The sequence below is a fragment of the Rhinoderma darwinii genome, chromosome 8 (assembly GCF_050947455.1).
Source record: "Rhinoderma darwinii isolate aRhiDar2 chromosome 8, aRhiDar2.hap1, whole genome shotgun sequence".
In the NCBI taxonomy this organism is placed as follows: Eukaryota; Metazoa; Chordata; class Amphibia; order Anura; family Rhinodermatidae; genus Rhinoderma; species Rhinoderma darwinii.
In genome coordinates this window covers 81,702,539-81,846,717 of record NC_134694.1, presented here as the reverse complement: position 1 = coordinate 81,846,717, position 144,179 = coordinate 81,702,539, and the positions used below count along the sequence as shown (strand labels likewise).

The 144,179-nt window shown below is 43.2% G+C and overlaps 1 protein-coding gene across 5 annotated transcripts; it reads left to right on the top strand.

Annotated features, from left to right (window-relative positions):
* The first annotated feature begins 58,312 nt into the window (after window positions 1-58,312).
* Window positions 58,313-126,879, top strand: ACSL4 (acyl-CoA synthetase long chain family member 4). Of its 5 annotated transcripts, none has more exons than XM_075835811.1 (16): window positions 58,313-58,456; window positions 92,550-92,590; window positions 96,790-97,327; window positions 97,834-98,011; window positions 102,087-102,196; window positions 102,295-102,433; window positions 103,242-103,392; window positions 103,720-103,843; window positions 112,562-112,633; window positions 113,199-113,338; window positions 113,846-114,018; window positions 114,608-114,682; window positions 118,577-118,768; window positions 118,855-118,969; window positions 119,495-119,652; window positions 122,390-126,879. In XM_075835811.1, exons 3-16 carry the CDS (start codon window positions 96,977-96,979, stop codon window positions 122,548-122,550), a joined length of 2,139 nt encoding a protein of 712 aa, XP_075691926.1. In that variant the 5' UTR covers window positions 58,313-58,456; window positions 92,550-92,590; window positions 96,790-96,976; the 3' UTR covers window positions 122,551-126,879. The 5 variants fall into 5 exon arrangements, with proteins under 5 accessions (XP_075691926.1, XP_075691928.1, XP_075691929.1 ...); XM_075835813.1 differs by having other exon boundaries at window positions 58,314-58,456; window positions 97,088-97,327; XM_075835814.1 differs by lacking the exon at window positions 58,313-58,456 and adding an exon at window positions 87,336-87,350 and having other exon boundaries at window positions 97,088-97,327.
* The last annotated feature ends 17,300 nt before the right edge of the window (window positions 126,880-144,179 follow it).

The window sequence follows — 144,179 nt, the reverse complement described above, 5'->3', positions numbered from 1 at the left end:
TTATAGCCCACCCCTGTAGATAGTGCCCTACATATATCTCCCCTTATAAATTGTGCTCCACATATAGCCCACTCCTGTAAATAGTGCCTCACATATAGCTCCCCCTACAGTGCTCCATATATAGCCCCCCCCCTGTAGATAGAGCCAACCCCTGTAGATAATGGCACTCACATTTTTATTAGGATAAAAAAAGTGACATACTCACATTAATCCCGTTCCAGCGCCGTACGGTGGCAATGCAGACCTGCTTTCTTCTGAGCAGGTCTGCTGGAGTTGAACGACTCAAGCAGCGCGATAACGTCATTGCGCCGCTTGCGTCGTTGAAAGGGCAAGTCATTCTGCCCTGCCAATCAGCGCCTTTCATAGACACAAGCGGCGCAATGACATCATCGCGCTGCTTGCGTCGTTGAAAGGCGCTGATTGGCAGGGCAGAATGACTTGCCCTGTCAATCAGTGCCTTTCAGTGGCGCAAATGGCGCAAAGTAATCGCGCCTCTTGATTTGTTGAAAGTCGCAGGTACAATTAAAGGTCAGGAGGGGGTGGCGGCTGGTTTCAGTTTCAGTGGCGCCGCTGCCCCCTGAGAGAGGCAGCATGGAAGGTACGGCCCTGGCGCCCCCACCACCTTCCCTCTTAGTTGCCCTGCCTGCCGTCCCCTAGCTACGCCCCTATATATTATATAGTTATATATTACAGCTGAAAAACTTAAACAAATGCATTACTGGTGTCAGCACTGTGACACCTGATGTTCAGTATTCAGTATGAGGCTGTAGATATGTTTTTGTTGAGTGCGGTTGTCATTTCCTGACTGCTGTATGAATGTTGCTGTCATTGCAGAGAACCAGCAAACCTCTCAGTGTGTCTTGGTGTCATGAATAGGATGCATCTTCCTGAGTGATGCTTACATGAGATTACACTGACACCATATTCTGTTATTAATCTAGTCTGGAGTTACTAGTCTGTGATGGATGCTCAATTTGCTTATATTCTCTGTATTAAATTACATTGTCAATTATCAAGCAGGCCAAATTCTGTTCCACCCTGTAATGACCTTCTCACCCCACCCCCTTGAGTCTGCAAGAAATATGTTATCTCTGTGTATACTTCTTATGGCCTTGGATACGCTAACGGCTAGCAGTCTGGCTGAACGCCCAGACATAAAGCTATCAGATTTGCAAGGTTTTCTATGTATAGGAATAAAACTCCCTATAACTCCCTAAAAACGTCCCCTCATAAGAAAGAACAGCTCATAATAATTCTATTGTATGCTTGTCTCCAGGTGCAATTCTGATGTCAGCATCTAATGGAGAATTATAATAATGCATTTGAAATGTATTGTATGTATGTGATTGTCTCAAATATGAAATATTCTCATTGTATGCTATTGGCTGAATCAGAGTTATTGTCACATTGCCTCTGATTGGTTATCCTCAAGCCGACACCCCTTTTGAATGATATTATTGTAATTGAGTTTGGCAATAAACCTCAGAGGAGTATTTTGAACATACAAGCAATGTCTGTGTGTTTTATTTCTCTTCTCCAATATATATAGATCTAATCTATGATTAGGATTAATGGATACATTTCCTGGAGTGAGTGTCTATTGGAACACTCGTCTAAATTTCAGTGTAATATATTTTGAGCAATGACTTCCTCAACAAGTCTCTGGTTACAGAGTTACAATATCATGCTTTTGAATAAATAAAATGGCTCAGTTACATTGGAGAATTTATATCGTCACCATTGGAAAAATGTCAGATATGTTCAATCATCTTCAGAAATCCAATTATTTGCATAGACAGAACAAATATTTCTCTACGCTTAGCAAGCAAACAATATGAAACATCTCCCTTGAAGGGAAATGTCTTAGATGTTTAAACTTAGGCTGTTACATGAAAGCCAAATTTCTCTTTGCACTTCCTACTTTGTAGACATTGTCATGAATTTTGATGAGCGTTGGTTATTTTTAGGTACCAGTTTGATACCATTGCTGTACATCTATAGATCTCTACTGTTATAATCTAATATGCAGTGCTTGTGGCTCACATAGATGCTATATTTAGGTACGGTCCCATCTCCATAGCAACAGGATGCTAGTTATTGTTCCAGCTTGTATTAAGACACATTCAATGGCGTTTCTGCTTGTAATAGTATTGTTAAATATTTTTTGCAGTTTTATTGTAGATGGATCAACATTGAAGAATTAAAAAAGACACAGCGCCACATAGTGCAAATAAAAGCGAGGTAGAACAAGAGAGCAAACTTAATGGTAAAAGGATGCTTACCTTGAATTGTAGACACTGGTAGGTGTCACAAAAGTAATGAAGCTGCTGCCAGGTCCATACACAAAGCAAACGAAGTTTGTTGTCGAATTGGAACTTGATAGAGTGAAAAAAGGACCACCGGCGCTGCTATGATGAACGATGAACAATGTGGAGACTTAGACAGGCATCAAGGAAAAGTATTTAATTGTCAGAGGCTACGCGTTTCAACACCGAACCGGCGTCTTCATCAGGCCTTTGGCCCTGATGAAGACGCCGGTTCGGTGTTGAAACGCATAGCCTCTGACAATTAAATACTTTTCCTTGATGCCTGTCTAAGTCTCCACATTGTTCATCGTTCATCATAGCAGCGCCGGTGGTCCTTTTTTCACTCTATCAAACAGAAATATTTTGTCATTTTATATTATTTATGCATTAAGATAGAGATGACTTTAGGATAATGTAGGTGACAGTCACAGAGATTTTACTGTAAGTACCAATCCCCTTAAGGCCCTTTTACATGGACCAATTATCGGGAAAACGAGTGTTCACAGAACGCTTATTCCCGATCATTGCCCTGTATGATCGTATTGTTTATGCAGCCGAAAATATTAGCACTGTCGGCAGCACATCGCCCTCTGCAAACAGGGAGATGTGCCGCCGACATGATAGAAATGTATGGGGACGAGCGATCGGAGTAACGAGTGCTCGTCCTAATACATAGCTCCTTGTGAAAGGTGCAAACGAGCGCTGATCAACGAGCTGTCACGTTGATCGGTGATCGTTTACATGGCCCACGCCAGGCTGTGTAAGAGGACCCTTACACCCATTCATGATCATTCTATAATGTAAGCAGTTTAGTTAAATGGTTTATAGGTTGCACTGTACACCCAGCTTGGGATGGGAACATTGGAGACAATAGCGGAGCGATTTGACATATTGAGGAGGTAAGACTACACTAATATAGATTGCTCTGCTGCTGAAGTCTAGTGGTCCAAATCTAGAGCTGGGAATTTTCCAAGAAATCAAATTCCTATCAGCTTGTCTATAGACCAACCGTTGTATTTAGAACAGCCAGTGCTCTCTAGATAAACTTTAGACCGCTGTACACAGAAGTTTATAGTATGTTAATGACACAGAAGTTTATAGTTTGTCATTTGACTCTAAAATAAACTGCAAACTGCATGGAAGTATAATTTCCATACATCTGCCCTTCTCTTGCTTCACATCACTCCCACTTGCAGCTCAATCAATTCTGTTAGTGACTGTGTTTCTGGGAATCACACATAATCCAAATCCCTGATAGAAAAGTCCCAGTACATCCAAATCATAGGATCTTTTGATTTTTATCTTTTTCTGGAGACTGTATTAGGCCTCATGCACACATCTGTTGGCCGTTGTACGGCCGCTAATGATGGATCCGTGAAACACGGACCGCACATGGATGGCTTCCATGTGCAGTCCGTTGTTTTAACGGACCAAATGGATGAAATGGTCGACACTGTTCCGTCAAAAACGGACAGGAGTAGGACCTGTCCTATTTCTGTCGCAACAGCCTCACAGTTCCGTTAAAGCAACAAGTGTGCATGGACCCATAGAAATGAATGTGTCAGTGTGCTATCCGTTAAAAAAAAATGGATAGCACCCTGAAGAAAATAACTGAAGTGGGTATGAGGCCTTAGTCTATTGATATTTCTTTGACCATTAACTTTCATTCCTTGCACCTGCCATAAAGCACAGACACCTTCCTGCGCTGTCTATACAAACAATACAAGAAGGATGTGCCTCCAGTTATGTCCAGCCCCAGGGAAGTTTTTAAGATATAAACAATAAATAGCTACAACATGTAAAAAAAAATAATAATAATTAAAACATTAAGGGAGGTTTAAATTGTGCTTAAATACTGGCATAATTGCTATGTGCCAAATTTACTATCTGTTTTAGACACTTTTTACATCTCACTTGACAGTTTTGATAGGTGTCTACAAAAAGGGATGTGGTTAAAAAAAGAGTCCTAAAATGCGCCAGATTTATTAATGACAAAGGTCATCTGGTGCAAAATATTGCTGTATACTATGCCAGCCAAGAGGTGGCTTAAGGAATAAGATAAGTGTCTATCTTACATGTCTAGCAAGATATGCCAAATTTCTTATATAGCGTGTGCCAACTGTGGTTAATTTGGTGTAGTTTCTGCCTGTCTGGTCTAGTTTCATACTAAATCTTGCTCTCTGGACCTTATTTATCAATACTGCCTAACAGAAAAACTGGTCGTGTTGCCCACAGCAACCAATCACAGTGCAGTTTTCATTTTACCAGTACAGTTTAAGAGATAAAAGCGCTGATTGGTTGCTATGGACAACAAGGTCAGTTTTTGTTACATTATTGATACATTTCCCCCATAATTGCTCTTCTAAAGATTTCATTCAATATAATTATTTCAACTAATATAAAATACATGAAACACTTTCTGTTTATTGGAATGGATTATTTTAACAGAGCAGCACACAGGGATGTAAGGGCGGATTCACACACCCTATTTACGGATGTAATTCGGGCGTTTTAACCTCGAATTATGTCCGAAAATACGGCTTCAATACGGTCATTTTTTTTATGCGCCACTGTAAAAAAGACGCCTGCGTCAAAGAAGTGCCTGTCACTTCTTGGGACGTAATTGGAGCCATTTTCCATTGACTCCATAGAAAAACAGCTCCAATTACGTCCGTAATGGACGCTGCGAAAAACGCCTGCAACATGCCATTACGTCTGAAATTCAGGAGCTGTTTTCTCCTGAAAACAGCTCCATAATTTCAGGCATATCGAACGTGTACGTGTGAACATACCCTAAAGGCGGATTTACACGAACGTGTAATACGTCCGTGCAACACGCGTGTTTTTCATGCGCGTCACACGGACCTATGCTAGTCTATGGGGCAGTGCAGACTGTCAGTGATTTTTGCGCAGCGTGAGTCCGCTGCGTAAAACTCACGACAGGTCCTATATTTCTGTGTTTTTCGCGCATCACGCACCCATTGAATTCAATGGGTGCGTGAAAATCACGCGCACCACACGGAAGCACTTCCGTGGGACGCGCGTGATTCGCGCAACAGCAGTCAAAAGTATGTTTGCAAACAGAAAAGCACCACGTGCTTTTCTGTTTACAAACATCTAAACAGAGTGTCATAATGATGTCGGCTGCGCAAAAATCACGCAGCCACGCATCATATGTGATGACTCACGGAGCTGTTAAGTGCCTTTTGCGCACGCAAAACGCCGCATTTTTTGCGTGCGCAAAAACGCACACGCTCGTGTAAATCCGCCCTTAGTCTATCAAGATAAATAGTTCAACTTTTGTCCTTTTTCAACCTCCTGTTTAACTGAAATGCTCTTCAGATTTTCCTGGTGACAGATGTTATATGTGCTGCGGATGCGTCTTGCTTTTTTGACATGACATTTCTTCATTCTGGCTGGACCTATGTATTTCTAGGTCTACAGCCAGACTGAGGAAGTCAATGGGGCTCCCGTAATTACGGGAGCGTTGCTAGGAGACGTCAGTAAATAGTCACTGTCGAGGGTGCTGAAAGAGTTAAGCGATCGGCAGTAACTGTTTCTGCACCCTGGACAGTGACTACCGATCCCAATATACAGCAACCTGTCAAAAAAATAGAAGTTCATACTTACCGAGAACTCCCTGCTTCTGTCTCCAGTCCAGCTTCCCAGGATGACGTTTCAGTCTAAGTGACGGCTGCAGCCAATCACAGGCTGCAGCGGTCACATGGACTGACGCGTCATCCAGGGAGGTCGGGCTGGATGCCGAAAGAGGGACGCGTCACCAAGTCAACGGCAGGTAAGTATGAAATTCTTTTACTTTCACTAGGGAAAGTGCTGTCCCTTCTCTCTATCCTGCACTGATAGAGAGAAGGGAAGCACTTTTCCCGCAGTCCGCAGCAGCTAGTCCGCATCAATTTACTGCACATTTTGGGCAGATCCGCCGCAGAATCTGCAACGCAGATTCTGTGCGGCATTGATGCGGACAGTTGCGGAGGAAATCCGCCACGTGTGGGCATGCCCTAAAGAGAACCTCTCACCTCACCATACATGTGCAGGTGAGTGCAGCATGTAAAGAAGAGGCTGGACGCAGCCCGCAGGGTTTAAGGGAAGCCGACATGACCGTCCTGGTAGGGAAAGGGTTAATTAGGTGAGGGAGAGTTGGAAGGAGCTGGAGGAGGGACGGGGAGGAGTTAAGGGGGACGGGGGGGGGGGCCGTTCTGCGCTTCCCGCTGTTTCTCGGCATTGAGCCGGAAGCAGCGGGAGGAGTAACACAAGAACAGTAAGCTCCCCGTTGCCCGTGCTTTTAGGGATGGCAGAAGCCTTAATGTTAGAGCGGCTGCGTGCCGCTGCTGTGCACCACGGTCCCGGATGGCTAGAGGAGACCGTGGCTGCCATAACGAGGATCCCGGACGCCGTTTCGCCGCGTCGGGCACGGCGTTCGGGGTCTGTTGCAAAGGACAGGCTCCCCTCCCCCGGCCCCCTCACGAGCATGGCTATGGCGGCGGGGGGGGAGTCGGCAACAACCGCTCCTGCGCTGGGCGGGCAGAGAGCGTTGCCAGGGGTGACGGCGACGCAGGCCGGGTCGACCCGTCCCTCTCGGCGGTCCCGACCTCCAGAGCGCCTCAGCCCGGAGGCAGTCCCGCGGACACGGCGTCGCAGAGGGAGCCCGATCCCGGACGCTGCAGGCCAGGCAGCTGGGAGGACCGCCCCTTCCCAGGCCCTGCGTCCTGGCAGGAATCCCAGGCCGCGACGGGGTCCGGCGGTAAGCAGGGAGTCGCAGGCTGGGCTCCCTGTCACCCCTCCCCCATCAGATGGAAGATTTGGAGTACAAGGTACGGCCGCCCCGCATGGTGATGTTCCGGCCAGGGGGCAGGCTTCGTCAGGATCGTCTAGACGGACGCCTAGATCTGCAGCGACGTCGAGGCAACAGGTCCGGTCGGAAGTCTGGGTCCCGGCGGTCGGGCGGCAGGTTGCCGGCCCATCGGTCAGCGCGTCCTCATCCCCGTTCCGAAGATGTCGTTGGGATGGACAGTCGTCGGCGAGAGAAGAATTGGAGGAAGGTGAACTGGACGTGTATCGTCGAGGTCAGGATGGTCCGGCTGACGGGAACACAGCGCCTGTGCAGCCCGGTGAGTGTATAACTCCATCATTGTCTTATCCAGCGATTTTTATGTCGGGTGTCGGCGGGGGGGCTGCTAGCATTGCATCGGGGGCCGGTAGTGGCGCGGGCGGACGCGACGGAGCGCGTTTGGCAGACTTAGTGGGTTGCTTACGGGAGCTGGTGGGGCGCCTGGACAGGGCCGCGGCGCCGGTAGTAACGGAAGTGTCCCCTGCGGTAGTTTGGGAAGGCCCCAGGGACGTGGGATCGTTACAGGCGCGTCCGGTGGCGGCGGTTAGAGAGGCGGTCGCGGTGTCGGTACAGACCGAGGCGCAGAAGGACGGCGATCGAGTGCGTATTGATGATCGTGCTCGGGGGGAGGTGTACGTTTGTTTTGAAGGTCCGTTGGGGGCGCATTTAAAGCAGGAGGTGCGCGAGCGGATCTGGAAGGACGAGTATGTTGAAATTTTTTCTCTCTTGCCGCTCGCTAAATTTAATTTGGATAAGAGCAAGCGGGATGAGAGTAAAAAGGACGAGGAGGAACGGCGGCGGTATAGGCTTATCCCGCAGACGTTCGTTAATTGGTCGCAGGCGTTCGCCATATTGGCTAGTGTGATAGGGGAAAAGGCGCCGGAAAATTGTTCGGCGTTGTTTTGTTATTTTGATGCAATTGGGGAGGCTCATAGGGCGTATGGGGGTCAAGCGTGGCTGCGATACGATGAGCAATTCCGTCAGCGGAAGGCGGTTCGGCCGGCGATTCGGTGGGACCAGAAGGATATTGCTCTCTGGTTACGGGTTACGGCTCCGGTTAGGCAGTCCTTTCCCGGAAGCGCCGGCCAGGGAGGCCAGTCTAGTCAGGTTGGACAAAGCGGCGGGGGAAAGGCGGGGTTTTGCTGGCAATTTAATGAAGGTCAGTGCAAGTTCGGGGCCACGTGCAAGTTCAAGCACGTGTGTTCCGAGTGTAATGGTGCATCACACGGGGCGGCAAAATGTCTGCGAAAAAAGAGGTCAGGTAACCAGCACGCGGCTGGTCAAGGGGGTGTCGCCGGTGAGGGTGGAAAAGATGGCCCCTTATCTAAATGAGTATCCGGATAGGGCGGCGGCTAAGTTGCTTTATGAAGGGTTTCGTGTTGGTTTTGTTATTCCTCCGCCTCCTTATGAGGTTCCGGTTACGCGGAGGAATTTAAAATCGGCTTACTTGCATGCAAAAGTCGTGTCGGAAAAGTTGTTAAAAGAAGTTTCGTTGGGCCGCATGTCGGGGCCGTTTGTTGAGTCGCCGGTAAAAGATTTAGTTGTGTCCCCGTTGGGTATTGTCCCTAAACGCGAGCCCGGAAAATTTTGTTTGATTCAACATTTATCGTATCCCAAGGGTTCGTCGGTAAATGACGGGATTGATCACGAGTTGTGCTCCGTAGTTTATACCTCATTCGATAAGGTGGTGGGGTTAGTGCGGGCTGCGGGTCCTGGGGCGCTGCTGGCAAAAACTGACATCGAGGCGGCGTTCAGGTTGTTGCCGGTCCATCCAGAAAGCCAACGGCTGTTGGGTTGTTTTTGGAATGGGGCTTTTTACGTGGATCGGTGCCTTCCGATGGGGTGTTCCCTTTCTTGTGCATACTTCGAGGCGTTTAGTAGCTTCGTGGAGTGGGTAACGAGGGGAGTATCCGGGGTCGACTCGTTGATCCATTACTTAGATGATTTTTTGTGCGTTGGCCCGGGGGGTTCGCCGGTTTGCGGTAATTTGCTTCATGCTCTACAGAAGGTGGCGAGGGATTTTGGGATTCCTTTGGCGCCGGAAAAAACGGAGGGCCCGGTAGCGACGATTTGTTTTTTGGGAATTGAAATAGATTCGGTGGCAATGGAGTGTCGTCTCCCGGCGGATAAGTTGGGTGTTTTGAGGCTGGAGGTTCGACGGGCTTGTAGAATGAAGAAAATGACGCTGAGGGAGCTTCAGTCGCTGCTGGGGAAGTTGAATTTCGCCTGCCGGATTATGCCGATGGGGAGGGTGTTTGGTAGGAGGTTGGCGGCGGCAACGGCGGGAGTGCGTGCGCCGCATCATTTTGTGCGGCTCAAGGAGGAGCACCGAGCTGATCTTCAGGTTTGGGATGACTTCTTGGGCCAGTACAATGGTCGCTCGCTATGGATGGCCCCAGCGCAGGATACGAGTGATTTGAATATTTTCACGGATGCGGCTGGGGCGGGTGGTTTTGGAGCTTACGGGGGAGGTCCGTGGTGCGCAGGTCAATGGCCGGCTAGCTGGGTGTCCAGTGGACTCACGCGGAATCTGGCCCTGCTCGAGCTGTTTCCCATCGTGGTGGCGGCTACCATTTGGGGGGACAGGCTCAGGGATAAGAAGGTCCGTTTTTACTGCGACAACATGGGGGTGGTGCTTGCCATTAATAACATCACGGCGTCCTCTCCTCCGGTAGTTCAATTGTTGCGACATTTAGTGTTGGTGTGTTTGTCGTTGAACGCGTGGGTGGTGGCGGTGCATGTCCCGGGTGTACGGAATTTTATCGCTGATGCTCTTTCTCGCTCGCAGTGGGACCGGTTTCGGCAATTGGCACCGGGAGCGGAAAGTCTCGGTTTGGCTTGTCCGGAGCATCTTTGGGATCTGGTATCGGTCCCATAGAACAGCTGTTACAAAGGTCTTTGGCGCGCACGACGTGGAGTGCTTATGCTGCTTGTTGGAGGCAGTGGGAGGAGTGGGTAAGAGAGTTGGGTGACGTCAATACGGATAGAGACAGGTTGGTGGCACTTTTGTACTGGTTAGGGGACGCCTGGGAGGCGGGGTTTTTCAGTAGCGAAGGTGAACCGGTTCATATCTGCGGTGGCGTTTGGGTTTAAGTTGCGGGGCTTTCAGGATGTATCGAAGGAATTTCTGGTATCGCAGGCTTTGAAGGGGTTGCGCCGAGGTAGGGTGGAGGCGGATAGTAGAAGGCCGGTGTCGTTTGCTTTGCTTAGCTCGTTGGGCAGTTCATTAGCATCGGTCTGTCGTTTTTCAGACGAAATGGATTTGTTTCGGTTGGCTTTTTCGTTAGCATTCTTTGGAGCATTTAGAATAGGTGAGTTGGTGTCGCCAAGTACCAAACAGGCAGGGGGGCTGAGATCTGGGGAGGTGAGCCTATTCGCAGACCGGCTGGAGGTATGGTTGCGTCGATCTAAAACTGACCAAGTAGGGAAGGGTAAACTGATAGTTTTGTTCGCCCTCCCGGGGTCGGTCATGTGCCCAGTAGAGTGCATGCGGGGTTTTACGAAAAACAGGGGGTCTCCAGATTTGCCTTTGTTACGTCATGTGGACGGGTCGTTTTTGTCCAGGTTTCAGTTTGGAGCTGTATTTAAAAAATGTTTGACGGCGGTTGGTGTTGCGGCAGGCTCATATTCATCTCATTCCTTCAGGATTGGCGCAGCAACGGAAGCGGGGCGCTGGGGGTTGGATGATGAGGGGGTGAGGCGTATTGGTCGTTGGGAGTCTAAAAGGTTTAAGTCCTATGTCCGCCCCCATATGTTATAATGTTGTTGTTTACGCTTTACAAATGTTATATGGTGGTGCCTAACTGTGTTTTCCGTTTCAGATTCGCCTCCGTGTTTGGTGTGGTTGATGGGTCATTCGTACGTGCACTGGGGGGCTTTGAGGGCGGACGTCCGCCCGGATGGTCGCCAGTTGCGCATTCCGCGACAGGACGCGGTTGTGCATTGGCTGGGTTTTAGAGGTATGTCATGGAGCAGGGTGTTGGCGGAATTCCAGACATATGCGCGGCTTGATAGGGTTCCGGAGGTTTTAGTGTTGCACGTGGGTGGGAATGACTTAGGAGTCCGCCCCTTTCGTGAGTTGGTGCGGGATATCAAACATGATATGTTGTGTTTGTGGGTATCTTATCCCAAGTTGGTGATAGTGTGGTCGGACATAGTCCCAAGAAAGCATTGGCGGTTAGCTAGATCTGTGGAGAGAGTCAATAAGGCTCGCATTAAAGTTAACCGGGCGGTGTCCCGTTTTGTGGCAAGAAACGGGGGCATTTGCGTGAGGCATAGGGATTTGGAGTCAGGAGTGGGGAATTTCTGGAGGAGTGACGGGGTTCATCTGACCGAGGTTGGCATTGATCTTTGGAGCTTGGCAATAGCAGAAGGCATAGAAAGGGCGGTGGTGGTGTGGAGGAACTCACAGGCTTAAGGTGGTCAAGGCCTGTTTCGCTGTGCGGGGGGAGTCCTTGAGGCCAGTCAGTACAAAATGGTGGGGGGGTCGCATCGGGGGTATGCGTCCCCCAAAAAAGGTACATGGTTGAAGACTTCATCGGGTGTTATCCCTTTGAAGTGGTCTTCTGGTAGAAGGTATATCACTTGAAGGCTTCATCGGGTGTTATCCCTTTGAAGTGGACTTCTAGTGGTCGGTATATCACTTGAGGGCTTCATCGGGTGTTATCCCCTTGAAGTGGACTTCTAGTGGTTGGAGCCATCTGCAGAGGTGAACGGTGCTTCCGAGCTGGTTTACGGCTGGAGGTAATTGGTGGTTTGCAGATGGCTAATTCGGTGTGTTCTTAAAAAGGAACATCTGAAGGGGCTTCAAGGACTTCCTCTGCTCGGGTTAATGTTAACGTTAAATTGTTATTTACGATTCTGACCCATGTTGGGTCATGTGAATTATTAGGAGGAATTCTATGGCGGATTCCTAACTAGTTATCCGAATGTTTCGGATTTAAATTGTTTTTATAAAACTGTGAAATTAATAAACGGCTGCTGTGGCCATTTCACATCCAACCTCGGTGTCACGTGTCTTTACTAAAGTGGGGGTGGGGGGATAGGATGGTTTAAGGTTAACGCACGACTCTACCTAGGCAGGTCAAGAAGAGGCTGGACGCAGCCCGCAGGGTTTAAGGGAAGCCGACATGACCGTCCTGGTAGGGAAAGGGTTAATTAGGTGAGGGAGAGTTGGAAGGAGCTGGAAGAGGGACGGGGAGGAGTTAAGGGGGACGGGGGGGGCCGTTCTGCGCTTCCCGCTGTTTCTCGGCATTGAGCCGGAAGCAGCGGGAGGAGTAACACAAGAACAGTAAGCTCCCACCCTCCCGCCCTTCGTTTTGTTACTCCTTAGGTCTTATGTACGTCCGTCTATGAGTGTTGTGTTTTATTTGTGTGCTTATTTAACATGTTTTTCTTTTTTCCGGAGTAGGTTCTGTTGTCATGGCAGCTGGCGGGGGGAGTCCTTGAGGCCAGTCAGTACAAAATGGTGGGGGGGTCGCATCGGGGGTATGCGTCCCCCAAAAAAGGTACATGGTTGAAGACTTCATCGGGTGTTATCCCTTTGAAGTGGTCTTCTGGTAGAAGGTATATCACTTGAAGGCTTCATCGGGTGTTATCCCTTTGAAGTGGACTTCTAGTGGTCGGTATATCACTTGAGGGCTTCATCGGGTGTTATCCCCTTGAAGTGGACTTCTAGTGGTTGGAGCCATCTGCAGAGGTGAACGGTGCTTCCGAGCTGGTTTACGGCTGGAGGTAATTGGTGGTTTGCAGATGGCTAATTCGGTGTGTTCTTAAAAAGGAACATCTGAAGGGGCTTCAAGGACTTCCTCTGCTCGGGTTAATGTTAACGTTAAATTGTTATTTACGATTCTGACCCATGTTGGGTCATGTGAATTATTAGGAGGAATTCTATGGCGGATTCCTAACTAGTTATCCGAATGTTTCGGATTTAAATTGTTTTTATAAAACTGTGAAATTAATAAACGGCTGCTGTGGCCATTTCACATCCAACCTCGGTGTCACGTGTCTTTACTAAAGTGGGGGTGGGGGGATAGGATGGTTTAAGGTTAACGCACGACTCTACCTAGGCAGGTCATGGGCAGGGCTGCACAAACTTGGAGGCACTTTACATTTTTTTTGCCATTACACGCCCCATTGACAGTTCAGGGGGTTATTTTAATATCGGGCGCCAAATATAACGGCACCGAGATCTAAACGGAGGAGGGTAGAATTTTTTTAAAGTGCCCCAGGGTTTGTGTAGCCTTGCCCATTACATGCTGCACTCAGATGCACATGTATGGGCAGGTGAAAGGTTCTCTTTAACGTAAGTATTTTATCTCTAGAAGTGCCCAAAGGGAACATCATCTTTGTGTCTCCGCATAAAGATGTATAGAGTATGCCACCCAGTATTGTTCTATGATGATTCAACTGTACAAATAAATTGTTGGTTTATAGAGAACATTGTAGGCAAGTAGAAACAGGCGGAAAATGGGAAAGTCAAACAGTTGCAAATAAAGGTTAGACAAGGTTACACCTAAGGCTCTTTTCACATCTGCGTCAGGGATTTCTGTTGCTCTGCTGCGTCATAGGAGCAGAATAATTAAAAAACGGAGCAGCCAAATCCGTCGCAAACCAACAGCGTCCAACAGAACACATTGACTTTAATTTGTCAATTTTGTTGGACAAAATAGCGCAACGGAGCCTCCAACGCAGAAGTGAACAGAGCCTAAAGAGAATTTAGTCTTATTTGGAATAAACTTAAAGCGTACCTAACTTTTCAGGTGACTTTTTAGAATAAGCTGTCATACGTGTGTACATGAGGAGTAACACTATTTCTGGCCATTATATGACTTGTATTCTGCATTTTTTAGCAGTTTTCCGCACTGCAGGATCTATCTCTAATTCTCAGTTCTCCCTGAGTTAGTGGATCAAGCCTTAGGGTATGTTCACACGCACTATTTACGGACGTAATTCGGGCGTTTTAACCTCGAATTACGTCCGAAAATATGGCACCAAAGCGTCGGCAAACATCTGCCCATTCATTTGAATGGGCTTTACGATGTTCTGTGCCGACCATCATTTTTTTTACACGCCGCTGTCAAAAAACGGCGCGTAAAAAAGACGCCCGCGTCATAGAAGTGCCTGTCACTTCTTGAGACGTAATTGGAGCCGTTTTCCATTGACACCATGGAAAAACAGCTCCAATTACGTCCATAATGGACGCAGCGAAAAGCGCCTGCACTTGCCATTACGTCCGAAATGCCGGAGCTGTTTTCTCCTGAAAACAGCTCTGTCATTTCAGCCGTAACGGAGGCTGCCGTGTGAACATACCCTAAAAATTATCATGAATCCAGCACTGGGGTGAGAAATAACACGAGGAAACTGTCTGGGAAGCTGTATGGGCAGTGTGCCTGAGTCTCTGTCTTTACTCCTGTTCCTTTTTCCTGCTCCCTCTTCCCCTCTCCGCAGACTTCTATGAGCAACAGTGTCTGCGTCTCTTTCTCTCTCTGCTCCCTCCTCCTGGCTCCCCTCTCCATAGACTTCTGTTGGCGGACAGTGAAATGACACCCCAACTTTCTGTAGTCCGTTTGCTCTGCTCTGTGACTAGGGACAGATTTTGCTTTAAAACAGGGGGTGGACAGCACATTACAAAAAGGGAGACACCTAGTGGCAGTAACTTCACACAGAATTTGCATGGATAAAACAACAACATTTTTGCAGTAAGTCAATTATAAAGTTGATATATATCAGGTATACTATTAGATTAGAATAAGTTATTATTATCCATTTAAAGGAGTATTCTGTTACCAGCAAATAGGGCTTATCCATGTGATAACAAGAAGTTATACAATTTTCTAATAAACGTTGAGCATTAATTTGACATTGTTTTCTAGATCTCTGCTTGAGATCATTATATTGTTTACTTCCAGGGGATAAAAATTTGTTCTGGTCTTGTGATGATTTCACTGGTGCACGGCTCATTACACTTACAGTACCGTTATTATTTTATGTGCTGATTACCAATCATGTGACTATGCTCTCAGAAAATTCATGCGATCTGATTTCTTCATTTAAAAAGCCTTTTGAAATGACATACATTAATACATGGGTGTAACTAGTATACATGAAGAAATTACGTAATGAGGTTGTTGTTTTTTTTGCCTTTTTCTTTAACCCTGGAAGCCACAGACAATTTTTTCTTTCATTTGCCTTTTTCCATTGTCACCTTCCAAAAGCCATGAGTTTGTTTAAAGGTACCATTTAATGTGCTATATAATGTTCTGGGAAACTGAAAAAAAAAATGTTTGTGGGTGGGCTGGGAAAAAAAACAGCGCCTTCTCCATTGATTTTTGGGTTTGTTTTTTACGAAGTTCACTGTACATCTGATGTCCCCAAGGGGATAAAGGGGTCTTCCAGGACATTTAAAAACAAAATAATACTCATTTGGTAAATCCCCTGACTCTCCAGTGGACTCCGCCGTTTACAGCTAGTAGTTCAATTGAATGTAAATAGTTTTATTATATTCACTAGAGTTAAAATATCATTTCCACACAGCACGCCAAGTTCATCTGCCTGACCCTGGGTTTCGCCTCTCTGGCTTCTTCTAGGGCATACTGGGCAAGTAAAACTGATAAAAATTGAAATAGCCGCCCATGTTACACATGTAGTTAAACAATGTATCAAAAAGTTCAAACACATCAATGAATAAGAAACATAAATTTTTTTATTATATTTAACACAATCCTCTATTAAAAAGTACCAAAATAAGATACGGACTTTCAAAATATATGCATGATAAAATTTTTATTTTACATAGGTAACACCGTACTGCCCTATGTTATATACCTTATCACAAAATATACCGACAGACTCCAAAACAACTCCTAACTATATATAATGCACTAATATGAGAATTACTAAGATACGACACAGACTTTAGGAAAATATCATTAATAGATATTTGTGTTACGCACCAATGTGCTGACCCTCTTTTATTATTGATCAGCCACTGTTTACATCTGATCTAAGCTTTCTCTTAACCCCTTCCCGACATTTGACGTACATGTACGTCATGGAAAGCATTGACTTCCCGCAAAATGCCGTACATGTACGTCAAACGTTTGGCACCGGCTCAGAAGCTGAGTCGGTGCCATCATCGTCGGATCTCAGCTGTATCTTACAGCTGACATCCGACTGTAACGGCGGGGACCGAAATTAGCTTCGATCCCCGCCATTAACCCCTTAAGTGCAGCGCTCAAACGCGATCGCTGCACTTAAGGTGTTTGCAGCTCATCGGAGCCCCAGCAATGAAATTGCCGGGGTTCCGGTGGCTGCAATGGCAACCGGAGGCCTAATACTGGCCTCCCGGTCTGCCTAGCACCGAAGCCGGTCAAGATCCGCCCGGCGGCGGAGCCTGATCGGCTTCCGTAGCTGCCGGCAAGATGGCGCCGGGTCAGGAGCTGATCCGGCGTCATCAGCGGTGGAGGTCAGCTGTACTGTACAGCTGACATCCACCTGTAACGGCAGGAACCGGAGCTAGCTCCGATCCCTGCCATTAACCCCTTCGATGCAGCAATCGAAAGCGATTGCTGCATCGTAGCGGTTACTAGCAGATCGCCAGCCCTGACAGGCAATCGGGACTGGCGACTGCTGTTATGGCAACAGGAGACACAATGGTCTCCTGCTCTGCCATTACGGAAGCCGATTTAGGCCCCGCCGGGAGGCGAAGCCTAAACGGCTTGCTGTCAGTGAATGACTGACAGATCTAATACATTGCACTACATAGGTAGTGCAATGTATTAGAAAAAAAAAAATCTGACCGTTGGACCTTCAAGTCCCCTAGTGGGACTTGAGAAAAAGTGTAAAAAAAAGTATAAAAAAAAGTGTAAAAAATAAAAGTTTGAAAACAATAAAAGTTTCAAGTAATCAAATAAAACACAATCCCCCTTTTACTCTTATCAAGTCCTTTATTATTGAAAAATAATAATAAACCATATGTATTTGGTATCGCCACGACCGTAACGACCGGAGGTATCAAAATATTATATTATTTATTGCACGCGGTGAACAGCGTAAAAAAAACCCGTAGAAAAAGTTACCAGAGTTTCTGTTTTTTGGTCACTTTGCCCTACAAATATTACAATAAAAAGTGATCAAAAAGTCGCACGTATCCAAAAATGGTACCTATAAAAACTATAGCTCGTCCCGCAAAAAACAAGCCCTCATACACCTCCGTCGACAAAAAAATTAAAAAGTTATGGTTCTCACAACTTGGCGACAGAAAAAATACATTCTTTTTACAAAAGTAATTTTATTGTGCAAAAAGTTTTAAAACATAAAAAAGTGCTATAAATTAGGTATCGCAGGAATCGTACTGACCCGCAGAATAAAGTTAACATGTAGTTTATAACGCATGGTGAACGCTGTATAAAAAAAACGAAAAAAGCCAGAATTGCGTTTTTTTGTTTACCTGGCATCCCAAAAAATAGGATAAAAGGTGATCAAAAAGTCGCATGTACCCAAAAATGGTACCAATAATAACTACAGCTCGTCCCGCAACAAACCAGCCCTCATACCGCTACGTCTATGAAAAATAAAATTAGTTATGGCTCCAATAAGTCAGGAAATAAAAAAATATGCAGTTGTGCCCGAGGGGAACATTTCTTCAGTTTCAAGAGGCGATTTATCAAGGACCTAAAATTAGGGAACCAGGAAGGGGAGAGCCCAAACATATCCGCTGGAAGCGACGGTGCCCGTATTATACCAGGATAATACTTTCCCAGCAAAATTCCCCAAACTACAAAGGCGCGGAGTGTGGACCAAAAGGGGGATAAGAAATGACACCATTTATCAGTGCGACACCGGCCTGTGCAGAAAGGATTGCTTCACAGCGTAACACACATCTATGGATTATTTTTATTTTTTTATACCACCTGACTATGCCCCTTATATACTCCGCCCCGCTTACATGTACCCCCACATTATAAAACACCAGCAATACTCAAACAAATATAGTGCCAAGCAAAATCCGCTCTCCAAAAGCCAAATGGTGCTCCCTCGGCCCTGAACCCTGCAGCGTCCCCAAACAGCAGTTTCCTTCAACATATATGGCATCGTCATACCCGGGAGAACCCTTTTAACAATTTTTGGGGTGTGTGTCTCCAGTGGCACAAGCTGGGCACGACATATTTGCCACTGAATGGCATATCTAGGGAAAAATATACATTTTTAATTTGCACCATCCACAGCGCATTCATTTATGGAAAAGACATGTGGGGTGAAAATGCTCACTACACCCCTTAATAAATGCCTTGAGGGGTGCAGTTCCATAGTGGGGGTCACTTATCAGGGGTTTCTTTTTATTATTTCACATCTGAGCCTCTGCAGTTGTGAACCAATACTTTGTAAATCGTCAAATTAGGCCTCCACTCCTCATGGTACTCTTCACTTCTGAGCCCTGTCATATGTCCAGACAAAAGATTAGTGCCCCATGTAGGGTGTTTCTAAAACCGGGAAACACCGCATAATAATTAGAGAGCTGTCTTGTTATGGTGGCACAAGCCGGGCACCACATATTGGCATATCTATGGAAAAAAATCCCATTTTCACTCTGCAACATTGAGCGCACACTAATTTCTACAAAACACCTGCAGGGTTAAAATGCTTACTACACCCCTTGCTAAATGCATTGAGGGGTGTAGTTTCCAAAATGGGGTCACTTCTGGGGGGTTTCCACTGTTTTGGGCCCACAGGTGCCCAGAATCCAATCCAGCAACATCTGCACTCCAAATGGCGGTCCTTCCCATCTGAGCCCTGCGGTTTGCCCAAACAGCAGTTTATGACCACATATGGGGTATTGCCGTACTCGGGAGAAATAGCTTTACAAATGTTGGGTTCTTTTTTTCCTTTATTTGTTGAGAAAATGAAAAAATTTGCGCTAAAGCTACGTCTTATTGAAGAAAAAGGACTGTTTTTATTTTCACTGCCTAATTCTAATAAATTCTATGAAACATCTGTGGGGTCAAAATGCTCACTACACCCCTAGATGAATTCCTCAAGAGGTGTTGTTTCCTAAATGGAGTCCCTTTTTGGGCGTTTTCATTGTTTTGTCCCCTCAGGGGCTTTGCAAATGTGACCTGGCCTCCGCAAATCATTCCTGCTAAATGTGATCTCAAAAAGCCAAATAGTGCTCTTTCCCTTCTAAGCCCTGCCGTGTGTCCAAACAGTCGTTTATTACCACATGTGGGGTATTGTTTTACTCGGGAGAAATTGCTTTACATATTTTGTGGTGCTTTTTCTCCTTCAGTCCTTCTGGAAATGAGAAAAAATTAGCTAAACCTACATTTTCTTTGAAAAAATGTAGATTATTATTTTCAGGGCCTACTTCCAATAATTTCTGCAAAAAAACTGTGGTGTCAAATCGCTCACTATACCCCTAGATAATTTCCTCAATGGGTGTAGTTTCCAAAATGGGGTCACTTGTGGGGGGTTTCCACTGTTTTATCCCCTCAGGGGCTTTGTAAATGTGACATGGCCTCCGAAAACCATTCCTGCTAAATGTGAACTCCAAAAGCCAAATAGCGCTCTTTCCCTTCTCAGCCTCGCCGTGTGTCCAAACAGCCGTTTATTACCACATGTGGGGTATCGTTTTACTCGGGAGAAATTTCTTTACAAATTTGATGGTGCTTTTTCTCCTTTAGTCCTTGTGGAAATGAAAAAAAATTAGCTAAACCTACATTTTATTTGAAAAAATGTAGATTTTCATTTTCACAGCCTACTTGCAAAAATTTCTGCAAAAAACCTGTGGGGTCAAAATGCTCACTATACCCCTAGATAATTTCCTCAAGGGGTATAGTTTCCAAAATGGGGTCACTTGTTTGGGGTTTCCACTGTTTTGTCACCTCAGGGGCTTTGTAAATGTGACATGGCCTCCGCAAACCATTCCTGCTAAATGTGAACTCCAAAAGCCAAATAGCGCTCTTTCCCTTCTCAGCCACGCCGTGTCTCCAAACAACCGTTTATTACCACATGTGAGGTATTGTTTTACTCGGGAGAAATTGCTTTACAAATTTTGCGGTGCTTTTTCTCCTTTAGTCCTTGTGGAAATGAGAAAAAAAATCGCTAAACCTACATTTTCTTTGAAGAAATGTTGATTTTAATTTTCACGGCCTACTTCCAATAATTTCTGTAAAAAACCTGTGTGGTCAAAATGCTCACTACACCCCTAGATAATTTCCTTGAGGTGTCTAGTTTCCCAGATGGGGTCACTTTTGGTTGATTTTGACTGTTTTGGCACCGCAAGAGCCCTTCAAACCTGACATGATGCCTAAAATATATTCTAACAAAAATAAGGCCCCAAAATCCACTAGGTGCTCCTTTGCTTCTGAGGCCGGTGCTTCAGTCCAGTAGCACGCTACGGCCACATGTGGGATATTTCCGAAAACTGCAGAAACTGGGCAACAAATATTGAGTTGCATTTCTCTGGTAAAACCTTCTGTTTTATAAAAAAAATTGTATTAAAAATGTATTTGTAAATTTCACCTCTACTTTGCTTTAATTCCTGTGAAATGTGTAAAGGGTTAAGACATTTTCTAAATGCTGTTTTGAATACTTTGAGGGGTGAAGTTTTTAAAATGGGGTGACTTTTTTGGGGTTTCTAATATATAAGGCCCTCAAAACCACTTCACAACTGAACTGGCCCCTGTAAAAATAGCCTTTTGAAATTTTCTTGAAAATGTGAGAAATTGCTGCTAAAGTTCTAAGCCTTGTGATGTCATAGAAAAATAAAAGGATGTTCAAAAAACGATGCCAATCTAAAATAGACATATGGGTGATGTTAATTAGCAACAATTTTGTGTGGTATAACTGCCTGTCTTACAAGCAGATACATTTAAATTGAGAAAAATGCTAATTTTTGCAATTTTTCACTAATTTTTGGTGTTTTTCACAATTAAATACTGAACATATCGAGCAAATTTTGCCAGTAACATAAAGTCCAATGTATCACGAGAAAACAATCTCAGAATCGCTTGGATAGGTGAAAGCATTCCGGAGTTATTACCACATAAAGTGACACATGTCAGATTTGAAAAATGAGGCTCTGTCAGGAAGGTCAAAAGTGGCTAAAGAGGGAAGGGGTTAACCTTCAATTCTTATGTTCTCACCTATTAATGAAATGGATAGTGTGTGGAAAAACACTATCAACTTGCATCACATCGCATTAAGTGATTAGCTACCGATAATGTTACTTGTCTCTCAATGAAGACTGAATATGGATTTAATTAATTTGAGTCGGTGCTGAGATACGCAGGTTGCCCTGCATTTACTCTCATATTGGCTACTTACTCTTGTAACTATGTTGCGTTTTTAACATGTGTTTTTTTGTTTTAGTAGATATTTTTCAATGGGAGTTCATCAAACAAAACAACGCATGATAAAAATGCAACAAAATCGCACAGTTAGGGTATGTTCACACGCTAGCTGTCATTTACGGCTGAAATGACAGCCTGTTTTCAGAAGAAAACAGCTGCGTTGTTTCAGCCGTAAAAGCAGCTCCTCGTAATATACGAGGCGTCTGTGACGCTCGTATATCTTGAGCTGCTCTTCATTGAGTTCAATGAAGAACAGCTCAAATTACGTTGCAAAGAAGTGTCCTGCACTTCTTTGCCGAGGCAGACAATTTACGCGTCGTCGTTTGACAGCTGTCAAACGACGACGCGTAAATTACAGGTCGTCTGCACAGTACGTCGGCAAACCCATTCAAATGAATGGGCAGATGTTTGCCGACGTATTGTAGCCCTATTTTCAGGCGTAAAACGAGGCATAATACGCCTCGTTTACGCCTGAAAATAAGTCGTGTGAACCCAGCCTAAGGGTATGTTCACACGCCCTATTTACGGACGTAATTCAGTCATTTTACGCCTGGAATTATGGCCGAAAAAACGGCTCCAAACCGTAGGCAAACATCTGCCCATTGAATTACTGTGTTCTGTGCAGACAGGCTTTTTTTTTACGTGCCGCTGTCAAAAGACGGCCGCCTCAAAGAAGTGCATGTCCCTTCTTGGGACGTAGATGAAGCCGTTTTTCATTGACTCCATTCATGGACGCCGCGAAAAATGCCTGCACTTGTAAAATCGTCGGAAATTCAGGAGCTGTTTTCGCCTGAAAACAGCTCCGTAATTTCAGACGTATTTTACATTTGCGTGTGAACATACCCTTAGAGCTCAGCCTAAATCAGAGACATCTTCTTACCTTCTTTTATATATATGTATACATATTTATTGGACATATAAACATATTGGACATATGAATGTATAAAATATTTCGTAAAAAAGGAATATATTACAGTGACCCCCTATGGAGAAATATTTTTGCATTTCACTAGTCCTTTATGGTTTCAAAAATATAGTGAAAAAATATTGTGAGGAGAGTTATCAAAAGTAATGCAAAAAATAGCAGAGGAGCTTTATATAGAAATCAATTCGATTCCACTTCATTGGTTGTTATTGGCAACACTTTCATTTTTGCACTAGTTTTGATAAAATTCATGAAAAGTGCACAGTTTGGTGAAATATAACAGAAATATAATGATTGGCTACACGGTCCTTAGAAATATCCTGAAGCATTAGATCACATTCCCACGTTGTGGATTTGCTGCAGATTTGTGGACAGAAAGTGTGCATCGAAATACAGTAACAGAAAATTTGAATCTTATCCAAATGCTTGGGACAATTTCTGCTGTGGAAAGTACACAGATTTGTTGCGGATTTTCACTATTGAAGTCAATGAGGAAGAAGAAATCCGCAAGCAAATCCAATTGTTGCAAATTCTGCTGCGGATTACCTGCGAACCTGCAGCAAATTCCGCAAGTCCGGATAGTTAAAAATAAACACTAAACTTATCTTCCGTGGCAACACTTCCCTGCTCCTCCGCCTGTTTCTGTACACCCAGCCCCTAGCGGTGACGTTTCATGTGGACACGTGACCGCTGCAGACATTAACAAGCTGCAGCGGTCACATGTGACGAAATATCTTCGCTGGAGGACAGCTGTACAGAGATCGTCAGGGAAGTGTTGCCATGGAAGTGCCATGGGAGGTTAGTGTAGTGCGGGTTCCTGCCATTTGTGAATTTAGGCTTATGGTAGCTACTAATCACAAGCTAATTATCATACATAACACTCTACAAGATGCATTGATACTAGGGTGTATTTACACAATGCAGTTTTGGTGCACGGCCGAAAACCACATGGAATAACGCATACGTTTTTACCGCAATTTGCTGCGCTTTTGCAAAACCGCACAGTGTGAATACACCCTTAGGCCTCGTTTACACAAGCGTGATATACGTGCATGCGAGGCGCGTGCTTTTCACGCGTGTCGTACGCACCTAAATTAGTCTATGGGGGCATGCAGACAGTCCGTGAGTTTTACTCAGCGTGAGTCCGCTGAAAAAAACTCATGACATGTCCTATCTTTGTGCGCTGTTCGTGCATCACGCACCCATTGAAGTCAATGAGTGCGTGAAAACCACGCATGCCGCACGGAAGCACTTCTGTGCGAACTGCGTGATTCGCGCAACAGCTGTCAAACTCTGAATGTAAACAGAAAAGCACCACGTGCTTTTCTGTTTACAAACATCCAAACGGAGTGTCATAATGATGGCGGCTGCGCGAAAATCACGCAGCCGCGCATGATACGCTGATGACACATGGAGCTGTTAAGTGCCTTTTGCCCACGCAAAACGCTGCGTTTTTTGCGAGCGCAAAACGCTCACGCTCGTGTAAATCAGGCCTTGGGGCCTATTTACAAGGTACAGACTAATCGCGGTTTATTGCGGTGATTACTAGCAAAATACATTAGTTTTGTGGTGATTTTGCAAAATTCATTTTGCTGCAGTTTTGTGGTAATCGCTATGATAAACCGTGAATTTATTTGCAGTGTAAATAGACCCTTATAGGCTTTTTAATGAAGCCATTCTGAAAATAACAAATTTCTAATGTATCTATTAAAAACCAAAGTGAATTTCAGATATTATATTCTCTTCAATCAGCCACATCCCTCTACAATAAAGCGCTGTTTACAGTCTATATTCCCTCACCAATGCACTCATTGGGGGAATTTATGAAGCCCTCTATGCCAGTCTTCTAGCTGGCACAAATTTGATTTCCTGGCGCACGGACAGCCAGAGATGCATCTACATTACGAAGAAGCGTGCGACTCTTAATTAATTAGGTGCATCTTACTCCAACTTTCTTTAGACTAAGGGCTTATTCAGACGAACGTATAATACGTCCATCGCACGGACCTATGTTAGTCAATGGGGCCGTTCAGACTGTCAGTGATTTTCACGCAGCATACGTCCGCTGCGTAAAACTCACGACATGTCCTATATTTGCCCGTTTTTCGCGCATCACGCACCCATTGAAGTCAATGGGTGCGTGAAAACTGTGCACGGCACACGGACGCACTTCCGTGTGCCGCGCGTGATGCGCGCTACAGTAGTCAAAACTATGAATGAAAACAGAAAAGTACCATGTGCTTTTCTATTTACAAACATAAAAACAGAGTGTCATAATGATGGCGGCTGCGCGAAAATCACGCAGCCACACATCATATGCTGATGACACACGGAGCTTTTGCGAGCACCAAACGCTGCGTTTTTTGCGCGTGCAAAACGCACACGTTCGTGTGAATCTGGCCTAAGGCTAAGTTCACATCTCATTTTGTGCACATGTTTGTGGTATACGTTTTTAGGCCGGATTCACACGAGCGTGTGCGTTTTGCACGCGCAAAAAACGCGGCATTTTGCGTGCGCAAAAGGCACTTGACAGCTCCGTGTGTCAGCCCCGTATGATGCGTGGCTGCGTGCTTTTCTCGCTGCCGCCATAATTATGACACTCCGTTTGGATGTTTGTAAACAGAAAAGCACGTGGTGCTTTTCTGTTTTCATTCATCCTTTTCACAGCTGTTGCGCGAATCACGCTAATCCCACGGAAGTGCTTCCGTGTGGCATGCGTCATTTTCACGCACCGATTGACTTCAATGGATGCGTGATGCGCGAAAAACGCCCAAAGAACGGACATGTCATGACTTTTTCGCTGTGGACTCACTCAGCGTAAAAATCACGCACGTGTCTGCGCGGCGCCATAGACTAATATAGGTTTGTGCGACGCGCGTGAAAATCACGCGCGTTGCACGGATGTATATCCCGTTCGTCTGAATGAGCCCTTAAAGTTACAAAAACGTATGCATTTGTAACATACGCTTACTTTTTTTGTAGTATAGGTCGTATACGTTTTTATACGTTTGTGTCTGTTCTTACTTCTAAAAACGTATACTATTTTTTGTTCTTGAGCTAAATTAAAACTTTGAAAAGTTTTACGTATGCAAACGTAGGGTTTAAGATTGAATACGTCATCCATATGTCGCCATTGACTTCAATACAAATAAAACATATACGTATGGTATACCTTTTGGAAAAGAACTGTAAAGTGTAGTAGACTCCGCTTTTCAGGGTATGAAAAAGAAAAGGATAGAACGTAAGCACACAAAACGTATGCACAAACTCCACAATTAGGGTGTCCGTCCTGACCATGGAAATCAATGTACACGCTGTGGTACACGTTTTGACTCTGTTTTCTCACGTCAAAACGTGCACGTAAGACGTGCAGTAAAAACGAGATGTGAACTTAGCCAAAGGCCGGATTCACACGAGCATTTGCGTTTTGCGGGCGCAAAAGGTACATAACAGCTCCGTGTGTCAGCAGCATATGATGCGTGGCTGCGTGATTTTCGCGCAAACGCCATCATTATGACACTCTGTATGTTTGTAAACAGAAAAGCACGTGGCAGCACATTCATAGTTTTTACTGCTGTTGCGCGAATTACGCACGTCACACGGAAGTGCTTCCGTGTGCTGCGCGTGATTTTCACGCACCCATTGACTTCAATGGGTGCGTGATGCGCGAAAAACGCACAAATGTAGGACATGTCGTGAGTTTTACGCAGCGGACACACGCTGCGTGAAAATCACGGACTGTCTGAACGGCCCCATTGACTAACATAGGTCCGTGCGAGGCGCGTGAAAATCACACGCGTTGCATGGACGTATTATACGTTCGTCTGAATAAGCCCTAAGACTGGGATATGAAACGCCAGTATTAATAAATTGCCCCCATTGAACCCAGTCATCTGCATCATTATAAGGCGCCTGGACACAGTGCCCAATTGGTTGTATAATGAAACTGTGGGCAGCGTAGTTTATGTTCGGTTGACATCGATACGTGCATCTTCCCGTGACGCACAGCAGAATATCTGCTGTTGAATACTATTATCGCTGGTGATGAGGCCAGAGTTACCAAGATACGGACCCCTGAGGATGAGTATCTGAAACGCGTAGGGTCGTTTATTGTATATGGAATGTTTGCATAGGGGACAGTAACATTGTGTTACACCCAGCACTAGGAGATCCGATTTTTTTCGGACACTTGTGTTCTACTTGGGGATTGTACTATTGTTGTGCCCAGGATATATGCTGGTTCCAGACAAATATTGTTATAAACACTGAGATATATTTATCATAATGACTCAGTGTTTTTTGTTTAATATATTTTTTAATTCACGGTGAGGCTATTTCACAGTGGTGTGTTACCCCTGTTTTTAAATGAGTTACTAATAAAAGGTATTTTTTACTCAGTTGTCACTTCAGTGAACCATATAATTCGGTTTTTAAACCAATAAATTGTGGCACTACTTACCCCTCATCCGATAGTCGCTTAATGTGAATAGGTGTAACGACTGAACGACTATCGACTCTCGTTGATCATACATGTCATTGTTTATGCGAACATAAAAATAATCGTTGGTAATTCTGACACTGTGGTATGTAAACATAATGGTTTACCCCTTAACCAGGCCTATTTTGGCCTTAAAGGGGTTATCCGGGGACCAAAAATTGCATTGCAATACTATATTTATGTGATACTAAGTAACTTACTAATATACTTTAATTAAAAATTCTGTACTAAATGGTGCAGATCAAACCGCATGAATTATTCAGTAAGTGCTGGAGCTTTTCTAATGATGATGACGCTCCGACACGGCCCCACGTCACTGAGCTCTTGCAAGGGGCTGTCACTTTGCCTATTGCTTGAGTCCCGAGCAGAGCATCAGCTAGCGCTTTACTCGGGACTCCAGCACTGCTCCCAACATCCATATTTGGTCAATGCAGGGGTTTCCTATCGCTGGAGTCCCTGAGCAGAGCATCAGCTGATTCTCTGCCTGGGGACTCCACAACTTCTGCCCACATCATTGTCACTGTCCATATATGGACAATGACGTCGGCAGCAGTAAAGAAGTCCCCGAGCAGAGCATCAGCTGATGCTCTGCTCTGGGAATCCAGTACTGTTGCCGACATCACTGTCCATATATGGACAGTGATGTGGGCAGAAGTCCTGGAGTGCCCAAGCAAAGCATCAGCTGATGCTCTGCTCGGGGACTCCAGTACTGCTGCCGATGTCATTGTACATATATAAACAGTGACAATAATGTGGGCAGAAGTTGTGGAGTCCCCAGGCAGAGCATCAACTGACTCTGGGACTCCAGCGATAGGAAACCCCTGAATTGACCAAATATGGACGTCGGCAGCAGTGCTGGAGTCCCGAGCAAAGCGCTAGCTGATGCTCTGCTCAGGAATCAAGCAGCAGGCGATGTGACAGCCCCTTGCGGTCATGTTCACGAGCAGCACATGAAGCAAGAGCTCAGTCACTTGAGACCGTGTCGGAGCGTCATCGTCATTAGAAAAGCTCCAGCACTTACTGAATAATTCATGAGGTTTGTTTTCAATCTGTTTTTATTGTTATATATATTTGAACAAGCGGGTATAACAAAATGTTATAACATTGGCTACGCAGAGCCCTTGCTAATCATCAGTAAGAATAAGCAAGTAATACAAAATAATACAATATAACATAACACAAGGGAAAATCAAAAAGACAGGAGTGTGGGGGGGGGGAAGGGAAGCAAGGAAGGGTAAGTAGTTTAAGTAGTTTGGGTGTGTCAGTAGGCGATTCTGGTGGAGTAGATGAAATGTTGATAAAAGCATTATACGGTATTGTGGTCTGTACTCTGTTATAACACCTCTTCTGCACTAGGTAACTAGATCTTGGTCAACTCTGTATTACGACATTTTGGGATACCATTTATAGGCTAGTAATGTCAGGGAAATCTAGCCATGGAGACCAGGTAGATAAGTATTTGCCCCTTGTCTTCGATTCCCAGTGTGCCATTTCTTCAAATCGTTGAATTTCAAACACTTTATCTAACCATTGCGTAAAAGTAGGGGGGGAGATGTCTTTCCACAACACAGGGATCAGTAGTTTTGCTGCAGCTATCATATGGGTTGGTAGATTATTTTTTTTGGGCATAAAGCCACTTATAGGTTTCCATAATAGTACCAATTCCGGAGTCAATGTGATATTAAGAGAGCAGATAGTATTTATGGCTTTTCCTATGTGAATCCAATATGGCTGAATAAGGGGGCAATGCCACCAGATATGTGATAGTGATCCGATATCCCCTCTACACCTCCAACATTGATCTGAGACTGAGCTATTTATAGCGTGAAGTACTATCGGTGTTTTATACCACCGTGTTATCAGTTTAAAGGAGTTCTCTTGAATTCTCGTACATCTAGAGAAACCATGTGAATTCGCTAGTATAAAACGCGTTTCAGGTTCAGTGAGCTGCACCCCCAACTCTTCCTCCCATCTCTCAATATAATTCATGAGGTTTGAACGGCACCATTTAGTACAGAATTTTTAATTAAAGTATATTAGTAAGTTACTTCGTTTCACATAAATATATTATTGAAATGCAATTTTTGGTCCCCGGATAACCCCTTTAATGACCAGACACTCTTTTTCATTTTGTCACCATCGCATTTCAAGAGTGATAACGTTTTATTTTTCCGTCTACAGAGACGTATGAGGATTTGTTTTTTGCGGAATGAGTTACATTTTTGAGTGCACATAATATATTGATTAACGTGTTTTCAAGCCGCCGATGGCAGATCCGCTTATGACACAGAGTCTGTGATGTATAGGATGATTGCTAGCAGACGTGTGTAGGTGTAAATGGAATAGATGCATATTGTGAGTAATATATTTAATTTTACTTCGATTTACAGCTAAACCATACTGAATATAGAAATAAATAGATGATTTAATGTTAGGTTCCTAGACACCCTGTTCATCAGAGTGAGAGTCAGACTTTTTAATCCCTCAAGAATCAGCCTATTTTGGGCATTCAGGACCAACTGATTTTGTTCATGTTTTCACCTACGCTTTCCAGAGTTAGGGTATGTTCACACGGCCTATTTTCGGTCGTTTAACGGCTGAAAAATTGGAAGCAGAACGCCTCCAAACATCTGCCCATTGATTGCAATGGGAAAAACGGCGTTCTGTTCCGATGGGCCGCGAAAAAGAAGTGCAGGTCACTTCTTGGGATGTTTTTGGAGCAGTTTTTCATTGACTCCAAAAACAACCGTAAAAACGCAGCGAAAAACGCTGTGAAAATCGCGAGTGGCTCAAAAAACGTCTGAAAATCAGGAGCTGTTTTCCCTTGAAAACAGCTCCGTATTTTCAGACGTTTTTGAGTTTGCGTGTGAACATACCCTTAGAACTTTTTTATTTTTTTCGTTTACAAAGCTGTATGAGGGCTTGTTTTTTCTGGGACGAGTTGTCGTTTTTATTGTCACAATTTTAAGGTACATTTAGTGATTAAATTAAATGTAAAGAGTGGAAAAAAACAGCAATTCCACCATAGTTTTTTCTGTGTTCTTTCTTTACGCCATGAACCGTGCGGCATAAATAAAATACAGTGGTTTTTGCTGCGTGAAATATAAGATGCGGTACATACAACTTCATTTTGGTTTGTGCCGTTTTTGAGCCAATTTTGTGATCAGTGGCATTTTTTTTCAAATGCAGCATGCTCAGTTTATGGCGTTTTTTCATGTGTTTTTTTCATAGGCTTCTCTATAGGGCTTCAAAGACGGCAGAAAAAAGCATGTACAAGATGATACTTAGTAAAAAAAATGCCAGAAAAACCGCCACTAAAAAACGCCAGAAAAACGCTCTTACATTTTACAAAATGCTGCGTTTTAATAACCACTTTTTCATGCAGTTTAAAACAATTTAACATATCTGTGTGTGAAGGAGGCCATTTACTACTTTTGCATAAAAAAAAAGCTTGCTGTATGAAAACAAAAACATTTTTGGGGCTCCACTTTCTGCTACACAGCATTATGTTACAAATGGATTTGAATAGGGTGGCGGCTTGGGCAGATAAGTGGCAAATGATATTTAACAATGATAAATGCAGGGAAAGGGAAAATACATGCCAACCTTACTTACTAAATTGGGAAACTTGGGGAAAAACTGACAGCGAAAAGGACTTAGAAATATTACTTAAAGAGGCTCTGTCACCAGATTCTCAAATCCCTATCTCCTATTGCATGTGATCGGCGCTGCAATGTAGATAACAGTAACGTTTTGTTTTTTTTTAAAACGTTCATTTTTGGCCAAGTTATGAACTATTTTATATTTATGCAAATGAGCTTTGAAATGGACAATTGGGCGTTTTTTTTCGTTATGTCCAACTGGGCGTGTATTGTGTTTTTAACTGGGCGTGTTTACGTGTATGACGCTGCCCAATCAGTGACCAGTCAGAGTCATACACTCCTCTCCATTCATTTACACAGCAGCGATGTGCAGCCACATAAACAGAGATTAACGTTACTGCAGTGTCCTGATAATGAATACACATGACCATCCAGCCTGGACGTCATGTGTATTCAGAATCCTGACACTTCTGAATCTTTTCTGTGAGATTTCCAGCAAGTGAAACGAATTCTCATTTACCTCCGTAATCTCGCGAGATTTCGTTTCCCTTGCTGGAATTCTCAAAGAAAAGAGTCAGAAGTGTCAGGATTCTGAATACACATGACGTCCAGGCTGGATGGTCATGTGTATTCATTATCAGGACACTTGATTAACGTTAATCTCTGTCTATGGGGCCGGGTAATACACGGCCATCACTGGAATGTGTCCCGAGTGATGGCCGGGTCTACCGTCGCTCGCGCACTCTCTCTCCTCCTCCTCACAGTGCAGAGTGCATGTGAGGAGGAGGAGGAGGAGGGTCTTTTTTAGCTCCCTGTAGGAGTCGGAATCCCCAATCCCCGGCCGGGGATTGGGGATTCCGCTACAGGAGAAGTGCGTGACTACACTGTCCATATATGGACACAGCGAAGTCACGCACTTCTGCAGCGGAATCCCCTACTCTATGGCCGGGGATGCCGCTACAGGAGAAGTGCGTGACTACACTGTCCATATATGGACACAGCGAAGTCACGCACTTCTGCAGCGGAATCCCCGACTCTATGGCCGAGGATGCCGCTACAGGAGAAGTGCGTGACTACACTGTCCATATATGGACACAGCGAAGTCACGCACTTCTGCAGCGGAATCCCCGACTCTATGGCCGGGGATGCCGCTACAGGAGAAGTGCGTGACTACACTGTCCATATATGGACACAGCGAAGTCACGCACTTCTGCAGCGGAATCCCCGACTCTATGGCCGGGGATGCCGCTACAGGAGAAGTGAGTGACTACACTACAGGGGGCTGGGTGGCATCGCCTACAGGGGGCTGTGTGGCATCTCCTGCAGGGGGCTGGGTGGCATCGCCTGCAGGGGGCTGGGTGGCATCGCCTGCAGGGGAATTGGTGGCATCACCTACAGGGGACTTGGTGGCATCACCTACAGGGGACTTGGTGGCATTACCTACAGGGGGCTGGGTGGCATTACCAACAGGGGGCTGGGTGGCATTGCCTACAGGGGGCTGGGTGGCATTACCTACCAGGGGGGCTGTGGCATTATCTACAAAGGGCTGTGTGTGGCAACAAATTTAAATGAAATTCATCCGATTTTAAAATGGACAAGGAAAAAACGGATGCAAATCGGGTCCAAATCGGCCAGTAAAAACGGCAACTCGGCCCGGAACGGAATCGGAACGGATGCAAACCGGATGCAAACCGGCTGGGAAAATCGGCCAAAAACGGCCGATTTTCCCGGCCGACACTCGGACCCTGTCGTGTGAATGAGGCCTAATACATGAAATAGAACTCTCTGCCAGAGGAAGTTATCATCGTTAATCCAGTGAAAAAGTTAGGAGGCCTGGATGTTTTTCTTGAAAGTAATAATATTGCAAGTTATGGGAAATGGAAATGGGTCGTTGATCCAGGGATTTATTCCTCCATATTTGGAGATGGGAAGTAATTTTGGCTTCTGTCTCATTAAGATTTTTTTTTCCTACCTCTGGATCAACATTGCAGGAGAATAGGCTGGAATGGATGGACTTATGTCTTTTTTAAGCCTTACATACTATGTTACTAATTCATCAGCCTTAGGGCTTGTTTAGACGAACGTGTAATACGTCCGTGCAACGCGCGTGATTTTCACGCGTGTCGTACGGACCTATGTTAGTCTATGGGGCAGTGCAGACAGTCCGTGATTTTTGCGCAACGTGAGTCCATTGCGTAAAACTCACGACGTCCTATATTTGTGCGTTGTTCACGCATCACGCACCCATTGAAGTCAATGGGTGCGTGAAAATCACGCGTAGCACACGGAAGCACTTCCGTGGGACGAGCGTGATTCGCGCAACAGCTGTCAAACTATGAATGTAAATAGAAAAGCACCACTGCTTTTCTGTTTACAAACATCCAAACGGAGTGTCATAATGATGGCGGCTGCGCGAAAATCACGCAGCCGCGCATCATACGGGGCTGACACACGGAGCTGTTAAGTGCCTTTTGCGCACGCAAAACACCACGTTTTTTGCGTGCGTAAAACGCACAAGCTCGTGTAAATCCAGCCTTAGGCCTGATTAACACGAGCGTGTGCGTTTTGCGCACGCAAAAAATGCGGCGTTTTGCATGCGCAAAAGGCACTTAACACCTCCGTGTGTCATCAGCGTATAATACGCGGCTGCGAGATTTTCACGCAGCCGCCATCATTATGACACTCCGTTTGGATGTTTGTAAACAGAAAAACACGTGGTGCTTTTCTGTTTACATTCAGAGATTGACAGCTGTTGCGCGAATCACGCTGTTCGCACGGAAGTGCTTCCGTGTGACCTGCGTGATTTTCACGCACCCATTGACTTCAATGGGTGTGTGATGCGCGAACAGCGCACAAAGAAAGGACATGTCGTGAGTTTTTTTCAGCTGACTCACGCTGAGCAAAACTCACGGACTGTCTGCACTGCCCCATAGACTAATATAGGTCTGTACGACACGCGTGAGAAGCACGCGCGTCGCACGGACGTATATCACGCTCGTGTAAACGAGGCCTTTGGCCGGATTCACACGAGCTTGTGCGTTTTGCACACGCAAAAAATGCGACATTTTGCGTGCGCAAAAGGCACTTAACAGTTCCGTGTGTCAGCCCCGTATGATGCGTGGCTGCGTGATTTTCGCGCAGCCGCCATCATTATGACACTCCGTTTGGATGTTTGTAAACAGAAAACCACGTGGTGCTTTTCTGTTTACATTCATAGTTTTACTGCTGTTGCGCGAATCACGCTCTTCCAACGGAAGTGCTTCCGTGTGGTGTGCGTGATTTTCACGCACACATTGACTTCAATGAGTGCGTGATGCGCGAAATACGCACAAAGAACGGACATGTCGTGAGTTTTACGCAGCGGACTCACGCTGCGCAAAAATCACTGACAGTCTGCAATGCCCCATAGACTAATATAGGTCCGTGCGAGGCACGTGAAAATCACGCGCGTTGCACGGACGTATATCAAGTTCATCTGAATAAGCCCTTAGGGTCCTATTACACGGCCCGACGTGGACCGTGTAAACGAGCGCTGATCAACGAGACAGCTCATTGATCGGTGCTCGTTTGCTCCTGTCACAAGGAGCTATGTAGGAGGACAAGCGCTCGTTACTCCGATCGCTCGTCCCCATACATTTCTAACATGTCAGCAGCGTGTCTCCCTGTTTACACAGAAAAATGTGCTGCCAACAACAATAATATTTTAGGCTGCAGAAACGATAAAATTTTAGGCTGTAAAAGCTTGTTTGCCCGATAATTGGGTCTTTATACAAATGTACAAATCATTTTCTCTGCATTATGTATTTTATCTCAGGTTTATCTATTCTTCTCTTTAACCCCTTAATGACCGCCGATAAGCCCTCTCACGGCGGTCATTAGTGGGCTTTATTCTGATGCAATAGCCGTTTCACAGCGCTGCATCAGAATAAAGTAAACAGTGCAGGTAGCCGATAAATGCCCTGCTCTCAGCTGCCAGAGGTAGCTGAGGGCTGGGGGCATCCCTGCTCGAACGGGTGAGATCGATATTAGTATCGATCTCACCTGTTTAACCCCTCAGATGCGGTGCTCTACAGCTTGCACCGCATCTGAGTGGTTTTGGAGAGAGGGAGGGAGCTCCCTCTCATCCCACTGACACCCGGCGATAAGATCGCCGAGTGTCTGTGTCTCCGATGGCAGCCGGGGGCCTAATAGAGGCCCTCAGGTCTACCTGTAGTAAATGCCTGCTAGGCCATGCCGGAGGCATGTCCAAGCAGATGCCTGTCCGGACAGGCCAGACAGGCAGTAATACACTCCAATACAAAAGTATTGCAGTGTGCGATCGGATGATCGCATATTAGGGTATGTGCACACGATGAGAGGCTTTTACGTCTGAAAAGACAGACTGTTTTCAGGAGAAAACAGCTGCGTCGTTTCAGACGTAAATGCTGCTCCTCGTATTATGCGAGGCGTCTTTGACGCCTGTAATCTTGAGCTGCTCTTCATTGACTTCAATGAAAAACGGCTCAAATTACGTTGCAAAGAAGTGCCCTGCACTTCTTTGCCGAGGCAGTAATTTTACGCGTCGTCGTTTGACAGCTGTCAAACGACGACGCGTAAATGACAGGTCGTCTGCACAGTACGTAGGCAAACCCATTCAAATGAATGGGCAGATGTTTGACGACGTATTGTAACCCTATTTTCAGACGTAAAACGAGGCATAATATACCTCGTTTACGTCTGAAAATAGGTCGTGTGAACCCAGCCTTTAAGTCTCCTAGTGGGACTAGTAAAAAAGTAAAAAAAGTTGAATAAAGTTAATTTAAAAAAAAGTGAAAATATAAATAAATGAAAAACCCATTTTTTCCTATTACAAAATGCTTTACTATTAAAAAAAAAACAATAAAGCAAAAAAGTTACACATATTTGGTATCGCCGCAACCGTAACGACCCCGACTATAAAGCTGTTACATTATTTAAAGAGGCTCTGTCACCAGATTTTGCAGCCCCTATCTGCTATTGCAGCAGATCGGCGCTGCAATGTAGATTACAGTAACGTTTTTATTTTTAAAAAACGAGCATTTTTGGCCAAGTTATGACCATTTTCGTATTTATGCAAATGAGGCTTGCAAAAGTACAACTGGGCGTGTTGAAAAGTAAAAGTACAACTGGGCGTGTATTATGTGCGTACATCGGGGCGTGTTTACTACTATTACTAGCTGGGCGTTCTGATGAGAAGTATCATCCACTTCTCTTCAGAACGCCCAGCTTCTGGCAGTGCAGATCTGTGACGTCACTCACAGGTCCTGCATCGTGTCGGCACCAGAGGCTACACTTGATTCTGCAGCAGCATCAGCATTTGCAGGTAAGTAGCTACATCGACTTACCTGCAAACGCCGATGCTGCTGCAGAATCATCTGTAGCCTCTGGTGCCGACACGATGCAGGACCTGTGAGTGACGTCACAGATCTGCACTGCCAGAAGCTGGGCGTTGTGAAGAGAAGTGGATGACACTTCTATACACAACGCCCAGCTAGTAAAAGTAGTAAACACGCCCCGATGTACGCACATAATACACGCCCAGTTGTACTTTTACTTTTCAACACGCCCAGTTGTACTTTTGCAAGCCTCATTTGCATAAATACGAAAATGGTCATAACTTGGCCAAAAATGCTCGTTTTTTAAAAATAAAAACGTTACTGTAATCTACATTGCAGCGCCGATCTGCTGCAATAACAGATAGGGGTTGCAAAATCTGGTGACAGAGCCTCTTTAACCCGCAATGAATAAATTATATGTACCCCAAAATGGTACTATTAAAAAGTACAACTTGTCCCGCAAAAAACAAGACCTTATACAGCTATGTTGACGCAAAAATAAAAAAAGTTATATTTCTTCGAATGTGGCGATGGAAAAAGGTAAAAAATGGTTTGGTCATTAGGGCCCAGAATGCAAGCAGGGGGAAGGGGTTAATTAGGACATTGTGCTGTAGACTTTACTTTGTTGCTTCTTGTTACTGGTTTATCTCATGCAGCCAAAGAATTTTAGGAATCTTCATACTTCTACCTGCCTGTGGGAATAAAGACAACGATATACAAAACAACATTTATCTCCTGGAAAGACTGATCTAGACTAAAAATAGACAATAAGAAATGTAATAAACGTTTATATCACTAGCTTTCTGCCATAAAATGAAAACATGTCGTTCATGTCACATTCTTATATCAGCAGATTTTATTGATTTACATTGTGTTTATGAGGGAACAATTCAGGAAGATACATTCTGAGCTGCAAAATACTATATACTTGGAAATAATAGTAAACAAATAAGTTGAAAATGAATAGTAAAGAGCATTTCTGTATGTGTCGATTAACGACACAAACAGACATGGAATACGGCAGCTCCAGTCCCATAGGGACTGCGAACGGGGCCCGTTCCATCCACTATGGTGTACGCCGTCTGTGTGGGAACGGCGCATGCGCCGCTCCCACACAGTCCAATTTGAAATGCGCGCCGTCCGGCGCCATTTTCCTGTGGACCAGAAGTCGCGGCCGGACAGTAAGATTACTACTTCCGGTCGCGGCTTCCGGACTTGTGCACATGGAGCAGCGGCAGCAGACGGAGCGGACGGTCCGGAGGGAGCGGCGGCGACTGGAGCAGGTAAGTGATTTCTATGTATATTCGTGTTTCAGTGTGTTTACTAGTGTATGTTAACCTACTACACTGTGTGTTAGCTCAAAAAATGGCGACACACAGTGTAGGAGGTTAGACCGTTCAATCCCCTCATTTCTCCCGGCACTAGCCAGGATAAAGGAGGGGGGGATTCTGAGAGCTCACTAGAGCGAGGGATTTTTTCCCAATTTTGCAGCATAAAGCAATGTGGTTGGTTTACCACATGCAATGCTGCAATTTTGGGAATTGCTCCATCTAGTGACCAGCAATGGGAAATATTATAAATTGAATCCAATTTATAATATTTCCTGACTCGTGAAAAAAATAAAAAACATTAGAACAATGTTTAATCACCTATACACTAATTGTTTAACTAAAAAAAAAAATACATTTTTTGCTAACAACACATTCCCTTTAAATTCCAAAATTCTCCAGTAAATATACGTGTGATAGGCTGTGATTGGCTGCAGCGGTAACGTGTGGAAATGACACGTCATTGCTGGAGGCCGGGTGTACAGACTGGTGGGGGACTGGGGAAGCGTGGCCACAGGGGAGGTAGGTTTATTATTTTGTTCTTCTTTTAATTTAAACTTATTTTAAACTGTCTGAACTTGCGTATTTTTGGAACAATAGGATTTGCTTGCAAATTTCTTCCCTATTGAATTCAATGGGGAAAACCCACAACAAAGTGTCTTTTTTCAACCGTACAAACTATGTAACTATGTAAAATCAGTGCACTTTCCGCAGCAAAAATTGATGTGCTAAAGATATAAATATCTGTACCGCATGTCAATTTCTGCATGGAAAATGTCAACAGCATATGTATCAGTTTTGCTCAAATCAGATCCAATTTCTATTCCACTGTGAATTTTCCATCCGCAAATCCGAATAAAATAAAATAATAAAAATCTACTTGTTTTTTTTTTTACATGAACTTACTTTTCAAACAACTTGTGCTAATCTAATAGTATACCTGATATATATCAATCAGTTATTTATTTACTGTTAAAATTTTGTTGTTTTATCCATGCAAATTCTATGTGAAGTTACTGCCACTAGGTGTTTCCCTTCATGGTATCTGCTTTCCACCCCCTGTTGTCAAGCAAAATCTGTCCGTAGTTACAGATGAACTGCAGAAGGTGGGGGTATGTCTCTTAGCTGCCTGCCAATTCAAGTCTATGGAGAAGAGAGGAAGAAGCAGGAGAAGGAAACAAGGAGACAAAGAGACACAGACACGATAGCCCATACAAGTCTTTAGGGAGGGGAGGGGGAGCAGGAGCAGAAAAAGACACAGACACATGTGTTGCAGCTTTCTGGTAAGTGTTTGTTATGGCAGGAAGGAGGTGAAGGGAACAAGTGAGCCCTAATCTACCCACCGCCCTGTCCCTGCCTACTTGCAACGACCCGCCCTAGGCGACGGGGTACAACTTGGCGGCGGTCCCTACGCTGACTAAGTGCAAGGGGATACAAACAGGGAACAAGCAAGGGAAGGGGCAGTAGCCCACGGAACACCGTGAGGAAACAGAGTGGTGAACGAGCCAGTCAGGATCAGGATGTAGTGGAGTATACAAATGCAGAGCAAGGAGCAGGAAGCAAGCCAGGGGCAGAGCGAAGCAGGATAAGCGGGAACTGGAGCAAGGCAGAAGCACGACAGAAGCAGGCTGGAGCAAGGCAGCAGTGGGGCCAGGAATCCAAGAAGAATAACAAGCAATGAGGAAGAGAAAACGGCAGGTATAAATGGACAGGGGGCGGAGCTAACTCCGACTGACCAGGCCGCGATAGGCTCTCCCACTCCTGAGCCTGCCACCCTGATTGGTGGGAGCCGGAGTCAGTCTAAGAGGTCTGGCCTCAGGTGTCGACTGATTAATCCTGGGAGTATCCACAGACGTAGTGCCTGGCAGATCCTTTACAGTGTTACTGTCTCATTCAAGTGCTGTATTGTCAGCTACACTGATCATTATTTATGTATAAATTCTCTCTCTCTCTATATATATATATATATTTAATAGTTAGAGATAGGACAGCAGCACTCTCCTCTTCTCTGTGTGCAGTGTATAGAAGACATGATAGCAGGTAGCCCACTAGCTCAGAGACAAGTGAGAATTAGAAAGAGGGTGTTAAGGATCTGCCCCTCTACTTCTCCGGTAGGTGCTGGCTTCTTCTTCGTAGGGAAGAAGGATGGTGGTCTTAGGCCATGCATTGACTTCCTTCCTTGCCCAATGGTTCTCTAAGTTTGATCTACGGGGGGCGTATAACCTTATCCGCATCAAAGAGGGGGATGAGTGGAAGACTGCGTTTAACACGCCCGAAGGTCATTTCGAATACCTCGTCATGCCCTTTGGGTTGTGTGATGCTCCCGCGGTCTTCCAGAATTTCATAAATGAGATTTTAAGAGATTACCTGGGGGTATTTCTTGTAGTGTACCTTGATGACATACTTGTGTTTTCCAAGGACAGGTCCTCCCACATTGAACATGTCAGGAAGGTGCTCCAGGTCCTTCGGGAAAACAAACTGTTTGCGAAGACCGAAAAATGTGTGTTTGGGGTGCAGGAGATACCATTTTTGGGTCAAATCCTCACTCCTCATGAATTCCGCATGGACCCCGCCAAGGTCCAGGCTGTGGCGGAATGGGTCCAACCTGCCTCCCTGAAGGCGTTACAGTGCTTCTTGGGGTTCGCTAATTATTACAGGAGATTTATTGCTAACTTCTCGGTCATCGCCAAGCCTCTTATGGACCTCACTCGCAAGGGTGCTGATCTCCTCCGCTGGCCTTCTGAGGCTGTCCAGGCTTTTGAGGTCCTTAAGAAGTGCTTTATCTTGGCCAAATGGAGCCATTTATCGTGGAGGTTGACGTGTCCGAGGTGGGAGTGGGGGCTGTCTTGTCCCAGGGTACCAGGTCCCTCACCCATCTCCGTCCCTGTGCCTACTTCTCCAGGAAGTTTTCGCCCACTGAGAGTAACTATGATATTGGCAACCGCGAACTCTTAGCCATTAAATGGGCATTTGAAGAGTGGCGCCACTTCCTGGAGGGGGCTAGGCACCAGGTAACGGTCCTTACCGACCACAAGAATCTGGTTTTCCTAGAATCGGCCCGGAGGCTAAACCCGAGACAAGCTCGATGGGCGTTATTTTTTACCAGATTCAATTTTTTGGTTACCTATAGGGCTGGGTCTAAAAATATTAAGGCTGATGCACTGTCGCGTAGCTTCATGGCCAGCCCTCCTTCGGAGGAAGATCCTGCTTGTATTTTGCCTCCAGGTATATATCATTTCCTCTATTGATTCTGTTTTAGGCTCTGAAATTGCTGCTGATCAAGGTTCAGCTCCCAGGAACCTTCCTGAGAACAAGCTGTTTGTTCCCCTGCAATTCCGGCTAAGGGTACTTAGGGAAAATCATGACTCCGCACTATCTGGTCATCCAGGCATCCTGGGTACCAAGCACCTCATTGCCAGAAACTATTGGTGGCCTGGGTTGCCTAAAGACGTTAAGGCCTACGTCGCCGCTTGTGAGGTTTGTGCTAGGTCCAAGACTCCCAGGTCCCGACCAGCGGGCTTACTACGTTCTTTGCCCATTCCCCAGAGACCTTGGACCCATATCTCCATGGATTTTATCACCGATTTGCCTCCATCTCAAGGCAAGTCGGTGGTGTGGGTTGTAGTAGACCGCTTCAGTAAGATGTGCCACTTTGTGCCCCTCAAAAAACTACCCAATGCTAAGACGTTAGCTACCTTGTTTGTCAAACACATCCTGCGTCTCCATGGGGTCCCTGTCAATATTGTTTCTGACAGAGGGGTACAATTTGTTTCTTTGTTTTGGAGAGCCTTCTGTAAAAAGTTGGAGATTGATCTGTCCTTCTCCTCTGCCTTCCATCCTGAAACTAATGGCCAAACTGAGAGGACTAATCAGTCTCTAGAACAATATTTAAGGTGTTTTATCTCTGACTGTCAATATGATTGGGTCTCATTCATTCCCCTCGCCGAATTTTCCCTTAATAACCGGGTCAGTAACTCGTCAGGGGTCTCCCCCTTTTTCTGTAATTTTGGGTTTAATCCACGGTTCTCCTCCGTTTCACCTGGTAGTTCCAACAATCCCGAGGTAGAGGTCGTTCATCGGGAACTGTGCACAGTCTGGGCCCAGGTTCAGAAGAACCTAGAGGCGTCCCAGAGCATACAAAAAACTCAGGCAGATAGAAGACGTTCTGCTAACCCCTTGTTTATGGTCGGGGATCTGGTGTGGCTATCGTCAAAGAACTTGCGCCTTAAAGTCCCGTCCAAGAAGTTTGCTCCCCGGTTTATAGGGCCGTACAAGGTAATTGAAGTCCTCAATCCTGTCTCCTTCCGACTGGAGTTGCCCCCATCTTTTCGAGTACATAACGTGTTTCATGCCTCCCTCCTTAAACGCTGCTCCCCGTCCTTGGTTCCCTAGAGGAAACCTCCTGTCCCCGTTCTCACCCTTGAGGGGGTAGAATTCGAGGTGGCCAAGATTGTGGACAGCAAGATGGTCCAAGGCTCCCTCCAGTACCTGGTCCATTGGAGAGGATACGGGCCTGAGGAGAGGACTTGGGTACCCTCCCGGGATGTTCACGCTGGGGTATTGGTCAGGAGGTTCCACCTTCGTTTCCCCAATAAACCAGGTCCATCTAGAAAGGGTCCGGTGGCCCCTCATAAAAGGGTGGGTACTGTTAAGGATCTGCCAGGCACAGCTTCTGTATCCACGCCCATAGGTAATCAGTCTGCACCTGCTTCTATGTCTGTGAGACTGACTCCATCTTCCACCACTCAGGATGGCAGGCTTAGGAGTGGGAGAGCCTATCACAGCCTGGCCAGACGGAGCTAGCTCCCGCCCTCTGTCTATTTATACCTGCCTTTCCTGTTCCTCCTTGCTTGTGATTCTTCTCTGTTGGTTTCCTGGCCCTGCTGCAGCTTCTTGAACTACTTGTCCCTACTTCGTATTGACCCTGGCTTACTGACTACTCTTCTGCTCTGCGTTTGGTACCTCGTACACTCCTGGTTTGACTGGGCTTGTTCACTACTCTCCTGCTCTGCGTTTGGCACCTCGTACTCTCCTGGTTTGACTCGGCTCGTTTACTACTCTTGTTGCTCACGGTGTTGCCGTGGGCAACTGCCCCGTTTCCCTTTGTTCTGTGTTTCCTTGTCTGGTTGTCTGTCGTGCACTTATTGAGTGTAGGGACCGTCGCCCAGTTGTACCCCGTCGCCTAGGGCGGGTCGTTGCAAGTAGGCAGGGACTGAGTGGCGGGTAGTTTAGGGCGCACTTGTCTGTTTCCCTATCCCTGTCATTACAGAGGGCCTGCAGAGGGGAAAAATGAGAAAAAATGTGGAATACAAATCATACAGTGGCCGTAAATAGTGTTATTCCTCATGTACACACATATAACAGCTTATTAAAAAAAAACGAGTTAGGTACGCTACGCGTGGCTGCTGTCCAGAAATTATAAGCTGATCCAGTCTATTATTCAATACAACTTAGATACCAGAAATAGAGGGAGGAATGATGAGTTATTACTGCAAAAACGGATATGGTAATTTATTTCTAATAAAACATTGGGTGCAGTCTCTTGTAATATTTGAAAATATAATGGAAATGTAATATTTGTATCTTTTTTGCTTAGTTTTGCATTTTAATAACCACAAATGCACAGTGTTCTAAGACTGTGCAAAACATTTAGCATGCCACTTCCTCATCTGGTTATTCTTCCTCAAATTAAATTCTATTTATGTTTTAAAGGCTATGTAAGGATGTGTTCACATCAGAGTTTGGTTTCTGTTGATGGGTTCCGTCAGACCTTTCCGTCAGAGGAACCCATCAAGGGAAAGGCAAAACGGAAAGCATAGCTTCCGTTTGCATTACCATTGATTTCAATGGTAATTCTTCCGTTGCTAATGGTTTCCATTTGTCTCCGTCTCCATTCGACTGCGCTATTGATTCCACCAAAAAAACGTAACGGAGACAAACAGAAACCATTATTAACGGAAGCATTACCATTGAAATCAATGGCAATGCAAATGGAAGTTATGGTTTCCGTTTGCCTTTCCGTTGATGGGTTCCTCCGACGGAAAGGTCTGACAGAACCCATCAACGGAAACAGAACGCTGATGTGAACAGGCCCTAAACCTTTGAAATGTGTTTTTTTTAGTTTTTTTTATAAAAATATCTATCAGTTTGATTCTTGCAACTTTCAAAATACTTTTTATTAAAAATTATTTTTACTTTTTGAAATACAGCTGCTTTGTATTCTGTATATAGAGCAGCTGTATCTAGCACTGAAACCTGTATCTCTCAGGTGCACGCGACTGACGGGTTCAGTGTCAGTGGGTTCGTTCATAACTTAAATGTGATCGATTACAACTGGTACCTGTGTGTCCGCTTTCACTGAACGCATCAGTTCCGCGGACCTGACAGATTCAGGACTTAGCGCACTATACATCTGCTCTGTATACAGAATACAAAGCCTCAGCATTTCAAAAAGTAAAATTAATTTTGAACAAAAAGTATTTTAAAAGCTGCACCAATCACACGGATAGACATTTTTTAATATATATATATATATATATATATATATATATATATATATAATATTTCAAAAGTGTACATACATGTTATGTACCAAAGATATATGTATAGTGAGGAGCCAAAAACTAAAAATGTGCCATAGAGCACAGTAATTTGATTAACACCATTTTTTCAGGCAATTGTTGGGGGTCCTAGCAGTCAGACATCAGATCATGCATAATGCCACTTCCAAACGGCCATAATGTGGGCACATTTTAGGGCATTATTACGGCTTTAACACCAAAACGTCCCACGGTTTTACTAAACCAGAAGTAGATCACCATATAATCCTATAATTATCTACGTCCGGTACAGTAGAAGCGTGGGAGGTCTGGGTGTTGCAACCATATTGTGTCTGTGAGTCTATGGGACCTAACTGACAAGAAAACACAAAATGACCCAAATAGTTGGCGGGCACTCAATGCGACTTAACTAACCAAAATTGTCAAAAGGCAACAAAAGCCTGTTTTTTTCCCAACTAACTAATTTATATAGAAATATCTATTTGATTGTATAATAAGTAATAATCTTTATTGAAAAGCAAAAAGACAAACCACCTTGATTAAAAATACAATGCAATCCAATAAGGGAAATAATTCCAGTATTACAGTGTAAAGATAGCTGTGAAATTGGTGGACTCTGACAGATGACTGTTATTCATAGATTACGGACATAGTGCATAATCGCTAACTACTAGTACAGACTGTCAGAGGATTGCACTGAGCTAAAAATAGAGAGAAGCCACCCCCCCCCCCAACCGACATGTTTTACTGCACAAGCAGCGTCTTCAGGGGTTATGGGGCTAATGATGGTGCTCACGAAGAAACTTCCCCATATGAAACCTCCGGATGACGTAAGGAGGGATGTGTCGGTGTAAACAGCCAATAAGCATAAGTCTAAGAAGACGAGCCTCTCCATCAAATGATGGATGTTTGGTTGTCCAATCGCAAATGCCAAAGGCCGTTGTCGCTGCAGAATTTAGTATGTCCGTTAACGTTGGACATTATCTGCATTTGTCTATGAGCTCCAAATTAGTGAATGCTCTCTCAATGGTGGATCTGAGAGAGGCCGGGGGGGAGAGGACCATGACACGCAGCTTCAGTGTTCAAACGATCTCTGCCCTAGGGGGTGGATCCATCTTTATTTATAGGAAAATGAGAGTAGGCGGTAACCTCATACTTGCAAATATAAACATTCTATATATGGTAATATCCCAAAACTCCACATATGGTATAATGACAGGAAAGGTGTAGGCTTTGGTTTCAGCCAATCATCTACAATATGATAATGACTCTGATTCAGCCAATAAGAATTATATCAATGCATTATAATAATTCTTCACCCTCCAAGCCCCAGGTGGCCTGAACCTTGTCCCATGGGAAGACACACATTTCAGAGACACAAGTTAATTTGTCTCTACTTCTTATCTCACTAGAGAATGGAGACTGCAGATAAGTTTAAATTAATTAAACAGAGGCCTGAATCCAAGGCTGACTTATGGTAAACAGCCATTGTCCATTCGGCCAAGGCTATTTGATCTGCTCCTTAAAAGAGTAATAAAACATTAAATTCAAGAACACTTAACATAGAATTGCTTCAGGACATCTGCTGATATTTACTTTTTACTTATTAACCTCAAGATAGCTCCTTCAGGCCAAAAGATAGATTCCAATGATCCAAAATGGATGCCTACCATACAAGATGGAGTCCATGCAAAATGTTATCTTTGAAACCCATTCTAATCACTTTCACAAAAGCAATATATGTTCACACATATAAAAATAATTAAAAATATTTTTGACACCGTCCTATTGCAGAAAGACACCCGAGCATGCGCATACGTGCACCAGACGCGTCCAGTGCAAACATTAGAAAAGTCATTGTGCGCATGACACGGAACTTAGAACTACAGATAGTGTCTGTATTGCGCATGCTCAGGGACTTAGTTCTCTTTAGGGGGGATTCACACGAGCGTGTATTCGGTCCGTGCGGGCCGCGTGGTTTTCACGCGGCACGCATGGACCAATACAAGTCTATGGGGCAGTACAGACAGTCCGTGCTTTTTGCGCAGCGTTTGTCTGCTGCGCAAAAAGCGCGACAGGTTCAATAACTCTGCGTATTTCGCGCATCACGCACCCATTGAAGTCAATGGGTGCGTGAAAACCACGCAGGTTGCACGGAAGCACTTCCGTGTGAACTGCGTGTTTGCACAACAGCTGTCAAAAGGATGAATGTAAACAGAAAAGCACCACGTGCTTTTCTGTTTCCGAACATCCAAACGGAGTGTCTTTGCGATTAGCGAAGCCGGACAAGCGAACCGAACTTCACCGGGTTCGGCCGAACTCGTTTTGGCCGAACCCGGCAAAAAAATTATCGGTACGCGACGTCAGGAGATAGTCACTGTCCATGGTGCAGAAAGAGTTAAACTGTTTCAGCACCATGGACAGTGACTTCCGATCCCAATAAACATGAACCTGTAAAAAAAAAACGAAGTTCTGACTTACCGATAACTCCCGGCGTCTTCCTCCAGTCTGACCTCCCGGGATGATAATTCAGGCCAAGTGACAGCTCCAGCCAATCACAGGCCAAGCACAGGCTGCAGCGGTCACATGGACTGGCGCGTCATCCAGGGAGGTGGGGCCCGATGTCGAGAGGCGCGTCACCAAGGACGCGTCACCAAGGACGCGTCACCAAGGCAACGGCCGGGAAGTTCTCGGTAAGTACGAACTTTTTCTTTTTTTCAACAGGTTTTTCGATATTGTGTTCGGCATTCACTGTCGAGGGTGCTGAAAGAGTTAGGTCTTTCAGCACCTTGGACAGTGACGGGCGTCGACTAGCCTCATCTCTATGATGGCGGCTGCGCGAAAATCACGCAGCCGCGCATCAGACACGGATGACACACGCAGCTGTCAAATGGTTTTTGCGCGCGCAAAACGCTGCGTTGTTTGCGCGCGCAAAAACGCAACGCTCGTGTGAATCTGCCCTTACACTGATATGTAGCTGTAATACTGGAATAATTTCCCTTATTGGAACCCTTGTGCTTGGACTATTTATATATCGACTTGGTACTCTGTTGGCCAGCTGCTATCCCACTACGGCAGTACGGCCCAGTGGGTCGACATACCCACAGATTGTGACAAGTTGTGGGTGAAGAGTTATTAATATTTCCCTGTTTATTTACAGCAAACTTCTGGTCGCTGTGTTTTTACCCACAAAACGTAATGGATAGAGCCACGCAAAAAACATACAAACAAATAAACAGTCCCAAACGCCCCTGCTGAATCCATACATAGGTTGCAGTTCTTAAAAAATATCAAAATTTGTGGTGAACAAATATTTGAACGATAAGGGTATGTTCACACGCAGTGACCAAAAACGTCTGAAAATATGGAGCTGTTTTCAGGCGCAAACAGCTCCTGATTTTCAGACGTTTTTGTAACTACTCGCGTTTTTCGCGGCGTATTTTACGGCCTTTATTGGAGCTGATTTTCAATGGAGTCAATGAAAAACGGCTCCAAAAACGTCCCAAGAAGTGACATGCACCTCTTTTTCGCGGGCGTCTTTTTACTCACCGTATTTTGACAGAGACGCATAAAATTACACCTCGTGCGAATAGAACACTGTAAAACCCATTGCAAGCAATGGGCAGATGTTTGTAGGCGTAATGGAGCCATTTTTTCAGGCGTAATTCGAGGCGTAAAACGCCCGAATTAGGTCTGAAAACACTGCATGTGAACATACCCTTACAAGGCACCTTTTTCGAATAAATGTACTGTGTGAACTATGCCTTTTTAAGGAAAGAAACCATCTCACAGTCAGTCTGCATTGAACGCACCATGTGAAATTTCATAAGTGCTAATGAGGTGTAGGGGGGAAGGGATAGCTAGAAAATGCTAGAAGCCGTCTCTTCCTAGTTACAGATGGTATTAAGCCAAGTCATGTGTGCTTCTTTTTGTGGCCAGAACAAAGGAGTATAAGACGAGAAAAAAAAAGAAGACATATGGGACCTAGGATTGTAGTAAACACGGTGTCACCACCTAACAGCACATTCCTTATCTTGAGGCTATTTATTGTACTTGCTTTCATGAAGGAACACAATTTACACATGGTGTGTATAAACATGCAGAAAACTATAATGATTCTATACAATAATCAACAAACCAGAATTAAATTTTTTCATTCACTGCTTGCACTAATCTGGACAGTGACAATAAAATAAATGATCACCAATTAAAACATAGTCAAATAACAATATTCCGTTTTGCACAACCAGCACTTCCCATTCCAGCTGCCAGAGAACGAATGATGATGGAAATTTCCGCACAAGTATTTGTGCCATTTATTTAGGGACTTTTTTGTCTTCCTGTGTTCCCTATCACTGTAAGGGCACATTCAGAAGTGGCGGAATTGCAGTGGAGTTCCGCTGCGGTGCAGTATTTTCCCTCCGCAGCATGCTCATTGCCTTGCGGAGAAGTAGCGGAATTTCACTGCGGATTTCAGCCTTTGCAATGCAAAAACTGAAATCTGCGGCAAGTCCGCTGCGATATTTGCAACGTCTGAATTACCTGTCAAATATGCAAATGTTGGTGCAGATTCGTTGCGTAATTGCCACAGATTTCAGTTTTTGCATTGCAAAGGCTGAACTACGCAGTGAAATTCCGCTTCTTCTCCGCAATGGAATGAGCATGCTGTGGAGGGAAAAATCTGCACCGCAGCCTGATTTCCGCATAGTTATTTTCTGCAACGTCTGAACTAACTTTCCTAAAAATGTATAGAAAGAAATGAAAAAAACGGCCGCTGCAGAATTCCACTACGCACTGTCTGCAGAAGAATTCAACAGCAATTCCGCCACGTCTGAATGTGCCCTAAGGCCTCATGCTCACTTCAGTTATTTTCCTCAGGGTGCTAGCTGTTTTTTTTTAACTGACAGCACCCTGACACATTCATTTCATGGGGCCATGCACACTTACATTGTTTTAACGGAACCATGTGGCCGTTCCGACAAAAATAGAACAGGTCCTACTCCTGTCAGTTTTTGACAGAACAGTCTCGGCTTTTTCATTCATTTAGTCCATGAAACAATGGACTGCACACGGAAGCCATCCGTGTGTGGGCCGTGATTCACGGATCCGTCATTAGCATCACCGTTTAGTGAATTTCAACAATGAATTGAAATGGGTGAAATCTGCAAATTAGCCACTCAAAGTTTAGAAAATTTGCAACATGCCTGATGAAAATCCTGTTCACATATATTGAGGTTATCACATTGCCAACTAGCAACTATAGGCAAACGGTGCATCACTATCTGATTGTCATATTGCATTAAGGCCTTCCTCCACACACAGAATTTTCTTTGAATTTAAACTGCACCAAAAAACACTTCTAAAACATCTGGACACACTAAAAAAACGCATAAAAAAAACATAGAAACGCCATTAAAAACACCACGAAAAGCACACAAAAACGCAGCAAAACACTTTGTGTAAATCCAGCCTTAGGGGGGATTCACACGAGCGTGATTTGGCAGCGTGTAGGCCGCGTGGTTTTCGCGCGGCACGCAATGTCCTATAGAAGTCTATGGGGCAGTACACACAGTCCGTGTATTTTGCGCAGCGTTTGTTCGCTGCGCAAAATACGCGACAGGTTCAATAACTCTGCGTATTTCACGCATCACGCACAATGAGTCAATGGGTGCGTGAAAACCAGGCAGGTCGCACGGAAACACTTCCGTGCGAACCGACTGAAACAGCGCACGAGCTGTCAAAAGGATGAATGGAAACAGAAAAGCACCACGTGCTTTTCTGTTTCCAAGCATCCAAACGGAGTGTCTTTGCGAGGAGCGAACCCCGACAACCGAAGCTAACGTCACCGGGTTCGGCCAAACTCGTTTTGGCCGAACCCGGCAAAAAAATTTCCGGTCCGCGACGTCGGGAGACATTCACTGTGCATGGTGATGAAAGAGTTAAACTGTTTCAGCACCATGGACAGTGACTTGTGATCCCAAAATACATGAACCTGTAAAAAAACCGAAGTTCTAACTTACCGATTACTCCTGTCTCCTTCCTGCAGTCCGACCTCCCGGGATGACACTTCAGTTCAAGTGACAGCTCCAGCCAATCACAGGCCAAGCACAGGCTGCAGCCAATCACAGGCTGCAGCGGTCACTTGGACTGCCGCGTCATCCAGGGAGGTGGGGCCCGATGTCAAGAGAGGCGCGTCACCAAGGACGCGTCACCAAGGACGCGTCACCAAGGCAACGGCCGGGAAGTTCTCGGTAAGTAGGAACTTTATCTTTTTTTTTTACAGGTTTTTCGCTGTTGTGTTCGGCATTCACTGCCAAGGGTGATGAAAGATTTAGCTCTTTCAGCACCTTGGACAGTGACGGGCGTCGACAAGCCTCATCTCTATGATGCCGGCTGCGCGAAAATCACGCAGCCGCGCATCAGACACGCATGACACACGCAGCTGTCAAATGGTTTTTGCGCTCGCAAAACGCTGCGTTGTTTGCGCGCGCAAAAACGCAACGTTCGTGTGAATCTGCCCTTAGGCTGGTTTCCCCAGTGTCCGACCTGGAACCCGCAGTACATCCTGTCCGAAAAATCGCATTGTAGTGCGGTTTTTCGAACGGAATTTCCGCTGCGGAAGAAAGCACTCATACTTACCCCCTCTGTCTTCTCTGCGCGTAGTAAGGCCTCTTACGATGACGTTGCGGGCCATGTGAAGCTGTAGCCTGTGATTGGCTGCAGTGGTCACAGGAGATGAAACGTGTTCTGGGTAAGTATGATTTATTTTTTCCGGAGTTGCTATTCTCGTGCCGCAATCGCTGCGATTACGCCGCAAAAGTCGCAACACTTGTATTTTTGTTGCAGGTTTTACATCCCCATTGAATTCAACAGAAAAATCAACCAAAATGCAGCATAGATTGACATGCTGCAGATTTAAATTCTGCATCGGTCAATTTATTAACGTGTACACTGCAGTTTTTTCCCGCAGCATGAGCATGAGATTTACTGAATCTCATCCATTTTGCTGCTACTGTGAGTGCTGCGAAATTTCCGCACACAATTCCGCAGCATTTACGCTACGTGGGAACACGGCCTTGGGCCGGTTTCATACACAGCGTTTTTATGGCCTTTTTTCGCGGCATGCGGCCAGATGTTAGTGTAAAGTTGATGGCTCACATTGAGACCTCTTTCATACGGGATTATTCTGGTCAGTATTTTGCATCAGCATTTGTAACACAAAATCAGGAGTGGGTCCAATACACGAAGAGGCGCAAATATTTCCATTACACTTTTTCTCTGTGTATGTTCTACTCCTAGTTTTGGCATACAAATACTGAAGTAAAATACTTACCAAATTACGAAAGTGTTAGGGCACGTTAAGACGTGGCGGAATTGCTGTGGAATTCTGCTGCGGACAGTCCGCAGTGGAATTCTCCAGCGGCTGTTTTTTACATTTGTTTCAATACATTCTTAGGCAAGTTAGTTCAGACGTTGCGGAAAACTCCGCTTCGGACCATATGCTGCGGTGCGGAATTTTCCCTCCGCAGCATGCACTGTCTGTTGCAGAGAAGAAGCGGAATTTCACTGCGTATTTCAGCCTTTGCAATGCAAAAACTGAAATCTGTGGCAAGTCCGCTGTGTTTTCTGCAATGTCTGAATTACCTGTCAAATATGCAAATGTTGCTGCAGATTCGTTGCGTAATTGCCCTAAATCGGCACCAACATTTGCAGCGGAAAAATCCCACCACGTCTGAACGTGCCCTAGAAGTGGCCTATGGGTATGTTTGCATGGCGATTTTTCATGCTCATTCCAATGCTTTTTCCAGCAGAATCAGCGTGGAAAATGCTTCTATTTTGCCTCCCTTTGTTTTTAATGGGAATCAGTGCCGTAGTTCATGCAGCGCAGAATTTTCCTCTCTATGAATCAAAATCGGCACTGCTGAAAAAAAAAAGGGCCTGGCCATCTAGGCGTGGAATCCGTCTGAAAATTCTAATTTGAATCAATTTAAACCAATAAAAACATATAAGTCAAAATCAGCATCTATTATTGCCAAAAATATATATCACATGGAGTAAACGAAATAAGTGATTGGGGGTCAAAAACGATTTATGAACGCCTCTTTTGTGTGAACATATTTTCTGTGGACATTTGCTATAAACCATCTCCCACAATAATCAGTTCATCAGGGCATAATTGTCTTATTGCTGGGGGTCCCACCGCTGGGACCCGCACTGATCGCAAGAACCCCTTATTCCTCCTCATTGCATTCCCCGCAGTGAGGAAGACATTGATTTAATGTCTTTGGGACTGGCGGGAACAGCCGAGCGCTGAACGCGGCTGTTTCAATCATTCTCATGAATCGGCACTGCGCATGTCCTGCTCGACCACCGCTCCATTTGTTGTCATCCTCACTGTATGATAAGCAGTGAGGAATAACAGTGGGTTCGGTACCCCCTTTCTCTCGATCAGTGGATGTTCCAGCGGTGGGGCCCTCAGCTATCAGAGAATTATCACTTATCCTGTGGATAGGGGATAATTGCCGATTCTGGAACAACCCCTTTAAGGCCAGGACCACAGATGCAGTATTTGGTGCAGTCCTTGTCTCCGTTTTTTTAGCCAAATCCAGAAGTGGATCCAAAAGTAAGGAAAGGTATAAAGAAAAGACTAAGGGCATGCCCACACGTGGCGGATTTCCTCCGCAACTGTCCGCATCAATGGCGCACAGAATCTGCGTTGCAGATTCTGCGGCGGATCTGCCCAAAATGTGCAGTAAATTGATGCGGACTAGCTGCTGCGGACAGCGGTAAAAGTGCTTCCCTTCTCTCTATCAGTGCAGGATAGAGAGAAGGACCAGCACTTTCCCTAGTGAAAGTAAACGAATTTCATACTTGCCGGCCGTTGTCTTGGTGACGCGTCCCTCTTTCGGCATCCAGCCCGACCTCCCTGGATGATGTGGCAGTCCATGTGACCGCTGCAGCCTGTGATTGGCTGCAGCCGTCACTTAGACTGAAACGTCATCCTGGGAAGCCGGACTGGAGACAGAAGCAGGGAGTTCTCGGTAAGTATGAACTTCTATTTTTTTTACAGGTTGCTGTATATTGGGATCGGTAGTCACTGTCCAGGGTGCAGAAACAGTTACTGCCGATCGCTTAACTCTTTCAGCACCCTGGACAGTGACTATTTACTGACGTCTCCTAGCAACGCTCCCGTAATTACGGGAGCCCCATTGACTACCTCAGTCTGGCTGTAGACCTAGAAATACATAGGTCCAGCCAGAATGAAGAAATGTCATGTCAAAAAAGCAAGACGCATCCGCAGCACACATAACATGTGCATGACAGCTGCGGACTTCATTGCGGAAATTAGAATCTCCATTGAAGTCAATGGAGAAATTCCGCCATGAGTCCGCAACCAGTCCGCCACAACTCCGCAACATCCTTTGCATGCTGCGGACACCAAATTCCGCACCGCAGCCTATGCTCCGCAGCGGAATTTTCAGCCTCGTCTAAACGAACCCTACTAAATAGAAGTGGAAGTCAATGGTGAAACGGCTCCGCTGCGGATTAACGCTGCGGAGTGTCCGCAGCGAAATTCAAGAGCAATTCCGCCACGTGTGGCTTTGCCCTAATACATCTCCTTTCTTTTGTGTCCACTCCTGTGTTTGGTTAAAAAAAACGGATCCAAAAACAACATCAAAACTGTGCGTGTGGTCCTGGCCTAACAGAGTGCAGTGCATTGTGGGAGCTTAGGCAACAGTAAGGGTACATTTACACGCGGCATATTTGTTGCAGCAATTTTGGCATCTGTCCCAATTATTTTAATAGACCTCGCAGAAACCATGTGCTTGCTGCAGAAAAAACACCATTGTCCAAATGAATGGAATTAATTTTCCCAGAAATTTCTGCAACAAAATGAATTCAGCCTTATTGGTCCTCCTTAAGGGTATGTTCAAACACCCTATTTACGGACGTAATTCGGGCGTTTACGCCTCGAATTACGTCCGAAAATACAGCTCTAAACCGCCGGCAAACATCTGCCCATTGAAATCAATGGGGTTACGATGTTCTGTGCACACGGGCATTTTTATTACGCGCCGCTGTCAAAAGACGGCGCGTAAAAAGACGCCCACGTCAAAGAAGTGCATGTCACTTCTTGAGACGTATTTGGTGCTGTTTTTCATTGACTCCATTGAAAAACAGCTCCAATTACGTCCGTAATTGACGCAGCGAAAAACGCGAGTATGAGCAATTACGTCTGAAATTCAGGAGCTGTTTTCGCCTGAAAACAGCTCCATAATTTCAGGCGTATTGGACGCTGCCATGTGAACATACCCTTAGAGGCAGCAGCTCCACATGGCCCAAACCACACCACCATGTGGTGATAAATGGAAGCACAATTTCGCTGTTAGGGCATGCCCAGACGTGGCGGATGTCTTCCGCCACTGTCCACATCAATGCCGCACAGAATCTGCGTTGCAGATTCTGTTGCGGCTTTGCCTAAAATGGGCATTAAATTGATGCGGACTAGCCGTTGCGTATTGAGGGGAAGAGGGCTTTCCTTCTCTCTATCAGTGTAGGATAGAGAGAAGGGACAGCCCTTTCCCTAGTAAAAGTAAAAAGAACATACATACCTGGCCGTTGTCTTGGTGACGCGTCCCTCTTTCGCCATCCAGCCTGACCTCCCTGGATGACGCGGCAGTCCATGTGACTGCTGCAGCCTGTGATTGGCTGCAGCCGTCACTTGGACTGAAACGTCATCCTGGGAAGCCGGACTGGAGGAAGAAGCAGGGAGTTCTCGGTAAGTAGGAACTTCTATTTTTTTTACGGGTTGATGTATCTTGTGATCGGAAGTCACTGTCCAGGGTGCTGAAACAGTTACTGCCGATCGCTTAACTCTTTCAGCACCCTGGACAGTGACTATTTACTGACGTCGCCTAGCAACGCTCCCGTAATTATGGGTGCACACACGTAGTCACCCATAATTACGGGAGCCCCATTGACTTCCTCAGTCTGGCTGTAGACCTAGAAACACAAAGGTCCAGCCAGAATTAAGAAATGTCATGTTAGCAAAACCAATACGCTCCGCAGCACACTTAAAGAGGCTCTGTCACCAGATTTTGCAACCCCTATCTGCTTTTGCAGCAGATAGGCGCTGCAATGTAGATTACAGTAACGTTTTTATTTTTAAAAAACGAGCATTTTTGGCCAAGTTATGACCATTTTTGTAGTTATGCAAATGAGGCTTGCAAAAGTCCAAGTGGGTGTGTTTAAAAGTAAAAGTCCAAGTGGGCGTGTATTATGTGCGTACATCGGTCCGTTTTTAATACTTTTACTAGCTGGGCGTTCTGATGAGAAGTATCATCCACTTCTCTTCAGAACGCCCAGCTTCTGGCAGTGCAGATCTGTGACATCACTCACAGGTCCTGCATTGTGTCGGCCACATCGGCACCAGAGGCTACAGTTGATTCTGCAGCAGCATCAGCATTTGCAGGTAAGTAGCTACATCGACTTACCTGCTAACGCCGATGCTGCTGCAGAATCATCTGTAGCCTCTGGTGCCGATGTGTCCTCGCTCGTCTGACACGATGCAGGACCTGTGAGTGACGACACAGCGTGATCTCTCGAGAACACGGCTGTGTCTGCACTGCCAGAAGCTGGGCGTTCTGAAGAGAAGTGGATGATACTTCTCATCAGAACGCCCAGCTAGTAAAAGTATTAAAAACACCCCGATGTACGCACATAATACACGCCCACTTGGACTTTTACTTTTAAACACACCCACTTGGACTTTTGCAAGCCTCATTTGCATAACTACAAAAATGGTCATAACTTGGCCAAAAATGCTCGTTTTTTAAAAATAAAAACGTTACTGTAATCTACATTGCAGCGCTTATCTGCTGCAATAGCAGATAGGGGTTGCAAAATCTGGTGACAGAGCCTCTTTAACATCTACATAACATCTGCGGACTTCATTGCGGCATTTTGACTCTCCTTTGAAGTCAATGGAGAATTTCTGCAAAGAGTCCGCAACAAGTCCGCTACACGTCCGCAACAACCATTGTATGCTGCGGACACCAAATTCCGTGCCGCAGCCTATGCTACGCAGCGGAATTGTCCGCAACGTGTAAACGAACACAACTAAAAAGCTGTGGAAGGCAATGGAGAAACGTGTACGCTGCGGATTTCCGCTGCGGACTGTCCGCAGCGGAATTCCAGAGCAATTCCGCTACGTGTGGTCATGCCCTTAATCGTGCGTCCATTCGCCACCACGTGGAGGTGTGGTTTTGGCCTCTTGAGGCTGTCGCCCTTAATCTTCTTACCGTTAGGCCCTGTTCACACGGCGGATTTTGCGTGGCGGGTCCCGCCGCAAAATTCGCTGCGGATCTATTCCTCCCATTGACAACAATGGGAGCTTCGGGCGGAATCCTCCCGAAGATTGAGTAGGACGCTTCTTTTTCCCGCTAGCTGAAAAAATCAGCTGAAATGGGAATTCGCCACAAAATTTTCTCAGTGTGAAAACACCTGGAAAAATTTATCTAGGCCACTTTAACACAGCAGTATTTTGGTAAGTATTTTGCATTAGTATTCGTAAAACAAAACTAGAAGTGAAATCCTCACAGATAAAGTATAACGCAAAGACTTGCTCCTCTTTCATGTTTTGGACCCCCTCTCGGTTTTGGTCTCCAAATACTGACCAAAATACTTGTGTGTGAACGTGGCCAAACACTGTTTTTTTTATTGTAAAAGCATAAACTTTTTTTTACAAAAGTTTGAAGTGGAGTTTTTTAATTTATATCATTTTGTAGAGGAATTTTTCCAGGCGTTTTTGAAGTTCGATTGAGATGCTTATGGAAAAAATAGCCAGATAAACAGAACGTCTATGAGAGCCGACTTCAGCCTGACAGGAAGCGCCAATCACAGTCGAAGGTGCAAAGCGCTCAGCTATGTGCTTCTACACCTTAGTTTCAGCAACGGTGGGGGGTCTCAGCACCCGGACACCACCAATCCAAACTATTGATATGCTCTATGAGAAGTGTAGTTACTCTTTAAGATACACATTGACATATTTTTGTATAATGAAAGGAAAGTAAATGGCAGATGTTTACAACTATTGGCATAGAGTTTCATGTGCAGTATATATATATTATTTTTTTTATGTATTTGCCGAACATATGCAACCGTAATGTGAGCAAATCGTTAAAGAGGTTGTTGCACGAAGACTACAGCTTTTTATATAGAATTCAGGTCCAGCTTCTCTAAAATGGCGGCGGGACCCCATGTCTGGCTATAGAAGAGTAGATTAAATGATTATGTAATACATCGGCTTGAGTCCGTCAGAATGTCTTTGCTCTGGCACACGTTAGAGGAGCTCAAGCAGGGGACCCTTCCACCCTATAACTTCCCATACACTTAGGGTATGTTCACACGCACTATTTACGGACGTAATTCGGGCGTTTATGCCCCGAATTACGTCTGAAAATAGCGCCTCAATAGCGCTGACAAACATCTGCCCATTGAAAGCATTTGTCTGTTCACACGAGGCGTATATTTACGCGCCGCTGTCAAATGACGGCGCGTAAATAGACGCCCGCGTCAAAGAAGTGACCTGTCACTTCTTTGGCCGTAATTGGAGCCGTTCTTCATTGACTCCAATGAATAGCAGCGCCAATTCCGTCCGTAATTGACGCGGCGTTCAAGCGCCTGCACATGCCGTTACGGCTGAAAATACGGGGATGTTTTCAGGCTGAAACATCCCCGTAATTTCAGCCGTAACGGACGCACTCGTGTGAACATACCCTTAGGCCTCCTGCACACGGCCATAGCTGTGTGCGCGGCCCGTAATTCCGGCACAGACGGGCCGCGGAGTGTCATCCGCAGGCCGTCCACAATTACGGACCGTGCACACACAAGATGTAAATTCATTTCAATGAGCTCGGACCGCAAATTCAGACCGTATAATAACATGCCCTATTTTTTTTTGCGGTCCGGGCTCCGAACAATGCACGGACCGTGGAAACCACGGTTGTGTGCATTGGCCCATAGGAAAGCATATGTTCTATACTATATGCAATTGCGGATAGTATATGGCTGCAAAACTATGGTCATGTGCATGGTGCCTTACATGTAACAGGTGGACACAGGAATTTTACAAGAAAAATTCACAGGTGACCTAAGTAGACCTAGCTTACATCTATGATCCTATATTGTGGGCTTTGGTGACTCAATCATTCACGTCTTTATTAGTTTATTTTTCAACCATCATTCAAGAACAACGTGTCCATTTTATTAATGAGGTAAGATTACTTTTGTCATGAACAATTAATGCTGTTCCGTATTTTAGTAAAAGAACTAAAACAGAAAATGCCTATTCAGTCACGGTGCTTTACACACGACTCTAGCCTCTCGTCACACCACCTCGCCGTGTACGCAACATGTGAGGTCATTGCGCCTGCGCTTACTGGAACCCCCCTCAGTTGATAGACGATTGAAAAGGAAAAGGGCGGGTGATCAGTGGTCTGCTCTGATTGGCTGCAATCTATCGAATCAGATGACGTGACCGGCGGGTTTCCGGAGATTGAGGTTACTGTCGGTCATTTACCTGAAGAGGAGGCGGCGGACGCTGAGATACTGAGAGAGCTCGTGAGTAACCGCCTGGAAGATCCCCGCAGCCGTTATCTCCATCACCAGCAGTTCTCCGCTGGTAAGTGCTATGCGTGCCCCAGATAGACTTGTGGGGACGCCGGGATAGGGATTATGGGAGCTCCCCGCTGGTACTTTGATACGGGTGCCTGTGTGAATTGGCACAGGCAACTGGCTAGGTAATGTGAACAGGAGGCTGTATGTCGGGTAGTTATTATCGGGAGAGTTTGGGTGGGTGCTGGGGGCGGTATACTGAAGGCCAGGGGGTGATGTGCCCTAGTGATAGAGCGGTGCTGAGAAGCATGGTGCTGCCAGCTGTGTACCAGGAGAGAATATATTGTGTGTCTTGTAATGACCTGATAATGGAGGAGGTGAAGGATGGGGACCTGGTATGACAGCGCTGGTCACAGGAGTGTACTAAGATGCTGATCATTGCAGATGAGGGACAGTTCGAGCTGAACGTGTCTGTTGCTATAGAGAGCGCTTTGACATTACCTCTGAAGCCAGGTAAAAAGCTGTGGGGATCTTTGATGTACATGAGCGCATGGATGAAGTCCTGCCACTAAAAGTGTGCTCATCTGGAGAGATCTCCCTGCTAACAGAGCATTTCTACTTCATGAACCCTGTAAAGAAGAGTCCTTGTCTGGGATTCATAAATGGTCACCATAGAAGTGGTCACATTGATCACCCGATATTGTCCATCAGAGGTCTGAGAGATGGGTGACATCACGTGGGAGCTGTAATGTCAGACGTTTCCATTTACCACACTTGCACAAAGCGAGGGAAGAAATCCATGTCACTGAGCGACAACCAAGTAGAATTTTTAAGAACGCAACAGTGGAGTATTAATTTTTACTTTCAGTGGAAACACTAGTTGATTAGTAAATATGTATTTCCCTATTTTGAGGTTATCTCCTCAGAACTGCTCTCTAGTCACACTTGCTTTGTGATGATGTAGCAGAGCCTGTAGAGTAACTGCTCCTGTTGGACTGTCATCGCCTATAGACTGTTTTCTGTCGGCCTGTAGATGTGTCCTCAGAATATGAGCTGCTGTAAACAAGCGACAGATCTAAGGGGTAACAGTGGAAAATAGGAACTTTTATGTCTGGATTTTATTTGTACACTACCGTGGCCAAATAAAGTAAGGCTAAACATACGATAGCAGTTGGCAAGCAGTATCCAAATACTTGTTCGTCTTTACCATAAACCGTACAGGCTGGGATCCGTGGTAGTCATGGCGACAGATGCCATAACTTCCCTCCAGGAGATTGTCACCTAATATTGGACATCCTGACAGTCTACCCTATAGATCTTGGGCATATGGTGGTGATATCAGCGTCTGCTTGCCTGCTTTGCCCTTACTAGTTTATACTTTTCTTTTTTTCTGCACATTGAACTCTGTTCTATATGCAGTGTAAAATGGTATTTCAGTTCAGAAGACTGGAGGTCTGCTTGTAAGACGATTTGTCAGGTCTCCTGATGTGTCTGAGTAGTAAACACTTGTATTCTTCATGAAATAACAATTCTGGGGCATCTTTTCTTAGAACTCTGTTGTATTGTTCCTCTTTTATTCCTCCAAAAAATGTATGACTAACATGACAGCTGGGTGTTACCAGTGGGGGTGTGTCCCTACACAGTCTGACGCTGTCCAATCTGTGCTCAGTGTTAGACTATGTAGGGACACACCCCTTTGGCAAGGGGAATTGTAATACCTAGTGGTCAATTTCATCATACTTTTCTAGGAGGCATGAAAGAGGAACGGCACAACCAAGAGTTCTAAAAAAAAAATTGCTCCAGAAATGTGACTTTTTGGCAACACAAGTATTCACTAAAACAGACATGTCAGGAGGGGTGACAGGTTCTCGTTAAGGAATAATTGCTGCTATAGATATAATATAGTTCTGTCTATGGAGGAAGATGAGCAGCTGGTGGACACCTGATTCTCTTTACGTCGGGTGAAACCATAGAATCACGCTCAGAAGAATGTAAGGTGTCTGGTGTCGCCATATCAATATGGGTGACTGGTTTTTGTGCTGACTCACAAGAAACTTATAATGCAGCTGCTAGGGGCATTTAGTTTTTTATACATCTGCTCTGGTATCTTGTGCCAGCAGGAATATAAAATATGAGCACTATGCAGCACTTGGCCACAAGTAATGGGCCAGACAGTCAGAGTAAGTGACTCAGTTCATTCTGCTGGGTGACTAACACTGACTACAAATGAATGAGCTGGAACAGCATCCGTTACACACTGCTCATTACTACTTCATGTACTGCAGGTTGTCATTGATATCCCAGATGCTGCTTTTATCAGGTATCTTCCTCCCGGATGGATTGCACACTGGATACAGCCTCTCGAAGGAGATTGTAATGATAAGATGTGTACATCAGGAAATCTTCAATCAGTCAATATTGAACATGTGTTATACAGCTTGTTTTCTTTTCTTCTTATGTTGTACGTAACTCAGGGTTCTAGGGTAGCCTAAAATGATAATATCTGAATGTATAGCATGTTCGGAAGGAAAAAGCATTTTTACATCAGAAATGCCTGATCCATTGTTATTCCTCGGCATGATCTGAAAATTGTCTGTACCCCCTTTGTCCACCTATATGGAGGTCACCATCTGAGACCAGGCTTTGTATATGTGAAGCTGACTGATACAATTTAAGAGTTGACTATGATGGATATTCCTAGCAGCTGTTGATTTATGCTGAATGACTGGGGTCTTGCATTTTCTGCATTTTCCATTTTTATATAATTTGGAAGTTCCAGTGGAGAGATGGCCGTGCGTGTACTTCTTCAATCCATTCAATGCTGTAATCTGTTCATCCTAGTTACCTACTGATGCGACCTATGTAACATGAATTCCTTCAGGAATTTTGAGGCAGATTTTGACCTGCGTGCACTTTTTTGGGGGGCCCGTGGCCATGGAGCACCGCGGGCAAAAAAGCCACGAAAACCGCTTTCTCTGCCTCCCATTGATGTCAATGGAAAGTCCGAGACAGAAGGGCGTGACACTACTTTTTCCCCCACGAGCGTTTTTTTTTTCTTTTCCGTTCGCAGGAAAAAAAACTCCTCTGCCTCCCATTGAAATCAATGGGAGGCGTTTTTTGGCGCGGCTTCCGCGTCAAGACGCGACTAAGAACTCCATGTGAACTGGGCCTAAGAAGATCATTGAGATTGCAATAAAGGATTAAATAATACATAACCTAAATAAAAACCAAGTAAAGGATGTTCAGGCGGAGGAGCAGGAGATCCACTCTGTCTTGTACGTCTATTTATTATTTTAGATCCAAGTACAAACAATTACTTAGGGAAAGTTTCCCTTCTCTGTTGTTCTAAGATCTGTTCCCACTTTTGATGAAAAAAAGAATAGTGGGATATCGGATCTATGCAACCATGTAAAGACAGCCCTGCCTGCCTGACCTCCACTTTAGGTTTGGATATTGCTTGGGAAAAGATTTTCTGCTTTCTTCTGATGATCCTTTTTTTGGGGGCTGGGGGCAAGAAGGATCACAAATAAGGAAGGTTTAGTGGTTATTCAAGTCGTCACCATTGAACAGCTCTTCCTAAATTTTTATCTGATACAGCTAATGCACACGGCAGAGGTCGGGGGCATGAAAATACAGTTCGTGTGTCGGCTGGGTTTCCTGGCCTGATCGTGGTACAGGTGAAAGGGACTCCTGGCGGCATCATGCATTTCTAATACTAGGAGTCTCTGCCTCCCCACGGAACAGCTGTTCTGTACCCTATCGTTTGTTCAGTACAGAACAGCAGTTCCGTGGGAGGCTGATGCCAGGAGCCCCATTCATCTGCAACGTGGCTGGGAAATCCGGCTGACACACGGACCGGTCTTCATGGCCCGACCTCGATCGTGTGCAAGAGCTGTAAGACTTCGCTGAGATTTTACCGCACTGAAAAAGACCCACTGGTGGTACTCCAATGTGTAATGCTAGTGTTGGGAAACATGGCATACCCTACATGGTGCATGCCTACTGAAGACTGCGGCAGCTACTGAACAGGTTGGACCTGATGTTCAATGACCCCTTTCTGAAAATAAAAGTAGTAAAAATGTTCTCATGGAGTGTGAATTGTAAGCCGGTCTTTTTTCCCCAAACCAAATTAAAATATTTAGTGTCAGGGTCTTGATAAATATCGGGTAGTGGACAGTACCAAAGCGAACGGTGTCTGAAACTGAATTTACATGTGATTAACTTCTGAATTCAAGAACAAGAGAAGGAAAAAGTAAGTGACCGTCATGTGTATGAGTCCTTGTGATAATAATCACCTGATGAAGACCGTGGTCCTCAAGCTCTCTAACAAACCACCTTCCCTCATAACTTGTTTGTCATAGCAACCGATCAGAGTTAAGCTTTTGAAATATTGCCTTGGGCAACTTAACTTCCTTTTTCATGAAGACCGTTTTAATGCCTGAGGCTGCTTTTTTTTGTTCATAATTTATACTTGACATTACTGCTTTTAGGTATTTTAAATTTTCAGTCGTAATCAATGTGGCTGATGATAGAGAAACTCAGCGGGTATAGATGTTAAATTTCTTAAAGTGCACCTGTCACTGAAAAGGAGACTGTAAGGCAGATGTATATCTACTCTATGGGGGAAACTGAGGTCCATCCCGCATGTCCTCCCTCCCAGTGCTGTCCAGTCATTCAGCAAACTGATGGGAAAGTGGCAGAAGGAAGCAGCCCACGTCTTTATCATATGTAGTACGCTGGGTTGTGGCCTTCTGTGGGCCTGGGTGCCTATAGCTCACACTAGTTCTATGCTTTAAGGCCTATGTGGAGACAGGTCCACGAAGTGTGGGTCTACAACAATATTAAAGTAATAAGATTTACCATGTAAAGAATCCCACAGACCCGTTTTTTATTTTTTTGACTATCAGCCAGTTTTCCTCGACTACTTTTGATCAGCCTGAGTGCAGGATTCTCTTACATAGCCTGAAATAAACACTGCTGTTACCTTATCTATTACTTGCTATTTGAAATCTATTTTTTTTTTTGTTAAAATTGTTTATCCGTGTGTTTTGTGCAACTTTAGAATTACTTTTTCTTTTATTTTAACTTTTTGAGCATACAGCTGCTTTGTATCCTGTATACAGAGCAGCTGTATCTAGCACCAATTCCTGTATCCTTTGGGTCAGCAGAACTGATAGGGTCAGTGTCAGCGGTTCCTGCGGCTCTGACCCGCAGGATCCACCTGTTATCGATCACAAGTTCATAACACACATTTTTATTCAAAAAATATATATAAAAAATTCCATGGTGTACAAAGTCTTTAAAGTGTACCCCCAATATATGTGATTATAGTGCAGGATTTTGTAAAACAATAGGTTTTCTATATCCCACACTGCCCCCCCCCCCCCACACCAAAAAAAACCCAAACACATACAAGCTGCCTCAATGCTAATAGAAGCTCATCTAACGAAAAAATGTTTGTGTCCGTAACTTACCTTTGATATCGTTGCCTAAACGCTGCCAGACTTCCAGGTTGTAAGCAGGACTGAGTGCTGGGTCTTTGGCTTGTTTACTACATGTACCATCATGCGTTACTGCCCTCTCGGCAGCCTAAACGCCAGCCACAACTAGATAGAGCCGGGACTTGGGGGATGGCTTAGTAAAAGATCAGTAGCAGTTCTAGACCCTTTTTGGTCAATGATGCACCGACACCAAGGGGAGTTCGAAGCCACGTGTGGCTGTGTCCGCGTGTCCTCCTGTAGCTGTAAACTACAAAGGTTCGTGACTGAGTTTTTGTTTTTTTTTCCGGTTTTGTATTTTATTTTTTCTTCAAAATAAAAGTATAATGGTAAGCATGGTTTAATCTAATTATAGGATTACTAAGTAAGTGTTTTATTTTCTCTGGATAACCGCTTTAAGCGGATTCTGCGTCTAAATAACCACACAGAGCGGCTGCTAAGAGTGAACTGCTCTGTTTCCTAGACTCCTGTCTGCAGTACTGTAGAGGTAATGTGATTCTATAATGTAGGCTCCTGTGCTGGAGACACAAGGTGTAGGAAACAACAGAATTCTCTGTCTCCTACTGCAGAGTTAGGCTACATTCAGACGAGTGTCGTTAACTTTGGACGAGAAAAACTGAAGTTTTTCACGTCCCAGGTGCACCACGTTGTCGTGGATCCTCCATAGATTAGAGTCTATGGAGGGATGCGCAACACGCAGTAAACATGTCCTATTTTTTTTCACGGACCTTTTGCCCTTGAAACAATGGTCGTATGAACGGACCCATTGAATTACATGAGTCTGTGTAACGGCCGTCATACGGACGTGATACGCGCTCATCTGAATGAGCCCTCCGGAGCAGCATGGAACAAGGGCCGGTCCACTCTGCTATTTAGGTGCAGAATTCTCAAAACGAGTTACATAGAAAAATGATTGTTTTGCATAATCCTGCACTATAATAACTTTTCTTTACAATTGGAGATGCACTTTAATGTCTCGATACCATTGACATTTTGAATATTCTATATTACAGATCAGCTGTCATAAGGCAGCTAAAATCTAGACGTACAGGTGGATCACGTGACTGACCGTACTAGATCATTAAAAGTTCATAGAGATCCGGTGGTGTCATCCCTTCGCCTCGTCTTCTGTCACTTAGCAACGTGGTCAAGCCACTGCTTCGCGAACAGTGCGGATACAAAGTCATTCTCTCTGGGATCTAAAGCACTTTATAGTAAATTATAATGGGAAAATAATTTTCACCATAGCTTCCCTTCAGCACCTGAATATACTTATTAGTTGGATGGTTAAAGGGTTGTTTCCAACTCATGTTAAAAAATTTTTTAATGTTAAATCACGTGGCTATTTAAAAAAAAAAATACTATTTTGGACCCCATGCAGTCATTTCCCTACCCACATTTCACATGGATCTGGGCTCTTTTCCTCCTGTCTTTTCCCAGTATCTGATAAAATGTCAGCATGTCTCTTCCCCTTCCTTCTCTTCACCAGCAAGTGGCGCTGTTATTTTCTCAGAGTTGCTTCCCTGAAAGTGCGCGTTCCTGTTGGCTGCTATGTAAAAATTCTAATAGCCGCATCAGCATTTCAAACCACTTGTACAAGCAGTGATGTCATGGCAATCCACCTACCCCACAGTATTTGCCTGTTTTCCCCTAGTTCAATTTGCATACAATATTCTGCAATTTCATCCATGTATCCTTACTGTCTCCTCCCGAAACCTTCCTCATCTGTCCCTAAGTGCTGTGTGTCTGAACTGATAAGTGCTATAAAGCGCTGTGCCGAGTTCAAAGGGGAACCACTCTAGGGCTACTGTGCCTGCCCGGGAGCTGCCACATTGGAAAGGTAAGCAGCTAACCGAGCGGGTCGGGCCAGAACTTTGTGCGACCACAGCGCGCTCCCGATACTCTGGCCAGGCTCACGGAGACTGGCAGAGCGGGAACTGCGGAGGCGAGACAGCACCTGCTAAACAGTGGTGGTCGAATTTATAACAACGACCAATTAAATATATTGCAAGGCATGGGATGGGCTCAATCGGATAGCTAGAAAACGCTGCACTACAGAAAATAAAGGGTATTCACAAAGCTTAATATATTTAGGATAGGGAACTGTTCTGGAGTAAAGTATGAATTGGGAATAACCCTCCAAACTGAACGTTTGCAAATGTGAAATGAGTCAAAATACTGCATCACTTTCCATTACAACCGCTTGCTGCACAGAGGATGTTTTTATAAATACTTTTCCATTAGACTTCGGTGTGAGCTCTTCCTGGAAGTCCATTGGTGTTTTGTACTGTTTGTGGAAACGATATAAAAATTGAGCAATACGTATTACTATGCAAATCCTATCTGCTGTGTTCATGTAAGAATAAAGCTAGTATCTAAATGGTGACTAGTGCCAATTGTTTATGGAAGAACTTGTGGTTTACAAAAACTCTGGGGAGATTTTCCAGTTCGCAGGGCTTGGCTCTACTCCTGTAATTGCCTCATGTAGTCATTACATACGAGGGAGCTGACTGTCTATTTTAGACCAGACAGCCGTTTTCATAAATATTTTGCTGAGTGGTAAATTATTTTGTCCACTTCCAGACCACTAGGGCATTGGCAAAAAGTTCCCAAAAGGGGTTGCCTTTGAGATGTGTATTCCGCTTAGGAACCCTCTTTGAGCCAGGCCCGTCCATGCATTTTCCCACTACAGGGAAAATGAGTGGCTAGGGGGGCAGAGAAGCTTGCTTTGTGTTTAAAAAGAATGACATTAAGAGCTAGGAGGTGGATTTGATTGACCTCTCTCGGGTATCTCCATTTTGCTCAATGACTATGTACAGAGATTCCTGCTGCAGTGAATCTCCAAATGGCTGCAGCGGCTGTCATTGTAAGACGCTCCCTTTTGTTCTCTGATTGGACCGAACTACTCGCTTAAGCAGCTCTGGCCAATCCGGGAATAGTGGGAGTGTCTCAGACTAGTCTAAAGCGCTGCAGTCCTTTTGAGACCATTAGGGGGGGACCCTAAAACAGCAGATACATGGCAGAGGGGGGCACCAGGTAATATTACGCCATATACCCGATCGTATTTAAAATATTGTCCGGAGGGTTGCTTTAAGGGTATGTTCACACGCTTGACTAAAAACGTCTAAAAATACGGAGCTGGTTTTAAGGGAAAACCGCTTCTGATTTTCAGCCGTTATTTAAGCAAACTCGCGTTTTTTGTGGCTATTTTTGGAGCGGTCTTTCTAGTCCATGAAAAACGACTCAAGAAGTGACATGCACTCCTTTTTCGCGGGTTTTTTTTTATTTTTTTTTTTTAGGCGCCGTTTTTAAAAACTGCCGCGTAAAGAAATGGCTCGTCGGAATAGAACAGTTTTTCCCATTGAAATCAATGGGCAGATGTTTGGAGGCCTTTCTGCTTCAGATTTTACGGCCCGAAAAACGGCCGAAAATAAGCCGTGTGCAAATACCCTAACTAGCCGACACCTTTATCCTTTGGTAGGATCTACAGTTGAACTGCCCATTTGTAGCCATTAATCATTGGATCTTGTTTAGGCAAAAATGTTACTGTGTATAATAATTATAAAAAATGCTTGGAGTAATCATATGTATCAAATTATTTAGAAGTATATGCTCAGCAAATTAAAAAAAAATGTAGCTTCTTGTACATGACTTAAAAACTTACTTATAATTCTTTTTAGCCTATAAATATATTTACTTCAGTGGCTGCCACATTTAAGGTGCCCATGCTTATTAGATAGAAGTTGGCCATGTAGGGTAATTTCAACTTTTTTTTTAGCTGATGGAAATATGTGAATAATTCACAATGCCCAAAACCCAATAGATGGCCTCCAAAAATTTGATTTCTTTCTTAGCAGATATTTTTCAAGCCCAATATATTTTTCTGATATTTGGTTTAATAGCTCTGTGGATCTGTCCTGATATGCTGCCCTCTAATAGATGACATAACTGCCTTTTAAAGGGGGTTTCTACTTAAAGGGGCGCTCAGCTGTTTCCGTTGGGCCCCATAGACCTTGAATAGAGCGGCAGCGCACATGCGTGGCCACCGCTTCAGTCAAAATCCTCATCCATGTGTTCGTGCAGTGAGGATTTTTAGGGGTCAGGATGCTTGTTATAGTGATCAGTGGGGCTCCCAGCGATCATACATTTATCACCTATCCTGTGGATAACTAAAGTGTTAATTGTGGGGAAAATCTGAGTTTTCAAGTTTTGCTGGAGGGCAGGAGAGGGTATAAAGTAAAAAACAAACCAATACTCACCCTTTGAAATGCCCCCCCCTTCCGATTCAGCGCTGACTCCCTGTTGGCTGCCATGCTTTCCCTACAAGCTCCTGCAGTGTTTACGTGCCTCTGTAGCCTATGCCTGGTCCCAGCGGTGATGCTGCCATGAGGTGAGTGATTTGGCTGTCGTGGCCCATGACCACCGCAGGAGCTTCTGGAACCAGAGCGACAGTGAAAAGTGTGTCATCACTGGAACAGGTGGGGTGGCGCTTTTCAAAGGATGAATATCTGTTTATTACTTTATACCCTCTCCTGCCCTACTGAAAAAATGTAAACTCTCGGATAATCCCTTTTAAAAAACACATTGTTGGTGTTTTTACTAGGATATGTCATCAATCTCTGATTAGTGGGGGACCGACTGATGTGAAACCTGCTGAAGTGGTAGTCACAGCGGTTTCCTAGTGCCCTTGCCACACTGTTCTAGCAATTGAAGCAGGTCGCAGCAGTCGGGCTGACACTGATTTGACTATGATGGTATAACCTAGAGATATTCCATTAGTGTCTTAAAGGGTAATTCTCATCTTAGACCTTTGACATATGCATGGGATATGATCTAAATATCTGATAGAAGGCGGGTCCCCGCTCTAGTACCCGAACCTATCTTGAGAACGGGCGTCACCCAACATCCCTCCCGACTTCTTGGCTTTTTCTGTATCTTCCATAGGAATCAGTAGAGAAGGCTTCGCACATGCGTGGCCTCCTCTCCATTCATTCACTGCCCGGTGAGATGGGACGGGGGATTGGTGACCCCCATTTTCTAAAATAGATGCAGGTCTCCGATCTGGAACCCACACCTATCATATGTTATAGATGTCTAAGGTGGGAAAACCCCTAGAATAGACAGAAGTCTCTAGACTGATATTTTGTGATACGGGAATGTGCTTCAAGCAGTTTCCTCTTCCCTTTCCCCACAGAATTGATTTGACGATTGCACAGAGTCCTACTTTAGCTTAACTGTATAGGGGGGTAAAAATGGAAATGGGAGCTGGAAATGAGTTGTCATGGGACGTAAGTTTCTAACACAAAAATAAGACCTCCATTTTGATTGTACAGTTCTCTGGCCCAATCCCCGTGGATTTGCTGCGCGTGTCTGGTGTTACAGCGGCTGCCGCTGTATTTTGTCATGTCACAGCCTGGGTTATGATCGGCTATTTGAGGGCACGCACACAGACAAATGTTTGTTTTACTTCTCTTTTTGTCACTGTGACCGCTGAATATTGTTTGCGACACGTTAGTAAAGGGCTCGGTTACTGGCTGTAGAGATCTGCTGGTGCATGTTTGTTTGGGACACCCATATATTTCCTGAACAGCTGACAAATGGCAAAATCCTTCAGTATTTGCTAAAGAAAACAGATAAGCAGAATCACTCGATAAAATGATTTGTTTTGTAAATATTTCGTAATAGTACAGAGTAGCTAAAGCTGAGGAATCATTTTTACCTTATAATGTAGTCTTGGCCGACTTATAGAAATAATGTGACAAATCAGCAGTCACGTGCGATGTCCCGATCTGACTGTCTGCATTACAGGAACAGAAATATGAGGACTATGGAAACAGGAAAAACAGCATGGAAATGGCCTGACTTCACTCCAAATAGATTCCTCGGCTCGGTTTCCACTATGGTCATGGTTTTCGTTATTAACAGATGCGACCAGTATGGCTGATAAACTTTTTTAAAAAGCTCCCCACGCATCCCATTGACTTGAGAGATTTAGTCAGGGCTCTGCTGGGGTTCCGGTATTCTGCAGACTGCGCTACGTTTTCCAGCAAAAACTCAAACGGAAATAAAACCCAGCTTGGATACCCATACATCAGGTTCTGTTCACATGTGGATACAGAAGGTTATCTGGCACACCCCGTACAAACACGACACATATGTAAATGGTACTTGGGCTTTGGCAGTCATTTACAGCTTTCTTTTGATGTGGCATTTAAAAAAGACAGACATCTTAGGCCTCATGCACATGACCGTAGCCATGTGCACAGCCCGTGATTATGGCATGGACGGCCGTGGATTGTCATCCTCGGGCCGTCCGCAATTAACAGACCGTGCACGCATTGATTTCAATGAGCATGGTCCACAAACGTGGCACGTAAAATGACGTGTCCTATTTTTTTGCGGTCCGGGCTCCTGGCCGATGCACTGACCGTGGAAACCATGGTCGTGCATGGGTCCATAGAAATGAATGGGTCCGCAATTCAACTGCGTTTTTTTGGTTTTATAGGCTCAACATATGTGAAGTTTGGATAGCCATGACCAGTTTACACCGCCACAAATTGCACAAAGAAAATGCGCACTATGTATTTAACTATATGTATCCTACTGACTCCCCCCTCCCCCAACAGTTTGCAGGAGAATTTGCGCATATGCCCATGTCTGTTGTATGTGACTTTGCTTTAAAAAAACAAACAAAAAAACAATGGACTATGCTACTGTCCTTGACTCTAATAATTCTCTGAAGTCCTGATTGTGTGAAACCTCAGGACTGTGTGCGAGTCCAGCACTAGAACAGTCGCATTATGTGGTCACGGATGGACAATCAGCAGATAATATATATTTTTTTATATATACTAGTGAGTTTCTATAAGTTTTATTATATAGGGATGTTGTACTGATTACAATCTACAAAACCTTGACTAGCACTTTAAAACCTCAGGCACACGCACGTTTTATGTATCCGTGTGGTTCAGGCCTGTAAAACCGTGCCAATAGAACTCTAAGGCCCATACTCTACCCCTGTGTGCCTCCGATTTTTATGCGCTTGCATGAAACATGCCACTGTTTTTCTCTCGTGGAATCTGACCGTGAAATATAACCATAGCATGCTCCATTGCACGTCGTATTAGAGATATTCTGGCCAAGACAAACTGTCCCCATTAGACGGCACGCACAGTGTCTATGGTTTTGTATTACGAACACGAAGGAACTCCATGTGCCACCCTACAGGCTCCGTGCAGACCGAAAATAATGTAATAGATAAATTACAACTCCTCATCCATTAGCGGATCAATACAGAAATCTATTCAACACCACCTCCTGCAGAACACTTTATAGAGTATCAAACATAAGGATTACAAAATCTAATGCAGATATTTAGATAAAAGATTTGCAGCACTTTAAGTCTTAAAATGATATTGTAATATATTCTGCAATCAGGATTTTTAAAGTGCTTTGGTTAATGGGGAACTTACTTGTGATATATCAGAGACCCATCCGTAGAAAACATTGACAACAATGACTGAATAGTTTTCAAACCAGTTTCAAGAATTCCTGACCGATCCATTAACTTAATCTGGTGTCCGTCGGGGGTTCCGGCATTTTTGATGTCAAGAATAGTGAGAATTATTAAAGGGGTTGTCAAGTTTCAGCAAATATTTTATTTTTCATAATGAAGTTATACATTTTTCCAATATCCTTTCTGTATCAATATCTAGATTGCTGTTATTAAATAGGACCCTCTATTGTTAGCAGTGAATAGAAATCTGTCCTGGTCATGTCATGGACACACCGGTGCATGGTTCGTTACAAGACTTCTCTGATACACCTACTGCAACTGTAATGCGTGCTGCACCTGTGTGTCCATCACAAGACCAGGACCGACTTTTATCAACTGGCAATAAACAAGGAAGGTTCCTATTGACTGACAGCAAGCAGAGATCTTTAAAAAAACAAACAAAAAAAACACATCAGGAATTTATACAGAAAGTATATTAGAAAATGGTCTAATTTTATTTTAATTCTGCAAAGAATAAGCTTTTTATTTCCTAAAACCTGAATACCCCATTGTTATTCAATCTAAATAGAACACATTGTGTCTGGCTATATACATATGTACTTAGAGCTACTGTATTATATAATATCCAGTGTACAAGGACCAATATGATGCTATTGAATTTCCTTAGGCTACAAAAATTTTTATTAACGGTTTGAAAAAAGTAAACCGAATACTGAAATAATGGGTGCCAATGTGAACCGAGCCTAAGAGTGATTCATTATACTGGAATTCTTGGCAGATGAGAAACATGGGTATCCCTTCAAGAGTTAGGAATAGTTTACTATTATGATGTCAAGCTTATTCTACAAGTACTGTCAGTCTATAGATTATAGTAGGAACATAGGGCGTTTGGTACAAGAGGGTTACTACAGTTCAGATTTCACATCACGCTTTGTGGTCAGGCTGCTGTACATGACTACTGGGCGGCTGATGAGACTGCAGTTTGTAAGTCATGGATAGATCTAATTACAATCAAAAGACCTTTCTTGCAAACCATCTCCAGTTCTAAAGGTTTTTAATTCCTAGGCTTCAAAGAAGCATTTAGTAAGAGCAGCTGTCATATAACTCTGAGTTCACTGCACATGCCGGAGAGGTTTTTATATGATAAAGCATAAAAAGTTGCTTGCTTATACAATGCGTCTAACTAAAGGAGTCCAGAAGGGCAGCTGTATACCTAGATAACCGTCTACTATGCGTTCTGATGATTTCTATAAACATTTCTACTACAGCTTCCAGTGGATTTGATAGTGTGGTGTAAGCTCTGGCCTTTTTCCCAGATAAATAGCAACTGTCATTGGAATTCTCCATTAATGCGTAAGCGATGTCTAAAATAGACAGCAACAGTACAGTAGAGGTGAAGGGGATGTCCGTGTCTAGTTACGACTGTCCTAATGCAATATAACGTAATCTTCCTGTAGCAGTCAGTGATGTGTAATGTACTTGGAGTCTCTTCCAATGAGTGGTAGGCCTCATATCCGGGTACTCTGGTTTTTAAAGGGGTTGTCCATATTTATTTTATTTAATTTATTGACTAGGAAATTATAAAGTTTTCAAATTCTGCACTTGTACCTTTCTTACCGTACAATAGCCTCAGCCTTAAAAAAAAAAATAAAAAAAAATTATTATAAAAATAGAAGTGTGCGTACATATACACGATATAGCACAGTCCATAGTAATGCATCCATTTTTTTATTTTTTATTTAAATCTCAAAACCGATGCATTCCGAGACAATTTCTCTCTCTCTCTCTCTCTCTCTCTCTCTCTCTCAAGACCAATGTTTAGAAGTGAAAGATAAGATTAAAGTGTAGCTAACCGTTTGACAAACTTCTGACCTGTCAGAAGTTTGGATTGGTGGGGATGCGAGCACTGAGACCCCCACCAATCTCTAGAATGAAGCGCTCGTGTGACCGCTCAGCTGCTTCTTGTCTGTTTGGCTTTTTCCGGAAGGCTGATGTATCGGAGTACGGGCTCATAGGCTTTCTATTGAGCCCATACTCCGTTGCATTGATATCCGGAAAAAGCTGAACAGACACGAAGCAGCTGAACGTTTACACGAGCGCTTCTGCCGCTTCGTTTTAGCGGTTGCTGGGGATCTCAGTGCTCGGACCCCCACCATTCAAAACTTCTGACATGTTAGAAGTTAAATGTTTAGCTACCCTTTAACCACCCCCTATTGAACGAAGACCTACACCATTTGACCCTGTCGTCAGTTGATATAATAGCATTTAAGTAACTTGCTGATGTCTACCATATGCCTGATGAAGACCTGTGCTAGGTCCAAAAGCGTTGCGCTTGGTTTATTCACCTATGTACATTATTTAATGAATACATTTTTATTCTGGATCTGTTGGGCTGTTCTTAGAGTTACGGAGGGGTCATTCTATATCTAACACAGGAGCACCTTGACAAGGAGTGAATATTTTTTCTAACTTTGTTTGGAACCAATTTTCCACCAAAAAGTACTGGTTTTTTTTTACCGGCAACTGGTGTCCACTCCAAAGGCCCGCAGACTGTTAGCCATCCGAGTCAATGTACTCCACATGTTCCAAAATGTAGTTGTCGACTATCTTGCACAACTGCAGAAGGTGAGTGCATGTAGAATCTCCTATCTGTAGTCTTCTCTGTATATCCATATACCCTTACGTTATTTACCTTAGGGTAGCGCCTTTGTCTCTTTTCTTCTCTTCTGCCTCCCATTTCCTCTCCCTTTTTTCAAAACCATTTTATTTTATTTTTTTCAAATAAAGTAATAAAAAATTAGCCAGAATTTGTTTGGATCGTTATGTACATAACAAATGTATTAAAATACATTAAATGGTGGCATTAAAAAAAATAAAACTTTTCCTGCAAAAAAAACAAGCTTTCATGTGGCTATGTCAATAGAAAAAGTTGTTTTTGGAAGACTGGGAGGAAAAGATGAAAAACAAAATAGGGCCTGGTTCTTAATGGACTTTGAGACATCCCCTTTAAGGGTATCTTCACACGGCCTATTTTCGGGCCGTAAACGGCTGAAAAATCGGAAGCAGAACGCATCCAAACATCTGCCCATTGATTTCAATGGGAAAACGGCGTTCTGTTCTGACGGATCGTTTTTCGCTGCGTTTTTTACGTGTAAATAACGGCTGCGAAAAAAGTGCAGGATACTTCTTGGGACGTTTTTGGAGCCGTTTTCCATAGACTCTATTGAAAAAAGCTCCAAAAACGGCCGTAAAAAACATCTGAAAATCAGGAGCTGGTTTCCCTTGAAAACCGCTCCGTATTTTCAGAAGTTTTTGAGTTTGTGTGTGAACATACCCTTATATTCAGGAGTTTTAAATTCAGCAGTCGGATGAAAAGAACTTACTAAATTGTAAATATTCTTTATATATACTATGCTGTGGAGTGCTGCCTATTTTTTTTAATTTTTATATATATATATATATATATATATATATATATACATACACACACACACACAGATCTCCATTTGGATTGTCTTGCTAGTCTCAATGACTTGCTACAACTGGCGATCTAGAGCTCTTCTAATTAGTTTCCCTATAAATGTTTTGGTTAACATGACAGAGGAGTCATCTAATCTTTTCACTTTATAGGTTTCTCTGATTGTTCCTGAACATATGCCTAGTGATGTGATGAAACTAAAAATGGATTAGGATATATGTAACTATCCCCCTATGTTCTAGATAAGCACAATTTTACTGTTAAAACATAACCCACTGTGAAAACATATGATTCTAATAATAATGAAATGGCCTCGCACAGAAGTAAAACTGCTGCAGACCTCACTCTTCCGTGAAAAAAAACAAACCTAGCGTAACGGAGGCAAACGGAATCCGAATGGAACAAAATTATTACCATTCAATCAATGGTAATTCAAACGAGAGCGATGCTTTCCGTTTGAATTTTCGGTCATCACTTCCTCTGAACGCTAATGTGAACTTGGCCTTACCTTTTATTATAAATTTGTGCTAATAATTTATTTATAAAATGTGTGGGTTTTTTTTAGATAAAAATTCTGTTTCATTAGCGATATTGTAGTCTCTGATTTATAAACTATTACATGAGGTAATGACTTTTTTTCTATTTTAGTTATTAGATGCTTAGGTTTCCTTTCCCTACTGAGATCTATAGTGCACTTGCTTTATAGGAAATAAACCTAATTGCCCTCCATCCTGCTTTACTGGTGTACAATAGACCTTATATAGTATGTATATTACACAACTAGCTGCAGGAAAGACCATTAAAGAAAATCCCATGCAGCCTGTCTTCCAGCCCTGGAACGGTTACGAAGCATGGAAATTTCTGGCAGATTATGCTTCTGAAAATCATGATCTCTCTAAAACCACTGAATTTCCTGCTACACCCAGTGTCACCCATTCCAAATAACATGTCTGTATACCCTACACTGGAACTAGAAGTGGCACAGCATTCATTGCGATTCAAGGGCAACTCTGGTCAAATATGACTATTCTGCCCATTCACATCTGCCCTTGTCCAGAGTGTTTTATGACTTGAATGGTCATAAAATTGGGTTTCCATGTTAGTTACAGAGATCTGCTCATACTACTTACCATCTCTCCTCCCAACAAGTTATATAAAGTATATGAATACTCAGCAGCCCGAGGTAATGATTACATGAGCGAGTGCGCACGGCATGGCTGTCTGTATAGACCCTGTACAGAGGCACACCGTCCCTTAATGGTCCATATTGCGACACATTGGCGCTCGGTATGGTTCTTTCATGATAAACCATGCTTCTAGGAGATATCTCAAAACATAGTATGTGATGGAATATGCCAAGATTTTATTCGGAGTCTCCTAGAATCAGAGAAAAAAAATAACCTGTTTTCTTCTATATGTAAAATCGGAAAGACCGTATAGTCTTCGAGTTGTATGTGCTACACATTTTCTAATATGGCCATGAGGCTTTAGGCTGAATGTAAGGAAAAATAGATACGAGAATAATTTGGACAGTTTAAGAATGGATATACAGTACATGTAGCAAGTGATCTAATCCAACAAATCTATTAGTTATTCCACTGGCATAGAAATGTATCAAGCAACGTTATTCCTGCAATCCTTGGGTTTTACACTGTGTGGAGGAATAACGGGGACTTTTATTTTGCGTTGATATTTATTTATTTTTTTTATCACCATCCAGTTTTAGATGCCCGGTGACGCCCAGATCACCTGTGGGTCTACAGATATCCATTCTGTTCAATAGAACAACATGGTATTCAGGTGTTGCGTGTATCATCGCATGCCATATGGTGTTCTCCCCCAGAAGCATTGCAGGGGAGCATGTCTCCGACATTAAGGGGCACACTGAGACCCCACGGTTCTTTGGTATGGAGAAGCAGGGCACTCCATGTGCCTCCATTCAGCCTTCACCCAACTCTGTTGTGTTCATGAGGCCTAAGACACTGCATGATTGGGATCCCAAAATAAGAGTTCTCAAACTATGCTGTCCTTGGCACTAAATATATGGCACCTGCCTGAAACCATAATAAAGTCATGTCCTTGAGCTCTAAAGGTAGGTTTACATTGTGGTTTTAATTCGGTTATAGCGCATCTGGAAATCGTTGTTCATCGAAGGGTTGTAGCTTTAGAGGGTGTTGGGTAAGGCATGTTATCTGAGGTCACTATACCAGACAGATGTCTCATGTTACACTTTTACATGGTTTGTTCTGTTTTAGATTCACACTTTTATAGCATGACCATAATCCTCTATTACATCATGTAACAAAGTACAATATTCGATCTATTAAACCATGACTTATTGCCTGCCCTTTCCTTCTACTGCCCTTTGGCATACATTACAAGGATTGTGAAACCAGGTTGTGTAACTATGATAAATGATAGGAAAGTACCGTAAATAGCATTTCACGACAAATGAAAACCCTCAATGATCATAACATTTTAGTTGGCAAATCCTTGAAGGATCCAGTAAGTCTACTCCCACCTTTACTTTGAAAATAAAAAATGTGAAAAATAGTAGACAAATATGAGACATTTAACTAACTTTCATGTTACCCCCTTTTATCCTTGTTGTCTGGGGGTAGACCGGCCTATGAACTCTACACTATGATGGCTTCATGCTAAACTACATGTACAATTGAGATTTGCACGACCTGTATTTCCGTGTTGGTTGCTGTTTATTGTCCCTTCTTACGCTATGACTAGTGCAGCCCACAAATGTTCTTTGAGTACGATTGTCCTTGTATCGGTGATGCAGGTAAAATTTCACTGCTCTTGGAGACAATGTCATATCCGTTTTTATTTTTTACCTTACTGGTGGTTTTTGCCTTGAAACATTTCCTGTGTTTGACGCAGCAAGCTTTTCACAATCAAGAGCTTCCCTTTTTTTTATTAATTTCTCTACAGTACTCTATTGGTTATGTTAACATTATAGTAATAACTAGGCCCAGAAAAGAATAGTTGGCACTAGTTTAAAAATGACCAAAGTTTGGTTTTAGAGATGCTTTCCCTAGTTTAACAGGCCTGATGTGTGAATGTGTCAAATCTTCGTGCAGAATAAAGATACAAAAAATATTTTATTGATGTTAATGCCAATTTTTAGTTGTTTTTTTTTTTTTCCTACCCACTGTGGAATCAAACAAATTTTGTTTTATAAATGGCAAAAAAAAAGCAATATTGATTTTAAACATGTTCTGCGCAACAAGCTTGAGCTGTTGTATTGGTCTTATTCCTCATGTAACATTTTAGCAATTTTGTCTCAACCCTGATTCAGAATTTTACTGTTTAGTTACCATTAAAAATACTTACTCTTCATTACATCTGATCCTACTTAGGGTTAAGGTTTTCGTGGAACTATATACTTTGGGTGATACTGAAGAGTTTAGTGAATTTGATTATGGGGTCAGGTCCGCTCTCCTATCAGCCAAAACGGTACAAAAAAGTACTGGCTAATAGGAGTGATGAAAGAATACATCGGGCGACTAGGTTATTAAATGATATGGGGGAGGTCTCCCTAACAATGAAAGGCTAGAAAATCTGGGCTTTGAGCTATGAAAAAAGATGCCTTAGAGGTGATCTTATTAACATGTATACATGTGTGTGGTCAATACAAAGTAGCAGCACATAATCTGTTCCTTCCAAGCAAAAGGACCAGGGGACATCCGTTGTGTGTGGAGGAAAGACTTTTCAGACCTCAATCTAGGAAAGAGTTCTTTACAGTTAGTGTAGGGCAGTTCTTAGTTTGGCTACTCTAAGAGGTAGTAATGGCAAATACTAGGTTAACATTTAAAAAAATAAAAAAAAAGGCTACATGTTTACGGACGAATGACATTGAAGGTTATAATTAATCTAGCAATGAAAGACGTGTAATTGATTAAAAAACGTTGAATTTGAGGGACCATCACCTACTATAAGACGTGGGGGGTAAATTCTTCAGAGGCTCTGTCACCATGTGATCGGCGCTGTAGATGTAATGTAGATTACAGCTGTGTTTCTTTTATTTTGAAAAACTATAAATTTTGACGTGAGATCACTTTGTCATTAAGTCCCACACAAACGTTACCGAAGTGTCGGGGTTGTGAATAGACATCCCGTCCTGGCTGGAGGTGATGTCGATTCACTTTCAAGACACTTTAGTAACGTTAATGTGTGAGTAAGTGACTACACATTATGATCTAGCAAGATCACCAAGTGTTGTTAAATGAATGGAGAGAAGTGTATGACGCTGATTGGTCAGCGTCATACACTTCTCTTTACAACACCCACTTGGTCAAAATGTAAAATCACGCCCAGTTGTCTATTAAAGTCATTAGCATAAATCTAAAGTAGGTCATAACTCTGTCAAAATTGATTGTTTTTCAAAATAAATGCTGTAATCTACATTACAGCGCCAATCACATGTAGAAGATAGGGCACTTATAATGTGGTGACAGAGCCTCTTTGCCCTGTTAGTTGAGAGGTGGGGCCTCCAAGGATCTTTTTTTTATTTTATTTTTTTGGGTTCTCCAGCAGGTGCCACAGATACTCAGATTGAGATCAGGCCATCTGTGATTCACGAAAAAACATGATTCAACAGACCAGGCCACCACCTTCCCTTGCTTATTTGTCCAGTTCTGATGCTCACATGCCCATTCTATTATCTTTTACCAACGGATGGCAAGGGCGCTCTGGCCAGTCTGCGGCTGCGCAGCTCCATACGTGTCAAGCTGCGATGCACTGTGCGACGCCTTTCTCTCATAGCCAGCATTTATACCTTATTGATCTTGGATGGATATATCCATCGAGAGCGAGTGATCCCGCTCTGTGACAATCTATCTTTCATTGGGATCTCGTGGGTACTTGCACTGTACCCATGAGATTAGCGGTTGGAGCGCAGTCAGCTTCTGCTGCCACTTCTGGAGAGAACTCTGATCCGCAGCATCTAAGGTATGTGACAAAGAAAGGGGGTCTCTCTGCCAGTCCACTGGTGCATAGAAGCGTTTAAAGGATTGCCGCTTCTAGTCCACTAGTAATTAGAATAATTTAATATTTTAATTTAATAAAGATAAATTAAAGTTGTGTTCCCCACGAAAAAATATTCCTGAATCTATTTAAAAAAAATAAAGTTATTCACTTTAGAAAAATAACTTGTTAGGTACCCCTGCAATTATAACAACCCCCTCAAACAAAAAAACGTCTTAGTTATACCGCAAAACGCATGGCAGAGAAAAAAAGAAAGCAAATAACTATAGCAAAATATATATAAATAATTTTTTATTTTTTTTTCTTGCAATCCTTCTCCAAAAAACAAATTAAAGCTAATCAATAAATTTTAAATGTACTCTAAATTAGTGCTATTGAAAAATACATCTCTGCCCTGCAAAAACAAAGCCCTCATACAGCTACATTACATCGAAAATACAAAGATTTTGGTCTCCGAATGTGAGGATGGGTAAAAATGGTTTGGTCATTTAGGCTCAAACAAACCTGGTTGTTAGGGAGTTAACTTTAAGCAATTTGTGCTGGAATAGGTCTTCTGTAGGATCAGGCCAAACGTGCTAGCCTTTGCTCCCGATCGTCGTCATTGAGCTTCGTGCTCCCGTGACCCTATTGCAGCTTCACCAGTTGTCCGTCCTTTGACCACGTTTGGTAGGTACTAACCATTGTAAACCGGGTACACGTCACAAGATCTTCTGTTTTTAGAGATTCTCTGACCCAGTCTGTAACCATTAGTGGTGTCTTCTCTCTCCTTCAGCCTGGATCGCTGTGAGGGGAGAGTAAAGAGGTCTTTAAGGCTATATAGAAAAATAAAAAAAAAGCGGTTTTAAAACGGTCAGTTTTTAATGGCTGTTTTGCATTAGTGTCTCAAAATTTGAATCGGTTTCCCCACCATCTGACCACTTTAAACTGGCATTTGCCATCTGTTTTTAATCTACCTTAAAAATAAATTTAAATATTTTTTTTTTATTTTTTTTTACCCTAACCCCCTGAAAACACTGCATTGCCCCTGTAGATCCACATTGTCCCCTGGTAAGTCGTGCCCCTGTAGATGGCACCATCCCGACTGTAGATAGCGCTAGCTAAGCTCCCTCTAGGAGCGGAATCCACGGTCAGAATTCTCTGGCCGGTGATTCTGCTCCTAGAGGGAGCCCCTGACGTCACTATCAGGAGCTCCCTCTAGAAGCGGAATTCCCAGCCAGACCACCTGCAACACTCTGGCCGGGGACTCTGCTCCTAGAGGATGCCCCTAACTTCAATGTCTGTATATGGACAGAGACGTCAGCGGGTCCCTCTAGGAGTAGAATCCCCGCCCAGAGCACTGTGACCAGGGATTCCTAGAGTGAGCTTAGGTAATGCGAACTACAGGCTGGTTTGCGCTTTCTGCAGGGGGGTCCAGGCATCTCCAAGCAGCACTAAACGCATTAAACACCGTTCCTGGCTGTCAACATTTACGTATTCGATAACTGCACGGGGCGTCTGCAGTTGGAACGTATGTAGCCATATGGATGTTCTTGAAGGGTTTAAACGTTATTTATTATTTCCTTAGCCCCACTAAGCTAAGAGAGGGCTGACACTGGCATCCCATTCTCTTTCTCTGACCACTTAGATGCCGCAGGCAGCATTGACTGCGGCATCTGAAGGCTTAAATGGCCAGGATCGGAGTTAGCTCCAATACCTGTCATTAGAGCGAGGTGTTGGCTGTATAAAACAGCCGGCTCCCGCAAGTGATAGTGCGGACATTGCTCCTACGTCTGCTTTAATATACTTTGAAGGAACAAGTGCATGTCTCAGCGTTAACGGACATCCTTTTTTTTTTTTTTTCTCCCTGTAGCGTTCCAAGTAAGAAAAAAAACAAAAATGTTGCTCCCATAAATACATGAATAAGGGGCCATGGAGAAGCACATGCAACTTTGTCAGTCAGTTACCCTACTATAACATGAAGGTTATCATATTTTTTATTTTTTGTTTTGGGTGTTTTTTTTATATGAATCTTCTGACCTAGCCTGTGTAGTGATTCTTATCTAAGGTTATGAGTAAGCTTTCTTCCTGTGCTGGTTGCTGACAGATCCTCCACTACCAGCTACACATTTAATGCCCACAAGAGTATTGGCAGCATATAAAGGCATCGTCCTGTAATGGTTAATTTCACAAGTACATGGTTGATTAAGTTTAGAACATCTTGTTCAGTCCAGTATACAGAGTCTAATACTAAACCGTACAGAACAAGTTGTGATGTGACTATCATAGCTCACATCAGGAGATTCCTGACCCACCTAACTAGCGCTGTGCTTTTTATTCTGTCCAATAGTCTTATACATGTGCTGAATACAAGAATATTGGATTGATGTGTGATGTCTTTACAAGCAACATGTCAGCATAATGGCAGATTTGCGCACTACTTGAATGTTGGGTGCAGAATAAACACGTATATGGAAGTTAGCCACAATTTGCTTATGACCAATTAGTAGGTTTGGTTGATATCAAGAAGTTTCACATGAGAATATTTATAAAATTACATTGACTAACTTGATATTAGACCGAATAAAGAAAACCACATCTCCAAACAATTTTTATATATTGTGTACTGTATGGCCTAAGGTCGTAAATTCGGTGAAAATGAATCTGCAGCAAATCCGACCCAGATACCACAGGGAATTCCGGACGAAAGTCTGCATTAAGTCTTGATTTGGCGTTGACAGTTTGCAGCCGATTGAGAGAAATTGCTGTAAATTGGCAATTGCAAAAATTCCAGCAAGATTTTACCATGATCTATGCTAAACATGTTCCCGCCATGACACCCCCACAACAGTAATAATGATAAATGTACCTTAAGCTGGGTGCTGTTCCAGGATGGAATATAATAACCACTGTGGCATTTGGTTGGTTTAGGGAAAGGGCAGTTGTGCAAGCGATGCACAACCCCCCCCCCTCCTTACCGCTCCCATGAAGTCCTGGCCATCCAACGCTGTATCACATGTGCCACGTCTAAAACATGTTCTATGGGTTGGCTACTGATGCATATACTATCGAGGGCAGTAGTGGGTCAATGCTCAGGTAGAATGTTGGGGGTGGTGCTTCTACTCTTGGATTGATGTAATTCAGGGCAATGAGTGTTGGCCACACTGGCATTGAAAATGTCCAAAACTACCATATTGTGGTGTACCTGTATGTTGACCATACCAGTGTTTTACTGTCAACCACTTTTTTTTATTCTTTTTTTTTTTCCCAGTAGATGCTCAGTTTAATTTAATTTCGGCTATGGCTTAATGACACCTTCTTTTTTTTTTTCCATTCTATAATAGCAAGTTGCCTATTAGGTGTTTTTATTTTTTCTCTCGAACGTGACCTGCTGTGGACCTAGTCTGAGACCTATGTGGTGTTTATCCGATATTTCTGCATAGATTTGGGATCATATCTTACTATATTCAAAATGTTTTTGAAAACTTTTTTTCCCTCTGTTACTAAATCATGTCCTATAATTTAGTGTGGAAGATTCTAAGTGACTACATTAGACCTCTTTTTGAAAGTTTAACTTATTTTAACGTTTAAGTGATGGCCCTTCCCATATGTCATTGAGAAGAGACGTATTTGTGTGTTTGTCCACCCCTTGTCCCGGCCTTGGCTGGATGTGCTGTAGCTCTCTTTTATGGGACATGGATGATGAAAATTCTTATCTATTGAAGCAGTTTAACTGAAATTTGCTTAACATTTATCTTTTAGCTCAAATATTTGCTAGTCTGTGTCCACATTGCATAACTGAAAATTCAAGACGCCATTCCCTGTCCTTCTTATTTATTTTAAATTTTATTTTTTTACTTTTTCCATTATGGAAGTTGTAACCATGATCTCATGCTGTGTTATCATGTTTGTCCGTTCTGTTTACTTGTTCGGAAAGATTACAAATCTTTTATCTTTGTGATAGGTACTCTTTGTAGACTTGCTTGTGCCCCCAGGTATCTTCATTAGGGTCTATTCACACGACCAGGTCTGGGTGTCAGCCCATAAAAACTCCAATTTTGGTCCATTTATCTCGGTCATTTTTGCATCTGTTCAGTTTCCCTTCTGGGCCGTGTTTCAGTTTTTAATGGCCGATGTGGCCCACTTTGCATCCGTTTTTTTTTTTTTTTCACTGTCCGTTTTAAAAACTGATGTATTTCATTTGTCAATTTTTTTTGGGTCCCAACCCACTAAAACACCCACAGGAAGGTCACATGATCGCGCAGTCACCATTTTATTTTTTTTCTTGCTTTCGGAGTACAGAGAGCTTTATCTGATCCCTCAGCTTCTTTGCATTGGTTTCTGGCTTTTTCTTTGTTTTAATTATTTTATTTTTTTACTTGCTACTATGTCCTCACAACCATTGAACCGTGTACAGCAGCTTTGGCTGGTTTCTCGGCAATTCTGACAGGAATCGCAGATGTTAATGCCCCCTGTAGATAGTTCCACACCGCCCCCTTGTAGGTAGCGCCGCTATAGGAGCGGGATCCCTCTGGCCAGGCATTCCGCTTCAGGAGTTGCCCCTGATGTCACTGCCCATATATGGATAGCCACGTCAGGGACTTCTGGAGCAGATACCCGGCCACCACGTCGGCAACTCTGTGGCTGGGGATTCTGCTTCAGGAGTAGCCCCTGATAGATAGATACAGTCGACTGCGCTATTGATTCCGTCTGAAAAATGGAAACCTGCCAGAATGGTGTAAAAAGGAAACCATTAGCAATGTTTCCGTCACCATTGATATCAATGGTGATGCAAACGGAAGCTGTGGTTTCCGTTTGACTTTTTGTTGCGGGGTTCCACGACGGAACCCCTCAACGGAAAGCGAACGCTGATGTGAACAGCCCCTCCATTACAAGTTAGACAATCTTTTTCCACAAAGTTATATATTAATCTGCTCCGCTCCTCCTGCTCTAGAACATGCTGCCTGCTGATCGGACTGTAATTTTAATGTGACATGTCCCCTTAAAAGGGGTTTGTCTACTTGGGACATATGGATGTAATATAGGGAGGGGGTCCCTTTACAATCCCACATATCCTATAATGCTCCCCTAACGTTTAGGATGCGAGTAGTAAGTGTTTCTTCTTTTATATATATATATATATATATATATATATATATATATATATATAATTTTTTAAATTACTTAACCCCTTAAGGACACGGCCAATTTTAGCCTTGAGGACAGAGCAATTTTTTTTACATTTCCCTCTTTGCATCCCGACGCTCATAACGCTTTTATTTTTTGTACGACATAGTTGTATGAGACATTGTTTTTTGCGGCACGAGTTGTACTTTATGTACGTACCATTTTTTGGTACAAATACATTATCGTTTAATTTCTATAAATTTTTAATTAGATTAAAATGAAGAAAAAAAGCAGTTGCGCAGCAGTTTTAATATTTTTTTTTTTACACCATACACCGATCATCATAAATAATGGTATACATTTGTTGTACACGTTGTTACGGTCGTGGCGATACCAAATATGTCTATATTATTTCATGTTTTGGGACTTATATTTTAAAAAGTTTATTTATTATAAAAAATGTGTGTTTCTCTGTATTTTTTTGACTTTTTATTTATTTATTTACCATTATTTTTTTTTTACATTCATTTAACTTTTTTTGTTAATCCCATAAAGGGATTTATCATTTTGATTTTTATTTTGTAACTGTGATGTACTGGCATAGATCTATATGCCAGTACATTAGCCTGTTACTGATCGTACACAGGCAGTTGTTAGGACATACCTCAGTATGCCCTAACAACAGGAAATATGTTCAGACAGCCCTGGGGTCCTTCACTGGACCCTGGGCTGTCTGGCCATACGAGTTGTGGGCTTTGATCGCGTCACAGTTATATTCTGTGACGCGATCAATGTGCAGTCCCCTCTCTTTGAACGCCGCGATCAGCTGTCATCGCGGCGTTCAAAGGGTTAACAGCGGAGAGAAGATGTTTCTCTCCTCTCCGCTGTCAGAGCGGGGCCGTGGCTGTGTATTACAGCCGTTGCCCCGCTCTCGATCGCACACACAGAGACGGCAGGGACGGCTGTCACACAGGACGAGTATGCTCGTCCTAATGCGCGAAGTGCTCGCCGCTCAGGACGAGCATACTCGTCCTGTGTCGGCAACCAGTTAAAGAAGCTCTGTCACCAGATTTTGCAACCCCCTATCTGCTATTGCAGCAGATAGGCGCTGCAATGTAGATTACAGTAACGTTTGTATTTTTAAAAAACGAGCATTTTTGGCCAAGTTATGACCATTTTTGTATTTATGTAAATGAGGCTTGCAAAAGTCCAACTGGGCGTGTATTATGTGCGTACATCGGGGCGTTTTTACTAGCTGGGCGTGCTGACGAGAAGTATCATCCACTTCTCTTCAGAACGCCCAGCTTCTGGCAGTGCAGACACAGCGTGTTCTCGAGAGATCACGCTGTGACGTCACTCACTTCCTGCCCCAGGTCCTGCATCGTGTCGGCACCAGAGGCTACAGTTGATTCTGCAGCAGCATCAGCGTTTGCAGGTAAGTAGCTACATCGACTTACTTGCAAACGCTGATGCTGCTGCAGAATCAACTGTAGCCTCTGGTGCCGATGTGTCCTCGCTCGTCCGACACGATGCAGGACCTGTGAGTGACGACACAGCGTGATCTCTCGAACACGCTGTGTGTCTGCACTGCCAGAAGCTGGGCGTTCTGAAGAGAAGTGGATGATACTTCTCAACAGAACGCACAGCTAGTAAAAGTAGTAAAAACGCCCGATGTACGCACATAATACACGCCCACTTGTACTTTTGCAAGCCTCATTTGCATAAATACAAAAATGGTCATAACTTGGCCAAAAATGCTCGTTTTTTAAAAATAAAAACGTTACTGTAATCTACATTGCAGCGCCGATCTGCTGCAATAGCAGATAGGGGTTGCAAAATCTGGTGACAGAGTCTCTTTAAGTACAGTTGCTTTGTACCTGGACATGAACCAGCGTGTGAATGGATGGTTCATGATCTTTGTGTCTTCTGCCCATCCTGAGTGAAGTCTCAGCGTTCTCCTACATCAGTCGCAGGGGTGTAATGTTTCTTCCCATGATTACCTTTTTCTTGCTACCACTTTCTAATATTCCGAAATGAAGAAGCCATGTATATTTTGTGTTGAGTTGTACTTGTTGCAGAATAGACAGTACTATGAAGTCTTGCCCTGTGTCCTTCAGAGGGGTCAACTACACTTTGTACCCTGTCCTCCATATTTCACTATAATTTTGACGTCACTGATGTCAAACTTTTGAGCAGTGAATCACTTCCCTTTACACTTTCCCATAATTGGCCTTTCACCTAGAAGGGGTAGTGTTTCTTTAAATATTTTCCCTGAAGTCATTCACATGTGGGCGTTCTCCTTCCCTTATAAGTCTCCACATTTCAGAGTCTGATCACTTTCAGGCTGAGACTTCACATACGAGGCAGAGTGAGTACATGTTCTGTACGTAGTGTGGATTCCATGATCGGTCTACTCCCTGTATAGAGCAGGGAATGTCTTCTCCGATATACACGGATACAATGCGGAGAAATGTTTTCAACATTTTCAGAATGTAACCTTAAATAACTTTACCTGGCTACAACGTTGCAGCACATCATCATCATCGTCCCACTGTCCGCACCATATATGTGGAGTATCTCCTGTAACTGGACACAAGCATGGGCTTCTCAGTAAGTCTTGTATCCTCTTCCCTCTGGACTGATCATAACGTACGTTTGGTCTACAGTGCTGCCTGATCGTTACTCTGTAGTCAGGCCACGTCTCCAGTTTCTGAGCTGATCTTATTGTCCTTCAGTAGGAAAGTAACAACTAGTTTAATTCCTCAATCCAACCTAGAAGTAATGTAGATCCATAGGCTACTCTAAGGCTGCATTCACACGAGTGAAAAATGTGCGTAAATCTGTCAGTGTGCGTTGCGTTATGCATCAGTGTGCTTTGCGTGTGGCGTGTGTTTTTCACGCACTTTTTTTTTCAATGTAATTGATTCGTGAAGCACTGACGGCACGGATGTGCGTCCATGTGCTGACTTCTATGGGCGACTAGGTGCGTGAAAACGCACAAAAATAGGACATACTATGAGTTTCACACAAAAAAACTCACGTGTGAATAGCCCCATTGCAATCAATAGGTCCGTGTGCTGTGCGTTGTTTCAACGCACAGCATGCGGACGAGAATCACGCTAGTCTGAGCCCTAAAGCTGTTGCAGAACGTTAACACCCAGCATGATCAGGCTTGATGATGGTTGTAGTACAATAGATTCTAAAGTGCAGGTTTAGTTACAGCAAATGGAGTTGGACATGGTTCAGCCATTTTTAGAACCGCTTGGTCATCCAGTTGTGACTTTGTGATAAGTGTTCATATCTGAAAATCTGTTCAAGTGCTCGTTCCCTGAACTTCGTCCTGCCAACATACCTGACAGGCGTATTTTTTTAATTTATTTTTTTATTCTCTTGCAAGTGCATAGCAAAAACCCACTGCATTTACTTGTCTATAAAAGCCCAGAAATGTTGTGTAATGTTATCGAATAAGTTAATCAAGGGATATGTTGGGAAAAGCATGTCGGCATGAAACCCGTATACTTGAACCATCGATGAGTGCTGGAGATATTGGGTATGTGCTGGTGGCTGGAATTTCTGCCTTTGTCAAGTCACAATCCAGACCAGACTTCCAGGACTACTCTGAAGCATGTACAGAAGGTGGCATGATGGTTTTTATTATCCTATAAAATAATTGATTTCTCTGAAGAAAAGTTTTCATTGTGCGCTAAATAACTTTACAAATGGCCAGTGCTTCCTGGAAGGGAAAAGCTGCTGCAGAATGGTGCCGTGGTTGTGTCCGAATAGCAAGCAATTATGCGAACTAGTGGTTTACTTTTTGTTTTGTTTTTTAAAAGCATAAAAAGCGGTAATTCTGTTTTTGGTATGTGTTCTATTTTGTGGCACTATGGGCCTCACATCAAAAACTGTTTAACAGAAAAACTGGCTTTGTTGCCCATAGCATCTATTTGCAGTGTTCATTTTTTCACAGCAGTTCAAGAAATCAAAGCTGAGCTCTGGTTGCTATGGCAATTTTTCCTGTTCGGCTCTTCACACTGCGTTTGAGCCCTACATCAGGAGAATTGGCGGTATAGGCTAACAGTGGCATACGTTGCCCATAGGCTCTCATGTTAAATAAACTTTTTTATATATCACGTGTTACGTTTTGGGTGGGATGCCTCTCCATCGAAAAACGTAGTAGACTATGCTATTCTAGCTATAAAATAAATAAAGGTATACAGACTACCTTTTGGCCTCCATTGGATACATGAATACATTAGGCATATACCCGGGGGCTTCTCTCGATGCATATATCAAATGTAGTGCGAACAGGTCCTTAGCTTAAAAATAAAAAAAATGGTGCAGACAGTGCAATAAAGTATATAGATATCCATTTCTTCCCTTTTTTATTTTTTAAACTTGACTTTTTTGTCTGGGCGCATCTGAAAAAAGTACAGGCGCCTAGACTGAAAACTTGTCTGTCTAACCGCCGAGGGCCGCTATTCATTATAGAGGTGTGAAATGACACATGTTGACATTGTAAAATGCAACGTTTCACTTCTTTTACGACCTTCTGTTCACATACATGCATTTTGCTTTGACAGGTGTATGTGAATGAAATGTTCAGAATAGATGTGAGAATTGTATAAGTAAGTCCTGTCTGGAGCCGTTCTGTTCACACTGTTTTTTTTTTTTGCAGGCAGAAAATTAAATTCTGCCTCCAAATTCCAAACGGAATTTGGAGGCAGATTTTCCTCTGCCTGCACGCCATTTGCCGCATTTTTCGCCCGCAGCCATTGAGCACCAATGGGCAAAAACGCTGCGAAATACGCTTTCTCTGCCTTCCATTGATGTCAATGAGAGGTCAGAGACCTAAACGCCAGAAGATGAGGCATGTCGCTTATTTTTCCTGCGTGACTGTTTTTTCACTCGCGGGTCAAGAATGCCTCCGCCTCATTGAAATCAATGGGAGGCATTTTAGGCCGTTTTTTTTCGCGTTTTACAACGCGGTTTCCGCGTCCAAAGACGTATCAACTCTGTGTGAACGGAGCCTTTAAAATAAGGATTTTAGTTCAGTTTGGTTGTCAGAAGTTTTACAGCATACAGAGGATTCGCAATGTGAACAATATTAACTATCCAGTTGATCTATTATATAGAATCCCTCGCGTTTTTTTTTTTTTTTTAAAGGAAAACTTTGGGCAAAGCTACTACGCGGTTATTTTTAGGCAATGGCAGGACACGGGCATTCTCTTTGGTGTTCTGTGAACCTGTGTCATACACGTCCCCTCTGTATTCTGTTTTTCCTGGAGTGTTCCTTTAAATTCCACATTCATAGCTTTATCCTTGTATAAAGGAAATTAAATGTCATTTTCTTTGCACAGTTTGGTCTGTCGGATTTGGCTGTAGTCCATGTGTCCAAGGTTAATCGTTTAAAAATTTGTCTATTCAAAGCCGGGTGCAGAATGACTCTGCTCTGGGGACACTTGACCTCTTGGCTCACATTTGTCATCACGGCTGTTTGCCTTACATTGAACTGATCCTTGGTTCTTATCAGATGCGTTTCACTTATCACTACTTTGGCCTTCGTCATGTGCAGACCAAATGTCCCCATCCCCTCTTTGGTTTTGATCGCGTGATTATCGTAGGTACATGAAGAACCTTCACACACATAATAGCATAAACGTATCCAGAGTAGGACCATGTACATATGGCCTGGGGGCACCTACAAACTGATGTCTACGAGCACTCGTCCTGCAGGTGTTGGCACCAGCTGGAAATTTCGGGTTGATCTTCCTCTTGGAGAAATCTCCTATGCAGTGAAATGTTTTTGCCTAACTTCTGCCAATAGAAGACAAGGTGCTTATAGCATGAAAATCACCTCTAAACAAACCTATTGGGGAGGTCAAATAAAATGCTGGGGCTGCACACAGATTTTATTTTTCATTAAGGTTTGGATTGCTCTACAGAATTGTTAGGGTATGTTCACACCGTTTTTTTGCAGACAGAAAAATCGACCTCAAAATCCCTTCAGGAATTTTGAGGCAGATTTTACCATGCCTGCACTTTTTTTGCCGCGTTTTTTTGCGGTGCTTTCGGCCGCAGCCATTGAGCGCCACAGGCGAAAAATTATTTTTTTCCGCAAGTAATTTTTTTCTGCTTGCGGGACAAATATGCCTTCCCCTTTTCATTTTAAATCAATGTGAGGCGATTTCGGACTTATTCTGGCGCGGTTTCCATGTCAAAAAGCTGTGCCAAAAAACTCTGAACTGATTTTCAAGAGAGATACATGTAATGGCCATCTCTATCTATAGAGGAATAAAGTAGTCACTTAAGGGGGTTTTACACTGGCAGATTATTGTGCAGATGAGCGTTCATATAACGCTCGTTGACGATAATTACCCTGTGTAAACGCTCGATCATCTGCTGGTCTTATCGTTTTAAAAAAGTATAGGATTATCGTTGGCAGCACATCTCCGTGTGTAAACAGGGAGACGCACTGCCGACATGATGATGATGATGTATGGGGACGAGCGATCGGAGTAACAACCGCTCCATAGCGCTCTGTGACGGGAGCAAACGAGTGCAGATAAACAATGTCTCAATCGGCGCTCGGCTGCACTGGCCGCTTATCGGCCGGCGTAAAAGGGCCTTTACTAAAATCCCTCATGTAGCCAGCAAAAAAAAGAAAAAATCGCCAGCAACTTGCTTGACTGAATAGATTTTGAAAAGATTTTCAAGCTACTCCATGCATTCCGATGGGCATCAGTTTCAGAAGCTTTTTTTTTTTGTAAGGAGCAAATTAAGTCTAGGTGTTTCCCTAGCTTGGTGTTTTGTTTTCACACGGATTCCACCTACAACCATATTGACTGACTGACATATAAAGGGCAGAAGCCTGTACAACAGGTTAAGCATGCTGTATGTGTGCACCATGTTGACTATAATAACTAGTGTAGTGACACCTGTCGCAATATTGTCACTGTAACTACGTCTTTTTTTGCTGTATTTGTGGGGGAGGGGGCCTTGGAGAGTAAATTATTCTCATAGAGGTTTTATTGAGACTTTATTATTGGGGGAGCAAACTCGGATTGCAAGTCATGAGAGCCTGTTGTGCATGGATTACATGTCCTACACCCAAGGGGTTAACGTCAACCGATAGAGCTGTTGACTTTTTAAAAGCAAAGTGTTTGCAGAGTTTTGTTAGGCCTGACTTACCGGACAGGGTAAGGCCCCATGCCTGCTTCATTTCAATCGGGCCATGCACACGAACGTTGTTTTAACAGAACCGTGCGGCCGGGACGTCAAAAGTAATGCAGGTCCTACTCCTGCCCGTTTTTGACAGAACAGTCTCGGCTTTTGCATTGAATTTGGTCCGTGAAACAACGGACTGCACACGGAAGCCATCCGTGTGCAGCCCGTGTGTGACGGGACCGTCATTAACGTCCGTACAACGGCTGTCGAAGTGTGCATGAGGCCTAAATATTTCTCTATTAATCATACCTTGTGATCCTCGAATAGTTTAATTTTCAACCAAAGCTTTCTGAAGTCCGTATAAAAGTCTAATCTGTTTTTGTTTTTTGTTTTTTTAATGCAGATTCCAAAAAAGTAAGAAGATTATCCAGTGCGGACAGTTCTGTAAGTAAACGTAATACTTTGCTCTTTCCTTTGCATGTTTGATCATAGCGGACATAATCCTTTTAACCCATTCTATTCTTGATGCACATGCTTTGTAGTTCCAAAAGACAAAGCGAGGTTTGCTTGTTTTTACGACTGTCCTATAACGAGCGAATGTGTGTAAGAGTATTCACACAATGCAGTTTTTATGTGCTGCGGTTTTGCATTGAACACAGAAACCGTAGTAAAAACGCATGCGGTTTGCAGTGCGTTTTTTGGCTGCGTGCTAAAACCGCACTGTGTGAATACACTCTTGGGCTACATTCAGACGAGCGTGTGCAACCTCGGACGTGAAACTGAAGTTTTTCGTGTCCGAGGTGCACACGTGCGAGACATGTGATCACGGATCCCTCATAGACTAGAGTCTATGGAGGGATGCGTGAAAACGCAATTAAATAGGAAATGTCCTATTTTTACACTGATCCTTCACGCTCCCCGTGGATGGCTGTTGTTTTAACGGCCGTCACACGGACGAGTTACACGCTCGTCTGAATGAGCCCTTAAGGCTGCATGCGCACGTTGCAGTTTTTAGTGCGGAAAATGGGCACCAAAACAGCAGCAATACGCAGAAAATTTGCAAGTAAAAACTGCGGGTTTTGGTGTGAATTTTCCACCACACTAGGCAGATACAATTCTCAAGCGGAAACGCAAGATAAATTGACAGGCTGCGAGTCCTAAACACATACCACCGGTCAATTTCCGTTCCGAAAAATACTGCACGCAAATCCGTGCTGCAAAACCGCACGTAATACGCATCGTGTGCATTGAGCCTTAATGGGGTTGTCCTAGATTTAATGACTTTGTGTTGATGCTTGCAATTTATAAATGTAAATACATTTGTAATATACTTACGTTTTCCAAAGTGACCCCGTTTCCAGATCCTGCCGTGGGGAACTTGACGGGTGACGTCACTCTCTGCACTGGCTCTGGCCGCTTTGTTCTTGAAGACTTTGCCGGGTATACGACACGTCACTTGTCACGTTGTGTATATTGGCTTGTTCTGCTTCACAGCCTGTAGCGCGCATGCGCTGTCACTGCTGTTCTTGCGGTCCCTGCTATTCTCGAGATAACAGCAGGGGCCGCGCATGCGCGTTAAAACAGAACAAGCCGATATACACCACGTCACAAGTGACGTGTCTTATACCCGGCAAAGAATTCAAGATCAGCAGAGCCAGAGCAGAGAGTGACGTCACCTGTCAAGTTCCCTACGGCAGTATCTGGAAACAGGGCCACTTTGGAAAACATAAGTATATTACAAATGTATTTACATTTATAAATTTACATGCATTAACAGTCATTAAATCTCGGACAACCCCTTTAAGGTAAAAACTTGTTTGGTTAAATTGGCATCACTGGAGGTTTATTTCGCTGTGGATGAGACACTCTTGAGCACTTGGCCTGCCTTCTCCACTCTTGATACCATGCCAAGCACCTGCCCACTGGTCAATAAAAGCAAACACTGTAAAATCTATTTTGGAGGCTAAACATAATGTCTACATGCTTTTACACCAGCATTTATCTCGTGATACCAAGTAGTACTGCCTCTGACAACTGTTAATAAATCGACTTCAATTTCTTAAATATAAAATTTGTGGCCATTATGAAGTGTGACATATTTGCACCCCTGGTAAATTGTGTTCTTCCTCACTCCACAATTCTATTTTATTTTTTGGTTTGCCAAAGCCTTTCCTTTACACCCCTCTCACTTGCTGCGTCCTTTCCTGGTTTTGGCACAAAAAAAAACGGGGTGATGTGTGGCCGTGGCATAAGCTTACACTAATCCAATGTCTATCCTTCGCTGGCACTTTACTGTATTGTGTACACAGGACATATCACACAGGTGCGTGTGGGGGGAGCTGTGTTTTGTTCGTTTTATGTGTTCATAGAAATGCTTTTATTTCTGTAATGGGATAGCAAACATAACCAGGACTGAGTATATAGCAAACATAACCAGGACTGAGTATATACCCCTTTTTATGAAGCATCTCTGTGAATTAATAGTCATGTTTTAAAGCAAAGTGCTCGGGAGATGAGCGGTTTCTGTGGCAGTCCGGCAGTATCTGACCGGAACATGGTGGATGCTGTCAATTTCCTAATGAATATTCCTGGAAAGTAGTACAATTCTCCACATTGGAGATAACGTATGATCAGCTCGGTAGCTATTGTAGATGGCACGTTACTGTTCTCGGTCTACCGCTACCGGTCACTGATCCGGAGATCAGATAAACAGCAGTCAGTCATTTCCTTTATAAAACTTTACAGCCGACCTAATTGTGATCATCCAGCCTACTCCATATATAGAGATGAAGTCCGGTATTCAGTGCTGTATATCCCAACCCAAACCTCCATGTTGAAACCTCACTTGTTTTCATAGTTTTTTTAGGAAACGCTTGGTGTGGTTCAGACATGTCTGTTATGTAACTCGACTTGTCTAGTTCTGCTATGATCTACAGGGGTTTACGCGGATGTGTTTTCAGAAAGGTTGTATTGTAAGGCCTGCACATGAGTATTTGGTATCCATATCACATGGACCACAAACGTTGACGGCAAGTAACTTCTCACGTGTACAACAGTATAAATAACCTCCCCTCGAACTAAGGGGCCCACAATGATTCCATATTGTGCGCATGAGGCCTAAGTTAACCATTTCAAGACTATTGAGCATCTTTCTAAAATATGCTAATGTGGCTCTAATGGCCAAATAGGAGGTGACTTTTTTTTTAATTTTATTTTGGGCAGTGTAATGTTTTCTGTATGATGCCGTCCAATCAGCATACAGCTTCTCACCCTTCCCTGTTCAGCAACACAGCCTGCTCCTTATAGTACACAGCTTCCATTCCCGACTGTTTATAACCGGCGATCTCTCCGGTTGTGTCGCAGCTAGAACTGCGATCCTGGTGTCATATGAAAGATTAGAATCTCTTCTTTCATATGACACACATGTGGTCCACAGCTGGAGATATGGCTTTTTGAAGTGATCCCCCCTTCCCTCCAGCCTCAGTCCCTCACACTGTGTGTGAAGCAGCTTCATGCTGATAGGACAGCGTCAGAGGCTGTGTGGAGGCTCCACCTCAGGAGAATCGCTGGTGTTGGCTCCCCCTTGTCTAATAAAGGCTCATTTACATATTTAGATAAAGCTCAGAACTTTTTTTAAATAAGTTTTGGGGGACAGTTTTCACTAGCATTATCAGTGTGACAGCGTCTATTAGATTAGCTGGAGATCATTACTAAACTAGTGACAGATCCTCTAAAGTATTGGCAATTTAGACATTTTTCGTTTTGAACTCTCCCCCTTGTCCGATACAAGACATGTTTGGTTTAAGTAGAACCTGGGGCTGCAAGCAAATTTTTATTTTTATTTTCCTAATAAATTAGGATTTACTCTCTGTGGTTTGGACTCTGTGGCGATGCTTACAGATGTGCAAATGAATAGCGAGGAAGCCTCTACAAAGAGGCAGAACTTGTTTACATGTTGCAGGGTGGAAATACATCTGCTGTCCTGTTTAGGATTAGTGCACATGCCAGAACATCCATTAACTCCTTTCTCTGATGGAAGGAGCATGCATATGGTTTACAGCTCCGTTATCATGCAGCTGATATGATCTGTATGAAAAATCCAAGACCTAGATAAAGACGTTAGACCCTTTTTTTTTTTTTTTTCTTTGGAGAAAGAACCGCAAATGCATAAAACACATGAAGAAATACTTTTGAAATTTGTGAAAAGAAAATTGGCAATCTGTTGTAGAATTCAACAGAAAATGACTAAATTCCACTGTGGACAGATGAGTAATGAGAACGTAGCACTGGATGGGTTAAGCACTTTTTCCAAACTCCCCACATGTTTTGCAATAGGAATAAATATTTAACTTTCTTATTAACCTTTATGCTAAGAATTATCCCCGTCATAAATTCCTGGTTACGTACTTTTGCCTCCTCCACATAAAGAATCTAAATGAGCTATGAGACTGAGCAAGTGTAAATGTATTCAGAGATTTGGACCAGAGGAAGGTGACTGCTTCGGCTAGCTTCCATTGACTGACAGCCTGGTTATGTTGGCATCCCTCACGTTGTCTTTCATTTTTAATCGGCACCGAGGTTTCACTTACAGTTTTACTAACGTATCCCCTCTCTTCTTTTCTGCTTTCTGGCTGGCTGTACAGATCTCACAAGTCTTGGCTTCCAAAGACTAACAAACAGTAGTTTGGCCGCAAAGTGATAAGTAATGCTTGTGTTCTTGCACTGCTGCCTTGGGTAAACGACTACCGCCGCTGCTTATAAATTTGCCTTAAGAACCCAAAGAATATTGAGTGGAGGCGAGCACAGAGCCCATATATTAATACCAGCATCATGAAGTTTAAAGCAGAAGTGTGCACTCTTGTTTTGCTGCCTGTCTACCTTTTAATGTTTGTGTACAGCACACTCACGTTTTTACCATGGTATTTTCTCACCAATGCTAAGAAGAGAAAGGCTATGGCAAAAAGGATAAAAGCAAAGCCGGTATCTGAGCAAATCGGAAGCCCCTACCGGGCCATTAGTCACTTTGATTCACTGGCCGCCATAGACATTCCTGGAGTAGACACATTGGACAAACAGTTTCAACATGCAGTGGAAAAGTTTGGCAAGAAAGATTGTCTCGGTACAAGGGAGGTCCTGAGCGAGGAAAATGAGCAGCAACCGAATGGCAAAGTTTTTAAGAAGGTAAGGGTCCTTCCTTATGTGCTTCTTTTGCATGTCAGTTGCTGCGTTCTGTTCCTGGGGATAGAGATGAGTCAATTGAGTTTGCCATTCACGATATACAAAGGTTTTGAGATTATATTTTGGCTTTCTTCAAACGTCTCCAATTGACCAATCAGTACACGCTTGTCTAGGAACAGCTAAAGATTTTTCAGATCCGTTCGAAAAAAAAAAGATTTACAACATTTTTTTCCATCATTGGGTATTTTTAAAATCTAGTTTAAGGACATGTTCAGATGGAGTATGTTTCCGATTTACAGCATATATGGGCTTTTAGAAATGCATTCACCCATAGTGTTAAAAAAATATGCACGGATGTTAGGGCATGCTGAGGAAATCCACATGTAGCTCAGCTTTTAAATATATTTATGTAAGTATGGAGAGATTTCTGTATATACATATTTAGTATTACTGCTGCTCCAGCGAAGTACTATCCTGTGTACAAAGGTTATAACTTCATTCCTTGTCAGTTAATTTTAGGAGAATATAAGTGGTTGAGTTATGAGGAAGTTAACACAAAAGTCCACCATCTTGGAAGTGGACTAGCTGCATTGGACCTGAAACCGAAGAGCACAGTCGCCATTTTCTGCGAGACCAGGGTGGAGTGGATGATCACTGCACAGGCATGCTTCAAGTACAACTTTCCTTGTAAGTAATGTGCGCTACGTAGGTAAAAATATTACTTTTACTTTTACAGCTATAACGGGGCATGAGCACTTCACTAGAGTTGCACTACTGTATACAGCGGAAATCCAACCATAGGTGAACAGGGTGTGGAGGATATAGTAGTCACTAAATAAGGGAGCCATCCGCTGTTAAATCGTCCTTGAAGAATAATGCAAGTGTTCTTATATTAGCAACAATCACTAGGCCAGGATCACACATCGTTTTGATGCAGTTTTTGGGTCAGTTTTGCGTTTGGCAAAAACTACAGAGTGGACACAAAAAGCAGATGCATCAGTATTCTTCCTTTTGCAAGTAAAAAAATCCTGTATATGTATTCTGGCCCATTAATTAAACTAATAAGTCTATGTTCACACTGGCATCATGGCTCCTGTCTGGATCCATGATGGATATGAGTAATCTGTCAACAAAACAATGGAAACTGGACTGAAAAGATATAACACAAGTGTGTGAAGAGTCTTTTGTCCTCAAAGTATCTCCTGATGAAAGCAGTTAGTTCAGTGGAACTGTTGATAGTATCTGAAATGGGGAAATCTCTAGATAAAGCCATAGAACACCATTTATGTGGCAAAGGATTGGGGTCCCAGTTAAAAATCAATCTTTGTTTGATAGCTTGGTTAAAACTAACTACACTGATACCTGACAACTATTACCCTAAAAATGGACAATTGCAAGGATCTGCAGTCCCTTTAATCTAACATTGTCGGCAGATCTAGCTGAAATTGATGGTAACTGCGGTCCTCAATCTTGTGTGTGGGCAGCCAAAGACACTGTCACAATCGTCATAAATGTTTTAGTAGGATATAGTTAGAGGACCTGTCAAATGAGCATGTCTGTTATAGTAAATGTATTCCCCAAAAAAACTAAAAATTCCTCCAGGAAATGTATAAATAAATGTCATTACACACTGCCAATGTCAATCATGGATACTCCCTGGTAATGGCCACTTGGAAAAAATGTCACATTGCCAGAACATCACAATGCAGAGTTCTGAGAAAAGATGCTCTAGCGTTGTTATGCAGGGAAAACAATAATTTACTAAAAGCCGACCTGTCAGGAGAGCTGATAGGTCCTCTATAACTGCCGTTCTTAAAAGTGGGTGGTGGGTGGTGTGTGGGGTGGGGTGTGTTGGTGTTTGTTTTCTGGCCCTTATGACTTGTCTGCATTTTCTTTAGAAGTTTCCCCTTTTGCAGGATCTCTCTAATTGTCCATTTTCCCTGAGGTAGTGAGTGTAGTCTCACTGCTATCATGTCTGCCATACACAGCACAGATAGAGCAGAGAACATCCTGCTCTTCTATCGGTCTGTAGCACACTCTCAGACGCAGCAACAGGTATCGAGGACATTATATACAGCAATACTGCCATCAATGTAGCTGTGAATCCAGCGCTGGGCTAAGAAAAAACCCCTACTAGAACCTGCAGCCTCTTTCATTCTGCTTCTGCTCTGTCCTCCATAGACTTCAATGGGTAGACGTAAACTGATCCCACAGTAAGCTGATAGTCCGTTTTGTCTTAGAGGCTCTGTCACCAGTTTATAACTGCCCTATCTTCTACCTAATCTAATAGGCGCTTTAATGTAGATAAGTAATTCACCAAGTGGGCGTACTAAAGTGTATGACGCTGACCAATCTGCGTCATACACTTCTCCATTGATGTTCAGCTGTACTCACGCTGTGCTGTCGCTTACTCCCACAGTAACTTTGCCGTAGCGTCAGGAGAATGAAAAGACATCACCTCCTGGCTGGAGGCGATGTCTTTTCATTCTCTCGACAACCCGGTAAAGTTACTGTGGGAGTGACAGCGTGATCTCTTGAGATCATGCTGTGCTGTCGCTTACTCCTACAGTAATTTTACCGGAGTGTCGGAAGAATGAAAAGATAAGTTACTTATCTACATTAAAGCGCCTATTAGATTAGGTAGAAGATAGGGCAGTTATAAACTAGTGACAGTCTCTTTAAGGAGACTGATTTAGCAGTAAATTCAGAGTGAGTGGACAGTTAGGAGGGAGGGGAGGCATTTTTCTATAATAAGATCTATTACAAAGTTTCTTATATTTGCTTATACTATTGATTTATGCAAAGTTTGTTGAAACGACAGCGCCAGTTTAAGCAATATAGGTTTGATGTAATCACGTTTTTAACGTTGTTACAGCTTCATAAAATTTCTATGAAATACTTCAAACATGTTAAAATACATTGTCCACTATCTTTGTAAGCTCCTTTCTGTGAGGTGGCTTTGTAGTCTGTGGTTGACAACATAACCTTTTTTTTTTTCTTTCCCCTCTAATTTAAACCACTTCCTAACTTTTCCGAAATTTGAAATGACGCTGTCCCTTTTCAATTGCTTTTTAATCTATACATGCTCAGTATTGACCTAAAATGCTTTCTTTATAGTGGGTATTCCCATCCTAGAAAGCTACGGCGCTAAAATAAATTAACATTCTTATTGGGGGTCTGACCGCTGGGACCCTCTGCCTTTTCTGTGATCGACTGTGCTTAGATCCATCAGCTTTTTGCATGCGCAATGGCACTCTCATCCACCTGTAGGTAACTGCAACGGAGCTCTATTCATGTGAAAGGGGCTTCTTTTTGTTTTTTTTGACGTTCCCTACAGTCTGGGGTCGGAGTGCTGCTGTGTATGGAAAAAATAATGAAGCCAATGCAGCGCTAAAATTCTGCTAAGGGCTCTTCAGTCAGGTGGCGTTCGGACCCCCTCCTGATAAAAAAGTGATGGCATATCCTAGCGATATTCCTTCAGTTACTATGGTGAGAAATTCCTTTTTAAATAAAGTTGACTTTCCACTTCTGAACAGACATAGTTTAAGAATTTCATAACTTTTCCACGATTTGTCATGTAAGACTGTTAAACAAAAGTTCTTCAAGCTGGTAAGAGTTTCCTGCCAAACAGAAAAGCTCCACGGATTGCTACACTTACTGAGCAAAATCTCTAGATGGATAAACGTAGAAAGTCTAAGTAGTATATATGCCTGCAACTTTATACAATATGGAAACAATATTGTTTTTAAACTTCCAATAGCCGTGTTCTAGGTCCTATTAGGCAGTGTTGTCCGTGTTTTCTAGGCAGGGCCGGCCTTCGGTTCGATGGTGCCTTGTGCGGGACTCTATTGCTGCCCTCCACAAACACAAAATTTACCACACGTATGGAGGACACATCCATACTGGAACATATATTCTGTACATACATAGACCTATTTAGACGTGTGTGTGTGTGTGTGTGTGTGTGTGCGCGCTCACTCTGTGTTTATTGCTTTGTTGGGCAGAGCTTCAGTCTCTCCTCTTGCTGCCTCTGCTTACTCTGTGTGTAATGACAAGAGGATATAGAGCTAAAACGGCCTGCCCAGTGGCTGCCCCTATATGCGGGAGGCTGCAGCGCCCTGTGCACTCGCACAGTTCGCACACCCCTGAGGCCGGCCCTGATTCTAGGTCCTATCAGGCAGTATTGTCCGTGTGTGATCCATGAAATGTTCACTTTTTTTTTTTTCCTGCTGTGCCCATGATCGAAGTAGAATTAATTTCTTGACTTGGAGAAAAATTTGAACCGCCCTAAGTTTGACTACATAGAGAAATAGTCAAGAGCATAGTGCACTGTGGACTTTTTACTGCCGTATAACTGGACTTTAAACTAAGACTAAATGTAGAGATTACATGTGTATAAAAAAATTTCTATGTGTCAGGAGATCACCCATTTCCAACCAGTCACTATAAACTCCACCCCCTGGCCAAGCCACGCCCCTACAGCTCTGTCAGTTGAATATGGGAAGGGATCATGAGGAAACGAACACCTGTATTCTGCAGGATTTTCTGCATGTTCCTCAAACAGACTGGCAAAAAGTTTAGTAGAAATCTTGCAAACAGTGTGGACCAGTTTATCTCCAGTTCAGGTTTCTTTGTTTTTTGGGTGATTTTTTTTTTTTTTTTATTAATTTTTCCCCTTTTTAAATGTGAATTGCTTCTGTTCTGGTCACATTAGCTGTACATAAATCTACAATAAGGTGTAAATAATGCTCACTTTATTTAGTGGTGACTTTGTACGCTACACTTGGAGAGGAAGCCGTTGTCTATGGTCTGAATGAGTCTGGGGCTACACACCTCGTCACCAGTTCTGAGCTACTAGAAACCAAGCTGAAGGTGCGTGTTACGGAACGTCTACATGTATTATATGAACCAGTCACTATACCTCTGTACAGTTTGTATACTTTGGATTATATTTCATTTTGTATTCACAGTGTGTGTTGTCACAAGTCAGCAACATTAAGCACATTATCTATATTGGAAAGAAGAACATCAACAAATCTGAATATCCTGCAAATCTAGACGTACATTACATAGAAGAGGTAGAGGAGTTGGGTGCCAAGCCTGAGAACTGTAAGTGTGGCCTCGCGGTAAACTACTCCCCTAAAAGACCATCTTCACTGCAATTTTCCATCGATGGCTCAAACAGGTTTAACTGCATACTGACAAGCTCACAGGAGGTGCGCTCCGCTTCTAAAGTGTCCTCTGACTGTACATGGATGCAGAGCTTTGTTTCCATCTAGAATGCTCATATGCAAACTGCTCCATTAGGTGGCTGTCACCATATCTGCACTCAGGAACCAGATAGATACAAGAACTATATTAGACACTGTGAGCGCTTCCTGCGCTTATTTGAATGCATTTTATGTACAGGAACCTGGAGAATCCCTATGAGATATATTGCGTATAAGAGCATCTGTCTTTTCTGTTGAGCAATGCAATATATAGAAAAATCTGTACTTGTACAATATGCAAATCACAACCCACTCTTTGCCTTATCTGTCCTCCATTCGTGTTGGGTGTGGTGGGATTAAGTAACCTCACGCCTCCTTTACTATTGAGTATTGTACCTACGATTAATCCGGTAATAGAAGGCAGAACATTGCTGGATTCTTCAGGCACGTGTACCTGCCATGGAAAATATAGGTGCAGTGAACCTGCTGGGGGATGGGATGCAATGGTAATGTGACATGTTATTACTTTTTATGGTCTGTTTTCATTCTGTACCAGCAAGTGACATGTAAAACATAACATAACATCCATTTGAGGAAATTAATTTCACATATGGTGGGTGATCATTTTTGCAGTTTTCTGGGTCAACTCTCATTTGCAGTTTAAAAGCACAAAAACGTTTGTTAAACTATGCTATTTTACTTTATAGTGAACAACCCTCCCAGCCGACCTGTACCCAAAGACCTAGCGGTTGTGATGTATACCAGCGGTTCAACTGGCAAGCCCAAAGGTGTTATGATGATTCACAGCAATTTAATAGCTGGCATGGCTGGACAGTGTGAACGGATACCTGGACTTGGGTACGTTTTCATGGATTGATGCATAATTTGTGGTTATATGGTAACGTGTATGTATACTTTTATTTTCTGGTAAGTCATTTAAACATGTCGAAAATGGTAGAAAATATCATTTAAAAATACTAAAAAAAAAAAGAATAGAGCTTACGCAGCGTATCATCTTACAATTAAAGTTACGGGTGGTCAAACTAAGTAATAGCTGTTAAGTTGTAGCAGGTTTATTTGCAGTTTTTTTTTTTTTGGTTTTTTTTTTGGTTATGTAAACTCGGATGACACAAATGACTCAAATCTGCTTATTATTCTGATGGCATGCATTTTTTGATTTTGCAGAGCCAAAGACACCTATATTGGATACTTGCCTTTAGCACATGTACTAGAGATGACTGCAGAGATATCATGCCTTAGCTATGGATGTAGAGTTGGTTACTCCTCTCCACTAACACTATCAGACCAGGTAAGTGCATATTTTATCTAGAATTAAAATCTATATGATAAATGGACAGGAAGTATCTCTCCGCACAGGTCTATTCTTGCCTTTTGAAATCTGAATTTCATAATGTGTAGATGTTACTCCACCTCCGTTTTCTGACTATTATCAACAAGGAAAGGCAGGTCTGGCTGACGTAATGATTGTATGGCTTCATTCTTGCGCTAATGTTTTGTTTTTTCTTTGGGCTGGTACATTGTGAAGGTTTTTACTGGTGGAGAATCTTGATAAGCTTCAGCTGGTGTAATGTAGTTATTTATATTTCATGGATGTCCTGATCTACATGTTAAAGATAATGGGGTCGGTCACTTCCCCTCCAGTATGAAATAGGGAAGGGACAAGTCACCTGAAAATGAGGGCGTTCGTCCTTTTTTTATATCCTGGCTTCTTCAGTGGGGTGAAAGGTGCCTGTTTCACATCCGTGTGTTTCTGAATAGATGTGAACTGGGATTGAGCATGCCTCTAAGGCTGGGTTCACACGAGCACATTAACGTCCGTAATGGACGGACGTATTTCGGCCGCAAGTCCCGGACCGAACTCAGTGCAGGGAGCCGGGCTCCTAGCATCATAGCTATGTACGATGCTAGGAGTCACTGCCTCTCTGCAGGACAACTGTCCCGTACTGTAATCATGTTTTCAGTACGGGACAGTAGTTCCACGGAGAGGCAGGGACTCCTAGCGTCGTACATAACTATGATGCTAGGAGCCCGGCTCCCTGCACTGAGTTCGGTCCGGGACTTGCGGCCGAAATACGTCCGTCCATTACGGACGTTAATGTGCTCGTGTGAACCCAGCCTAAGGGTTCAGGTGTCGCAAAATTTGTTGTGGATTTAGAAATATACTAATATAAAAACGAAAAAAATTATTTGACGGTCAATTCTTCCACCAGCTCAGGTGTACGCCTATGGGGAGTCCTTGTGCCCCGTTATACGCAAATCTCCTCCTGGGCTGGTGGTAGAATAATATTGTATTTGCGGATGGAAACCATGAGTGGTGCTCCAGGATCTCTTCTTGGTATAGATTCATTGATTATATTTTGATACTATGGCAGTGATCTGAATCAGAATTTGGCAAATTTTGTATAGCATCTTAATGTAAATGAACTGATTTTACGGTTCACCTATAAGTGTAACGCAACACGTCTGGCGTTTCTTGGTGTGCTGGTGGAAATAGGTTCTAAAGACTAAATTCATACTTCAGTATATAGAAATCCCACCTTCACCAACAGTCTCTTGAAATGGAAAAGGCATCATCCAGTTGCACTCAAAAGGGGGATCCCGAAAGGTCAATACCTTCAAATGAGAAGGAATTGTTAATCTATTAAATCATTTAAGACAGAAGCCAATGATTTAAGAGCGATTCATGGAAAGAGGGGATCTGATAAAACACTCAGCCTTTGAGGATGCGATTGGTAGACATAGTAGTGATCTCCTTATCCACGCAAAAGATATGCGAGAGTTCATTCTGGATTATTGGTACCTTTTTGAGGCACACACTGAATTACGTGATATAATCTCCAAATATTGGAACGTCCTCCTTGAGGATCCTGATTTAAATAAAGTATCGAAGACTACTCCACAAATTACCTATCACAGAGGCAGATCCCTAAGGGACCGTTTGATAAAAAGCCATTTTACATATGATCGACAAACCATTCAAACTTGGCTACCTACTCACACTCTAGGCAACTATAGATGTGGAGGGTGTATAGCATGCAAACATATGCGTGTAGGCAAAACCTTTTCAAGCCTGGCAACTGGAAAAAATCTAGAAGATACGTGATTTCTTCAATTGCAAAACCTAAGGCCTTGTATATCTGATGGTATGTAGTTGTCCTATGTAGGAAAAACTATACAGGAACAGAGGAGGAGATTAGATGAGAAACTTTGAGATCTAAGGCATAACAGAGATACGCTTGTAGCACGTAATGTAAACATGTGCCACAAAGGGGACCCGAATAGTATATCCTCTATGGGGATTGAAAAAAATACACACAAGCGTGGAGATGCGACACAAACTCCTCCTACAGAGGGAATGCATGTGGATCCATAGGTTGAAGACACTTTCCCCTATGGGCTTAAATCAGGGGTCTCAAGCACGCGGCCCGCGGGACACAGAGCCGCCAGTATCAGCTCTGCTCCGAGACTCTGGAATTCCCTGACATCGCTGTCCACATATGAACAGCGATGTCTGGGGCTTCCCCAGAGCCGGAGTCCCGAGCAGAGCGCTGGTATCGGCTCTGCTCCGGGACTCTGTGGAATTCCCTGACATCGCTGCCCATATATGGACAGTGTGTCAGGGTCTTCCCCAGAGCGGAGTCCCGGGCAGAGCGCTATTATCGGCTCTTCTCCGGGACTCTGGGGAAGCCTCTGACATCGCTGTCCATACATCGACAATGATGTCAGGGGCTTCCCCAGAGCATGAGTCCCAGTGATGTCAGGAGCACAGCTGGAGTCCCAGGAAGAGCCTACTAGCGCTCTGCCTGGGACTCCAGCTCTGGGCAAGCCCCTGACATCACTGGGGCAGCCATCTACAAGTGGGTGTGTGACACTATCTGAAGAGGACACTGGCATTATCTAGGGGTGTGTTGCATTATCTACAGAGGGCACTGTGGCCTTATCTACAGAGGGCACTGTGGCCTTATCTACAGAGGGCACTGTGGCCTTATCTACAGAGGGCACTGTGGCCTTATCTACAGAGGGCACTGTGGCCTTATCTACAGAGGGCACTGTGGCCTTATCTACAGAGGGACACTTAAACTGGAAAGCTGGATTGTTGAAATAAGCACGTGGAGAAATATCTCAAATTTTAAACCTAGCGCTATTATTATAGTAATGTAATATAGTGTTATAGTAGCTCAAATAACTAATTGATTAACAATAATTTTGTATTGTATCAAATTTGAAAGTAATGCGGCCCGTCAACTTCCCATTTTTTTTCTATATGCGGCCCACTTACCCGGCCGAGTTTGAGACCCCTGGCTTAAATGAACAATATGGCTTCACATGCTTTATCTGAGAAATATACCTATAATTTATGCTCCTATATACTCCTGGTCTACATCCATGGGTACTTAAAATACACATCACTGTCTGGAACCTGAGACTTCGGGCATCCAGATGAAATGTAAAAGTATGTACATATGTTTTTTTTTTTTTTTTATATTGGGTTCTAGAATACTAGGTATATGACGGTATGTTTTTATCGTGGGTTTATCCGCACCATGATGTATGGGAATTGCTGTTTTGAGAACTGCCCTATGAGTACACTGATGCCTGAGATATGGAAGGGCATTTAGATGGTTTCCTAGAACACGAGGTGATTAATGGGACTCCATATATCGAACTCTAGAACACGAGGCAATGAGCCCTTTAGTATTACATAAGCCATTTAGTAGAGGGTAGAATGTACTGAGGGAGGAGACGCTAGTGACTGACGAGCCTACTAGCGGGAGTTGTGGTTGAACGTCATCTGAGATGAGCCCCTCCACTGATTGGCTGTTGCATCCTGGTGCTTACTAGTCCTAAATTCCCTGATGATCGTTTAGGCACCGTCAAACATGTTGGAGAGGCTAATAATCCTAATGTATTAACAGGGACTTGCTATAAATAGTTAGCTTAGGTACAACGCTCTTTTGAGAGCGATTTCAAGATGGCTCAGATTATACTATTGGATAGGATAGAAGGAATTCATATGTCCTCCATGTTGTATCCCTGAATTTAGGGTGAGTGAGGTTATGAGACTGGGGGAAAATAGGAACACCACCAAATGACTGACTAGTGGGGCTCCAGTACAACAGTCTGTACATAACTACCACTTGCACGCTATCAGACTACCTAAAGAAATAACCATTCTTTTACCGCTCGTACGGTCATGTAGAAGAACGTTCAAACAGTATCTTCAGAGGGTATAAATTCCCACAGGCCGTGCGTGAGAAGACCATTCAACAGTCCAACTTGTGTTCTTTCAGGTCTTCTTCACCTTGTAGTTCCACACACGGATACAGGGGTGCTTCGATGCAGATGAACCCAGTTTGTCACCACACTATATCTCCAAAGAGGGAATAAGGGAACAAATGGTGCAACACCCTTTGGACTAAATTCACTTCACGTTTTTATTCCATACTTCCAGGAAAAGTTAAACTTTAAAACATGATCTCTAGCATGCGGCACGCCAAGCTCTCTTGCCCAACCCTTGGTTTCGCCCTTCCGGCTTCCTCAGGGGCATTTTAATTCTCAATTTTTGTTTTATTTTAAAGCATATCCAATAAAAATATATTCGTATTAGTGGGTACCCTATTCCAGTGACATTTATTTTTGTCACATGGTTTATATAACCAGTTCTTTTATACAATCTGTGATTAATGGATTTAGAAATATGCAGCATGTCCTGAAATCCAGGCCAATTTTTTTTCTGCTATGTGTGTGGGTGGGGTTTTGTACCACGTCTGAAGGTGTTCGAAGTCTCCTGCGTGTGTTTACTTACATGGAATAAAGACCTTGATCTTTTTCTTGGTTATTGAACATGCCCAAAGTTTTTTAGCCAATTATATATACTATTATACTTCTGGAACTATGAAACGAAGGTACCAACTTTAAAACTTGCCAAACACGTTGGATTAAGGCCAGGATCACAAACGTCGTTTTGATGCAGTTCTTGGCTCCGGTTTTTTTGTGCCAAAGCCAGAAGTGGATCCAAAAGGAAAGAAAGGTATAAAGAAAAGACTGATGCATCTCCTTTCTTTTGTGTCCAATTTTGTGTTTGGCTGAAAAAAAAAAAACGGAGATCAAAACTGTGTGTGATCCTGACCTTGGATGGTCCACCATGTATCTAAACAATTGTATGTCATATAGTTTTGTATGAACAATCTGCCCGTCAACATATCAGACTGAACAAGCAGGTCAGGGACGTGATGTAAAAACATTTTTTATGTACTAAAGAACCAAAATGCACCGATTTTATTTATTTATATTTTACTTTTCAGCTGTTCATGTGAACAATGACCTGAAACTGTAACGAAAATAAACTAAAGCCATCTTCATTCTATTGTCATGCTCTTATAGTTGGTTATGTGATATTTCTAAACTGAAGCAAAGCACTTGATCCACTGAAGGGGGATACTTTAGACATGTAGTTAAAAAAAAAAAAAAAAAAGTGTTCCCTTGAGGTTGAAGGAGGCTCTCTGCACAATTTCTATTGGCGGCACGCTATATAGTTCAATATGCTATTAAAGGGGAGGACATATATTCGTGTATCTGTCATACTATGCTGCCCCATTTTTAAGTGCGGAACAATATGGAGATGGGTCTGCTGCACTGTTGGACCAAACAGCACAATAAAAAGATTGTGACATTACACGAATAGCAGCTAAGGCTTCATTCACATCTGCCTCGAGACTACTTTCATGGGTTTCGTCTGAGCTTTCGGCCAGGGGAGCCCCCGAATCAAATCCAAACGGAAAAAATAGGTTTCATTACGTCAAAACGACTGAACACGTTTAAGTTTGGATCCAGTTCATGGGTTCCCCTGACTGAAAGGTCAGACGTAACCCATGAACAGAGTCCCAACGCAGATGTGAACGAAGCCTAACCAAGAATACAGCGGACTCGCACCACTGTCTTCATGAGGGGAGCACTCCCCACACCAGTGAGTGACTGCTGTCCATCTAGCTGTATATACAGCAGCCATCAATCACTGCTTATAGGGGCAGGGAGAGCGCTCCCCTCATGAATACAGTGCCGCGGATCTGTCCCCATACAATGCAGCGCTTCAACCAGAAAACATAGTATGACAGATCCGCTTTGACATCCCCGGCTGCATGGAGCTTCAGCAGTTAGGACTTTAGTTTACAGATTGTCAGCATTTAGGGGTTAATGGTGAAATAGCCTAGTTTTTATTGAAGTTGTTCGGGATTGGAAAAACATGGCTGCTTGGTCCAAAATACGTAAATGCGGTTGAGCTGATGTGGGTTTTTGTGTGAGAAAGCAGTCACGTATTTTTCTTATCCTGGACAACTGCTTTAGTTTCTTGTGGTCAATGTTGTTTTGCGTTCTGTCCTTGATCTCTCCGTCTGAGTATGTTGTGTAGGAGAAGGTTGACCTCAATCTCCTGAACTACACGCTAAGTGTTCTGTCTGTCCTGAAGTGGATCCTTGTTCTCCTACATTGACCCAGACTGGCAATTGTCTCCACTGCAAGGCACAATGCCAAATTTACCCAGCGTGAAATCTACGCTCATTGACTAGCTCGGTGAATAAAGAAAGTTCTTGTCTCATGTTTAACGCTGGTCTACAATTAGCTCTATGCTGGAGGTAAACAAGAAGAACGTCTCCGCCAGCCAAGGAAGCCCTAAATATTGACTTTGTAATCCAGCTGCCAGGTATTGATCAGTGACATGTGTAAACTAGCAGAACATGAGACTCCTGAGGGGGCTTACTTTATTCTAATAAAATGGTGGGTGTAATGGAAGGTACTGCTAGCTTATTGTTTTGGGAGGACTATTAAATTATTGCAGTTTCTATATTGCACGTGCAGTGTTTTCTAGTTATAACTCCCCCCTCCCCTCCCTCCCCCCAGCTACTTATGTGATGGAAGAACAAGTTAAACCCATACACTCCTATGAAATGCTCCGGTGCTGCCGCTCTCTTTGGTCCCCTGCAGGTCACTTCTTACTAAGGGTATGTTCACACGGCCAAATTTCAGACGTAAACGAGGCGTATTATGCCTCGTTTTACGTCTGAAAATAGGGCTAAAATACGTCGGCAAACATCTGCCCATTCATTTGAATGGGTTTGCCGACGTACTGTGCAGACGACCTGTTATTTGCGCATCGTCGTTTGACAGCTGTCAAACGACGACGCGTAAAAATACAGCCTCGGCAAAAGAAGTGCAGGACACTTATTTGGACGTTTTTGGAGCTGTTTTCTCATAGACTCCAATGAAAACAGCTCCAAAAACGCCGCGAAAACGGCGTGAAAACGCTGCGAAAAATGCGAGTTGGTAAAAAAACGTCTGAAAAGCAGGGTCTGTTTTCCCTTGAAAACAGCTCTGGATTTTCAGACGTTTTTGTTGACTACGTGTGAACATACCCTAATGCTTTAGTGATGATGCGCCATACTGACATGTGACCTCTGCTGCCAATCACTGGCCAAGCCGCTGATGTCTGTATGTACGACACAGGACTGGTGAAGCAAAGTAAACGGTGTCTGGCTGTGGAGAATATGGGTTCTTTGCTTTATCACATAAGCAACAGCCAGGAATTTATTTTTATATATATATATAAAATGCCATTAATTTGGTAGCTGGAGTTTTGCTTCCGGTTTGTGGATACATACTATATTATGCTAAAAAAAAAAAAAATGCCTAAGTTTCCAGATTGTTATAATTCAAGATATTTAATTTGACCTCCCAGTGCACAGAATGATAAATTATAAAAGTATTTAGCACTGATGAAAAATTTTCATACGTAAGAGTTTGTCTGATGGACAAATATAAATGGTTGTCCTCTGACTTGTCCCACTGCTAGTGCAATCAAATTTTTATTCAGAATCCGTCCTAGTAAATACCATGATTAAAGGCTACGAACTCCTTTTTATTTTTATTTATTTTATTTTTTATTAAATGATTTTACTTTTTAGGATACAGCTTTTATGTATCCTGTATACATGGAAGCTGTAGCATTCTTTCTCAGCCTATTGTGTGTGTGTGTGTGTGTGTGTGTGTGTGTGTGTACTGAGGGATTCTGCTAAGAGACCATTACAGCTTCTCTGTATACAGCATACATACAAGCTGTATCGTACAAATATATATATATATATATTTGCAAAAACTTCATTAAAAAATAGAATTAAAAAAGCATAACAATTAAATGTTAACAATCTATGCAAAAGTCTACATGGCCTCTAAGATTGTTGGATTCTGGTTTTATTAGCCTGGAATGTATCTGCTGACCTCTCTGCCACTGAGGTGTCTAGGCCTCATATCTCCATGTCGCAGGAACAAGGGATCTAACTGGCGGTAGCACACCGGAAAATATTCAATCCTAACAGCGGACATGTAATGGCATGGTTACATATAAACACTTGCCCTTAACAAAATATTATTGAACTTCTAGAAAATGTCATGGTGTGGGTAATAAGCTGAAGCTCTTGCTGTATTAGTGTTTATCGGGCTGACCATGGCACTCTGGTTACCCATACACTGGATAAGGCTATGCTCCCTGGTCAGGCCGAGACTTGCAGGATTGATACTTCAGTGAATTTAGGGAGTTCTTAAGCAATCAAAATTCCAGAGATTTTATCACTGCAAATAGCTGACAAATCTGTCAGCCCACTGGACGATTTTATTTTCCAGAAATTATAGTAATATAATAATCCTTTTTTTTTTTTTTTAAAGGGGCCGAGCAGCTGTGATTTGTACATAAATTCTGTTTTGCTGTCGTGACTTAGATCTAATGTAAAGACAGTATGAAAAACTGTTATCGCTAAGTCCAAAGCCGTCCTATTCTGCTAATGTAGGGAGTTGTACGGTCTGTAGCGATTTAAAGACTTGTGCTGGTTTATTTTTAAAAGCCAGAGGTGCGCTGCGATCTTGGTGGAGAGCTCTAGAATCCGCCTGGTGTAGGTGACTGTATTTGCACCATGTAACTTCAGTTTTTATTTCTCATCTCTTGTTTTTGTCTTTACAGTCCAGTAAAATTAAGAAGGGCAGCAAAGGGGATTGTACTGTATTGAGACCCACACTGATGGCTGCTGTGCCTGTAAGTAATGTTTTATATATTTAAGTTATTTTGCATGGGAAATTCCCAACCGAGAGCTATCTGGAGTGCAGGGGTCCCTCAACCGACCTGGTGAGGCATCCGCCACATCATGGCAATGAATGGAGGGGTGGGTGGGTGGGTGCGTGCGGCTGGCTCTCTCTATTCGCTTTTATGGGAGTTACAGAAACAACCGGGCATGCTTGCTTATGGATACTAGTCATAGTGACCAGGAAAATTAAAACTAAATGCTGCCATACATGACCAAATGTACATTGTAGCCAATATTAAGAGTAGGAAATATCAGCAGTAGATGTCCTTAAGTGACCCGGCTTTCCTCTGTTTGGGGCGGCTGATATATTTTAGGCGCGTTGTAAGAAGTTTTGCACAACAAGTGTTTCTGAGAAAGTTGATCCATTGTAGTATTAGTGCAGTATGCATAGCAGACCCCAACGTGGCAAATGCCGAGTGGTTGGAAAACAGAAAAATTTCTATACAACACAATGTTGGAAAAAATGGGCCAGTGAAGTGCAAGGATTCTTCAACTAAGTTGTTACAATTTTTACAGGAAATAATGGATCGAATTTACAAAAATGTCATGAGCAAAGTGCAAGAAATGAATGTTTTCCAGAGAACCCTATTCAAGCTGGGTTATGACTACAAGCTGGAGCAAGTAAAGAAGGGATACGATGCCCCCTTGTGTAATGTGTAAGTAAAACCAATGATTTGTAAGGTAGTCATGTTGTAGCTAAAGAAATGTGATTTTATGGCGTCATAATGTATGACGCATTAACGTTTTCTCCTGACCACTTATAACGCTCTTTGTACGAGTCGTGTGTTTCCTGGTAGTAGTTTGCTTAATCGCTTAGTGCCCCAGTGGCGTTTTGCAAATAACACAATCTAATTTTTGGAAATGTTTTTCCTTTATAAGAAAGGCTCTGTCTACACCCCTGTCAGCAGTTCTTTGTCATGTGATGGCAAGGATCGTGCAATATGCAGCACTATTCTTGGCAGCCAGCAACGGGCCCAATTGTAAGTCCGGGGAGGCTGTCCGGTGCCGTTAGTGTTCGTTGTATGACGGATCTGCACTGTATCGTGGCTTCTGGTTTTTGTTTTTTTTATATGTTGCACATGCACTGAACTGTAGTTTTGTTAACTGCGTTTTTTTTTTTTTTTGTTCTTCTCACTCATTGCTTGTACGGTTTCCTCTTTCAGGATACTCTTCAAAAAGGTGAAAGCTTTATTAGGAGGGAATGTCCGTGTGATGCTGTGCGGCGGGGCTCCTTTATCTCCGCAGACCCAGAGGTTTATGAATATTTGTTTCTGCTGTCCAGTTGGTCAGGGTTATGGATTAACTGAGACTTGTGGGGCCGGTACCATCACTGAAGGTAAGCATTAGCATTAGAACTTGGCTTACAGTAAATGCTTGGTCTGATGGTTAGTAACCACTTCCTTGATCTAAATTTGGTTAGATAAAAATATAAAACAATAGCTCTTCGTGTGACGAGAAATGCAAATATGTTAGACAGTGGATAATAAACGGTCTGTTGCACAAACAAATGAATGATTATGCCCATGATCATAGTGTCCGCTTGTATACGGTTATCAAGAATGCCCACAGTACAGTGCTAGGAAATGAATGAGACCTGGGCTATAGGGTTGTTTATAGATCCAATTGTTGGCAACTCCGTGAATGCCCGTTGTATAATTTGTATTATTGTTACACAACATACACAAGAACATTAGTCATATGCCCTGATTAAGCGAATATCATTTATGGATTTGTAATCAACATTTATTATTACTAACCTAGTTAAAAGAAAGAAAGATAGAAAAGTGTATTTACTTGAGTCCTGGTCTGTTCCTATGCTTGCGTGCCCTTTAGTAAGCGTGCCGCTATCCTGCTTGCATGCCTTCTTTTCAATGGCCGCCTGTTGTGCGTGTTACACAGCTGATGCTTTTTGTTCTTCTTTTCAGTATCTGACTACAGCACTGGAAGAGTGGGCGCTCCTCTAACCTGCTGTGAAATCAAACTCCGTGACTGGTTGGAAGGTAAGCAAGTTGGTCTGTTATGCTAATCTCCTGTAAAAATGGCTGCGATCAGGGGGATACAGAGAGCGCTGCTGTAGAGACCAGTGATCTAGCTTATTAACGAGCTTTGAGCACCCCCGACGATCAGCTGTTTGAAGTGGCAGCGGCGCTTCGCCTCTTTGTTTACATCTGGTTTCAGACTGTCCGCACTTGCACGCGTCGTTAGTTTTCGTAGCAGCTACGCATGGTATTGCAGCGTTGTACCATTCAAGTAAAACCGCTCTGCAATTCCTCGCACCGCTGATACGAACGTATCGGGGTGTGCAAGTACAAACCGCCTCAAACCCGATGCAAATCCTGGATAACCGGTTTTAAAGAGGTTGTCCAGTTTCCGCAAATGATTTTTTTTTTTTTGTATAATTAACTTTCCAATATACTAATTACTAACTTTTTTTTCAGTATCTCTGCATGTTGTTCTGTAGGAACGTTCATTGTTTACTTCCAGTGGATAAAATTCTGTCCATGGTCATGATGTACACACAGGTGCATGGCTCGTTACAGTATGGGTATTAGAGCTGTCTTCTAACTATCACCTGTGTGTCCATCACATGACCATGGACAATTTTATCCACTGAATGTTCCTACTAATTAACAGAAAGCAGAGATCTTGATAACCGTGATGAATTAATTCAGAATGTATATTGGAAAGATGTGTAACTTTTTTTTAATTATACAAAAAATAAAATAAATTTGCTGAAACCGGACCTTTAATTAAACTGAATTTCCACCTTTAGCGCCAGTAGAGGGAGCTATTGTCTTGAGTTCAATGCGAGCTTCCCCTAGTGGCAACTGCAGGCATACAGAATGTTGTGTTTTTTAATCTGTCTAGGCATAGAAATTTGGGGCTTTGTATTAGAAAAACGGAGCTCTCACCACTACAAAAATATATTGAGAAATTAACCAGCACTGAATTCTAGACCGTTTTAGATTTAAAAAAATATATAAAAATTGTCCAAGTGAAGATGTTCACTTTAAATGTATGGACTTCCTTACTTGTGTTGATCCAGTCTGAATGGCACTGGTGGTCATGAAGGAATTTGCTGTTACAAATGCTAACTAAAAATCCCCTTTTCTGGTGTAATTTGATGGATCCATTTTTCAACCAAATGAATTCGTTATTACCTGGAACCTGAAAGGTTGTTATTGACTCACTCCATTTCCCCCTTACATTCGTTTTAATAACTCTCTCGCTCAGTGAGTCAGTCGTGTTTGATGAACGACGAGGCTTTCTGTTTGGTTTGCTTTCATTGTACTACTATTTTTATTCTTCTTTTCAAGTCCTCTTTTAATTTGCATTGGTTTTTTTTCTTGAAATGTTGCATGCACTTTGCTATTTTACTGTATGTGGTCTATGTCCATAACATCTACTCGTTCATAGCACTTACAAGGATTTCTGTAAAGCTGGCTATAAACATTAGATCTCTCAATGGATCTCGTAGATTTCAGTGGGGTGCACATTTCCTGACATACCATTGAAGAAACTGAGTATTGGACAGTTTGGAACTTCACCTGTCCGTTCTTGTTTTGTACCCCAGAGATGTCTGGTGATAGATAATCTCACCCCCTGCGTTGAAGAAAGTGTATTCAGCCAAATACATTAATTATGGGATAGTTAGGGATGTCTATAGTTCGCTTAACACATGCAACCCGAGTCTAGACTACAGATCCCATGATGCTTTGTACCAATGAGCAGGTGCTGAGCTGGTTTAAAAAAAAACAACTATTCGGCTGGTCTTCATGGGATAAGGACACTTAGGTAAAACAGATGTGAGCCATTTACCCTCTATATACATAGACCTAAGTGCATTTCTGGCACAGGACTGGCAGTGTGGGTGGAGGTCCAGGTCTGTCTGGTTTTTCATCGTGAGGGCTGGTAGTGCTGGGTAATTCAAAGCGGTAACCATAATGCTCACTTGTATCCATTGTGTGAAAGCCCCTTTCACTCTTACTCCATGACATTGATACTGGTCTCCAGGCAAGGTGTCTCTCTAATGGTTTCGTTCATCAGCCTGGACAGTGACTTAGACTGGAGCTTGTATGTAAAAACCTTCTTGTGGGCCAGCTTTCTGTAATACCAGTGGAGGAACAGATTTGTATTTGTTTTTTCATCATTCACATTTTATAACGCTAAAATAAAGAAACTTGTTCTGGTTCATGTCCCGGTTTACCCGAGATGTAAAATTTTATCAGAACATTGCAAGATGCTACAATGTAATTTGCGTGGCCTTGTAGATACTGGTGGAGTCCTCAGTACTGGCTCTTACACTCACACTCCCTTAGACTTTAAAAACATTACAAACTAGCCCCTGAATGAGGAGGGAGCGTGACTATATGAATATCATTGGACTCGGGAGTAGAGCATCAAAACTCTGTCCGCATGTCGCTTCTTTTATGTAGCTCTGACAGGGTAATGTAAATATCTGTATCTATTTAGCTAGAATATCTCTCCTTTCCTTCCTAACTACTGGATTTTCTAATCTGTTTTCTGAGGTGTTGATGTACTTATTTTTTTTGTTCTAATTTCTGTAAATGATTATGGGGGCAGCAATCTTGCCTGCACTGCTTTTTGCAGCATTTATCCATGTGCTTTGCAGCAGCCACATGGACATGGGAGACGATAGTCTGGAGCTGACCCATTAAAGAGGCTGTCCCCAGTTTATTAATTCCCTATCTCCTTACTAGTCTAATAGGTGTTTTGCTGCCGATAACTACAGTGTGATTTTGTTTAAAAAAAAAAAAATTTATTTGCAAAGTTATGAGCATTTTCTTAATATGTAAATGTGGCTCTAATAGCCAAATAGGAGGTGACCCTTTTTTTTTTTTTTTCCCCCACTCTGGGCAGTGTAATGTTTTCTGTATGATGCTGTCCAATCAGCATACATCTTCTCAGCCTTCCCTGCCCAGCAACACAGCCTGCTCCTTATAGTACACAGCTTCCATTCCCGACTGTGTTTATAACTGGCGATATCTCTGGTTGTGTCACAGCTAGGACTGCGATCCTGGTGTCATATGAAAGATTAGAAACTCCTCTTTCACATGCCCCAGCTGTTCTAGGTGGTCCACAGCCCAAGATATGGCTGTTTGAAGTGATCCCTCCCGCCTCAGTCTCTTACACTGTGTGAAGCCGCTTCATGCTGATATTACAGGTCAGAGGCTGTGAGGAGGCTCCACCTCAAGTCGCTGGTGTTGCCTCCCAATTGTCTAATAAAGGCTCATTTACATATTTAGAAGAAAGCTCATAACGTTTAGAATAAAACTTTTATATTAGCTAGGAGATGGGGCATTACTAAACTAGTGACAGATCCTCTCTAATTTCTATTGGAGAGTGTCCTAGGCATGTTCTGTGACCTGTGCAGAGGTCATGGTGCAGGAAGTGATAGGAGGGGAGCTGTGTTCATCACTTATTGTGAGTGGTGGACCCTGTGTTTTCTATATAGAGGTGTTACCTGTCATTGTAATCCTGCCCGTGGTGATAATAAGATGACTGAGAAGTGATCTCTACAGAACAGGAAGTGTCAGTCTATTGTGTGGCTCAGTGGCCAGAGTGAAAACAGCAAGATTGTAGTATTTTTTATTTATATATATATATATAAAATAGAAAAAAAGCACCAAAAAACGTTTAGCATAAAAACCTGATGAAAACAATAGATAAATTTTTGATGTTAAATTATTTACTGTTCAAAGACAAATTATGAGTAATCAAATCTAAACTTTAATCTGTTCATCTGAACAAATCATTCTACACATCCACCCCTCTGGGCTGACCTCAAGTTTATTGATGTCGTTTTAATGATTGGTCGTCTTAGTCTTACAATGCCTTTTTAACGTTTCCATTTTTTCCCCCTTACCTTTCAGGAGGTTACACAAATGAGGACAAGCCTCACCAAAGGGGAGAGATTGTGATTGGAGGACAAAATGTTTCAATGGGTTACTTCAAAAATGATGAAAAGAGCTTAGAGGACTTCTATGTGGATGAAAATGGGGAGAGGTGGTTCTACACTGGGGACATTGGGGAGTTTCACTCTGACGGCTGCTTGCAAATAATTGGTAAGTAGCTCTGCAAGCTTTACTGATATTCTGGAACAGGTTTATTCATTTGCAAAACTGAATCCCATCCTTGTGTTTCTTTACAGATCGGAAGAAGGATTTGGTAAAGCTGCAGGCCGGAGAGTATGTGTCATTGGGCAAAGTGGAAGCTGCTTTAAAAAACTGTTCTCTCGTTGACAATATCTGTGCCTATGCCAACAGGTACTGGTTCATAGTAAATACCATGAAAGATTGTCTGTATTGGTCCACACCATTAAATCTTGATGTAATTTGAGCTTGTTAAATTGTAATAGTGTTGCATTTATTTAGTTTTTTCATGCTATGGATATATTGACATGGCGGTAACGTTGCGACGGAGTCCTGTACCATTACCATGGCAAAACTGTAAATTCTTGCTGCTTATGACACGTTCTTGCCTTTATAACGTAATTGCAGTGTGACATTAAGAGACCTGTCATTACTATGCTGTAGAATGAAAGACTTCAGTTTAACATGCAAGTAAAGCCCGTCCTGATAAGAAATTAGCACGTCACAATAAATTAAATTACTGTAGCAAAAGAAATGATCACTAGTTTATTAGATGCAGTCAATATAAGTTACTCAATCCGTTTTCATGTGATCAGTCCACACATTCTGCAATGAGACTTTATAAATGATCCATTCATGGATCCGTATTCTCAGTATTCATCTGTTCCCGTCTCTAATCTTCCTTGTATCCTGTTTCAGTCACCAGTCCTATGTGATCAGCTTTGTCGTTCCTAATCAGAAGAAGCTGACTAGTTTAGCACTACAGAAAGGGATCGAAGGAACTTGGGAGGAAATCTGTAACAATCCTACAATGGAGGCAGAGGTATTAAAGGAGATTAAAGAGGTCGCGTCCTCAAGTAAGTGACATCCTATTTGTTCTGTCTTGTAATAGATTTAGCGCGAGGTGTGTTGCCCTGATCACTGCTTTATTTCTTTACTGACCAACCAAGTATCTATTTTATAACCTATCACAACGATCCTAAAAATAAATACTGTAGAGAAGGTTAAAGATCAGGTGCAAGTTTGGGATTACATTGTTGTTCTATCTAAACCTCCTGTGCTACGTAAAATACAGCTACAGTGGAAACGCAGAAAACATCACTACGGGGGCATACACATTAACCCTTTCATGACCAGGGGTCGTTTGTGTCCAGGACAAATTTTCCCTTTCTGATATGCACTTCTTTTAAAGGGGTTTTCCCATCAGAGACCTTTATGACGTAGCCATAAGATATGTCATAAATGTCAAATGCGGGTCCCACCTCTGGGGCCCGCACCTCTCTAGAATGGGGCCTCCTGAACTCCCTTCTACTGCTGTGTTGTGGCTGAAACTTATGATTCCCGCCCATGAATTACGGAAACTGTTTTCATAACTCACATAATAGTGAATGGCCGTTACGGAAGCAGCGTAGCATATGAGATCTGCTGTTTCCGTAACTAACATTCACTTCTATAGGTCTTACGTAAACCGCATAGCTCAGCGAGCTACGCTGTTCCTGTAATTCATGGGCGGGAATCAAACGTTTCAGCCACAACACAGAGCAGTAAAAGGGAGGTTTAGGGGGTCCCATTCTAGAGAGAGGTGCAGGTCCCGGTGGTGTCTGATGGGGAAAACCCCTTTAAATGATATATTTGCAATAGCTTTAAATATCATAACTATTTTTACCATGTTATGAGGCTTTCATTTGCTAGATTAGTTTAATCCTATGTTTTAAAATTTCAGACAAACCACAAGATGTGTAAAAACCCACTTATTTTTTGTACACACCCCCCCCCCCCCCAGTCCTTCTGAATGAATTAGAATATCATCAAAAAGTTACTCTATTTCAGTAATTCAATTCAAAAAGTGAAACTCATATATCATATAGATTCATTACACAGAGTGATCTATTTCTATCATTTTTTTTTTTAATCTTTTTAATGTTGATCATTATGGCTAACCGTTAATGAAAACCCCAAATTTAGTGTCCCAGAAAATTAGAATATTATATAAGCCCAATTTCCCCGAAAAATTAGAAATACCGAAATGTTGGCCTACTGAAAAGTTTGTACAGTATATGCCCTCAATACTTGGCCGGGGCTCCTTTTGCATGAATTACTGCATCAATGCGGCGTGGCATGGAGGTGATCAGCCGGTGGCACTGCTGAGGTGTTATCAATGCGGTGTGGCATGGAGGTGATCAGCCTGTGGCACTGCTGGGGTGTTATGGAAGCCCAGGCTGCTTTGATAGCGGCCTTCATCTTGTCTGCATTGTTGGGTCTGATGTCTCATCTTCCTCTTGACGATACCCCATAGATTCTCTATGGGGTTTAGGTCAGGCGAGTTTTCTGGCCAATGAAGCGCAGCGATACTGTGGTTATTAAACCTGGTATTGGTACTTTTGGCAGTGTGGGCAGGTGCCAAGTCCTGCAGGAAAATGAAACAAGCATCTCCATAAAGCTTGTCCGCAGAGGGAAGCATGAAGTGCTCTAAAATGTCCTGGTAGGCGGCTGCGTTGACTCTAGACTTGGCACCTGGTGGGCACGCCACTGCCTTTATCTGCACACAAGTTGCCTACAATGGAGTTTACAACCATGCTGTTTTCAATTAATAAGCTTATGTTAACATGTGTGAAGATGACCTTATAAATGGGTTACAAACGGTGACCTGAAATTGGAAGGATTGGAAGAGGTCTCATTTAAAAGGGGTTGGCCACGTTGTGGCTTTTTAGGAATTTTTTTTTATAAACTGACCAAGCCCTTTAACCATCAGTAGTTACCCTTAGGCCCTGTTCACACGGAGGTTTTTGACAAGTTTTTTGGGGCAGAAACCACACCAAAAAACTCCTCAAAAACCGCCCGAAAATGCCTCCCATTGATTTCAATGGGAGGCAGACGAGTTTTTTTTCCACGAGTAAAAAAAACTCGTCGTGGTAAAAAGAAGCAACATGACCCATCTTGAGGAGGTTTCCTCCTCCAAAACCCCATTTCAATGAGTCAGAAAGAGGAAAAAAAACCCTCGACGAGTGTTTTGACGAGTTTTTTTCAAACCACTGTGCAAAAACCTACTGGAGCAGTTTTTGCAGGAGGAATTTTCCTCCTGCAAAAAACTCAGTGTGAACACAGCCTTAAGGGTATGTTTACACTGTTTTTTGCAGGCAGAAAATTCTGCCTGGAAAAATCAGCTCTGGTTTTTTTTTTTTTGTTTTTTTTTTTAAGTGCCTTTGCAACACGTTTTTTTGATGCGTTTTTTTTTAAGGCTGTGTTCTTTACCTATTTCTTCAACAGACAGATGGAAAAACCGCCAGCGTTTATTGCCGAAAAACGCGTCAAATCGCAGCAATAAATGTGTCAAACGCGTTTATTTTTGTCTCCCATTGATTTAAATTGGGTTTTTGAGGTGGAAAATGCCTCCAGATAGGGGACGTCGCTTCTCTTTTTGCTGGTGGGGAAAATGCCTCCAATGGGAGTCCATTTCGGCCACATTTTGCAGTGGTTTTTGTGGCAAAAAACTCCATGTTAACAGCGCCTAAAGCAGATTAGTTTTTACTTGTATTAGACCAGTTGTGTTATTTACAAGTTTTCTTCTTACTAAAATATTTTTTTATTTTTCAGCAGTGAAATTGGAACGATTTGAAATTCCGATAAAGGTTCGGCTCAGCCCAGACCCCTGGACTCCTGAGACTGGTCTGGTTACGGATGCCTTCAAGCTGAAAAGAAAAGAACTAAAAAACCACTATTTAAATGATATCGAGCGAATGTACGGAGGGAAGTAATAACCGCTACGTTTGGACAGTTCATTTGGGTCGCTGGTTTGTTTGTCCTTCTTATATTTTGTTTTCCCCCTGTCAGACTAAGGGACCCTTTCTACAGACTGGATAAACTATGGGATGTTTTGACTATGCATGTTTGTGCAGTTACAATTGAAGAAACTTGTAATTTAGTGTTTTTCTTTTTTTTTTTCTTTTCTTTTTATTGCACTCAAATGTAAAACCACTGCCGCACATGAATTCAGGATTACTCTACAGATATTAGAACAAAACCTGTACACACGACGGGCACCCCCTTTATATCGTGAGCTTATGTGAATGAATTGTCATTTTTGTATTAATAGAAAACAAATTGCTGCACTACGTGTATCTGAACAGAAGTGTTGTTTTTTTTTTGTGTGGTAATTTTTCACATTCGTTTTAGATATAAGTGGTACCCTTGAAAACCAGATAAGGCAATAGTGACATTGTACTACAAACGAGATATAGCTAAATACCTTCAATCGAAAAACCTTATCCCCTGTAATCCGGTATACTGAAATAGAGCTGACTCTTAAAGTTGCATTTTGTGAACAGGACTTCTTAAAATCCTATTCGGAAATGTGCAGAACGTAAGTGAGCCTAATTTATTTAAAAAGTTAATCTTGTTGCCCATAGCAACCAATCTGAGCTCTGCTTTCAGAGCTGTAAAAAAAAAAAAAAAACCTTGTCCATACGCCCTTTTCAGCTATAAGGACTGCAACCACTCTGAGCCAGAACAGACGGCAGCCCTGGCAACCCTGCCCATACATGTGTTACATGGCTGGCCTCTGCAAGGGAATGTCTGGCCAAATGCAGCTTCACTCTTAGCGATACCTGCTGATCAGCGGGGGTTAAAGAAGCCAGGCCAACGTTGACATTCTATTTTAAAAAGGGGTGTTCTTCGTGAGACTTCCCCTTTAAAACTGCACGGTGATTGGTTGATATAGGCCATAGGGCTAGTTTTTCTGTAGCCTGTTTTGAATTGAGGCCCTTGCAAAGCAAGTGTCACAATAGTTTTGTGTTGAAAATTAGCCCCAAAACACTGAACCAAATGCCTCATTCTAGATTAGTATGTGTACCACTTGTTTCTAAGGGGTGTGTGTGTGTGTGTGTGTGTGTGTGTGTGTGTCTACATATCAGGACTACCCTTATTTCTGTTATCGATATTTTCTAACATGTCCTCTATTCCATCGTCGTGGGAAGATTACTACATTTTTAAACCAAACTATCCAAAAGACAGGAGTGCAAAGTGACTGCTACGGGTGTTAGAAAAAAAATACTAGAATCACTAGAATGTTGCTTTTCTCCTCTGTACAGAGACTGGAAACTCGACTTGTATCGTTCTTTGAGATAATCGCAGTTATCAGGGGCTGCTGCACTATAAGCCAACAATTCTCCCTAGGATTTCTCTATGGATTTCTCTTTTTACACGGTTTCCTTTGGTATAACTTTGGTTATCATCGGTGGTTTGCATGCATAATATATACTGTAAACAGGGTTAGGCTAGCTGAGAACCAGAATTCCCAGCAGACCATGTCCGAGCCGGGGAGGTCACAGCTTAGAGTTACTCTGCTGAAAACGGTTTTAAAAGAAAGGTGATGACTCTTGATTCAATGTACCTTGCACTTTTTCTTACAATGAATTGTTAGTGGTGTTGAAATGCTTTGTACAGTTGTCAGCTAGCCGCAGAACATGTACCTTTTTAAGATCTTAAAGTATTTATTAGGAAGAATCTATTTTCAAGCTTATTTAAAATCCTATGTATATGATGACCACATATGTCTTGTCACTATGAAAATGATGGGTTATAGGAAATTCTTTTGTATACATTAGTTTATGGGGAAATTGCATATATTTTGCTGTCTTTTTATAGCCAGTATTTGGCTGGAATATTGAGGTTGTATTTCATTATGAAGCCAAGGACCAGGACAGGTCCTGACCATTCAGGGCTCTTGTGTAAGTTGAAGAATCATCGCAACCACTTTACAATTGAATAGCTTTGGATACTTCTAGTTGACTAGCAGTAAGTAAGCCGTAGGCTGCCACATCCTCTGTTAAAATACATCTAATAGTCCACAACAAATACCGGGGCCTTATTCTGTCATTTAGCTGAGGCTTGTTCCCTCCGTCCCTGTGATGGATATCACACAGGAATGTGACCTCTACTGAGATCAGTTAGTCTATTATAAGTCACAATAAAACAAATCTATATATAACATTTAGATTGACCGTTTCCTGGGAACTCCAAGGTTTGTTTAACATTGTCAAACATCTATAAAATTTTGATTCTTCATCTAGAGGAGGAATGATGTGACTAACTTTTTCCCGGTCTCTGTTGACATTTGAGACAGACTGGTTGCTAGGAATACACTGCATAATTTCTACAGCCTTTATAAGGAAGTTGTCATGCAGCGCAACCATAGCAACCAGTCTGTCTTTTATTGCGCATGTTCAATCAACATTTTTCTGAGGACAATGAAGTGGTATTTAGGGCTGGCAGCACTTAGGGGACCGGCCCTTAAATACTTGTATTTACCTTTGAAATGACCATTCTAGAACGCATTTTCTTCGAATTCTGTGTTGTGTTGTACCGTTCCTGTTATTCCTCCTCAAAATGTATTAATTGGGTACCATTCCTTTTGTCTGTTAGAAGTGACCCTACACACTGGCACTGTCCAGTCAGTGCTGATCATGAAAGTGTGTAGGGACACATCGTGAACAACAGAATGGCAGCCGTTCGTTACTAGAACAGACGTGTCGGCGTTCTTCAGCATTCGATAAACATGGCTGCTGTCTTTCCAATAGCCGTCATACCTGTCCACAGACTGTTTGTGGTATTGCAGCTGAGCTCCATTTGATGGAACTGAACTGCAACGCCAGACACAATCCATGGACGTGTGTGGTGCTGTTTTTAGAAGAGCATCTATGTTTTCTTAACTTGGACAACCACTTTAAACTAAGGTCTTCTTACTGCTATATTACGTTTTTTGTACAAATTTAGGTGGAGAATGTCTTCAAATGTTCTCTTATGCGTTAGAGACATTCTGTTGATGCATTCTTAAATTTGTAAGAATCATACAGAATTCTTAAAGCCGATCGTTTTTTTTTTTTAAAGATGTGCTTTAATGCTGAGTAATACGTATGCTGAAAGGGAAACATTTTCTAAAATTCTGATCATCGCTTTACCAGGCTTCTCTCCTTTTCCTACTTAACGCTGCAGGGATTGATGGGCAGAATCGTGTAATACATGTTACAAATGTTGGCCCACCATTCAGTACTCTACACTAGACTCTTGCTAATACCTAATGCGAAACACAAGCAGAGTCCGGGGAGAGATTTCAAGGCCTTTTTACATGGGACAATGATCGGGGAAACACTCGTTCATCAGCTGAACTGCTGGTTTTTGCGGCCAATAAAATAGTCGCTAGTTGGCAGCACATCTTTGTGTAAACGGGCAGATGTGTTGCCGACCTGATGGAAATGTATGGTGACGAATGATCGTAACTATTGTCCGGCCCCATCATTGATCCTTGTAATAGAAGCAGACATGCGCTGATTGACGAGCACTGATCGAGACAGCTCGTCTCACTCCCAAATCGGGCTGTGTAAAAGGATTCTTAGATTACTGCTCCCTCCTGTGGTGGTGAGGAGGTAGTAGGCTGAAGTCATGTCTGTCATCTAACCATGGTAATAGATGCAGTCCCATTAGCGGCTAATAAAGTATTCAGACTTCAACATTTTAGTACTTTTACATCTTGCCTAGAGATCCGCAGGAATTCATCAATATCAGGCCCTGGTGATGTCAGTTGTTGCTTGTGTGACCTGTTAATAATTCTTTCAATCTACACAATGGCCATCTTCACTGTATCTCGGGGACTTGGGCTTTTAATGAAAATCAGCCAGACCATATTCTTTTAACGAGGGAACTGTATATTATCACTGCCACAAAAGGGACCTCTTTAATCTGTAGAGAGAGGCTTGTATAGTTGTGTATTCTGAACATATCAAGATATTTAAGTCTTTTGCTATGTGTTAATTTATTACTATTGTTTTCCAGCTTCAGATGGTTCTGGTGAGCCAGTCATTAATGCATTTATAAGGTTTTGAAATGTTTTATTGATTGTGTTCTTTTTTTGACAGATCTATATATATGTATTTTTTATTTTTTTTTGTATGAACTAATTTATGAGAGCTGCCTTTGTGTGTCTACATTGTATAGCCTGTATTCTATTCTGTCTCTGAGGACAGGAGCGAGAATTATGGCTTTAAGCAAGGATGAATAAAATGGTTACCTTTTTGGTTACAAAGCAAAAATTTGTGTAACGTGTCTTTGAATGATCATATACTCCAACAAATTCATGATATCTCTATAATTACCAAAGGCTATTGAGGTGTTTTGGAAAAATGCCTTAAAAAAAATAATACACTACCGTTCAAAAGTTTAGGGTCACTTAGAAATTTCCTTATTTTTGCAAGAAAAGCACAGTTTTTTTTCAATGAAGATAACATTAAATTAATCAGAAATATACTCTATACATTGTTAATGTGCTAAATGACTATTCTAGCTGCAAACGTCTGGTTTTTAATGCAATATCTACATAGGTGTATAGAGGCCCATTTCCAGCAACCATCACTCCAGTGTTCTAATGGTACATTGTGTTTGCTAACTGTGTTAGAAGGCTAATGGATGATTAGAAAACACTTGAAAACCCTTGTGCAATTATGTTAGCACCGCTGTAAACAGTTTTGCTGTTTAGAGGAGCTATAAAACTGACCTTCCTTTGAGCTAGTTGAGAATCTGGAGCATTATATTTGTGCGTTCGATTAAACTCTCCAAATGGCTAGAAAAAGAGAGCTTTCATGTGAAACTCGACAGTCTATTCTTGTTCTTAGAAATGAAGGCTATGCCATGCAAGAAATTGCCAAGAAACTGAAGATTTCCTACAACGTTGTGTACTACTCCATTCAGAGGACAGCACAAACAGGCTCTAACCAGAGTAGAAAGAAGTGGGAGGCCCCGCTGCACAACTGAGCAACAAGACAAGTACATTAGAGTCTCTACTTTGAGAAATAGACGCCTCACAGGTCCTCAACTGGCAGCTTCATTAAATAGTACCCGCAAAACGGCAGTGTCAACGTCTACAGTGAAGAGGCGACTCCGGGATGCTGGCCTTCAGGGCAGTGTGGCAAATAAAAAGCCATATCTGAGACTCTGTGCTTTTGCCCATATTAATCTTTTCCTTTTATTAGCCAGACATTGGACAGAAGAAGATTGGAAAAAAGTGTTATGGACAGACGAATCAAAGTTTGAGGTGTTTGGATCAAACAGAAGAACATTTGTGATACTCAGAACAACTGAAAAGATGCTGGAAGAGTGCCTGACGCCATCTGTCAAGCATGGTGGAGGTAATGTGATGGTCTGGGGTTGCTTTGGTGCTGGTAAATTGGGAGATTTGTACAAGGTAAAAGGGATTTTGAATAAGGAAGGCTATCACTCCATTTTGCAATGACATGCCATACCCTGTGGACAGCGCTTGATTGAAGCCAATTTCATCCTACAACAGGATAATGACCCAAAGCACACCTCCAAATTATGCAAGAACTATTTAGGGAAGAAGCAGGCAGCTGGTATGGAGTGGCTAGCACAGTCACCAGATCTCAACCCCATAGAGCTGTTGTGGGAGCAGCTTGACCGTATGGTACGCAAGAAGTGCCCATCAAGCCAATCCAACTTTTGGGAGGGGCTTCTGGAAGCATGGGGTGAAATTTGTCCCGATTACCTCAGCAAATTAACAGCTAGAATGCCAAAGGTCTGCAATGCTGTAATTGCTGCAAATGGAGCATTCTTTGACTAAAGCAAAGTCTGAAGGAGAAAATTATTATTTCAAATAAAAATCATTATTTCTAACCTTGTCAATGTCTTGACTATATTTTCTAGTCATTTTGCAACTCATTTGATAAATATAAGCGTGAGTTTTCATGGAAAACACAAAATTGTCTGGGTGACCCCAAACTTTTGAACGGTAGTGTATATATTTACAATTAGGATAGTCTGATATACAAACAATGTTTTTGTTTTAGCTTTTCTTATACAACCAAAATTGGACAGCTATCTTTACGTTGTGTCCATGTTCTATAAGGGAAACAAAAAGATTAATGGAAATATTTTTCTAACTTTTACTCTAATAGTCAAACAAGCAGCTCTGTCTTGGCCAAGATGTTTAGATATACAGGGCTAGGGCATTGAACTGATTCTTAGCCCCAGGGAAGGCTCTGCAAATACATATAATCTCACTGCTTATCTGATGACTTGTGTATGTTTTATATATAAGAATACAACCAAATGCTCTGCTCATGCTTCTCTAAATGGCTTTGAGGTTAGAAAAACATGGTTGCTTGCTTCCCGAAACAGCACCACTTTTGCTTATTTTTTTAACTTTCTAATCCTATTCATAGGACACTTTAAAGGGAATGTGTTGCTAGAAACATTTTTTTTTTTTAGTTAAACAGTTAGAACAATGTTTAATCATTTATACACTAATTTTTTTAATTTTTTCACGAGTCAGGAAATATTATAAATTAGATTCTAATTTATAACATTTCCCTGTGCTGGTCACTAGAGGGAGCAATTCCCAAAATTGCAGCATTGGCATGTGGTAAAGCAACCACATTGCTTTATGCTGCAAAATTTGAGAAGACACACTCGCTCTAGTGTCCTCAAACAATCCCCCCTCCTTTATCCTGGCTAGTGCCAGGAGAAAGGAGGGGATTGAATGTTCAAACCTCCTACACTGTGTCCCCATTTTTTGAGCGAATACACAGTTTAGTAGGCTTACATACAGTGGTAATCACACAGTAAAACACAAACAAACACAGACATAACTTATCTGCTCCTGCCGCCGCCGCTCCCTCTGGTCCGTCCGCTCCCTCCGGTCCGTCCGCTCCCTCCGGTCTGTCCGTTCCCTCCGCTCCTAGTGCTTGCTTCAGAAAACATGTCCGGAAGCCGCGCCAGGAAGTAATAATCTTACTGTCTGGCCGCAATTTCCGGTCCACAAGAAAATGGCGCCGGATGTCGCTCGGCCGAAGACCCTCCATTTGGACTGTGTGGGAGCGGCGCATGCGCCGTTCCCACACAGACGGCGTACAGCATAGTGAATGGAACGGCTCCCGTTCGCATTCTCTATGGTGATGTATGTGCCGTATTCCATGTCTGTATGTGTCGTTAATCGACACATACAGAGGTGAAAAAAAAAATGCAGCCCCCATAGTGAAGAAAAAGTTAGAAATAAAAAGTAAAACACAAACACACAAATAAATAAATATTTTTAATAAAGCACTAAAAGCAAATTGATCTAAAAAAAATTTTTTTCACAACACCCTTCCTTTAAGCTTCAGCCCGATCGGTCTAGGAACGCCTATTTTTGGTGTCCTTGGTTTTGCAGGACACTCCCATGAAAAAAAACAAACGGATGGTTGGGTGGAATGCTTCTTCCATGCGGTGTGTCTGATAAAACAACTCTGCCCCATTCAGCCCTTTAATGTGTTTATTGGGGAATTGACCAGTATAGATATGCTGCATGTTGCCAACTGTATGCAGCAGTTTCATTACAAGGCTCGTCATTTGCATGTTCAGGGACCTACAGAAACACAATTAGGCTGAGCTCACATGTTGTGGATTTCCATTGTGAATTTTACCCTTTGCAATGCAAAAGTGTGAGATCTATGTCAAATCTGCAACACGTGAGCTCTGCCTTAAATTCTCCTTTTTATAAGGAGAATCTGAATAAAAGTGAAACTTAATAAAGATATATCCTTTTAAAGGAGTTGTCCGAGATACCATCATATTTTCAAAAACGCCTTTTAATGCATGTAATTTATAAATGTAAATACATTTGTAATATACATTTTAAGTTTCCAGATCCTGCCGTGGGCAACTTGACTGGTAACGGTCACTCTCTGAACTGGCTCTGCCGCTTTGTTGATCTTGAATTCTTTGCCGGGTATACGACACGACACGACACGCCACTTGTCACGTGGTCTATATCGGCTTGTTCTGCTTCACAGCCCGTAACGCGCATGCGCTGTCACTGCTGTTCTCGAGATAACAGCAGGGGCCGCGCATGCGCGTTACAACAGAACAAGCCGATATACACCACGTCACAAGTGACGTCTCGTATACCTGGCAAAGAATTCAAGCGGCAGAGAGTGACGTTACCAGTCAAGTTCCCCACGGCAGGATCTGGAAACGGGGCCACTTTATAAATGTAAATAAATTTGTAATCTACTTACATTTTCCAAAGTACATGCATTAAAGGGGTCTTTGGAAAATATGATGGTATCTCAGACAACCCCTTTTTAACTGAAAAATGGGAAGCCCATCTTTACATTGTAAAGGAAAGAGTGTGGGCAGCACAGCAGAACAAGAGAAGCCTCCAGGGCCCAGATGGGTGCCGACCTCCAGGGATCTGGCTTATAAATCACAAGATGTGGAACGACTTCTCTTTACTTTGTATCATTGTTATATAAACAAACTTGAAGTCCACAAAATATGAAACTTTGCTTGCAGAAAGGTTTTTATGTCTAAGGCTTTGTTCACATCTGCGCTAGGGCTCCATTCCGACAAAGCTTTCCGTCAGAACAGAAACCATAGGTTTCAGTTTCCGTCACCATTGATGTCAATGGTGATGGATCCGGTGCCGTTGGTCTCCGTTGTGCAAGGGTTCCGTTGTTTTGACGGAATCAATAGCGTAGTCGACTAAGTTATTGATTTCTGTCAAAACGATGGACCCCTGCACAACGGAAACCATTAACACCAGATCTGTCACCATTGAAATTAATGGTGATGGAAACAGACAAACCATAGTTTTTTGTCAGGGCTTTGTTCTGTCGGAACGCAGCCCTAGTCCAGATGTGAACAAAGCCTTATGCTAACCAGTCAAAACAAGAGTTTACAATGTTTCTATGTTGGATTAGTGGTACATTCCAGTAACATACCACTGTGCTCAATTCTCTGAGGAAGAGGTTTTTTTTCCTGGTATTCCTGCAATACTGTCACAAGTAATCAGGAGGCTTTCAGCTGGAACAGATTGAAAGGAGAGAACAGCACATGCACGCTGCTCATTTCCTGGAATTTGAAGCCTATAAATCCTGCAGCCGTCTGTACAAACAAATCACAGAACATAGAATCAAATTTACTTAAAATCACAGAAAAAGGCAAAACTCTCTGATACAAGGGCAGGTTAAAACGTTAATTCCCAGCAGGATGCGGACATGTTTTATAAGGGAGGTCGCACAAGTGCAATATACTTGTGACCTCGCTTATAAAACGTGGGTTTTTTCTACTACAGTTACAAGTAAATGATTTGCTATGTAGAAATATAAATTCTACCAAAAATACTGATTTATCAGGTTAATGAGGTTGTACTATTTTTTTTTGAACACTACTGTATGTGTCATATGTGAGAAAAACCAGGTGGGCAAAATTTTTATAATTATTGGTAAATGTGAGTGGGTCTACAACCAGAGCTGGATGGCAGCAGGCATCAGCTTGTTAGTACAAACACTTGTCCATCAGGAAAACTATCTGCCTTGACTGCATGATTGCATGATGGTGAGAGCCCCTGCGCCGCACGACAATGGGTGCCTGAGCGCCGCACAGGTTTTAGACACGACCGCATTAACGTCCGATAACTTTTTTTTTTCCCCCCTTCGATATCCTGTACCTGGAGGCTGATAGCGGCAGAGTGCCTCTAAATACCCAAAGCACAAGCCAGCCCTCCCCAGTGTCAAATGCTTGGCAACTGCATCTCTTTGCCTCCTAGCTCCCCAGCCTGTCTAGTCAAGTTAACTGTGAGAGTGAGGACAAACCAAGGGAAAATTAGACTCTGCATGTATGTCAGGACAAACTGCAGTGACCGTGTTAACCAGCTTGGGGAAGTACCTGACCATGCCAGGAAAAGCTGCAACAGGGACAGTCCAACTCGGCGCAGACTTGCGTACAGGTTTGCCACCAAGAAATAGTGGAATCCACAGACCTTACAGGACAACAACAGGAAAGACTGACTGACAGTTGTGTTTGCTCCCTGTATCAAGAGTATTAAGGCCCTGCTCACAGAGTTCTTTTGCCACAGCCACAATCGCCTCCCATTGATTTCAATGGGAAGTGGAGGAAGTGCTCACTGGAAAAAGAAGTGATATGCCCTTTCTTCGGGTGTTTTTGTCTCTGCCTCCCATTGACATTAATGGGAGGCAGAGGAAGCGTTTTTTTTGGCCTGTGGCGCTCAATGGCCATTGCTGAAAAACGTGGCCAACAGCGTGCAAGCAGGTCAAAATTCTGTCTGCAGATTTTTCTGCCTGCAAAAAGTGTGAACAGGGCTTTACAGTATGAGGCAGATTACAATGGAAGCCTTAGATACCAGTCTGAAATAAAACATGACCGAAAGTAATTTAGAGGCCGGGTAGAGGCGTACACCGTTTGCAGTATGCTAATAATTTGGAGATCTGCCAGGCTTGCCTGTCTATATTGCTGGATGGAAGACATGGATAATAGAAATGAACTGCACGTTATTCATTCTAACAGTGTGATAGAATCGATGACATCTGAACTATTGATTTGATTTTCCAAATGGTTCTATGTGCCGACTCCTGTATGGGTCTTACTATAGACAGTCCATCAGGCTTTGTGCCCAAAACCTAAAGTGCTGAAATCCGCACGTGACCTGATATGCCACTTATCCAACTGGAAATTCAAGGCAAAGTGGAGACTGTTCTAAGCAAAACCAAAAATAGGTGCAAATGCTAATTGTTGTTTTGAATTAAAGATGACATTTCTTGAATATATTTTTGTGCAATCTAGACCAGCGATAGCTCTGTATACTTTGGTGTCCTTGGTACTTTAGCTCACTCCCACCATTGTGTGAGGCGTTCTTTCTCCACAAGGCTGACCATCGCCCTAATCCCTTTTCTTTTGGCATAAATATATTTTTATGCGTTATCAATTTTTCTCTTTTCCTACTCCCCTTTACCCCTTCCAGCACTATAAGCAAAGCATTTTATGCTGGTATATGGGGGCCCTCTGGGACAAACCTTTATCGAATAGGGATTGGATATGTCTAATGTGCTCTACTGTCTCATATTTGCAAACTGAAAATGAATACATGTCTCTTAAGAGACCCAGTTAAGAGATTCTTATACCCCCAAGATTATAGGACACCGGTTATAATCAATGGTTTCAGTTATTCCTGGAAATCTTCATCTAGTTGCTGTTCGTATCACAATATAAAAGAATCTACCATACACTCATTGCTCCACCATGAAAGATCAAGAAGGTAGATTTTTCTTTATAAAAGGTTACATTGTCAATCAAATAATTATGATAGAATATATATATATATATATATATATATATATATTCTTACACGCTCCGCATAAAGGACAACAAGGTGGCTACCCGAGAATATGGAAAGCTCAAATAACTTTACGGAATGTAACCCCTTTTTTAGGAGGGGACTTTAATATTGTGCAGGAACCGAAATTAAGTTGTTCTCCAAGAAAGTTCAACTTTACCCTGACAGCTGGAATATAAACCTACTGGTACATGCAGGAAAAGTCTAGTTGATATATATATGTAAATATATACTGGGTTAGTACCTGTATCGAACACTAGACCTTAATGAAACCAAGTGAACCTTGGTGTATTGCCCTAATCAAATTATAAACCACCTATAAACCGTAGGGTCAATTAACACATTGTGATTTTAGAGAAACATGTATAAATTTTATTAAACATAACAACATTAAAAGATGAATCGTGCTGAGCATGAATAAAAACGTCTGACAGTTACAGAGGGCATACAAATGACAAAACATAGCAATACAATGAGTATATTGATGTACTATAAGCCCAATAGGCCTAACCAGAAAAATAGTTGCAGCTTCTATGTAAATAGTAATGTGCAAGAATGCATCGTATGTATCAAAGCAACAGTGGGGACTCTGCTGAAACTGACTGCAAATAGCTGGGATACGACATCAAAACACCAGCCTATTGCTGGAAATCAACATGTGGTAGCTTGCTAATAAATACAAGTGCGGTCAGTGAAGATACAGGCAGTTTAAGCAAAGTAGTACACGGAGAATAGAACATGTAACATACCCATAGTAGCCCTCTGCAAGGAGAGAACGTCAGTCCCGACGCGCGTTTTGGCGAAATGCCTTCGTCTGACAGCTGGAAGCCTTATTGCTTCACACAGCTCCCTTCACCCAGGAAAAGGGATTGCACTATTGTCTCAAATTAACATCTTCGGCTTCATTCAAATCTGCGTCAGGGCTCTGTTCTGATGTTCCGTCGAAGCTTTCCGTCAGAACGGAACCCTGACAGATCCCAAGTTTAGTTCTAACTGGGATGATCCGCCCAAGGTTCATCTGGCTGTTGCCAGATTTTCAAAGAAATCTGTTTCCTTCAGAGGAATCCTCACTCTTAAATGATCCAATGGATCGCAGAGCGGATTCGATATTAAAAAAAGCCTACTCATTGTCGGATGCGGCGTGTAAAGTGGCATCAGCCTCCATCCCGGTTGCCAGAGCCCTTTGTACATGGCTTAATCAGCTCTCACAAGATCTAGAGGACGGCGTACCGAGAGAGAAGATCTTACATAATCTTCCCCTCATGAAAGCAGCTGCGGAGTTTTTGTGTGACGAACCGCTGGATGTCATGACGTTTTCTTCTAGATCCCTGGCTCTCTCTAATGTGGCGTGTAGAACCCTTTGGATCAAGCAATGGACAGGGGACGTGCCATTCAAGAATCATTTCTGTTCCCTACCATTTCACCCCTCTTCTCTCTTTGGCCCTCAGCTGGAAGACATCCTTAAATTGATAAATGATGAAAGAGGGATTGCCTTCCCACGCCCTCAAATGACGCTGCCATTTAAAACTGTTCCAAATGGTCCCCTAAGGGTCAAAAATATTTTCGTGGGGGTGATAGGCAGCATAGGTTCAAAAGCAAGCAGGAGGATAACCTCTCCTTCAGGGAGAAATCCCCCTTTAAAAGAAATCTTAACTTATGATGCCAAGAGAGAGGAGTGTCCTGTAGGTGGAAGGCTAGGAAAGTTTCTTCACCTATGGCTAAAAACATCCACAGACGCCTGGGTCAGACCCACCGTCCAGAATGGCTACTCATTCGAACTAAACCCCATTCCAAAAAACAAATTCTGTATAAACTGGAAGAAATCCGGTGGTTCTCAGTCTCATTCAATACTTCATAAGGAAGGGAGCATTGGAAGAAGTCCCGTATCATCAGCCGGGTCAGGGAGTGTACTCCCATATCTTTGCTGTTCCAAAAAAGGAAGACAAGTGGCAGTTAGTAATAGATTTGACATACCTGAACCAATTCTTTGTAAAGAAAACGTTCAAAATGGAATCTATACAATTGGTCATAAATATTATCCAAGAAGGAGATTTTCTAGCCACTATAGATCTGCACGATTCATATCTTCATATCCTGGTCCTGAAGAAACACAGGAAATATCTACGGGTATCAGTTATATCCTGTCTGCAGCCGTCCACCAGGACATTTTCGAGCGCTTCATGCTTCCCTCTGCTGACTGGAGATGCTGGTTTCATCTTCCAGCAGGACTTGGCACCTGCCCACACTGCCAAAAGTACCAATACCTGGTTTAATAACCACAGTATCACTGCGCTTGATTGTCCAGCAAACTCGCCTGAGCTAAACCCCATAGAGAATCTATGGGGTATTGTCAAGAGGAAGATGAGAGACCCCAGACTCAACAATGCAGACGAGCTGAAGGCCGCTATGAAAGCAACCTGGGCTTCCATAACACCTGAGCAGTGCCACAGGCTGATAGCCTCCATGCCACACCGCATTGATGCAGTAATTCATGCAAAAGGAGCCCCGACCAAGTATTGAGGGCATATACTGGACATACTTTTCAGTAGGCCAACATTTCTGTATTAAAAATCATTTTTGAAATTGGGCTTATATAATATCTAATTTGCTGAGACACTAAATTTTAAGGTTTTCATTAATTGTTAGCCATAATCATCAACATTAAAATAAAAAATAGAAGGCTCTGTGTGTAATGAATCTATATAACATATGAGTTTCACTTTTTGAATTGAATTATTGAAATAAATTAACTTTTTGATAATATTCTAATTAATTGAGAAGGCTAGTACATTGAGGTCAGGTTTATTATACTAGGTCTGATAGCATCCCAATTAGGCAAATACTATATGAACCTCTATGACATCCGCCAAGAAGAAAATCAGAGTGAATTAATGGCTAGGAAAAAAAAAAAATAGAAGATTTTTTATGCTCTTTGTGATCTTGTTGATGTGAAGAATTAAACGCTATATTAAAAAAAAAAGAAGACACCATATGGGAAAATATATTGCACCCCTGTCCCATTCACTTGAATGTGATCGTGGTGCAATGTCTTGCACAGACTTTACAAATGCAAAGGCGTGTGCAAGTACGATTGAAAAGGGAAACCATGTAAACAATGAAGAGGCTGTGGCATTTGTACGATCGTCACGGCCCCTTTAAACAGCAGATCAGCGGGGTGCCGAGAATCGGACCCCCACCGATCTAATATTGCTGGCCTATTCTAAGGATAGGCCATCAATTTTAAAAACCCGGTTAACCCCTTTAATACGTGTTCTGCTTGCAGCTTAAAGATTATTAGTTCCTAAATATTGGAAATCAGATGAATTATCTGGGCCTACAGAATGGTAAGGAAAAATATATCAAATATGCAAATTTGAAAAGCTCTTCGATTAAGAAAAAAGAACTAGAGATTCATATTTAAAGATGTGGTCGCCCTGGATGAAATACAGTTCTTTTACCATGTATGATATTTAAAGGGAATGTGTTGCCAGCAAAACCTGTTTGTTTTTTTTTAGTTAAACAGTTAGTGTATAGGTGATTAAACATTGTTCTAATTTTTTATTTTTTTTTCACGAGTCAGGAAATATTATAAATTGGATTCAATTTATAATATTTCCCAGCACTGGTCACTAGATGGAGCCATTCCCAAAATTGCAGCATTGCATGTGGTAAAGCAACCACATTGCTTTATGCTGCAAAATTGGGTAAAAATACCTCGCTCTAGTGAGCTCTCAGAATCCCCCCCTCCTTTATCCTGGCTAGTGCCGGGAGAAACGAGGGGTTTGAACGGTGTAACCTCCTACACTGTGTGTCGCCATTTTTTGAGCTAACACACAGTGTAGTAGGTTTACATACAGTAGTAAACACACACTGAAACACGAACATACATAGAAATAACTTACTTGCTCCAGTCGCCGCCGCTCCCTCCGGTCCATCCGCTCCGTCTGCTGCCGCTGCTCCATGTGCACAAGTCCGGAAGCCGCGACCGGAAGTAGTAATCTTACTGTCCGGCCGCGACTTCCGGTCCACAGGAAAATGGCGCCGCACGGCGCGCATTTCAAATTGAACTGTGTGGGAGCGGCGCATGCACCGTTCCCACACAGCGGCGTACACGATAGTGGATGGAACAGGCCCCGTTCGCAGTCCCTATGGGACTGGAGCTGCCGTATTCCATGTCTGTATGTGTCGTTAATCGACACATACAGAAATGGAAAAAAAAATGGCAGCCCCCATAGGGAAGAAAAAGTGTAAAAATAAAAAAAAGTAACACACAAACACACAAATTAATCCAAACGTTTTTAATAAAGCACTAACATCTTTAACATATTTAAAAAAAATTGGCGTGACACTGTTCCTTTAATGATTACAGAATATGGGTAATTGTGGTGTTCCCTTTTCCCCTTCCCGTACCTGCAATGCTTTCCCCATGTCCCCCCACCACTTTTTTTTTTTTTTTACCCCTCTATAGGTTATTTTGTATACGTGGGGATTAGTTGGTCTTTTATAGCAAAGGGAGAAGTAAGTTCCCTAGATTCTTGATAATATAAGAAACAAACTGTCTATTCTTTATTCCTATTCTTGTCTGGTCATTAAAAATAAATGTTAAAACATAAACATGGTACGAGCGTGTGCAACATTTAGGGTATGTGCACACGATAACTGCAATTACGTCTGAAAATACGGAGCTGTTTTCAAGGGAAAACTACCCCTGGTTTTCAGACGTTTTTTGAGCAACTCGTGTTTTCACAGCGTTTTTTACGTCCGTTTTTGGAGCTGTTTTCATTGGAGTCTATGAGAAAACGGCTCCAAAAACGTCCAAAGAAGTGCCCTGCACTTCTTTGACGAGGCAGTCATTTTACGCGTCGTCGTTTGACAGCTGTCAAACGACGACGCGTAAATAACAGGTCGTCGGCACAGTACGTCGGCAAACCCATTCAAATGAATGGGCAGATGTTTGCCGACGTATTGGAGCCGTATTTTCAGGCGTAAATCAAGGCATAATACGCCTCGTTTACGCCTGAAAATAGGTCGTGTGAACCCAGCCTTACAAGGAATTACATAAAGAAAACTGTCCCATTGTCTGTAATGTCTTACGAGGGGATTCACACTTGAGATATTTCTGGCATTTCCACAGTATATGTGACCCCCCCCCCCCCCTTCCTATCTCCTGTGCATATATTATTAATGTCTGAAGTGGGATACACCTTTAAGTTTTACAGATGACACCAGACAAATGGCCCAACCATTTTAAACTATGTGATGTCCTCTTTTAAGCAACTAACAGCTTCCAAATTTTGTGGCCTTGTATTACTCCGGTATATTTTCCTAGTTCCATCTTCTCCTATATACTGCATAGTGCAAAGAGAAAGTGAACAGTTGGAAGCTGTTCTAACAAAAACAAATACAATAAATTGTTCTCAGATATTGTAAAGCTGGCTCCATCTGTACCAAAAATTATAATATTAAAGGCAACTACAATGAGATGTTCCTGCACGTCGGACCTACCGTGGTGTCACATACAACTATCATGTACTGACCGTTGATCTGCTATGAGCTGGTGGATTCAAAACTCATTTACAACATGGTGGAGTGTGAAGACAGGTAAATGCCCAGTGGATTCCAGGGACTGGACAGTCCTGGCTACATTATTGTGGGCTGGGACTATGCGGAGGAGCAGTGTTTGGCCCAATACAGGTTTCAACTGTTTGCAACTTTGCAATTTTCCAGGTATGTGATTCCCTTTTGGCCAGTTTAACAGAATGATCGGCAAACTGAGTCTCCCATTGTACTCTATAGACTGACAAATCGTATTTACGTCTTGGCTGACGTTTATTCATAGGAAAAATAGAAGTTCAATCCAGCGCTTCAGAGTAAAACGTCCAATCTTTATTTCTTATCGATTACGGCGATACCAAATTTATATAGTTTTTTTTTATACTTTACTGCTTTTACAAAGAAAAAACTAACTATAAAAAATTTCATTTATTTTGTGTTGCCAAATTCTGAGAGCCATAACTTTTTTACTTTTCCGACTATTTAAATGCAGCGTTCGCTATTGACTGCAGCATTTAAACGGTTAAATGTTAGTGAAGTGTCGGCTGTAATATACAGCCGACACCTGCTTTGTATGGAGCAATCTCAGCCCGTTTCATACTTCCCCTGCCTGACTATGACATAAGTATATGTCAGGAAGGGGTTAAAAATGATACAGCGACACCAGGGGGTTGGTGTGGAGAGCCTACGCGGTTTCTGAATGTTCATCCAGCCTTACTCATGGCTTCAAGCCATGAGCAAGGACGGAAGAAACGTCAGAAATGCGTAGGCTCTCCACACCAACCCCCTGATGTCGCTGTATACTTTTTTTATCAATTAGAAATAATGATTGGACGTTTTACTCTGAAGCGCTGGATTCAACTTCTATTTAATCTACAGTATTATAAACTGTGCCTCCACAAAATAGCTTGGGATATTAGAAATATAAACTATATAAAAGTAGCAACATGAAGGACACTATACAGCAGTAATGAGCAGTGTAAGGGCGGATTCAGACGAACGTGTTTTGCGTCCGTGCCGGCCGCGTGGTTTTCACACGGCTCGCGCGGACCTAGAGAAGTCTAGGGGGCAGTGCAGACAGTCCGTGAGTTTTGCGCAGCGTTAGTCCGCTGCGTAAAACTTGCGACATGTTCTATGTGTCGGCGTTTTTCGCGCATCCCGCACCCATTGAAGTCAATGGGTGCGTGAAAATCACGCATGCCCCACGGAAGCACTTCCATCGGACAAGCGTTATTCGCGCAATAACAGTAAAAGAATGAATGTAAACAGAAAAGCACCACATGCTTTTCTGTTTACAAACATCCAAACGGAGTGTCATAAAGATGGCGGCTGCGGCTACTCACCTAGGCCCCGTTCTGACGGCGAACTGAGCTGCTCCACGACGGGAACCTTGCGTAGGCTGGCGTGATCCTGTAGCCTAGTACAGAGTTTCCCAACCTTTTCGGACTTGAGGCACCACTGGAAAAATAAAATTTCCTCAGGGCACCCCTACCAAAAATTGTTTGGAGAGACAGAAAACGTCTGAAAACCAGCACTACACTCATAGGGTATATTCACACAGCATTTTTTGTAAGGCAAAAAAAAATCGGCCTCAAAATTCCTTCAGTAATTTTTAAGCAGATTTTATATTGACAGCGTTGTTTGACCTTTGTTTTTGCGGGTTTTTTTAAGCCGTTGAAGTTAATGCAAAAGACGCAGGCAAAGAAGATCCAAACGAGCGCCGCAGGTATTTTCTGCCTCCTATTAATTTCAATTGGAGCTCAGAGGTGGAAACCACTTGAAGACCATCAGCCCCCCATTCACAGCAAAATGACCATCAGCCCGCCACTAAGGGGGGATTCACACGAGCGTGTATTCGGTCCGTGCGGGCCGCGTGGTTTTCACGCGGCACGCATGGACCAATACAAGTCTATGGGGCAGTACAGACAGTCCGTGCTTTTTGCGCAGCGTTTGTCTGCTGCGCAAAAAGCGCGACAGGTTCAATAACTCTGCGTATTTCGCGCATCACGCACCCATTGAAGTCAATGGGTGCGTGAAAATCACGCGCACCACACGGAAGCACTTCCGTGGGACGAGCGTGATTCGCGCAACAGCAGTGAAAAGGATGAATGAAAACAGAAAAGCACCACGTGCTTTTCTGTTTCCAAGCATCCAAACGGAGTGTCTTTGCGAGGAGCGAACCCCGACAACCGAGGCAAACTTCACCGGGTTCGGCCAAACTCGTTTTGGCCGAACCCGGCAAAAAAATTTCCGGTCCGCGACGTCGGGAGAGATTCACTGTGCATGGTGCTGAAAGAGTTAAACTGTTTCAGCACCATGGACAGTGACTTGCGATCCCAAAACACATGAACCTGTAAAAAAAACCGAAGTTCTAACTTACCGATTACTCCTGTCTCCTTCCTGCAGTCCGACCTCCCTGGATGACACTTCAGTTCAAGTGACAGCTCCAGCCAATCACAGGCCAAGCACAGGCTGCAGCCAATCACAGGCTGCAGCGGTCACTTGGACTGCCGCGTCATCCAGGGAGGTGGGGCCCGATGTCAAGAGAGGCGCGTCACCAAGGACGCGTCACCAAGGCAACGGCCGGGAAGTTCTCGGTAAGTAGGAACTTTATCTTTTTTTTTTACAGGTTTTTCGCTGTTGTGTTCGGCATTCACTGTCGAGGGTGCTGAAAGAGTTAGCTCTTTCAGCACCTTGGACAGTGACGGGCGTTGACAAGCCTCATCTCTATGATGCCGGCTGCGCGAAAATCACGCAGCCGCGCATCAGACACGCATGACACACGCAGCTGTCAAATGGTTTTTGCGCTCGCAAAACGCCGCGTTGTTTGCGCGCGCAAAAACGCAACGCTCGTGTGAATCTGGCCTAACAGTAAAATGACCATCAGCCCCCACTCACAGTAAAATGACCATCCGCCCCCCACTCATAGTAAAATGACCATCAGCCCCCCACTAACAGATTCCCCATGTAGGTAGTGCCACACAGCCCCTTGTAGGTAGTGCCACACAGCCCCTTGTAGGTAGTGCCACACAGCCCCCTTGTAGATAGTGCCACACAGCCCCCTTGTAGATAGTGCCACACAGCCCCCTTGTAGATAGTGCCACACAGCCCCATTTGTAGATATTGCCACACAGCCCCCTTGTAGATAGGACTGCTCCTTTTTGATAGCACCACTGTGCTCCCTTAAGGAGCGGGATCCCCGTGCCCGGGAATTCCGCTCCTGGAGCGCTCCCTTGATGTCTCTGTCCATATCTGGACAGTGACATCAGGGGCAACTCCTGAAGCGGAATCCCCGTCCACAGCGTTGCCGACACTGTAACCGGGGATTCCACTCCAGGAGAAGCCCCTGTCGTCTGTGTCCATTTATGGACAGTGACGTCAAGGGCCTCTCCTGGAGTGGAATCCCTGTTCACAGAATCGGCAACGCTGTGGATGGGGATTCCGCTTCAGGAATTGCCCCTGATGTCACTGTCCAAGAGCGGAATCCCCAGCCACACGGGGATTCCGCTCCTACAGGGAGCTACAGCGTCGCTAGTAGATAGCAAAGCAGGGAGATACCGCCCTACTCTGCTATAGTGGTTTCGCTACCGCTGTAGAAGCCGCAGCGGCTGCTAGCGGCGCCTCTGCCCATGGGGGGGGCGTGCCCGGTGTCACTGCTAGCAGCCGCTATGCCTGCTACAGCGGTAGTGACGCCACTGAGTGAAGAAGCTCCTTTGCGGAAAGCCGGGCCCGGGTGCTGCTGAAACAAGCAGGAGAAGGAAGCCAGCGCAGCGCCCCCTTCCACCTGCTGGAGTGATGCACCCCTAAGACCGGCCCTGGCCACCAGCTAATATCCAGAGTAACCGCCGTGTGCAGCACGGACAGCAGCTTGACAGGCTGAGAGTGACTCCATAAGATGCTGGTAGGTTGTCTCTGGTATCTGGAGCCATGCTGACTGCAGTGCATCCCACGTTTGCTGGAGGGTGCGTGGGGGAGGATCCATAGAGCGAACAAGACTATGAAGGTGGTCCCACAAATGCTCTATTGGGTTCAAGTCTGGCGAATTATGGGGCCAGGGAAGTACTTGGAAGTCTTAGTCGTGCTCTTCCAACTACTGTCTGACATTTCTAGCTGTGTGACATGTCGCATTGTCTTGCTGGAAGATTCCATCTGCCCTAGTGAAGACAAACAGCATGTATGGGTGGACGTGATCTGCAACGATGGATTCATACCAGAGACGTAGCACAGGGCGGCAAAACATATCCGAGTGGGCCCCAACCCAATGGGCCATGCCAACGCATGTGACACGCAGGATCAAGCTATTGCCAAACACATCTAAGCTCATAACTTAGAGGTGATCGATAACAGGTGGATCCTGCATGTCAGAGACACATAGGACTCGCTGACACTGAACCCGACAGTCCCACGGACCTGACAGATACAGGTTTTGACGATAGACACAGCTGCTCTGTATACAGGATATGAAACAGCTGTATCTCAAAAACAAACACACTGATAGACATATATATATACCCCTGACGAAGCACCAGCGAAACGCGCGTCGGGTCTGGCAGCGGTCTCCCCTCCCGGTCCTGATCTCCTGCTCATTTTCCACTACGTAGGTGTAGGTATACTGCTCATTAGTTTGCCTATGACTGCACTTTGCATGTATATTTT

Excerpts from the sequence above, each read along its gene's own strand:
- ACSL4 (XM_075835811.1), top strand. The coding sequence starts at position 96,977 with ATGAAGTTTAAAGCAGAAGTGTGCACTCTTGTTTTGCTGCCTGTCTAC. Across the intron at positions 112,634-113,198 it reads CACTGATGGCTGCTGTGCCT|GAAATAATGGATCGAATTTA; the intron begins GTAAGTAATGTT and ends CAATTTTTACAG. Across the intron at positions 118,769-118,854 it reads CGGCTGCTTGCAAATAATTG|ATCGGAAGAAGGATTTGGTA; the intron begins GTAAGTAGCTCT and ends GTTTCTTTACAG.